General features: G+C 33.1%; 13 protein-coding genes and 3 pseudogenes across 17 annotated transcripts; 5 read left to right on the top strand and 11 right to left on the bottom strand.

Annotated features, from left to right (window-relative positions):
- Positions 1 to 17627: 17627 nt before the first annotated feature.
- LOC133676453 (receptor-like protein 6) lies at positions 17628 to 20636 on the bottom strand. Its single transcript, XM_062098095.1, has one exon. It carries the CDS (start codon positions 20624 to 20626, stop codon positions 17729 to 17731), a length of 2898 nt encoding a protein of 965 aa, XP_061954079.1. The 5' UTR covers positions 20627 to 20636; the 3' UTR covers positions 17628 to 17728.
- Positions 20637 to 31465: 10829 nt separating this feature from the next.
- Positions 31466 to 34203, top strand: LOC133676870 (protein EIN6 ENHANCER). Its single transcript, XM_062098649.1, has 3 exons — positions 31466 to 31674; positions 32137 to 32204; positions 33780 to 34203. Exons 1-3 carry the CDS (start codon positions 31503 to 31505, stop codon positions 33909 to 33911), a joined length of 372 nt encoding a protein of 123 aa, XP_061954633.1. The 5' UTR covers positions 31466 to 31502; the 3' UTR covers positions 33912 to 34203.
- A 642-nt stretch (positions 34204 to 34845) lies between these two features.
- Positions 34846 to 38094, bottom strand: LOC133676568 (uncharacterized). The gene is made up of 2 exons (XM_062098256.1): positions 37476 to 38094; positions 34846 to 35296 (listed from the first exon to the last, which is right to left on the bottom strand). The coding sequence occupies exons 1-2, from the start codon at positions 37584 to 37586 to the stop codon at positions 35069 to 35071; spliced, it is 339 nt and encodes a 112-aa protein (XP_061954240.1). The 5' UTR covers positions 37587 to 38094; the 3' UTR covers positions 34846 to 35068.
- Positions 38095 to 48347: 10253 nt separating this feature from the next.
- On the top strand, positions 48348 to 55807 carry LOC133677405 (protein SIEL). Of its 4 annotated transcripts, none has more exons than XR_009835774.1 (10): positions 48348 to 48600; positions 49496 to 50316; positions 50459 to 50539; positions 51002 to 51235; positions 51592 to 51783; positions 52266 to 52406; positions 52618 to 52707; positions 53097 to 53629; positions 53712 to 55213; positions 55450 to 55807. XR_009835774.1 is itself a non-coding variant. In XM_062099447.1 (9 exons), the coding sequence occupies exons 2-9, from the start codon at positions 49660 to 49662 to the stop codon at positions 54628 to 54630; spliced, it is 2847 nt and encodes a 948-aa protein (XP_061955431.1). In that variant the 5' UTR covers positions 48348 to 48600; positions 49496 to 49659; the 3' UTR covers positions 54631 to 55807. The 4 variants fall into 4 exon arrangements, 2 of the variants coding, with proteins under 2 accessions (XP_061955431.1, XP_061955432.1); XR_009835773.1 differs by having other exon boundaries at positions 53712 to 55257; XM_062099447.1 differs by having other exon boundaries at positions 53712 to 55807.
- A 1508-nt stretch (positions 55808 to 57315) lies between these two features.
- Positions 57316 to 62822, bottom strand: LOC133676874 (uncharacterized). 2 transcript variants are annotated; one of them, XM_062098654.1, is made up of 11 exons: positions 62674 to 62822; positions 62012 to 62177; positions 61501 to 61682; positions 60790 to 61380; positions 60606 to 60683; positions 59433 to 59757; positions 59147 to 59346; positions 58768 to 58844; positions 58222 to 58323; positions 57692 to 57878; positions 57316 to 57601 (listed from the first exon to the last, which is right to left on the bottom strand). In XM_062098654.1, exons 2-11 carry the CDS (start codon positions 62163 to 62165, stop codon positions 57512 to 57514), a joined length of 1986 nt encoding a protein of 661 aa, XP_061954638.1. In that variant the 5' UTR covers positions 62166 to 62177; positions 62674 to 62822; the 3' UTR covers positions 57316 to 57511. The 2 variants fall into 2 exon arrangements, with proteins under 2 accessions (XP_061954638.1, XP_061954639.1); XM_062098655.1 differs by lacking the exons at positions 62012 to 62177; positions 62674 to 62822 and having other exon boundaries at positions 61488 to 61625.
- A 14638-nt stretch (positions 62823 to 77460) lies between these two features.
- LOC133676508 (patellin-6) lies at positions 77461 to 79951 on the top strand. Its single transcript, XM_062098182.1, has 4 exons — positions 77461 to 78484; positions 78594 to 78718; positions 78942 to 79083; positions 79210 to 79951. Exons 1-4 carry the CDS (start codon positions 77738 to 77740, stop codon positions 79468 to 79470), a joined length of 1275 nt encoding a protein of 424 aa, XP_061954166.1. The 5' UTR covers positions 77461 to 77737; the 3' UTR covers positions 79471 to 79951.
- Positions 79952 to 82854: 2903 nt separating this feature from the next.
- On the bottom strand, positions 82855 to 85382 carry LOC133676909 (cation/H(+) antiporter 27-like). Its single transcript, XM_062098704.1, has 3 exons — positions 85239 to 85382; positions 84095 to 85093; positions 82855 to 83982 (listed from the first exon to the last, which is right to left on the bottom strand). Exons 1-3 carry the CDS (start codon positions 85380 to 85382, stop codon positions 82855 to 82857), a joined length of 2271 nt encoding a protein of 756 aa, XP_061954688.1.
- Positions 85383 to 86710: 1328 nt separating this feature from the next.
- Positions 86711 to 89299, bottom strand: LOC133677503 (probable protein phosphatase 2C 65). The gene is made up of 5 exons (XM_062099585.1): positions 89090 to 89299; positions 87862 to 88227; positions 87658 to 87775; positions 87354 to 87577; positions 86711 to 87229 (listed from the first exon to the last, which is right to left on the bottom strand). The coding sequence occupies exons 1-5, from the start codon at positions 89297 to 89299 to the stop codon at positions 86711 to 86713; spliced, it is 1437 nt and encodes a 478-aa protein (XP_061955569.1).
- Positions 89300 to 91149: 1850 nt separating this feature from the next.
- On the bottom strand, positions 91150 to 91694 carry LOC133677501 (ubiquitin-ribosomal protein eS31 fusion protein-like; annotated as a pseudogene).
- A 4810-nt stretch (positions 91695 to 96504) lies between these two features.
- Positions 96505 to 96930, bottom strand: LOC133677125 (ubiquitin-like; annotated as a pseudogene).
- A 1820-nt stretch (positions 96931 to 98750) lies between these two features.
- Positions 98751 to 100135, top strand: LOC133677500 (ubiquitin-like; annotated as a pseudogene).
- Positions 100136 to 102451: 2316 nt separating this feature from the next.
- On the bottom strand, positions 102452 to 104473 carry LOC133677387 (uncharacterized). Its single transcript, XM_062099417.1, has one exon. The coding sequence runs from the start codon at positions 104145 to 104147 to the stop codon at positions 102603 to 102605; it is 1545 nt and encodes a 514-aa protein (XP_061955401.1). The 5' UTR covers positions 104148 to 104473; the 3' UTR covers positions 102452 to 102602.
- Positions 104474 to 116802: 12329 nt separating this feature from the next.
- LOC133676426 (CASP-like protein 4B1) lies at positions 116803 to 119031 on the top strand. Its single transcript, XM_062098070.1, has 3 exons — positions 116803 to 117143; positions 117227 to 117362; positions 118494 to 119031. The coding sequence occupies exons 1-3, from the start codon at positions 116887 to 116889 to the stop codon at positions 118683 to 118685; spliced, it is 585 nt and encodes a 194-aa protein (XP_061954054.1). The 5' UTR covers positions 116803 to 116886; the 3' UTR covers positions 118686 to 119031.
- Positions 119032 to 119259: 228 nt separating this feature from the next.
- Positions 119260 to 121866, bottom strand: LOC133676425 (probable WRKY transcription factor 33). Its single transcript, XM_062098069.1, has 5 exons — positions 121517 to 121866; positions 121222 to 121410; positions 120322 to 120935; positions 120068 to 120229; positions 119260 to 119958 (listed from the first exon to the last, which is right to left on the bottom strand). Exons 1-5 carry the CDS (start codon positions 121838 to 121840, stop codon positions 119508 to 119510), a joined length of 1740 nt encoding a protein of 579 aa, XP_061954053.1. The 5' UTR covers positions 121841 to 121866; the 3' UTR covers positions 119260 to 119507.
- Positions 121867 to 126684: 4818 nt separating this feature from the next.
- On the bottom strand, positions 126685 to 130881 carry LOC133677730 (F-box/LRR-repeat protein 3-like). Its single transcript, XM_062099864.1, has 8 exons — positions 130002 to 130881; positions 129478 to 129603; positions 128986 to 129090; positions 128493 to 128886; positions 128287 to 128416; positions 127886 to 128180; positions 127529 to 127780; positions 126685 to 127077 (listed from the first exon to the last, which is right to left on the bottom strand). The coding sequence occupies exons 1-8, from the start codon at positions 130650 to 130652 to the stop codon at positions 127024 to 127026; spliced, it is 2007 nt and encodes a 668-aa protein (XP_061955848.1). The 5' UTR covers positions 130653 to 130881; the 3' UTR covers positions 126685 to 127023.
- A 7288-nt stretch (positions 130882 to 138169) lies between these two features.
- LOC133676624 (solute carrier family 40 member 2-like) lies at positions 138170 to 143167 on the bottom strand. Its single transcript, XM_062098335.1, has 8 exons — positions 142910 to 143167; positions 142406 to 142556; positions 141781 to 141977; positions 141156 to 141638; positions 139705 to 139876; positions 139467 to 139604; positions 139210 to 139320; positions 138170 to 138946 (listed from the first exon to the last, which is right to left on the bottom strand). The coding sequence occupies exons 1-8, from the start codon at positions 143038 to 143040 to the stop codon at positions 138785 to 138787; spliced, it is 1545 nt and encodes a 514-aa protein (XP_061954319.1). The 5' UTR covers positions 143041 to 143167; the 3' UTR covers positions 138170 to 138784.
- Positions 143168 to 143846: the final 679 nt, after the last annotated feature.

Below are 143846 nucleotides of genomic sequence, written 5' to 3'. Positions count from 1 at the left end.
CTCCCTTGTCCCAAAGTCTTCTCTCCTTCTAGTCCGTTTTACTCCAGTTTCTCTCCTCTCTTTCTCCTCTGTTCGCCCCTGTTTTGTCTTCTCCTTCTGTTGCTGACGGTCTTTTCTGCTGTCAACAATGTTCTTCCTTCTCTGCAACGTCTTCGTGGAGGTGCTGGTGGCAAGGCATGGCTGGGATGAAGAGGTAGTCCAGTGTGGGAGCTGGAGAGGATAGGGGGAAGACCGGCTGTGGGTTTTGTGAAGAAAGAAAAAAAGGCTGGTGTTCTGTCGAGTTAATGTGGTGGAATGGCTATTGAGAGGGGTTGGTGGCTGAGGGAGCCCGGTGACAGTAACTATTCTTTCCTCTCTACAGCAGCTCCCTCCCTTCCGTTTTTTGCTTTCTTTCCTCTTTCTGGTGTTTCCCTCTATCAGCGGTTCAGGGGAGGTGGGAAGGTGAAGGTAACAAATCAATGGTGTTGGCAGTGTAGGTGTATTTGTTCTGTTTCAGAGCTTCCCCTGTTTTCTCCCCTTCTTTTCCTATCTCGTTTCCTCTCTTCCTACCCTCTCACAGTAGCTTTCTTTGTCTCGAAACTTCTTTCTCGTTCCCCTCACTTTCGTTCAAAAACTTTCCCCCTCTTTTAGTTTTCCAGCCTTCTCTCTCGTTCCAAAAAACTCCTCCTCTCGTCCTTCCAATCCCCCTTGCTGCTGGTGTTGAGAGCAATATTTATAGGCTAGAGGGGCGCGGGTTGTTGTTGCGCGTGGGGAGCAGGGGAGCGGCCTGCTGTTGTGCGCGGCGGTTGGTCGGCCAGACAAGGGGCGTGGGGCTTTAGGTTTGGCCACTGTTCCATGTTTTAAGGGGCGTGGGGCTTTAGACAGTGTGTGGAGAGAGAGAGATGAACTGTGTTCCCTTTTTTTAATTAATTTATTATTATTTTTCTTTTTATTTTATTTGTGGGGACCCAAAAATGGGTTGGGCTAACCAGAACCATTATCCTGTGTGTGGTTGGTCTAACCTGAGATCCCATCTGGCGATCCCCTTTAACCAGAACCAAAATTCTGTGTGTGGTTGGGCTAACCTGAGATCCCATCTGGCGATCCCCTTTAACCAGAACCATTATCCTGTGTGTGGTTGGGCTAACCTGAGATCCCATCTGGCGATCCCCTTTAACCAAAACCAAAAAAATTTATGTTTGTAGCCCGGTCAACCTGGAATCCCATATGGCGATTCCCTCTAACCAAAGCTGAAATATGAGATCCCTTCTGGCAACCTCCTTTGACAAAAGCTGAAATATGAGATCCCTTATGGCGACCTCCTTTAATCAAATCCAAAATATGAGATCCCTTCTGGCGACCTCCTTTAACAAAAACTGAAATATGAGATCCCTTCTGACGACCTCCTTTAAGCAAAACCAAAACTATATTTGTAGCTCGGTCAACCTGGAATCCCATCTGGCGATTCCCTTTAACCAAAGCTGAAATATGAGATCCCTTCTGGCGACCTCCTTTAAGCAAAACCAGAAACTATATTTGTAGCTTGGTCAACCTAGAATCCCATCTGGCGATTCCCTTTAACCAAAGCTGAAATATGAGATCCCTTCTGGCGACCTCTTTTAACCAAAAACAAAAACTATATTTGTAGCTCGGTCAACCTGGAATCCCATCTGGCGATTCCTTTTAACCAAAGCTGAAATCTAAGATCCCTTCTGGCGACCTCTTTTAACCAAAGCTAATATCGGTGTCGTTCTTCCTGATGGCATGGTTTGAACCTTTCATTTTCTTTTGGAGATTTCCTAATAGGTTCTTCTCACTTTATTGTTGTTCCAAAATCAAAACCGTGATTCTTTGCTATCATCAACTCAATGATCCTTTCTTCATCCACAATCTTGTTGGATTACATTAAGGATTCCTCCTGCAACGTTTACAAAAAAACTGGTTTTGAAACATAGGTCCCATCATCTTCTTCTATTTCATGAAACTCTCTCTTGACATGAGCTTGCTTTTGAAGTCGTAAGCTGGATTCATTTCTCGTGCTGCCCTATCATATCTTTAAGAAGAAGTCTTCGACTTTTTACAAGTAGCCCTTTTTTAAAAAAAATGTATGACTTGGCATTGCCTTCTTTGTCATGCTTTTTTCAAATGCTTTAACTTATCTTTTTCAAATCTACGGGCTTTCATCCCGTTTCATGAAATGTCTTTTATTGCCCCAAGTGTGGGGATGTGATCCTGATCCGGGCTTTTATGAAGAAGAAATTCATTTCGTCTATTTCTCCTTCAAGTGAGCTAGGTCATTTCTAATGTCAATGTGTACAGGTTGTACCTTATACTCGAGATCAATGGTAGTCATAACCGCTAGTGTGGCCAAAGCATCCGCAGGTTGTAAAATCCAGAAATGCAAGAAAACAATTTTTTGGTGTTTAAGAAATCCATACGAAAACACATTTTTAAAACTTCCAATATTTTTGTACATAAAAAACGTTCTAAAACATGTAAGGGTATTGGTCGTATGCAACATACAAGAAAACATTTTTTTTAAAAAAAAACACAAGCATCGCAATAAAATACAAAAATCGCAATAAAAGTTAATCAATCAATCACATATATTATAAAATTTATAAGAAGCTTAAAAAAAAAATTATAACCGGAGAGAAATAAAACATGTGTACAAGAGAGCCAAGATTATGAAACCAGAATTTAGTGACAGTGTTCATACCCCATCAACCCATTCTAGTGACAGTGTTCATACCCACAAACCCATTCTTTGATAAAACTAAATCCCGCTTTACTCATTCCACGCAGACAACAAGGATAAAAACTAGAAGCATGCTCTATTCATGTATAAATAAGAAACATGAGAGAAGTAAAACATGTGTACGAGGGAGCCAAAAATATGAAACCAGAATTTTGAAAATAAACCCTTATGTCCGTGCCTCACAAACCCCACTATTTCCTCACCTTAAATAAAAACAAACAGCCTCATTCATTTTACAACGCCAACAGAGAGAAACAAAACAGAAATTGGGAAAGCATTCTTTATTACAAACAAAAAGACAAAGTCATGGCCGGCTAACCTTCCCTTCAGCAGGCGTAAGAAAAGAAAAGAACGTGAGGGTCCCTAACGTTCTCGCAGCTGGAGCACTAGGGAAGAAACACCTGCAGATCCTGTCTTTTTCTCCTCCTTTTTTTTTCTTTCACGTTCCAGTGCAGGCTTTTTAGTATCAAAGAAAAAGCCTCCTTTCTTTCCCCTTGTTTTTCCTCCGTCCCCCCCTTCTATGCTCTTTTTTTTTCTGCCCTTTTTTTTTCTTTTTCTGCTCTCTTTCTTCCCCCTTTTATGCTCTTTCTTTGTGCGTTTTTCCCCTCTCTTTCCCGTTCCAGTCCAGGCTTTTTAGTATCAAAGAAAAGCCTCCTTTCTTTCCTCTTGTTTTGCCTTCGTCTCCTCTTTTTTTCTTTTCTCCCTTCTCCTCTTTTTAGGTCAGCAGAGGCAGAGTATACATAGTCTATACATAGCTCTTATTAGGAAAGATTCAATGCATTAATCTAAGATGCAAATCCCAGCTGATTTGCAGCCAAAAAATACAAATGAGGAAACTACAATATTCTCATTGATTATGTTCTGATTCTAGTGATTTCTTTCCAATTTTTTAGAGGATGGTGTGGCTTCTTTCTATCCTTCCATAGGGCCAGCTGCTCCCTTTGAAATGAGGCAATAAAAACGTGGTTGCAGCTTCAAAAATCAGGCGTGATGATAAAGGAAAAACAGCAGGAATTTTCAGAGAAAAAAGGAAATAAATCAGATGGAGGGTGCAGCTGCAAAGTCTTATTTTTCTTATTCGGTGTGGTAAAAATCCTGTCATTTATGATGATCCAACCCCACTCTCCAGCTTTCAATATCATTCTTCAATTCAATCCCTCATTTTAACACTTTTCGATTCAGTCCTTGGTCCAAAAAAAATCCTTAGAATCAGTCCCGCGAACTTGGGCTATATCCTTTCCGTGGCAGAATTTTCTGCCCTCACGTTAGATATTCAAATGGGAATATCTTGAGCTTCTGATATCGAAATCAAGTGATTCAAAAACCCAAATTCATCTACGCGTCTAGGACTAAAACTTTGATGAAGAAGTTGAAGTGAGATAAAATCTTTTTACATAACAGAATCTACCAGTAATTTGGTTGGTCAAAAGGGATCTCTGGGTCTAACTCAAAAACTGACGAATGCCGAGAATTCTGATATGACTGAGAGTATGAACTAAGAACAAAAATCACAAAAACCAGGCCAAAAATAGAGTTTTTTTAGTGCAGACTCGGGTCAATATCCTTCTCGCGACAGAATTCTCTACCTTCACGTTAGATATTCAAACGGGAACATCTTGAGCCTCTGATATCAAAATCAAGTGATTCAAAAGCTCAAATTCATCTACGTGTCTAGGACTATAACTTTGATGAAGGAGTCGAAGTGAGATAAAATCTTTTTACATAACAGAAACTGGTAGTAATCTAGTTGGTCAAAAAGGTTCTTGATCTGACAATACTGAGCATCCAAATCTGACTGAGAATATGCTCTAAGAACAATGATCCCTAGGACCTAATAAAGGTGTAAGTCAATTTTTCAACATGTAATGAGTGACAGAATATACCTAGGATGGTCAGATATCATACGAAACTGAGTCAGAATCAGAGCCTAAGTTGAAACAAAAAATTGCGACAGCAGCAGAACTATTGTTTTAGTGCAAATTTTGAGGGATTTATTCAACCTTAAAGACCAGATAAAAAAGAATGAATTTAGCATTATGAAGACTCCTGATCAACCCAAGAAAACCTGATGATTTTGGTAGTAAAGGGGAAGGATAAAAAAAGAGTAGAAAACAGCTCAAACAAGGTTAAAAAACAACATATTTATTTCTGTGCTTTTGTCAATCTTCTGGCGAATATGAGCTAAACTCCTACACTCTATTCAAAAGAGGTATACACCGTCTCCAGCACGTGGGGTTTAAAATTGAGTAACAACACCACTTTTGAAATCCGCCAAGCGGTATAACATATAATGTCGTAATCTCTTTGCCGCCCTCACCAGCGCAGAAACAAAGCCTTTCTATCTTAGTGTATCTATGCTCGTATTCAGTGAGTTTCTTACTTTAAATAATAAATATGATGTTGTAAGAGATCCGCTTTCAAGATTCATTTTGAAAACTACTAGGGCTTCTTAGGTCACCCAATTCTGAAACTTCTCACCCTGGGCCAACTTGCGCACAAAGGTCTTGGCGGAGACTTCTTCTAGTGTGTGGACAATCAGTCGTGGCAGTGCTTCATCTTCCTTCCCTACCTGTGTTTTCTTATCATCTCCTTCGATCTCACCTTCTTCATCATTGACAATTCTTGACCGAGATTTTCCAATCCTTTATCCATTATTACTTGCGTCATGATCAGGCAATGACTTTGAATTGATGTTGGGTGTGTCTTCAAATGACACCCATCCTATCTTGATGAGCTCCGACAACTTTTTCTTGAAAGCGTAGCACATTTCAAGACCATGCCTGGGAATACTAGCATGATACTCGCAAGTCAAACCGAGCTTGTACCAGATGGGGAATGGTGGTTGTAGTGGTAATGTGGGGATATGAGCTATTTTTCCAATGCTTAGTAGTTTGGCATACATGTCCTTCAAAGACATGGGTAATGGCGGTAGTTGTTCTGAAATGTATCTTGTGTTTGGTCTTTGGTGGTTGTTTGACTGGTTATTTGTTCGATCAGGGGAAAACGTTTGGCTAAAGTTCATGTGGGAAAATCTCTCCAGCTCTTGATCCTAACATTGTCTAACCTCATGTACCAGCTTAAAGCGGATCCTGCAAGGCGATCTTGAAAATAGATTAGCAATTTATCATCGCGGATTACTTCCATCATTTTGTTACAGTAGGATCGAAGGTGAGTGTTTGGGCATTCCAAACCGGTGTACTTAATGAACTCTGGCATCTTAAAATCCTTTGGCACCGTGATGTTTGGTACCAGACACACTTCGGTTGCTCAAACCAGTCATTACCCTCAACTGCTCTTAATCTTTTTCCAAAGCAAATAGCTTGTCATGATTCATCAAACTAGTAGACCTATTATCCGGGGTTCCTTCCACTGTTAAGTCCACAGTGATTGGAGCATGATTTGATTGGATAGGGGTGATAGGCACAAAATGTTGTTTGTTCATTGGTCGAGTTTGCCCCCTGGTTTTGAGATGCTTGCGGGATGTGAGCTGCTGGCGCACCTTCAGGCGGTTGTACAGGTGTTCCTTCCCCATTCTTAGCTCTTAGAAGTTGCTCGAGTAGGTCGGTCAGCTGAGCAACTTTATTTTTCACAGATTCTAACTCGGTCTGGTAATGTGACTCTAAGTGAGCTCTTTTTTGTTCTCCATCCTTGTTCTGGAATGGGTTTGGTAGACTTTGGACGTGGGACTATGTTTCACGATCGGGTATGCATATGATAAATTAAAAACAAATGCGTGATGAAAATATGATGCTTGTGCAAATGTATATTTTAAAGCCGATTCATGACTTTCGTAATCCTTTAGGCAAGATTTTCGAGTTGACCCGATTACTGTAAAGGAGGGTTTGCCAAGTTCTTATCATAGTAGCTTACCAAAACACATTAGAAAGAAAGATAGGTCATGGCCTTCTTATAAATAGAAGTCGCTCATACAATGATAATAGAATAGGGCGTTATACATTGCTATCCTTAAAAGGCATTTCCTCTATTAGCTAAGTCCCCAATAAAAACAGGTGATGGCCGTCATGTATTCTGATATTTTGAAGCATCATTTCCAACTTTTATGGCTTGTTATTTGCAACCTTTCTGCATAGCGGGCTGCTTGCTCGACCTGCTTTGTCATATGCCTTATCTTATCATGGAACACGGTGTTATCTGCGATTATGACTTCGTTGCTGGCTCCTAAGGCTTCATTACTCGAACCATATCCTCCGACCGGGCCAACTTATCCCTTTTCGATATCAAGTTCGGCTATTTTGGAGTTAATTTGAACTACAAAGCTGTCCATGTAGCCTTGACATTCTTGATGCTCTTGTTTAGCCTTACTAAGCTCCTCTTCCATCTCGAAGTAATGGCTTCTCAACTCCCTCAACTCTTCTTCTCGTATCTTGATCTCATATTGTAAAGCCATCATCCTTCTTTTCGACGACTCAACTCTCTTCTGGTAATCTCTCATATCAGACTCAACGACCTTTCTTGGATTTCTCTCTTCCTCAAGTTGCATCATATATTGAGCTCTGATCCTTCTTTCCTCTTCTATGTCGAGATGGGCTAGCCGATTCTTCTCTTTTTCACCTTCTACCCTTTTTTAAAAGAATGCTCCTTCACTTCTTCAAGGAATCCATCACCTCTTTATCACCATTCATCTTGCCTTTGGTTGATCTCTTAACCTTAGCCAACTCTTTTTTTGTGAGCCCGTTCTTGTTAATCAGCTCATCATATTCAGTTATTCGATTCCTTAACTCAGCCTGGACCTCCTTTGCTATTTTTTCAGCTACCTCGGCCTTTTCCTGCCATTCTTTTAAAGATGATAACTGTTTATCCTATTTTTCCAACTGCTAGTTCAAGTAATTCCTCATCGTATTTTCTTCCTCTAATTGATTTTCCAGTTGTTGTTGCTGCCACTTGCTTTTGCTTAGATAAATTCTTCATTGTTCTAGCTGCTTTCTTAACTCTTCCTCATTATCAGTCCTTTTTTTTTATTGCTCTATTGCGGAATCTAGATGTTTTGGTATTGAGAAACCCCTCACTTCAGAAAGCTCTTCATTCCTCCAAACTGCATAATTCTAGCTGAATGATGTTTCAAAAGTGCTCCCTTCTTCCCCTTTTACCATCAGGGATTTTTCCAATCTTGTCGGATAAGTTCCATCTCTTCTAGGAATGATTGGTGCTTGAACAAACCTATGAAATCGGCTAAACCCCGAGTTCTTGGTGCGTACTGCATTCCACCCAATTGCCTTGTTACAAGTGCAGGTGCATAACTGATGTATCCTGTTACACCGATCAGGGGAACCCAGACCTTGCTTCCAAATCTCATTGTGCATATGGCATTGTTCATCCACGGTGCTCTCCATTTGAAGTTGCTCCTTGGCAATGCTGCATATTTATCTATCCATGCTTTCTCATCCCAGTTCTTCCAAGTCTCATCTATGGTGACTTTTAATGGTCGCAGATCAAATCACTAGAAGTTGTTAAAGATGTCCCTTGGTGTTTCGATATGACTGATAATCCATAAATACAACATAAGGATGCAACATCTCATGGCTCCGTTTCCATGCATTCTGCAGTGGTTGAGTGACAACATGGTTTCTCCCAAAATAGCTTATGAGGGATTGATCCGGTCACGCTCGTATTCTATGAAGACACTTGCTGATGACTCTGATTTCGAAAGGGAACAATACTAGTCCAAAAATGGCGAATGCCACCAACCTATATCGTTCATCTCCCAACTTGCCTTCTTTATTCAGGCTTCAATGACCTTCCATTTGAAACCCCTCGGCTACTCTACATTGGCTAATCTTTCCCAAGCCTAACAAACTAACTATCTCCAAAGCTGTGTCTTCAAATCTTCACCTGAGGTAGATCTTGTGGCTGTTATTCGGGAAATCTATAATCTTCTCGTATTCTTCTAAGGTAGGTGTCATATCGATGTTCCCAAAAATAAAGCACCGATGACTGGGATCCCCAAAATTCAGTAGGGCTTTGATTGTTGTTGCTTGTACGAGTAACCTCATTAGGTGTGCAATTCTCCCATATCGCCTTTCAAACAGAGCCTCATCAATATACTCTATAATAGATGATAACTTCCCTAAATCATTTACCATGTGATTTATCTTGGTAATGCAAGGCAAACTACTAGCATCGATTCTTGGGCATTTTCCTTCAGCTCCCTAAGTGAACTCAGATTCTTGCCCAAACTCTTGGAAAGATAGGTACTTAGTCATGATTTCAGCTCAAAAAACTAGATTGATGAATCTAACATTATTAATCATGATGCAAATGAACATAAGATACATCCCCTAAGGACAAGTTCTATTTATTAAGTGAGAACGGGTAGGTTTTCTATCTGGTCTTGAAAGGGTCTCATATCTGCCCAGTGATGTTCTTCGTAAAGACAGTATGGGGGCGTTGCAAGGAACAGTTAAGGTACGTATACCCACCATCACCAAGCAGGCACTCAGATATGAGTCGGGTGTTTCACGCATCTGAACCCTGACTGATAGTCATAGGGCAAATCGCTAATCCCCCACCTAACTTAAAGCTTGTGTGTGCTTCTCAAAATCAAAGTATGTGATGCATGTGACAGTTCTATAAGATGCATGAGACAGTTCTATACAAATGCATGAACAATGTGTAAAAATATTAAAGCATATAAGCAGATAACAAAAAGGAAAGACATATTAACAATAAACACACGAAAACAAAAACAAAAACAAATCAGACAAAAACAAATCTTAGTCCACAAGGTCCCCAATGGAGTCGCCATTCTGTCGCTGGTGTGCGACGTCGCGGCGATATTCCACTTTATCTGGAAATGTGTATGGTATCTATTTGGCAAATACGGGGGGACAAGAAAATCTAGTCTTTTATCGGTGGAAAGTGGAATGGGAGTCACCACCTAGTATTTTGGTCACTAGGAACCCTAACTGGTCTTAGAGATTGGGCACGGGGATTGGTTGCGTAAAGAGAAGGTATTAGCACCCCAAATACGCCCTATCTAAGGTAAGCTGCATTGTTTATTTGTCTGATAAAATCCGAGGTCTTGTTGTGTTTCCTAGTTGTGTGTGTTTCCTAGTTATTGGTATGGTTGAAGAAAAGTCCTCCTCGGTAAGAAGATCTTTATCTTATCGGGTAACTTTGACCTAAACACAAGAATTTAATATCCGGAATACGTCTTACGTATAAGATCGTAACCCCAGATATTAAAAGAAAACAAAATAACTTTGACCTAAACACAAGAATTTAATATCCGGAATTCTTTCCTCTTTCTGGTGTTTCCCTTTGTCAGCGGTTCAGGGGAAGTGGGAAGGTGAAGGTAACAAATCAATGGTGTTGGCAGTGTTGGTGTATTTGTTCTGTTTCAGAGCTTCCCCTGTTTTCTCCCCTTCCTTTCCTATCTCGTTTCCTCTCTTCCTACCCTCTCACAATAGCTTTCTTTGTCTCAAAACTTCTTTCCCGTTCCCCTCACTTTCGTTCAAAAACTTTCCCCCTCTTTTAGTTTTCCAGCCCTCTCTCTCGTTCCAAAAAACTCCTCCTCCCGTCCTTCCAATCCCCCTTGCTGCTGGTGTTGAGAGCAGTATTTATAGGCTAGAGGGGCGCGAGCTGTTGTTGCGCGTGGGGAGCAGGGGAGCGGCCTGCTGTTGTGCGCGGCGGTTGGTCGGCCAGACAAGGGGCGTAGGGCTTTAGGTTCGGCCACTGTTCCATGTTTTAAGGGGCGTGGGGCTTTAGACAGTGTGTGGAGAGAGAGAGAGATGAACAGTGTTCCCTTTTTTTTAATTTTTTTTTCTTTTTATTTTATTTGTGGGGACCTAAAAATGGGTTACAACAAGAAACACTTACTTTCTCAGGTTTGTTGATAACCTTGGCACATTCAGAGGTTGGTGCTAATTCCTTGGATCAACCTCACACTGAAACCAAGGGCTGGGAAAAAGCACAGAATCTCTCTATGTTATTGGAATTACTCCAAGAAAAACTTAACTCAAATTTATCAGATGGCCAAGAATAAATATTTTTTTTATTATTTTCATCTTTCCTTGAATACTAATCCAAACATATAATCTCCAACTCCAACTAGGAAAATAATAAACTAGGAAAGCAATAACAGAATAAATCTCCAACTCTAATTAGAAAAATAATAAACTAGGAAAAGCAGAAAAGAAACAAATTGAAGCAGCTCCATTATTTACGGAGTTACTGATCACGGAACTATGAGGAATCCTTTTCCTGATTTGCACAAGTGGTTTCTTCGGAGAGGATGGAGGAGTTGTCAACTCTCTATTCTTGTTATTTGTACTAATATGAAATTAGTATATGAAATTAACAGATCATCCAGGAGAAAATCACTCTTATCCTTACAAGTGAAAATCAAGAAAGAGAAGACAAGGAAAAGAAAATACAATCTTAACATGATTGACAAACTAGAAAACACCTTAATAGTTAGAAATCAACTTCTATGCAGGCGAGTCTTCAAGTTTTGACCTTTGTATTGCCACCTTGCAAAATAATTCTTCACCAACCATTCATACTTCCTTGTGTTCATAGCGCATCCATGAATCACTCCAATTACCAATCCACTTGCATAACCTATCACCACCACCTTCCAACCAAGTTCAAGTGGATATCCCGAGCCCTCATCTTCTTTAGCTGCTGGCAGCGAGTCCTCACCATTTTTTACCGGGTTGCTTTTTGGGTGAAATGCAATGATGATAATTTTACTATACTAGATCAGATTTATTTAATTTATCAAATGGTGGACTAACAAGACAAATATTGATTTTTCTTAGCTATCTCTTCCTATAGGTATGCTAAAATGGAATAAATGGCAAACCAAGGCCTTTAAAATTGGTGATATCTTCATATATTATGAAGGAGATTTCTTTGTATTTTTTTATTGTTTTATAGATAATATATAATATTATAATGAAGTTGGGGTTTTGACACTCTAAAAATATATGCTTTTGAATATGGGTTGATGCCATGCTTTTATGAGTCAGATTCTTACAATGATATTATTTGGATTAAAAGAAATAATGTTATGCGGCCTTGGTGCTTGCAAATTAAATTCAGTAATATTTTCAATGCATGTAATATGTTTTTTTCTATGTGTTTTTCAATATATTCATAAGAAAAAAAATCATGTTGCAGATTATTTGGTCCAGCAAAGAGTAACTAGAAAATATGACTTAATTTGCATGTTGCATATTAAGCTCTTTTATGCTTAATCACAATTGTGAGTTTAGTTTTGTTAATAAGTTTTCTGACTCATTTGAGTTTTTGTATTCTTTTCTTGTTAAATTATATTTTTAATTTGATTAATAAATCTTTCATATTTTCTTTATTATCAGGAATGATAATCAATATATATTTTTAGTTTTTGATTTTATCAAAATAATTTTACAAAATGAGTAATAGGTTTCCATTTTATAAAAAATGTTTTCAATAGAAAAGATTTCTATAATTTGTCAAAAAATTAAATCAGAATATTAACAAAAACTTAAATGAGCAAAAGTTTTTAATTTTTCACTAAAATATTATTATTATTACTACTATTAATATCATCATTTTTAATGATCCTTTTATTTTTGATAACTTTTCATTTTAAATGTGTAAAAGGTTTTAATTTTGTTAATGCATGGGTTTTGTTTTCTTAATGAGTAAAAAGTTTTATTTTTATTTTTATTTTTTCAATTATCATGGAAATAGGAAGAGAAAGTCACCTTCTTGTGGCTACAAGCACGTTGAAAAAAATCTTGGTCGGCAAGTTTCCATGCATAGAAAATGAGCACCTAGGGATCTATTTTATAGGTTGATTAAATTCAACCTAGAGAGGCTGTTTAGATGTAACTTCAAAAGGTAATGGTCCGCGATGTAGCATTATTGTGTTTTAGGAGTCAAGGACGGGAGATAAGTACATTTGACTTCGTGTGTGTGCGTGTAGCATAGTGCTTGTTTTACTAATAATTAAAAATATTTGTTTCCCCTCAATCAAGCGTATCGAAGGGTCCACAATCACGTTGATAGGACGCATGCAAGTGATATTTTCAGACATACTTGCAGACAGAACTGTATTTCAATTTGTATCTATGCTTTTGCATTTTTCATGTTTTGTTTTGTGCCTAAATGGGTCATACTCTCTTCCTCTCCCCTTCAGAGAAATGTTAACTTTTCAAATCAGAGTCATGGGTCTCCATCCATACGGTGGAATCCACAAGCGCCAGCGCCATACGGTCCTCGACATGATTGTCAAATTCGATCTGATTTAATTAGATGTGAGTTGTTAGATTATAGAATCAACTCTCATGAATCATCAGATTAATATGGATTTAAGTCATGCTTGGTCAGATTCTTGAAAATGTATGCTTTTGAATATGGATTGTAATTGCTATGCTTCTACAAATTAATAGGTGAAGGAGTCAGATTCTTACAATAATAGTACTTGGATTAAAAAAAAATATTGTTATGCAGCTTTGGTGCTTGCAAATTGAATTCAATAATATTTTTAATGCATGCAATAAACTTTTTTCTGTGTGTTTTGAATATATTCATAAGAAAAAAAATCATGTTGTAGATTATTTGGTCAAGCAAAAAGTTATTAGAAAATATGATATAATTTACTGGTTTAAGCTCTTTTATGCTTAATCACGGTTGTGGGTTTAGTTTTGTTAATAAGTTTTCTGACTCATTTGAGTTTTTGTATTCTTTTCTTGTTAAATCATATTTTTATTTTGATTAATAAATCTCTTATATATTTTGTTCATTATGAGGAATGTTGTAACCTATTTTTTGGTCCCCACATAGAAAAGGAGAAAATACAAAAAAAATCAAAAATATATGTTCAAAAAAACCCAAAAAATATATAACAGTGAAAAAAGGATGCCAAAGCACTCAAAAATGGTTAAAACTTGGTTGAAGCGGTTCAAAAATACAAAGATTAAAATTTGAGAGTATTTTGTTGACTGATGAGAGCCCTGTTGACAAAGAAAATTCAATTTGAGGAAGAAAAGTCCAAAATCAGATGTTTATGGACTCAATTAAATTTTATTGAAGGTTTAATTGAATTTATGAAGAGTTTGATTGCAAGAAAAATTGATTTTGGAGTTAATTTGGGCTTTAATTGGAAGAAATTCAAGTTCTGGGTCGAAATATAATTTTTGAGAGTTAATTTGGTCAAATTAGGGGCTTAATTGCATAAATATTGAAGTTTGATGGTCAATTAGGGACTTAATTAAAGAAGTCCGAAACCAAGGACCAAACTGGAAAAGGCGTGTAAATATAGGGGTTGTAATTAAAACTGAATTAGATGCCAAATTGAAGAAATTAGAAGTTTATTATCAATTGAGGGTCAAATTGCACTAATTCAAGACCAAGGACCAAAGTGAAAAAGGTGGCCAACTTTAGGGTCGTTGTTTGATTTTTGGCATGGATGCAATTGCATTGTTTTTTAAATTAAAATTGCAAATGAGGACTTGATTGAACAAATCACAAATTGAAAACTGATTTGGACTTTGACACATTTTGCCGCCCTTTTCTTTTAAATGAAACGGCGAGTTTTGTCTGAAACGACGTCATTTTATGCACTGTTAAAAAAAAAACCAAGAGACCAAAATGATACCGTTTTGAACGGCATTGTAACCTTCTTCCCCTGGACATGCGAAACAGGGGAAGAAGAAGATTTTTTCTTCCTTTGTTTTCACTGACTTCTCTCCCTCAAAAGCATAAAAAAGATGTCGACCATAGCCCCACTTGTATAACCTTTGACCCGTGGCCTACCACAGGGCTGTGAAAAAAGGAGGGAACGTGCCCCTCGGGCAGTTGTGGGGCCCCCTGTTTTTTTAGGCAAAATAGGGGAAGGACGTGGCTGGGGCGGCCACTGTGTTGTGAGGGGAAAAGAGGGGAGAACGAGAACAGAAGATAATAGAGAAGAGGACAAAAAAGAACGAAAAAAAAAGAGAGAGACAGAAGAATAGCAGAAAAAGAAGAAAACAGAGGAAGAGAGAGAGCAAGAAAAAACAGAGAAAAAGAAAAGGAAAAAAAAACAAAGAGGAATTGTGAGAAAGAAGAGAGAAGCAGAATAGGGATAGAGAGGAGAAGGAACGAAGGAAAAAAAAAAGAGAAAAATGAGAACGAAGGGAGAAAGAACAGAAAAAAAAATAATAAGAAGAGAGAAAGAGAAGAAGATAAAAACAGAGCAGAACGTAGAGAATGGAAGAAGACGGGTCGCTGCTGGAACCACTGCGCCACCTCTGGCCATCACTGACGACTGAGGCTTCTCCATGTAGACCCTCCGCCCCTTTTTCTTTTGCTTTTATTTCTTCCATGCAGGCGAGGCAAAGTTGGTTACTGTGCTCATGCACAGTCCGGTAGCTCAACAATGGTGGGCCGGGTTCAGCCCGACAAAAAAAATATGTATGTTTAAAATTTTGTGATTTTCCCGCGTGTATTGTTTTACACCGTTTTGTTTAATCCCAGTCTGTTTTTTTTTGTAAAAAAAATACAAATCCGGTATTAAAATACCCGATTTTTGTCAAAACTTCCAAAAATATAAAAAAAATTGAAAAAGGAAGAAAATGTTTTTGTGCATATGACCAAGTGTCTCAAAGCTAAAAAATCATATTGTGTTTTTTCATACACAAAAAAAAATGTTTTATCATGCATTTTGGCTTTAATAACCAGTTTATTAAAATCAAGAGAACATTGGCCAAAATTTCAAAAGCAACAAAAATTTTGTTTTGTTTTGTTTTAATATCAGGGATTACGAATTTATATGTAAAATGTATTTTCAATATTAAAAAGATATTTTCTTTTGACAACATAGAACAATTAGGTTTTTACCTGATAAGATAATAATCTCCTTACAGAGGAGGACTTTTCTTAAACCGTAGACAGACCGACAATCAGAAACCACAACAAGACTTTAGATTTTATTAGAGAACAAAACAATGCAGCTTACCTTAGGTAGGGCGTAGTTGGGGTGCTAATACCTTCCCTTTACGCAACCAGTCTCCGTACTCGATCTTTGAGACCAGTTAGGGTTCCTAGTGACTAGAATACTAGGTGGCGACTCCCATTCAAATTTTCCACTGATAAGAGACAATAATTTCTTGTGTCCCCACATTTGCCAGATAGACCATTACATTACATTTTACGTGAGATGGTGGACGATCGTCGCGATGCCGCACACGTGCGACAGAATGACAACTCCACCGGGGACCTTGTGGACTAAGCTTTGTTTTTGTCTGATAATTTTGAGTTATTGTTGTGGTTTGCGTGTTTATTTTTAATATGCATTTCCTTTATTTATTTCTTACACGCTTTAATTTCTGTACATATTTGTTCATACATTATGTAGAATTGTCTCATACATCACGCTTTATTTTTCCAAAAAGCACACACAAGCTTCTAAGTTAAGTGGGAATTAGTGATCTTTCCTATGACTATTGGTTAGGGTTCAGATACATGAAACACCCAACTCATATCTGAGTGGCTGCTTGGTAATGGCGGGCATACGTGTTGTAGCTGTTCTTTGCAACGCCCCTATACTGTCTTTACGAAGATCGTCACTGGTCAGATATAAAACCCTTTTGAGACCAGGTAGAAAACCTATCCATGTTCACATAATGAATAAAAACCTATCCTTAGGTTGTATGTGCTATTTTTTAGTTACATCAAGACAAGCCCTTCTTAAAGCATCTTGAATTCAAAACTTGTGGGTAACATAATTACCGTCACTCAAAAAATTTTCATTATAGAGTTTGGGCAAGAATTAAGATTCTTGTTTCATCATGCAAGAGTTACGATCATATATCACCCCTCAAAGGGAAAGTTTATCATATAAATTACATGTTCATACATTTATCATACATGCATTAAATTAAAATATAAATTACATGTTCATACATTTATCATACAGAAATAACTGGACTTAATTTTATAACTATTTCTTTTGTAAAGAAAAATTTCGATTTGATCACCTAATTTCTTATTCTAAACGTTGGAACGTGTGAGATAATTGATTTAAACAACGTAACTTTTTCTTTTTATATATCATTTCAACACTACTTTACGAAACTAAATTAAAACAAAAAGGTTTTTAGTTTTCATTTCAAATATTTTTATATCTTTTTTTCTAAAAATACTTTTTTAGTTTTCAAGTTTCTCAAAATAATAAATAATTAAAATTAATGAGTAATAGGCTTTCATGTCTATCAAAAACTACTTTTCCTTTTTATTGAAAATAGTTTTAAAAGTTGTCCAAAAATTTAAATGAGTCAAAGGTTTTAATTTTTTTTATAAATCATCATTATCAATATCATCATCGATACTTTTATCAAAAGTATTTTTATAACTTTTTTCTTTTTAATGAGTAAAAGGTTTTCTTTTTTAAAATTCTTGGAATAATTAATCTATGGATTTCCTTTTCTTAACAAGTCATTTATGCATTAGCTGTTTTTTTAAAAAATAAATATTTTCTTAGTTATTTTTATTTTTTATTCAGTTTAATAATTTTATTTTTTATTTAAAGGAAATAAATTTTTTATTTTTATTTTTTATTCATCATTATTAAAATTTTCTATTTTTATACAAAACATTGTAATAACTCTTTTGATCAAGCAAGAAGTGAATATGGATGCATTTAATATCAAATTATAAGAGGATCCACTTATTTTTTGGGTTAAAATTTTATTTAAAATTATTATTGAACAGAAATATTTTCATGTGGATGACTGGACTTAATTTTATAACTATTTTATGCATAAAAGACCATCCAAGAGAAGATCACTCTTATCCTGGCGGAGTAAACTAATTTCTTCGGTTGAGAATAAACTAATAAAACTAAACTCTCTATTCAACATACCATCTTATTTTTAGTATATGAAATTAATTAACAGACCATCCAAGAGAAAATCACTCTTATCCTTACAAGTGAGAATTAAGAAAGAGAAGACAAGGAAAAGAAAACACAATCTTAACATGATTCACAAACTAGTAAACACCTTAATAATTAGAGTCTTCAAGTTTTGACCTTTGTATTGCCAAATAATTCTTCACCAACCATTCATACTTCCTTGTGTTCATAGCGCATCCAAGAATCACTCCAATTACCACTCCACTTGCATAAACTATCACCACCACCTTCCAACCAAATTCAAGTGGATATCCCGAGCCCTCATCTTCTTTAGCTGCTGGCAGCGAGTCCTCACCATTTCCACATTCTTTTTTTGACAACGGCTCCCCACACAATTCTGGATTTGCGTCAAATGAAGTGTTGTCAAATGTCTCGAATTGGTTTCCTCGTGGTATCGGACCTGAGAGAAAATTGTGAGACACATTAAAGACCTCGAGGAAGGTAAGCTGTGCAAGTTGGACAGGAATCTCTCCCGAGAGTTTGTTCTGAGAAAGGTCCAAAGCTTCAAGCTCTTTCAAGTTGGCCAAGGATGGAAGGATGCGACCACTGAGAAAGTTGTTGGAGAGATTGAGCAAATGAAGTTCTTTGAGATCTCCGAGGACCTCTGGAATTCCTCCTTCAAAACCATTGCTTGAGAGATCGATAGCAGTGAGACTATCTTGGATCTTCTCATATAATCTCATCACACCTTTGTTTGTCATCGTCATTGAGTAGTGAAAAGAATAAACTATTTTATTCCCTGGAAATTCGAAAGTTGAGACTACTTGCATGTACAACGGGTGTTCTTTATAGATAGTTTTCATGGCAGACCAATTTCGAAAGTATTCGAGTGGCAACTTACCCCAAAAACCATTATTGGATAGATCAACAATCTGTAACCTCTGGAATTCAAAATTAGTTTTAGGTTTCCCAATCACGCCATGGATCCCATTGGATCTCAAAATCAGAACCCTCAACTTTGGCAAAATACCCAACCATGAAGGGAAGACATCATTTATCTTGTTTTGTTCAATATTGAGAATCTCTAGCTTGGTACAATTGGATAATGATTTTGGTATCTTCCCTTCCAATTGGTTTTGACTGAAGTCGATTGCCCTCAATGCGCAGTCACTTGAGAAAGCTTCAGGAATGTCACCGCTGAAGCTGTTGCTTTGTAGATCGACTACTGAAGCAGCGTTACTTATGTTTCCTAAACATTGCGGAAGCTTACTATTGAAATTGTTATGAGACAAATCGAGGATAAAAAGAGATGTCAGATTGCAGATTGCTGGTGCGATTTCCCCAGTTAACCGGTTGTATGATGCATCATAGGATAATATGGAAGGCGGTGGGATTGGAAGGGCTCCTTGAAGCTTGTTCTGTTCAAGTATCAATACTTTTAGATTATTCCATGGAAGAACACCAACGGGCTGCTCAAAACCTGTTAGAAGGTTGCCTCCGAGATTTAAATACCAAAGTGTTTCGGTGCCCAAGTTCATAAACCATTTTGGTATGTGCCCCTCAATTTTGTTACCACCGAGTTCTAAAAACTCCAAGTGCTTTTGACTTCGTAAAAAACTTGGAAACTCGCCTGATAAATTGCATCCACCCAAACCTAAAGTTTTAAATTTTAGTAGAGCAATGCTATCATTGTGGTAATCAAGCAGAGACAAATTGTTGCCAGATAATTGGAAGGAGACAAGGCTTCTTGACTTAAGAAGGCCAATTTTTACAGTGCCACTGAAGAAATTATGTTGTAGGTTAAGGGTTTCAAGATTTGGAAGCCTAAAAAAAGACTCTGGAATTAGACCAGTTAATTTATTCTTACCGAGCTTTAACACGGTTAGCTGAGTCAAATTTCTAAGAGAGGATGGAATGTCACCGTATGAATTGGTTCGAGCCAAGCCTACATAATTGAGTTTGGTTAGATTACCGAGCCAATGCAAGGTTCCAGGTGTGAAATTGTTGTCAGAAAGGGACAGGTAAGTAAGTTGAAGAAGGTTGACAAAAGAAGGAGGGATTTTCCCAGAGAAACGGTTATCAGAAAGGTCTAGAGAGTTCAGTTTTGTAAGATTACCAAGTGAAGATGGCATCACCCCTGAAAAATTACTTTCAGCCACATCAAGCTCTGTCAATGATTTGAGGTTTCCTATGGACTCTGGTAGCTGACCAGAGAAATTCGTCCCTGCAAGCAACAATATTTCGAGCTGGCTGCCCGACGTAAATTCCGGAAAATATCCAGTGAGATATGGATTGTACCGGATACTGAGAAAGCGAAGGTTGGGTAATTGGAATATTCCCACGGGGAACTCTCCTAGCAATCCACAATCCCTGAGAAACAGAGATGACAGAGAGGATAAGTTTGCCATGATTTGAGGTACCTTGGCTGATATGCTCACTCCACTGAGATGGAGCACCTCCAAGTTGGTTAATGCTTCAACTAAATGTTGCAGACCAGGCTTTTGGAGCTTCAAAGAATTCCATCGCAGATCAAGGGAAACCAACTTTGAAAGCTCTAAGATCTCCGCTGGAATCTGACCAGAAAAGTTAGAATTTGAGAGATTTAGATCAAACAGCCTTGAGAGATTTCGAATCTCACAAGGGATTTTGGAGTTGTTGAAGTCGTTGCCAGAAAGATTCAGCCTTCTGAGCTGAACAAGGTGAAAGAGGCTGCTATTAGAGTTGATGGAGCCATGAAGAAAGCTGCTACTGAGGTCAAGGCCAATCACATGACCAGAGTCCCGATCGCATTCAACACCATCCCAAGAGCAGCAATCACCGCTTTCTCCATCAACTCTCCATGATGCAACCTTGGGATAAGCAGAAGGATCAGAAGAGGCGGACTCATTAATGACAAGGCTTTCCTTTAGCTGCAACAAGGCATAACTCTCGTCCTCATGGCATAGAGGTTGCATGGAAGGAGAAGAATAACATGCTCTAAGATGAAACAAAGACAGCGAAAAGAGGAAAAGCATCCGCATGGTTAAGAAACACACAGGTGATGCCATCTTTTTTTAGTAAAGAAACGCTTATCTTTTTTAATAAACAAATAAGAGAAATAAAGCAGTTTTTATAGACAAAAATATTTAGTCCGGTGGAAAAGTAAACAAAGTAGTGTATTTTTCATTGATTTGATTGAAAACAATGGAGATTTTTCAGTTACCCGAAGACTTGGGAGCTACAGGAAGTCTTCATTGATTTGATTGAAAACTTTCAGTTACCCGAAGACTTGAGAGCTACAGGAAGTCTTCATTGATTTGATTGAAAACAATGGAGATTTTTCATCGATGTATCTTTTTAGATTTTCCAATGTGCGGAGAATGTGTGTCTGCCAATAATGAAGAGCTCTTAAGGCCTCTGTGATAATTTATTTTTTAAAAAAAAAAAAACCTTAAATTTCTTTTGTAAAGAAAAAGTTCAATTTTGATCACCTAATTTCTTGTTCTAAACAATGGAGTGTGTAAAATAATGTCAAGCAATTGATTTAAAAATAATATAATTTCATAAATAGTTTCACTGCCAAAAAAGAAGAAACGGGGATAATCTTGAGAAACTTTTAAAAATAATTGAACAATGAAAACATACTATAAAATCTATTCAATTTTGAGAAAGTCTGTTTATGACGAAACTATCCAGGCAAAATTGGGTTATGAAAAAAAAAAAGAAAAAAACGTGTAGGATTACTATCATGTATATTGAGGCCAGAAACTCTTACAATTGGTTTTCGGTTGACAAACTTTAATGAACACCTTTCATATTAAAAATCGTTTCAAAGGAATCAAAAGGTCTATTAATTCAAATATACTATTATTATTAAACAAGAAAATAAAAATAAAAAGTAAAGTTCGATAACCAAATTAGTTTTGTGGAATCTTTGAACTGGATTGTAAAGAGTAATTGCAGCTCCATATGCTATTAATTTCAAAAAAATAATTGAAAGTAGTAACAAAAACTTAAAAGGGTAAAAGGTTTTTTATTTTTTAAAAAAATTAGTACTATTATTATCGATACTCTTATCAAAAATATTTTATCATGATTTTTTCTTTTTAATTAGTAAAACTAATTTTTTAAAATCTCGGAATAATTAATGTATGGACTTCCTTTTCTTAATGAGTCAATGATGCAAGAGCTTGTTTAAAAAAATAAATATTTTCCTTCATTTTTTTTCTTATTCAGTTTAAAATTTTATTTACATAAAATATATATTTTTTATTTTTCTATTCAATATTATTTGATTTTTATAATTTTTTTATATAAAATATTATAATAGCTTTTCAATAAATAAACATAAAAAAATAAAAATAAAATATTTTAGGTGTCTCTACCATCCCCCATCCACCTAATATTCACTGACTTCGTAGATAGTTAGAATAGATTTGTAGACCAGACGACGTCTAATGTATTTTAAACTTAGACTCGTTCAATATGGTTTTTCCTATTTCTTCTATGTCGTGGGTTAAAGCCAAATACATTTTTGCCTTCACCTTCTCGTAAAAGTGTTTTAATAATATTTCCAGTGATATTAGTAGATATTATTCGAAAGGATTCCTTTTCTTTCCATGTCCGCATTTGGTCTAGAGCTTATTATGTTGGCAAGAGTGTCTTTACCCATGATAAACTAAAATTTTTGCTGCCTCCGTAATTATTATGTCAGCAAGAGTGCACCTTTTTTATGAATTAATTATTTTATTTTTATTATTATTAATTTTTATTAAAGGTATATGCATGAAACACAATCTACTAATTAGTTTTAATTTAATTGATTTTGTTGAAATATCAAATATTATAAATCATAATTAATATCTCATTATAATGCTTTATTTTATAATATTTTAGGTGCTAGTGAGAAACTAATATAGTCAAATTTAACTATCTTAATTTCCGACCGATTGCACCAAAAATTCAAGTTCCCTTTGGATTTCCTTCTTGAACAATTACAATTGTAGCGTTGTAATCATATCCTATTATCACATCATTGTCGCATTTGAATTCTTTGTAAGTATGCACAATTACAGCTTTGATAACTTCAGATCATTCTAGAGGTAAATTTTGGAATTGCTTCCTTGATCACAACAATAATATAACTGAGATATCCATGCGTTCACTCATTTTAATGAGTTTTCCAATATCCTAGATTTAATGGCACACATCATTTAATCAAGAGAGTCCCTTTTGAATTCAAATCTATATGTAGCAGCTTAACATTAGTAGGAGAAAGGCAGAGAATAGGTGGCCAGAAAATTCTCAGTTGACTTTTATGGTGACAGAACACCAATTAATGTGACCAGAGTATGCTAAGCGTATTTCAGAAAACAGAGGATAAAATGCATCAAATTGTAGAGATGTTTCGTGTAAATTTTCCTACACATCCTTCAATCTATGTTTGAGGATTCATCATGCCATAACAACCATGATTTTTAGCAATCTAGGTTTTTCGTATTTATCTCAAATGTTCTATATCATTTTTAATAAAAATATATATTTTTAGTTATCGATTTTATCAAAATAATTTTAAAAAATGAGTAATAGGTTTTAATTTTATAAAAAATGTTTTCAATAGAAATATTTCTATAATTTGTCAAAAAATTAAATCAGAATATTAATAAAAACTTAAATGAGCAAAAGTTTTTAATTTTTTACTATAATAATAATAATAATAATAATAATAATAATAATAATAATAATAATAATAATAATAGTACTACTACTATACTAACTACTATTACTATTATCATAGATACTTTTATTTTTGATAACTTTCCTCTTTAAATGTGTAAAAGGTTTTAGTTTTGTTAATGCATGGGTTTTATTTTCTTAATGGGTAAAAGGTTTTATTTTTATATTCGATTATCATAGAAAACAAAAGGTTTTATTTTTAAATAAGTTATATTTTTTATCCACAAATAAAAAAAAATAACACTTTAATTGGCCGAAGAGTCTTATTTTTTCATTTTATATTATTACGTTTAACATCTGTTGTTATTAATTTTCAGCAGGGATTCGTTTAGAAAGAGGATTCATGCAAGATTGAGCTCAAAAGGTCCAGGTGGGTTTTATATATTCAGCATCCATTGTGATGCATTCAAATGAATATTTTTACTTATTTTCAATTTACCTTCAGTTCTGATGGAAATTAAGTGATTAATGGGCAGAGGAGAAGAGTTCTTCGAAAGAAAGGAGTCATGCTGGTGCTGTGCTGGGAGAAACCATTCTCTCCAAAGAATGGCAATGTACAGGTACCATGGAGAAAAGATCAGTGTCCGAGAAATCTTCACGTCAACCACGCTTTTGATAGAAAATATTATTATTACTTTTGATAAATCTCATATTTAATTTTTTTTCTTTCATTAAATATCTATTTTTCTTCAAAATAGAATCAGAGAATAACTATTCCTACTTACTTCTTGAATATCATAAAATCTTACTCTACTAATAATGCTTTTTCTTTTCCTAAAACTCTGACATGAGAGCTAGCTGCTGGGTTTTAGAAGATTTAAACCCTTGATCATGTACTCCTGGTATTCTATAAAGCAAATTTGTTCCAAGAAACATATTATCAAACTGTCATTCAATCTCAATCTCTCTCGCCAATTTAATTAACTAAGATGGAGGGCATAATCATATTTGATCAATAACTTACATCGGAAACTATTTCCCTAGCTAGTATCAAAAAGAAAAACAAAAAATCAGAGAAAATCTAGCTATGTTTTTTTAACTTCCAAAAATGCCCTATAAATCATTAATCTGCTTTTGGGCCAATGACAGATTATTAGTCCATTTCAGGAGCCAAGATTGAGGCTTAGAACCCGTTTGGCTACGTGGTGGCTTCACGTTTCCTGCGGCTAAATTTTATAAGTTGTTTGGTTAATTAACAAATGTTTATTACTGTACATGGAATCCATAAATTACTGCGTTTGAAATGCAAAAAAAAATGAAGCAGCTAGGCGCTGCTTCCTGCATGTTACAAGACAAGGACCATGCTTCACTGTTCAGTGAACAGTTGATGCATGACTCCACTGTTTACTGAACAGGTTTTTTGTTTTTAAATCCGTGCAGTTAATCAATTTTACTCGTACTGAACGTGAACAATAATTATTTTTTTGTTTTTTAAAAAAATTAGTTTAAGGTGAATTAAATTTACTTGCACTATAATCTCAATTTTATTCATGATAATATTTTACCTAATTTTGTAGTTCTTGTCGTATGAATTTTGTACGTAATGGAATTGTAAATAGTTTAATGAAACAATAATTTTTTATATATATAAAGTATGATTTATTTCAGGATGCCATAACAATAGTTAAATCCACAATATTTAAATTAAAAACTATTAATATTAATATATATTTTTTCAAATTATTTTATAATCTCAATTTCAAAAGCACTCTTAACCAAACACATTAAACTACTTTTTCTTCAACCTCAATTTCAACCACAGTTTTAACCAAACACCTATTTTTTCAAACCAACCTCAACTAGAAGTACTTTTTATAAAAACAACTTTTTTCAAACCACAACCACAACAACTATCGCAATACCAAACACACTCTAATAGTCCATCATCAATCACAAGTTGTGATTACCTCGAAAATCAAATAATTAATAAAAATCGAAAGTCTCCTTAATCTTTTCAGGCCTAAAAAGCAAATAAAAAATTGAGATGTTGAGTTCATGATATTCACATCTTCTCTCTCTCTCTCTATAAAAAGTCTTCCTCAAAATACTCTCTCAGCTACTATTGATATTGCTACCAATACAATAATAATAATAATAAAAGGGACAGATTCTGGTATACTCGATGAGATGATTCTAATAATAGTAGTGGTGGTCATTAATGGCTTACGAAAAAGAATCGACAGTTTGAAGTTTTGAGTGCCCGAAAATAATACAACATTTCTCTAGAAATATTAGGCTGCAAAGTCGATGAAAACCAACTGAGGTTTTACTCACGAGAAGGAGAAGAGTCTTTTTTTGTTTGTTCGACGACTTGAGGTGACCAGAGTTAGGAGAATATCTAAGGAGAGAGAGAGTCGTCAGCAAGAGAATATATGAGGTTTGCTAAGGTGAGGATGCGAGCATAATAATATAGTACACCTAGATCGTGGATTGCTAATCACTTTTGAATTGATCCTTCAGCTATGATTCGTTTGATTAATAAATTGATATAACAGTCCTGATTAACAGATACTTGTTTCGGTGTGATAAGATGCATTAGATGCTTGGTACATCAGGTGATGTGGCAAGATAAGATCAAAGGATATATTTTTTTAAGGGATAAGATAGATTTGGGTTTTAATCTAGTATGGTAAGTCGTATTAGATTAGATGCAATTAAGGGTTCAGAACTAATACTATTATATTTAATGATTAGGGTTCAAAATTGGGTTATTACAAAGTTCATCAACTAGAGACTTGCTTAATCACTTCATTAGCCTAGCCATGATGTAGCCATGAAAAATCCATATTTTATTTGAAGTTTTTTTCATGATTTGATCAATTATATCCATAGTTATCAAGCTTAGCTTGGCGAGTTAACTTGAACTAAGGGGATTTAAGGTTGTGGTAAGGTTTGAAATAGAAAAAAATCAAGTTGCATTTGGCCCAAAGAGACCTGAGCAACCCACGGGGTCAATCAAGGACATGCATGACCTGCTGTAACCTAATAGAGACTTGGTACTTCTTTATAAACAAGAAAATCAATTTTCAAATACCTATTATGTTAAGAGGTGGAACAAATTATTCTATCGGGTGATTGTTTCCAAAAACAAAGTAAATAATTTACAAATACCAAGACTAACATACTTATCTACAACAACAACAAAAAATTCATGGGTGGGTGCTCCTAAGAATAAACTAATTTTTTTGTGCCTAACAAGACAGAAAATTAATATACAAACCCCTAGCCTCACATATTTCTTCTGGGTGGGTGCTCCTCAAAACAAAGCATCTAAAATAGTAGTTTTATATTAAAGGTAAAAAAAATTATTACCGAAGATAAAAGTAAGCGCTGTCTCATGTATACAAACCTATTATTTTTTTCTTGTTGATTACTAACCCATATTAAAGTTCACTATATGAACACTAGAGGAAATTTTTATTTTTTCAATGTAAAATTAAAAGCCCATTAGTGTGTGTGTGTCTATATATATATTTTATATTCACAAGAAGAAAGTTGTGTTTTTTCAATATGGAATAAGAAATTTTTTTGGTTTAAATACTTCAATTTAAAAAAAAATAATAGTATCTTTTCAATACAGGATAAAAAATAAACATTTAAAAATAATCTTTTAAACTTCATTATTTATAATATATATAACTTACATCCACATAAATTATTTCTTAATTTTTTCATGTGAGATATTGAAACCTTAAATAATTTTTTAAAATTTTTTCTAGATTAACATAGGTTAAATCATGTTATTCAAGACCTGATTCTTTAACTAGATCAACCCTTAAATCAGATTTAATAACCATGATTATATAGCTAATAATAAAATAAAATAGGAAAGCGCTCCCCTACCTTCTATATCGGTTTTTCTGTATCCACTATTTACAAAGGGCAAAGGAAATGTTAGTTACCAAATAGCCCTTAGTTGAGTGGCAATGCCATTTCTGATTAAAAAATAAAGTAACTAGACTTTTCGTTCAATTTGGTTTTGCTGGACAGGGACCACAACATTCCCCACCTTGTCCGAATAATTTTCGACTTGGAATCTCTGACCATTATCAAGATTCTGTTAGGATTCACTGAAAAAGAAAAAGAGAAAAAATATATATATATTTTGCTTTCACAATTCATGGATTCTCTTGAACCGGACTGCACGTACGAGACTCAAAAGTCACGTACGTGTAGAATGATGTTGAGTTCATGATACTCACACGTCTTCTCTCTCTCTCTCTCTCTCTCTCTCTCTCTCTAAAAAGTCTTCCTCTGTTTTTGGTGCTAACAAAGTACTCTCTCTGCTACTATTGTTATTGCTGCCAATACAATAAAAAACATGAAAGCAGCTTACCAACCTTCTATTTTGGTTTTTCTGTATCCATTATTTATAAGAGGTGGAGGAAATGTTAGTTACCAAACAGTCCTTAGTTGATGGCTAAATCATTCTTCTGATTTAAAAAAAAAAAAAAAGTGGCTATACTTTTAGGTCAATTTGGTTTTGCTGGTCCGGAACCACAGCATTCAAACATTACTATCACAAATAAATAATTTATTGTGAAGGAAACCAAATTTGATTGAAAACAATGGGGATTTTTCACTGATGTATCCATTAATTTTATTCAGTGCGCAAAGAATCTGATATTTTTTTTTATTATTGATATTAGCCCGGAGGAAAAGTAATTTTCCCAAGTCAAAGTCTCCATCTTGAATGGCCTTTTGCACTACTTTCAATTTCATTCAAAGTCTAACTAATAAGTCTTTGTCTTGTTTTATTATATATGTCACAAACTTGTGACATGGTCTGTCAGCCGAGTTGGCTTGATCGTTTAACTTACTCGGAAGATAACAATGATTAATTAAGATAAACGTGGGAGATGGGTTGAAGACTTTAAACAGAAAGGTTTTGATGCTAGAAAATATGCACTGTGCTATCACAATAACATATGAATTATTCAATGGTAAAGCATCGGTTTAGATTTTTCAGAGTGAAAAATGGATAGTTATAGAGTTTCTTTTGTGAAGAATAAAAAAAAAAAAGGTTCAATTTCCATCAACTAATTTCCTTGGGGATTTCCATAATAACACTGTATTGAATGGGATAAATGTAAAATATTATCATTAATCAATTGATCTAAAAATAATATGGTGAAGGGATTTTCATAGTAATGTTGCATTCGTTGCCAAATTAAACTGAAGTAACAAAATTCTTTTTTTTTTTAACGTTTTAATAATTCTTTATGGAAGTGGTAGAGAAGCTTAGGAGTTAAAAATAATTCAATGGGATATTAAAGCATGCTATAAGAATATCTATTCAATTTTGAGAAAGAGAGTTTTTCAGACGAGGCAATCCCAGATGGGTGATAAAAAATAAGATCCTCGAGATAAATAGAATGAAAGAATAATGTTCTTGGTAACAAAATCTAAGAAAAATCCGCAGATTTTTCTTTGCGTATATATATTTACGGCTGCTTAATTTCATGAACATCTTGTATATGAAAACGCATTTCAATGGAGGCAAACAAGCGAATTTAAGAATTCCTTCACCATTAATACAAAGATAATAAAAATAAAAATCAAGAAAAGGTGGATAACCTACATTAATCTAGTTTCCTTACAATCTAGTATGAAATGTTTGTGTATAAAATCATTTCCTTTCAATCTAGTTTTGAGGATTCATCTTGCAATAACAATTATGCGTTTTTAACTTCACCATCAAGCATGGTTTGAACCAAATGAAGAAAGTCATCCTTGGATGGATATCATAAAATTAACACCATCAAGCAGCTAGCTTGGATGATCACCATGCACAACAACAAAAGCATCATCTCGAAGATGGATATCAACCATAATAACCAAATGAAGAAAGCCATCCAGCTTCCTGTTTATGAAACAAAATCAACCAAATGAATAATATACTAATAAAATTTGATTTTGATATTTCAGTCTGGAATCACCGTAGGATCAAGGCAAGAAAATAGAAAAAACACTTTTCCTTCTCTTTCTCTCACTCTAGCTTGCATAGAAAGCCATCCTTCCTTTTTTTTAATACACACACATGGTTTGAACCCAAATAAAGGGGAGATCCGAACCCAACAGGTTGAGCATTCACTAGTTTTATGCCTTCTTTTAATTTTTTTTAATTAGTTTTATTTAGGAGTAGTAAGTATACACGAGATTATTTGTCATTGGTCAGATCAACTTTTTTTTATGTGAAAAAAATATTCAAACGTTGTTGATGTGTTTTTTAGTATAAAAAAAGTTAAACCTGTCAAATCTAGGTCATGAGACTACAATAACTCATTATAAAAAAAAATTAAAATAAATTATGAAACTCAATTCTCAATCAACCCAGAATGATGAAATTAAAAAAAAAGTCTATTAAAAAAATGACACGAAAAAATACCCAAGTCAATAGACCAAACTCGTGACCCGGGTCATAAGACTGAGATAACCTCATAGAACACAAACTGAAATGAGTTATGAAGGCTATCCTCAATAAACTTATATTTAAGAATAAAATTGAAAATAATTCAAATAAAAAAAAAAGATAAAAAACTTGAATCAACCAGCCTAACCCACGATCTGGATTATAAGGCCATGATAACCTTAAAGAAATAAAATAATTAAAAAAATAATTTTGAAGCTCAATTCTCAATCAACCCAATATTGAAGGATTAAATTAAAAAAAAATTAACCTAAGTGAACTAAGTTAACCTACTAAACCCGACACAACAAGAAAATAGCAAAACACCAATGGAATATCCCGTTGGTGTAAATACATTAATTCTGTTAGTATAAAATCACTGATGGATTTACCAATAGAAACATATTGTCATAACATATCTCGTCGTTGATGTCATATATATCGATAATTTCATCGGTAATTTTTGGCAAGGGGTATGGTGATGATTTATTGTCATCGGTCCTTTTAGGTTAACCAATATTTGTTGTCAATTTGTTTGTGAATATTATCGATAGATTTTCAACAAAAAAGTCCATCAGTAAAATATCTATCTCACCGACAAGTTCACTCGTGGCATATTATGTCAATGATTCCATCTTGGCGTGGATCAAAACAATTAATAACTCCTTGTAATTTTCTTATCAAAAGGTTGATAGATTGCCGACTGAATTTTTGTCAGTGTGCATCAAAATAGATAATAATTCTTTGTAATTTTCCGATGAAAAAGTTAATCATTTACCAGTGAAAATTTCATCGGTCTTTAAATAAATTATTTTAAAAAATGCTGTCAAATAAATTAAATAACATCAAATAACTAATTTAATCATGCAGTTAGATGTTTAAGCGTTTAGCATGTCATATCTATTTTTTTTAAGGAGTAAAAGAAAGCCCAATCAAGGAGTTGTAATATTGGAGGAAAAACAAAGAGGTTCGATGGGTTCGTTGGCTTTATTGGGCTCTCTTCCTCGATTGGGCTTACTTTTCAATTTTGAGGTTTGTTGGGCTTGATTTTGAGCCCAGGTTACACTCCTTGACATTGCCCTTCTCCTCTCCGGTTGGGCCTTTTCTTTTCCTTCATTTCTTTTTTTCTTTTTCTACCCGATTGGGTCATCTATCTTCTTCTTCTCCTTTCTTCTTTGCTGCCCTGTCGAGCCCTCCTTTTTTATTCTTTCTTTGCTGCCTGGTTGGGCTTTCTTTTACTCCTATTATTTGGGCTTAATTTTGTAGCCCTGTCACTATATATTAAATATTTTTAAACGAAAACTCAAGTAATTAAAATTAAAATTAAGAAAAGGTTGAACTCAAGAGATCTGGCTTGGAAATCTAACTCGTTGTGTAATAAAATAACCCTGCTTTAAGCAAAATTCGGCACTTTCCTGATGCATTAGGGACCTAATTGAAAACATTGATAGTTTGGGATCTAATCGAAGATCAGTTCATAGTCGGTTACTAAATTGAGATTTTCTATGAAACTATAAAGCGGAGATTATTTGTCCGTTTACTGTTGTGCCCAGTTCGAGCAACAGGGGATTCTGAACTGAGAGGTTCGTTTGCCCATTCTTTTTGTTGGGTGTCGGATGAAATTCCTGTTTTTTTTTAATTGTTTTTATACTCTTTTTCAATCTTTTATATTTATAATCATAGATTATGTTTCTTTTCTTTAAATTTTTACTCTTTATCTGGTTTCTATTCTTTTAAATTTGATCTATAAGGGATAAATCATTGAATTGAGTGGTATTTTTGCTTTTTATATATAGAAGATGGAAGCAGAGTTGATAAATGCAGAGCTGGTGTTGCCAACACACTTCAGTTTCAAGAGGATACAGATATATGAGAAATACCCAAAGGGACAACCAAGAGGCCGTTGGAAACACCTTAAGCAGATTCTTCAAGCTGAAAATTATCAGAATTGCCCTCCTGATGAACCCAACTGTAAGCTCCTCTTTTAAGAGCAATCTCCGCCATTTCCTAGCTTCTCTTTTCTTTTCCTTTTACTTTAATTTGAAGTTTGGTTGTGATTTGTTTGATATATAGTTGAAAAAAGTTATTCTTTGGTGATTTTCGTGGATGAAGAAAGGGAAGCCGTTATTGCATTAGCATTCCATTGTCTCAGTATTTGTGGGTTCCTGGGCCCACAAATGGTGAAATCTGAAAGGAAAATGAAATGGTGATTATTTTGTACAATGGTAGCACCGGAGGGTTTTATAGAGGATTCCCGTGGTGTCTGTTGTTCAACAAATTAATTGCATGGTTTAAGTTGGATTTTTTAATATGTTTATGCAGATGGTTGTTTTTTTATTTTTCTTTTTTAAGGTTTTTGTTTTTTGTATTGATATTAGGTTAGGCTTGATAAGAGGTTAAATTACCTTTGCTGTTTTTTTCCCCCTCTTGCAGATGTTAATATTGAGTCACCACCCTCCATGCACCCACCTTTGAGAATATGCGATATTACAGGATTCGAGGTATGTGTTTCTGTTGAGATGTGTTTAGTGCTTGAACTGGCAGATGAAATTCATCATTATTTCTAGCTCATTTGCGAATAATGTGGCCAACTTGAAAATGTCATACAAATCAGATCATGAATAAATGAGTCAATCACTGGCATTAGATTTAAATTTTAATGGATCAAAATTTAGAAATGTCTGGTAAATTTAGAAATATCTTTGAGTGTCATCACTGGTTATTTTCATCAGCTGAATCATATCCTTATGAAGTCCTTTTATTTTGAGTGTCGGGAGGAAGAGCTACTTTGTGCATCAAAACCTTGCTTGTTGAGTATTTGGTGGTCTCTAATTGAGAGAGAATAATCAGCTGTTAATGATAATCTACATTTTATTCCTTGCCTGCTATTCAGCTAAGATACTCCTGCTGTCATTGAGGATTAGGATTAAAGTTTCAAATGTTCTTGAGCTTGTTCAGTGGAATTGAGGATTAAAGTTTCAAAAATTCCAGAATTAAATAGAGCACTGGTTTCTTTTACTTGACTTAATTGGCCATGGCATTTTTTTTTGTTAGTTGCATGGTGAATCTTTTTTTGGTTTTGAATAACATGAACTTATTGGTTGCTGTGGATAAATAACGTGGTTGTACTATTGCCAGTTCAAATTTGGACACTGCAAACTATTAGTTGAGAAAAAACAATTGAAGGCTAGATTTGTTTGGCTTCATCTAACCCTAAATATAATCCTTTAACTTGAAGGAGGCTTTCCGATCAATTTGCATCATCCAAGTACCTCATCAACTTTCTTTTAGAGTGAGAAGATTATTATGAGCTGTCCATCATTCTGCATACTACTGCACATTATGCATTGCCATAATTTGGTTGAGCTACTCCGTCTCTTAGTTTTTGAGCTCATCACATATAATTTGGTTGAGCTTGAGCTTGTTTAGATCTGTACAAGCTTATTGTCTTGATGAAATTGAGTACATAACTCAAACTAAGAACTGGTTCCTGTTTCCTGCTTGGCAATGTTCTTTCTTATGTCAATTATTGTCGCATCATATTTGTAAGAAATATTTCTGAGGATGAATTACATCCTGGTACTCTATTGCTTGTTAGAAATGTGAAAACTGGAAGTTAGTGGGTGGAGAAAAATTCAAAGATAAATTTGTTTGACCAGATTTAACATGTAATCTTGCAACTTTGATGAAGTAAATTTTCATGGTGCGCACTTTTGAAGGTGCCCTGTGATGTCCTACAACTGGATTTCTAATACTTCTGCTTTTGTTTAGCTGGAAGAAGCCATGGTGCTGAAGTTTAGATTGTTCAGGATTGAGCATGGCACTCAAGATTGTGCTGACCTTGTTAAATGTTTATGTTGACATTCAAAATTGAAAAGTAAAGAGCCTAGCTATCCTCTGTTCTTGAGCAGCTTGACACTTAGACACCATATGTTATCAATTCCATTCATCCCATCAAATACAGATTGAACATGCAATGATTAACTGCTACTATCTTGAATGCTATCTGAAACAATATGGAATAGTATACCAATCTCTTTACAGACCCTCTTACACATAGCGAACTTCTTCTGCAGGCACCTTACCATGATCCAAGGACCAACCTCCGTTATGCAAATACTGATGTCTTCAAACTCGTGAGATCACTTCCAAATGAGCATGTGCAAAGGTATCTTGCATTGAGAAATGCAGCCGTTACTCTGAAATAACTTGCAAGAATTCGCTTTGACAATGCTAGCCTACTCCTGTTTCTGTTTCTGCAGGAGATAGGGTAGAGATATTAAATAGTTTAGCTCGAAGAGATGCATATTTATTGTTATTTGTGATCTGTACTGTGGTGAGAGTAAACATGATTAATTGCACCGAACTATGTTTTGGAATTTGTCAGTATGGCTAATTTGATGTAAACCAATCAGTGTCTGTAGCTTAGGTAACTGGATCATTTATGGATCTTGACCTTTTGGCAGGCTTGCTATATCATGCAGTTGATAGGTTCTTGAATTGTGCATGGCATTAAAAACTAGTGCAATTGCCTATGAAATCATCTTCATCCTTGCTTCCAACATTTCTATGTTTTTCCACTTGAATTACTTCATTGCCAATATCTCTCGGTTTTGTTGGCTGAGTTTATACAGAAACCCACCTTTTGTTTGGTTAACGCTGTTCAAATAAATAGCAAGTACATCCATCGATAGAATCACCTAATATCTTTAGTGATTATGGGAAAAGGCAGAGCTGCCTAAATCTATAAACGAAAACACCAGAGCTTCCAAAATTCCAACTGTTGGCGTTACAAACCTTTAGTTTCCATGCTCTGAAAATGAGTTTAGTTGACATGGCTGGTAAAAACACGTCTTTTTGTTGAGGATGAGCTCAACGTAAGTAAGCCGTAAAGGTAGCTGAACGCATCCATCTTTTTCTTCATTAAGTTATTGATTGAATTAAATGTAAATTGTGATGGCACTGTTTCTTTATTCAAGATATTGCACCAAATATATCTTTAAAGATATTGCTTTCGGTGGGAATATGTGTGTGGTGATAGATTTATGACAGTACAGTATCAGTGACTAAGCTATGCAGTATCATCAAACACCATGTCCCATGCCAAACACAGGTCATCATCACATAGCTAAGAAAGAACCCTAAATTACAATGCCCTTTTTTATTTGCTTCAATTTAGTGGAAATTCAATAGTGCATAATCACATTCAAGTAGGTCTTCGTGAACATTTAAATCTTTTTTTGCTTTTCTTTTTTCCTGACAGGAGGACCTCTGACAATTTAAAAATAAGCAGACATAAAACGAAACAGAAATTGAAAACCCAGATAGTTAGGATGAAACTCTATGGCCATCATCCTATCAGAAGTTACAACTTGGAGCAGTTGCCAGCAGCTGTTGTATCATAAACTTTGAGGAAGAATCGTGCCCTGGGGATGGATAACTTTGCCTCAAGAATTGTTCCAAGGGTAGCGATCAGATTCCTCTTAACTTGTTTGGTAATCCCACCCATCGACACTATCTCTGCGTATGCAGCTGGTTCCTTGTTTCCATTGAATGATATGCCCAAGGTTCCTTTAAGTATGACCATCACAAGCTGCATGGATATACAAGTACATAAAAATTAAAAGAAAACAACTAGTTAACGTGATGAACGTTTTAGATTTTGCTTAGACACGCAAGATTTGATCAAATTAGCCGGCGGCTGCATCGTTCAAAGTATCTCCCACAAAATACACGCTCGCAGACAACACATGTTATTCCTTTCCTGTATAGCATGCGAAGAATTTGCATGCTTCCAATAATTCTTGTCGAATGATGTCAATGTGGAGGAGTTATCATGACTTCTGTGGCATATGTCATCTTCTGTGCTGCCAATAAGCACTCTTTTTGCTAATGAACGAGCACGTAGCTCAATTGGCAGTAAAATCCTCCACCCTCTAAACTTTTCTTTGACAATGGGGATACTCCAGGACCACTTTTAGTCAGGCCCGCAAATCACGAGTATATTCATGAGAAATTTATTATTTACGTTTTTTAAAGAAAATTCAATATTGTACGATAATATAAAAGTAAATCCTATCACCATCCAAGCTAAGCCTAAGTTGCATCTTTTACACACACACACACACATACTAATGTGGGTATCCGGCTAGAGTAAAGTTCATTTATGTAAAGCTCTTTTATTCTTTTTGTAGTAAAAATTAAGCAACTCGTCACGTTCAAGAGTTGAAAGTTGGGTGGAAGTTTTTTCGAGCTTAGACTTTAAAGAAAAACAATAAATATTTCAATATATTTTTATATAACTAAACAAGAGTTATATCAAGGAATTTGTATCAGGGAATTTAAGAAAGTTTGAAGCAGTTCTAGCAGCACGACAAGGAGTCGTAGTTGGCTTATAATTTCGATAAAAAAACTAGGATGGATTGATGCAAGTCGTAGGTGTGAGAGTGACATCCTATGATAAAAAAATTTACCCATTTTAACTACTTCGGAGCTTCTTGTCGATATGCTGGAGAGTGGACAGTCATTCATTTGTCCGTTCACATTTGCTTTCTTGCTTCAACATTTAACACGGCCACTTTACCCACCAAGTTCTTACACTATCACAGCTCCAATGCACTCGAGTGCCTATAATGTCGACAGCTACAGCCATTGATGCCAAAGTGTCCTTTGACCCTCAGCCCACTAAGGAGACCTTTTTCTTGTCGTGTCCACTCAGAGAAGTTACAGCAAAGCAACAATAAGTCCAATAATGCTGAGGAAACAACTTGCAATTATTACTCGAAGACAAAATGATGCGGTTAGGTGACGGCTTACTTATCTCGTAGTGCCCGAGTTCATCAATTCTTATCCTATGATCTCTCAAGTATCCATTTTTGTCCGTCGTCCTGGTGCATGCGTGTGGGTGTTTGTTAAATGGATTGACTGTGTCTCCTTCGCTCTAGACGGCTAAAAACCATGCGTGGTCCCTTTACTTTTCGCATGTAGTTTAATTAGATCCTGTGCTTTAAATCTGGTCAAATTAACCCCTATAGTTCATGTTAAAGGCAGTTTAAGGCTCTTCATCCAATTCCCTTGCAGCATGTGGCATTCATCTAGCCATTCAATTCATAACCAAGTTGGATGAAATCACCCTTAACTGAAGGAGGGGAGGTGTATTTGATCAAATTTATGAAAGGGTGTTTGGCTTGGCCGAATCTGTAACCTAGAAGGACAACTCAAGATTCTTGCCAAATCTTGACCGCCACTGCTCACTTGCTTAGCCAAGTTGCCTTTTTTTTTAATTTTAAAGAAAGAAAAGAAGGTTGGTTCTCTGTACGTCAGGTGGATAACCCCTTCCTTCATCTGGGAAAAATGAAGGGAAATCAAGATAAAATGGCCATGGCTCCTCGGCATTCCCAAAAAAAAACTTGGATTCAACTTCAAAAAAGCTGCCCCAGAAATTGAAAATCAAATCTGAAACTATCTTAGCAAGTTGGGTTGAATGGGTTAAGAAGGGTAAAGGGAACGTGATCCTTATTGAAAGGTATCAAATTATTTAACTTTCCATTGGAGAAAGTGGCCTCCTTAAAATACTAACATTAAAAATAATTAAGCAACCGATCCTTCTTTCACCTTTACGGGTCACCATTAAAGAAAATCAACACACAAACTGGGCTGTAGGCCAACATATCAAAAGGAACAACGCATGCATTTGGAGGCCACAGAATTCGAACATGAAAAAGCAGAAGAAATTGAAGGAAAAGAGAGTTGAAGGGATAGAGAGTGTTTACATGTTCAGGTCTTCCGATGATGGAAGCAACAGCTTTTGTGGCCTCGGAAAAGATGGGATCCTTATCAACATCATCAAGGTTGACATTGGTGGAGATATAAAGGCAAGGCATCTTATCTGAATCTGATCTTTGTATCTCAGCCCTTCTTGCTTCTTCTTCTTTGTAAGGGAACAAATAAGCGTGGGAGAAAAGTTCTGTCACCAAAAAGATCAGGGGCTAGGAAATCCACACTTGTTGCTTCAAAATCGGAGGCTTAAACCCTCCTTATATAATTGAGGAAGGAAGAGTTTCAAAATCAAGAAATCCCACACTTGCCCCTACCCTTATTTCACTGTCTGGAAGCACATAGCTTGAGCTGGATTGGCAAGCATATATGCAAGAGGATGGCAGGACCTGGACCACCCCGAAGGCAAAAAAGTTGTGCTGTACAAGATCAAGGAATGGACCATGAATCGATCAGGTTACAGGATCAAGTCTAACTACAGCTTATGTATTAGAAAACTAGACTTATTTTATGTTATTGTGTGATCAGTCTCTGATGAAAAACTTGAACGATTCCAGCCTTTTAAATCAAACAAATCGGACTTCGAGGTTGCTTCCAACCACCACAGTATTGGGTTTTTTTTTCCCCCCCTCCCAGTTGATATAATTTAGCCCATTATAATATGTGCAGCATCTTTCTGCAGTATGACGCATGAACAAAATTGATAAATACATGCTCGCAGTTAAATTCTCAAGATAATATTGGCAGTGTCATTCAAGGTAGATAACCATAATCACGGACTCACCCTCCTATTTTAACCCTTCCATTTAATGGAAGGCAGAAAACTTCAGCTCTGTAAATGGAATTAAAGTAATTTATCTGCTAGTTTCAGAATAGTAATGCGCAATCAGAATCCCCCATCTAATCTTTCATTGTGCAAAAATGCCATGTCAAGACTATTAATTATGTTTCTTTAACTCTTTCAAATATTTAAGAGATTATATTTATATTCTCTTCTTTTATTTTAAAAAAGAAACCTTACTATTTCTATAAAATAAAAACTTATTCGTTTGTCACAAAATTACTTGTTCTAGAGTATTGACAGCATTAGTTCCTTTTCTAAATTAATTTTTTTTTAGTATATTACTGTCGAAATATGTTTTATTATATTAAACTAGTAAATAATAATAATTAGGCTATCATAACAAGAATATATAACACATAAAAAATTATTTAAGGTAAGCCTAGAATGCATATAATTTTAAATTTATAACACATACAAAATAAAATGCAAGACATGCATGCTTTCAACATAAATATAATAAAAAGAATAATAGCATGTATATTAAGTATATATTCAAACTTGAAAATATATATATATACACACACACAAATAAGATCAAAATCTTTGCATGCATATTAATAATAAAAATAGCATTGCTTAAATCTAAAATAAAGAAGAGTGCTGGTTGAAACTCAAGATAAAAACTCTTTATTCATCCCTTTTTTTATAATGAATTTTAAAAATTAAAAAGTTGAAGAATTAATAAGAATTAGTTATCATCATTATCAATATTTAATTATCTAATATAAATCAAGAATTAAATCTAAAAAAATAAATTTTATTTAAAATTAATTTTTCATTCATCTATAATTAATTGGTTTAATTAAATCATATTAATGAAACAAATTTTCAACATGTATAATAATAGATATAATTAGTGTGGTCGCACTTCTAAATCTAACGTCTATTTTGTGTCATTTTACTTAGTTTTGGGTTTAATTTATTTTTTTTATTTTGTTTCATGCTTTCTTGCGGATATATATTACGGATTGTTTCAAGATTTTTGATGGTTTTGCATCAAGATCTATTCTATAATGATATCGATATTATTTTTTTAATATCTATGTTTTTAATGTTTTATTGGATTAACTTTGGTTAATTGACATGAAAATAAAAAGATTTTAAGATATCAGATTTAAAAAGCAACCACGAAGTGAAAGTCCCATTATATAGAAAGAGAAGAAAGAATATAAAAATGAATATCATGATAATTGTTTTAGTAAGAAAATTAGTGTATATATAGATTGATGCTGAATTTATTTCATTGAATCACTTTCTAAAATTTCTTATATTTATTTATTATTAAAAAAATTAGTTAATAAAAAATATGTTTTATTAAAAAAAAATTTAATTTAGTTTTCAGAATAGTATTTTACTTTTATTTTTGTCAAAATATCCTTTTCAGAAATTGCAAATAAAAATAACAATAAAACCAAAGTTCATAAGAATTATATTTTTATATTAACTTTAATCCTTGTTTTTTTCTTATTTATTTTTCATCTGTTAGATTTGGTGCTTATTCTTTTTATTATTATTTATTTTATTTAAAATAATTTATGAAATTAAAAAAAATCAATTTCATCCTCTTTTAACTTTTTTTATTTGACATATCTAGGTTCTATTTTTTTTAATTGTTATTTATTTTTAAAAAAAAATTATAAAATTAAAAAAAAATTTAATTTCATCCTTATACAGTTTTTTTATCTATCTGATTTAATTTCTATTTTTTTAATAAACTTGAAAAAAAATATTAATAATTTATTTTTCAACTCATTTTCTATGTCATAACCAAACATGAAAAAGTATTCTCTAATTTATTTTTTTATAACACTAAGAAATGTAAAACAAAAATAACTTTTCAAAAATCTATTTTTCATAAAAATCACTTTCACAAAACTATTTGTTTTTTAAACAAACACATCAATCGGTGTGTTAATAACATTGCATCCTTTACGCTCAACATATATATATATATATATATATATATATATATATATATATATATATATATATATATAGATGTGACACCTCTTTACAAAATTAGTAATGAGACTCGAACTGAATTTTTAGACTAAATAACTTTTATTTTACAATAATTATATTGTTAGTTGAAAATTATAAATACGACTTGTTAACTCATTGCTATATATAGTTAAAATAATAAGTATTTCCAACAAATCTTTGTTTGTGCAAGCTAGATAAGTTGTTTTCTATCATCCTTTTAATTTCAAATAATAAGTATTTCCAACAATCATTGCTATATATAGTTTCTATTTTTATTTTCTATATGATTTTTTGTAATTCAATTATTTTTCTTTTCAATTAAATATATGTAATTTTAAACTGTTGATGATATCTCCCATAAACAGGCATGAAACCTTAAAATCATAAACCCAAAAATAATAATAAATTAAAAGAAAGAGAGTAACATCATGTTTAAGGTGCGGAATTTCTCATTTTTATTGATTTTTTCAAGCTCCCGTGTTTTAGAATTTATTAATAAACAACAAAAAAGAAGAAGGGATGGGAAATTATCCTCGTAAAATACCTCCTCCATCTTTCTTTCTTTCTTTCTTTTTATTATTATTATTAAGTGATTTATTATTATTATTAATCACTTTTTCTGTTTCAAAATTAGATGCTAATATCTCGTAAATCTTTAGTGAATAAAGAATAAAATCGGCAATTCGGCATAGTTTTAGAAGTAGAATAAATAGCTTGTATGCTCACAAGATCTTGAAAGTTACTGTAATCTATCTTTCAAAACAATCAAGGCCTCAAAAGCGTTGCGCCTTTCTCAGATTAGTCCACTGAGCTAAGATCAAAATGTTCATCATTGGATCAATCAAGATCTCTGCACTCATTAGGAAAAAATGTTATTTTCGGGTCAAAAAGACAAAAACAATACACAACAATTAGTCTTTTGACTTTTTAAGAGTTTCTTTGTTTGTTTCTCTCTCCTTGAAAAAGGTTCATCATCGCCTGTTATAACCTGGAGCCCAGAACAAGATTAGTGTTTTTAAGATGTCTGTCAGATTCGGCCGGGCCTAACTCGGCCAGGAGCTCGGGTTGCTAGGTCAACACAAAATAATTGAGCAAAAAATTAAAAAATTAAAACGATATAATTTTAAGTAAAATCTTATTAAATTGACTAGAGTTGAGTTAATCTGGTCATGTATTGTCAAGCAAGGTTTTAACCCAAATCATTATTTAAAACTGTTAAAAATAACCCGGTCGACACTCCAGTTCCTGAGGTCTACTCTTGGGATGGGTCGGAGATTAATAACTTAAATGCACTAAATTCCTACTGTGATCGGAATTTAATGCATTAATACAAATGGGGCGGATTATTTCAATAAAGAATGCCTGCAATAATCCGGCAAGTGGTTTAGGACCCGTGACATGGAGTATAACAGGGAACAATTCTAGATCCACTTAGTTTTATGGTCCCCCGAGCTGGCATGCCACAGGGACAGTAGAGGCTTCTGCTGGCTGCCAATGCCAGGTATGTACCACGACACGAGGTTGCTTCAATTTTTTTTCTCTTTTTCAAAAGCTTGAAGCCTTGAAGTTGCTCTTAACATTTTTTTTTACTTAGTAGTTCTTTGCATGCTTCAAATTTGGAGCGCAAGCACTTTCGAAGTTTGTCGCTATGCGCGATGGAGCTAAGATTCTCACTATACTTTTTTTGGTATTACATTTTAAACAGGGTTTATAAATTTTGAATTTTTTATAAAAAATAATTATTTTATATTTTTAGATTGTTTGGATATGTTGATATTAAAAATAATTTTAAAAAAATATAAAAAAATATTTTAATATATTTTCAAGTAAAACTAATTACTATCATCCTTACTGTACTTTCAAACATCCTTAAACAATGAGAGAAAATAAAAAGTTTCTGATGAGTGGAAGAAATCAATATCAAGCGTTTGCGATTTTAATTTGTTTTTTCTATCCTAAAAGTTTGGTTAATTGGGAAACCAGATCCCTTCTCTATTATATTAGATATATAAATCATTCATATTGTACTCCAATTTATAACATTCATGTTTATGGAAGAGATTTGAAAATGCGGTTGCGCTTGTGGTACAAATTGCGTTTTTCATTCAAAAATATCAAGTTACAGTGCAGCCATGTTCCCAAACATTTGTTGGTGCTCAGACTGGATAGTTGGCTTGTTTAGCTAAAGTATAAAAGATGCCAGCACTACTCAATTCAGCTACCAAGTCACTTTCTTAAAGCACTTTATCCTCCACAAAAATGGTGGACTGTGATTTCCACCGAACCCATGATTTCTTGCTGCTCTCAATGGACAGCAACTGCGTTTGGTCCAAACTCCACCCCAATATCAACCCATCATTCACAAAATGTGAATCGCGTGGAAAAGGAGGACTAAGAGTTTCATCTTTTTCCCCGTCATCGAACCCATTCATAATATACATGAAATTGAGTTTTTTCCCACATTAGATTTATTTCCCAAGCTAGCACGGTTTAGAAAATAATTCTCATTCTAGAATAAAAACTAATAGGGGCTCGCTTCTTCGACGCTCAGCTTGCTGCTTTTCATTTTGATAGGAGTAGTAGGTGCTTGCTGCTCGCTTGCTGTCCACTAAACGAGCCTTCACTGCCCGCCCGGCAAGGTCGGCCAGTGAGACGATGAAGCTTATCCCCCATCGTCTCCCAGTCCACCACGGCTTGCACGCACCTTCTCTTGCTCCAACTTCCATCTAACTCATGTCGTCGCCAATCCAGTGCCCAAGGAACTTTAGGATTCCATCGTAGTGGTTCTCCCTTGTTGACCAAAGGAGTGCTTTAAAAGGTTAGAGTCAGAGAAGGAGTGGTTTACTTGGAAGGAGCAAGGACAAGAGCTTCGTTGTAAGCACCAGTTCGAACTCTGACAGTGGTCGTGCACAACCTTAGTACATAGGCGAGTATTTTGGGTTTAAGCCGGTAACTTATTGATTTGAAAAATAATTCACGATTAATAGACACATACTAGGGGGGAAAAAAGAAAAAAATATATGCAAAACCCAAAAAAAAAATATGAGGGAAAAAACGAAAAAAATGTGGGGGGGGAAAAAGGAAAATAAACAAAAAAAAAGAAAGACAAAATAAAAAAACAAAAATAAATAAGAAAACAGCAAAAAAAAAAACCAAAATCAGAAAAAAAAAAAACACATAAAAAAACTACAATATATTCCCCATATGTTTTAAAATATTTGTTAATATGCACAACTAGGTGTGTTGCACATGTAGCACTTGCACAACTCAAATCATGCAAATTATCAATGGCTATAAAATGAACAAAAGTAATACAATTATCATTAGAAAAACATGACATGACATAAAATGACAAACATACTAGAGGAAAGAAAAAAAAAAAAAGAATGATGTGTCGGAGACAAAATAAAGCTTCAATTATAACATTTTTAGTATCATCAAACATATATTAATAAAATAAACCTCGTGATAAGTCACATATATCATCTAAAGACAACGATGATATACTCACTTATTGATATCTTATCAACAAATTTAAAGTTGGCTTTTCATAATATTTATGAATTCATTTTATTAATAGTTTTTTGAAAATAATAGAAATATCATCATTGAAACTCTAATATATTTATAATACCTTTTTTTTTCTTTCCTCTCTCCCTCCTTGTCTTTTCATGCAATGTCACCTTTTTCTAATGGCCATTAAATTGTTTTTGTTCATTTCATAGCTGTTGTTTCTTTATAAAATATGAAAGATGACTTTTGAGAGGATGAATTAATTTGCTAGATATGATGCATGAATTCATATGAGTTGCTGCGCAGATTCTACATGCACAATTTACACGCTCAGCAAGTAGTCTTGCATTTGCTACATGCCCTGCATCCGTGACTAATAATATACACGCTCAACAAGTGGTCTTGCGTTTGCGTTTGCTGCGTGCTTTACATGGGCGACTATTATTATATTTGTTCTAGAATAAAAATTATTTTTTTAACTATATTAGTTTGAAAAATAAATTTACCAGATAATGTGAAAAAAAATTCCATCCACCTTGGATCTCGAAACTCTTTTCTAGAGTCATTTCTTCAGTTCTCTGTAGATTTATTTTCTCTACAATTTTAATTTGTTGATTAGTTTATTTGATTACTCTCCTTTTCATCTTTAATTAATTGATTTTAGGATAAAAATGCTCTATTTTTGTATTTTATTTATAAATATTGATTTCTTGATTTATATGAAGATATCTCTTAGAATTTTTTAACTCATACGAAATTCACTACGCAATTTGAATTAGAATCTCTTCAAAATTATTTTTAAAACTTATTTACTTACTCTTTGTTTTCATCTTTAACCAATCGAATCCAAAATTGTCTTATTTGTCATTCTCCAATACAATTATAAATACTTGAAATTAATTATCATTGAATATATGTGATTACTGGGAACAAGAAAACTCATTCATGTAGTTAAACCCGCTTTTCAAACTTATTTTCAAATAAAAAAATATTAAATTAATATTTTTAATTAGATGTTCTCAATTATTTTGACATGTTAATATCAAAAATATTTTTATAAAAATAACATACATCACATTACTAAATATTAAATGACTGAAAATTAATATAATAACTATTTAATAAGAATGATAATAGGTATTTATGGTGTTTTTAAGTTGGTGATATTTTATTACTTCATTTATATATCTTGTAATTGAAACTAAAAAATATTAGATAAAATGAAATGAAAATATTCTACAATATCCAATATCTTAGCGCATCATATATATTTTACTTTTCAGTGAGAGTTGAACTGATAAGTAATCAATTGCCAAATATTAGTAAATTTTTTATTTGTATTTTAGAACATGGTGAGCGTGCGGGACTGATTAGTGCACGTTAATCAAATTTGATTAGTACTTTTCACTTGTCCGAAGCGGTTAATATTATTTTTAAAAAATATATCAAAAAAATATTAAAAATATTTTATAGCTATGCAGACTAAGGCTAACTTGGTTCCAATGGTCAGATCCATACATCTTAAATCTAGTAGTCTTTTCAGCCCAAGTAATTGTTTGGATTTGATAAATATATCTAATTCATATTTACTTTAATAATCATAATAATAACAATAACAACAATAATAATATCAAATTGGAGGTATGATATTTATGCATGACCCAACTAAATTTGGATCATATATTTTGACAAACCCAACAAAACTTTGTGTCTTGCATAATTGTTAGATCCAATATGCTTAGGTGCTTAGGTCTGATAACATGTCTAATTCAAAATTACTTTGATAATCATAATAACAACAACAACAAAAATAAAATAATAATCATACTAATAATACTAAAAAAAAGAATAATAATAATCATACTAATAATAATAATAACAATAATAATTATCATACTAAAAATAACAACAATAACAATAACATTAATAACAACAACAACAAAATTGAGTCTAGCATCCATACCTGGCCCAACTAAACTTTTGGTCATGTATGGTGGCCAAACCAAAGCATATTAGGTCAAGCAATGTTGACAAAGCCAAGGTGCTTGAATTTAGCAACATGTCTGATCCAAGTTTAATTGAGCTTGGCAACATGTTAAATCCACATTACTTGGATTTGACAAAACTATTTGACCTAAATTTACTTTAATAATCATAACAACAATAACAATAACAACAACAACAAAAATAAAATAACAAGAATAATAATAATCAGTAATAAAAATAATAATAATAATCATACTAATAATATTAATAATAACAATAATAAAAATCATACTAATAATAAAAATAAAAATAAAAACAATAAAAATAAAAATAAAAATAATGAGAATAATAATAATAACAATAAAAATAAAAATAAAATAATAAGAACAATAATAATCATAACCATAATAATAAAAAATAATAATAAGAATAATAATAATCATACTAAAAATACTAATAATAAGAATACTAATAATTAAAAAAAAATAACAATAATAAAAATCATACTAATAAAAATAACAACAACAGCAACAACAACAACAACAACTTGGGTTAAACGTGTTACCAGACCTAACTAATTTTGAGTCATGTACGGTTGCCAAACTCAAAGTTTTATTGGGTCTGCAATTCATGTCTAACCCAAGTTTACTTCAATAATCATAATAACAACAACAATAACAATAATAAGAAGAATACTAATAATACTAATAATAAAAAAATAATAACAATAATAATAATCATACTAATAAAAACAATAACAACTTGGATCAGACATATTACTAGACCAAACTAATTTTGTGTCAGGCACAATTGCCAAACCCAAGCACATTGAGTCTGACAACCGTGTCTGGCTCAAAATTTAGTGGGGTCTAGCAACATCCTAGACCCAAGATGCTTGAGTCTGCAATTCATGTCTGACTTATATTTACTTCAATAATCATAACAACAACAACAACAACATAATAATATTAATAATAATAATAATAGTAATAGTAATAAAACTATTAAGAATAAGAATAAGAATCATCATACCAATACTAATAATAAAAATAAAAATAACAATAATACTACTACTAATAACAATAATAATAATTATTATTATTATAAGTATAATCATACTACTACTAATAATAATGAGAATAATAATCATCATACTAACAATAAAATAATAAATATAATAATCATACTACTAATAATAAAAATAACAACAACAACAACAATAATAATAACAACACTAGTAATAACAAAGACAACAACAACAATAATATAACATTCCTAAATTTATCCTCATAACCTGGATAAAATAGCAATTTAATATCAAAAAGAAAAACATGGTAATTTTTTTCATACAGTTTTCACATAAATGTCTACCAAAATTTCAGTTGAGTCTTCTTTATATCGGAAGGTTCCAAGTTATCGATATATAATCTGTTTACATTTCTAATGCCCAATATCTCATAACTCAATCACAGCCCAATAATCATGGGTCTCAATCCCACAAACATCATCATTATCTCAACCACAATATCTATAACATACATTGAACAACAAATATCATTATAGAAGGATGAATGACATAAACACGCATTCATGGAACATAGTTATATGAATTATATAGTTAAATTCATCTATTTAAGTTTAAACATCAATTATACAAATGTTTTAATATTTACAAAATACAAGATTATCCTTCCTAGATTATATAACAAAAAGTGAATAAATATTGCTATTGAAAATCATGATATCAATTAAAATTATATCACGGTTTTAATCATGACTGAATTAAATATCATGGTTAAAAATCACGATATTTAATGATATTTAATTATCATGTTTCCAACTATGACATTAAAAAAATTATTATTTCATTAAAAAAAATTTCTGTTTATTTATGAATAGGTGACACTAAGTGGATAAAAAATATTAAATTAAATACTGTTTATTTATAACAATTTTTAATTTTTTTGGTTTAAAAATTAAAAATATCATATAACTAAACTATGCATCAATCAAAACTAAATATTTTTTTCAAACAGTTTTAAGATTATACATTGTACATTATTCTAATTCATGAGGAAAAATAAATCCCTCACTCAAAATTCAAATTTGAAAAATTACCTCCTTGTTGATCTTGCTTATCCCTTGCAACATTCAAGCCTCTCAATCATGTTTTTGGTCAATGTACATTTCCTTCATATATGCTGTCCTTATAATTTATTTATGTAATTTCTTAAAGGTTGGAAAGGAAAATTGGAAATAAGAATATTAGTTTTTTATTACCTTTTTACTTTTTTGTCTATTTAAGAACTTGTTTATGAAACTAAAAACTTTGGGGACTAAAATATACTTATGCGTTTTGGTTTAAGGAATCTACTCGATCGGTGTCTATTTATGCACTTGTTTGTGATACTATAGGATATAGGGACTAAACTATACTTATGCTTTTGGTCTTTAAGCACTTGTTTCTGAAATTATAAACTATAGGGACTAAAACATACTTATGCTTTTGGGTTAAGGATCTATCATTATAATTCTATACGATGGGTGTCTGTCAAAGCATCCATAGAGGCTGTTTCACGACTGCTGCTGTGGTGGTTCTGTGTTGGAGCTGTTTGGGTTGGGTACTTGAGCTACGAGGTGATGGTGGTCTAGGCCATGGTGTTCGGGTGGTTTAGTGGCTGGGCTTGGTGTTAGGGTTTTCGGGCTGGGTGGTTTAGTGGCCGGACTTGGCTGGTCGGCGGTGTGGCGGCGGCTTTCATTTGGCAGCGAGGCACAATCACTAGCTTTTGCTGGAGGTACTCTACTCAACTCTCTTCTCTTCTACTACTCGACGATTACACTTTTAAACTTGATGTTTATTATTTTTTTCTATATTAAAAACAAAAAACTTATCGTTGGGTTATCAACTTATAATCCATCTCCGCCACAAAAGTCTTACAACTTGCTTATATATTGGTTGCTTCAATCTTGTCATGCCATTGCTTAGTTTCAGCCCAGCAACCCTCTAACAATTTCCCAGATCATTTTTATTGAAGTAGAAACACAATCAGATTCATGGTTTTTGTTTGGTGGGGCTTGTAAGTAAGCAGTCTTTCAACTACAGGCTAGTAGAGTTGATGGTAGGGAAACTTAGAACTTTTTATTAGAAACATCTCTTCTTATGTACTAAAGAAGTTTCGTGACTGGGATGGTTAAGTTCTTTCCATTGTCCATGGCAACATCAATTTGTACATTATTGTTTGGTGCAACACTAAGAACTGAATTTAGAACCCTTTCCCGGCGTGTTGATGACTCTCTAGTACCCTTTGTGTTTCTGTAGCAATTGGTGTGTGTTTTTTGCGATCCATACACAATGTTTCCCATGATTGCAGCCATGTTGGTTGTTCTACTGTCTCTACTTATTTTTGTGATCCATACGCAATGTTTCCCTTGATTGAGAACACGTGAAGCAATCTCTGCAGGCTTTCTGAAGATTTACTCTTGGATTTATAATTTAAAAAATAACTTATTATTCATATTCATGAAGTCATGTTTTACTCATGTGATTGGGATGCTTAAGGGCTTTGTTTTTGTGTTTATATAAACACGAATCAAATGACAAACTTTTGTTGCATAAATATACATAAAAAAGTGCTGATGTTTCCTCTTTTTTTTTTCTTTTTTTTTTAAATTTGAAATTCTCTTTGACAGGGTAGAAATCTCATAAATTGTATCTTGCAAGGTGCTATTCCGGATTTTACTGTCAACTTATTGCCTCTATACACAAATTTGAATCACACAACAAAACAGTGTGCTTTCATCTCTCTTCATCTTCTGCTCCCCCAGTCCAAAAGAACCACGCTCGCTGCTCTTCAATGGAGCATCAGTTGCTTCACACATGCCTGCAATCTCTCAATGACAACAATAATCCTCTCTCTCTACAAGCCCTAGCTTCTCTTCGCTCTCTAATAATCAACCCTAACACCTCTGATTCCACAATCTATTCAATCCTCGAAACCCTAACTCGCTCTCTCCAACTCCGCACCAATTCACTCACAACTCACCACCACATCCTCAAACTCCTCACTGACCTTGCTTCACACCGCACTCACCTCTCCTCTCAAATCCTCAACTCAATCCACTATAGCTCACTCCTCTTTACAGAGTCAATTCAAATTGCCACCGAGTCACTCACTTCACTCGCTTCGATTGCCAATTCCGATCACAACAAAATCGATGATCAGTTATATATGTCCCTGTGTTTTGCTGCCACTTCAACTTCCGCTCGATTGCGGCTGCTCAGAAATGGAGAGAGGTTAGGCATAGGGATGCACGTGCTGTTTACTGTGTTTTTAGGGTTTACGGAAGATCCTTACCCATATGTGAGAAAGGCTTCTTTGGATGGATTGCTAGGGTTGTGCAAAAGTGGCAATATTTTTGAAGATATCAGTGTGATTGAAGGTTGTTATTTCCGTGCTGTTGAGCTTCTACAAGATAATGAGCATTCAGTACGCTCTGCTGCAATCCGCGTGGTAAAAAAGAAAACCGATCCTTTAATTTTTTTTTTTTTATTTACCATGTTTAATTAAAGCATGGTAAAAATAAAATGACTTAAGATTTAACTAATTTATTGTTGTGAATATTCGAAAATAAAATTTACTGCTGTGAATGCAGGTAAGTGAATGGGGGCAAATGCTTATAGCAGCAAAGGAAGAGAATGATAAAATAGATTGGTCAAATCAAGTATTTGTGCAGGTTTTTTCTTCCACCTTACATTGTTGTGCTGCCTGTTTTTTCTTCTGAGGATTTTTGGGAAGTTGATGGTTGCTCGTACAACCTGTACAGAATTTTTGGTTTAATTGCTTTGTTGGGTTTATTTGAATGCAGGGTCTAATGAAATTTTCAGTGAAAAGACAGAATTTTAAACAAATGTACAATGTGGGGTTAAAATAATCACCTATATGATAGCAGATTTTAATGCTGCTGAAATAGATGTTATGAAAATACAGGATACGACATGGAAACCTGAGCTTAATTTAAGAGTTTAATGTAATTTACACTAACAATTTTTATTTCTTGTTAGGGTGTAAACTACTTTTTTCATATATGTGAATACTCCCGGTGCCTGTTTTGACTGCAAAGGCATCTATTTGTGTCTATGAATAATTAATAGTAAATTTTTTTCCACTCTTAAATATATTATGAATGTGTTCGCAGCTCTGTTCTATGGTAAGAGATATGAGTGTAGAGGTCAGGGTGGAAGCTTTTAATGCTCTTGGCAAGATAAAGTTGGTGTCTGAGGACATTTTATTGCAAACTATATCAAAAAAAGTCCTAGCAATCATGAAAGAGAAGAACTCTCATGGTCAGTGTACAGCAGAAAGGTTTGAGATTTTGGCGTCTAGTTATGCTGGAGCTTTTGTGCATGGGCTTGAGGATGAATTCCATGAGGTAACTTGGGTGGAACATTTTGTTGCACTGAATCTTATAGTTGTGCATAATATGATATATCTTTGAGAGAGTAATGCCCTTTTCTTTTCTTTTTCTTTTTCTGGATCGAATAGTTATTATTTATGGTTCACAACAATTGTCCTTGCCAAAGCGATATACTTTTAAAACTGATTGGATCCTTCATATGTTCTCTCTATTCATGCATGTATAGGTATAGAAGATGGTTGGGATTTAAAAATACTGTGGAGTTTACATAATGGACCCCCTTTTTTATTTCATATTTAATGTCAGCAGCCCAAGATGTGTTTCCCAAATACCTGACGACTATGATTATGACACTCTGTGCTTGCTTGAAGGTGCGAAAATCTGCTTGTAACTCTTTGCGCATTCACACTATCCTCTATGCTGAGTTTGCTCGTCGGTCCTTAAGCTTGTTGATGGACATGTTGAATGATGATTCAATGGCTGTAAGGTTAGAAGCTTTAGAAACACTGCATCACATGGCAACCTTTGAGTGTCTGCATGTGCAAGAGATACACATGCACATGGTAAGTTTTCCAATCCTTCTTTACAAATCCCGAATAAATATTGCATTTGGTAGAATATTTAGATGCTCAACACCTTCAGTCCACTTTGATGAGGATAAGAAGTCTTTCTTGTGACATGGTGATACTGGCTGTTTAAATGTTCATTTGTGACATTTCTTTTGTAGATGCTCCCAAAAAACTCCTTTATATCTCTCTCTCACACAGCATGCCCATGATTCACCCTCCTCCCACAGCACGCACATGGGTGTTAGCTTGTTTACATATATGTGCATGCATGTATGAATGTATTACACACAAATCATTAGCTTTGGGATTGGCTCCTTTTATTTTTTTTTTCTCCTATATCACACTATGTTTCACTTTATATTTTTTTTGGTTTATTTTTTAAACCAATTATATATATTTGAATGCTATGACTTGCACAGAATTTTTTTAATCACAAGTGTGGCTGCCTATAATGCAATTGTTGCTTGATTTTGCAGTTTCTGGGCTCTCTACTTGATAACTGTGATCTAATAAGATCAATTGCAAGAAAAATTTTTAAATTGGTGAAGCTGTCCGATTTTAAATTATTTAGATCATCTATTCATGGCCTCCTTCAGAATTTGGAGAGATATACAAAGGTTAGCTATTCCTCACTATACTTTTCTGTTTGTTACAATTCTCCCTACCTCCATCCCTTCCAACCACAAGAGTTTACGGGGGAAAGAAAGAAACAAGCAATCTTGCGAGATGTCCTTAAAAGAAAAAAAATCTTATGCATCTCTGAATATGAAAATGTGATTCTTGATCTGTTTCTTTAATTTAACGTGTTGGAAATTTCCTTTCTTCTAGGATGAAGCTGATGTCTTCTCTGTTTTGTTTTTTATGGGTCGAAGCCATGGGAACTTTGCTGCTCATGTTATCAAGGAAGTTTCTCAAGAGGTTAGCATGATTAATTGGACTACAATTCTTGATCACGCACTTATCAGTCCCCATAATTGAATTTATATGGTATATAGGTTTTTTTTTTTTCCATAACCCATGGTTTATTTTTTTTCATGTTCATGGCAATGCCTATTTTTCTCTTTGTTTTGTTGTCAATGCAACACTTATGACCACTTTCAACTTTAAATAGAAGAAGAAGAAGAAGAAGAAGAATCCTTAGTTGAGTTGACTCGTTTTCTTCTTCTTCTTCCCCTTGTATCTCTGTTAATAATTATCCAATATCTAAAATCATTTTGTTTTCATCAATGGATACTACTGTACATTATTATGTTTTCATACTAGTATCTGCTTTATAGAGTTTTATTGTGCACTTTCTTTGAATCCAGATAGAGCCAGTTTTGGAGGGAAAATTGGTCTTGGATAGTGCAAGAGTAGCTGCGTTTCTTGTACTTGCCATCTCAGCTCCACTCTCACAAAATCAGAATGGTCAAAATATTCCACCTAGATTATTTTCTTATGCAGTAACCTTGCTAGGGAGGATCTCTTCTGCTTTGAGAGAAGTTGTAGACCAAGATACACTTTTGGCATATTTGTCTCAGTGCAGTAGATCCTCCACTCGTGGCACAGAAGTGGAGGAGCCGTCATTATTGCCAGTTGTTGATGATGCTGTTTTAACTCATAGCAGAAAGGATGTCAATTGTCCCGTTGGGGTGCCCATGCTACAAACTGGCAATGAAACTTCCAAAGTTCAGCCTGTGATATCATGTGAATTAGAGGATTTAGCAACTTCAATTGTAGAATGCCAGGCAGACGAGCTTGACGAAGTAATGAAATCTGTGAACCTTATCCTTGCAAGGGTCAGAGATGCCTGGCTTTTGGTACAATCAAGGTGCACCAATGTAGCAGTGAGAGCTCTGAGGTTGTACTTTAATTATATGTAAATTTTCCTTGCTGTATTTAATGCCCCTGTAATGTTTTATACTAATTTTTTGCTCGTGCAGGGATTGCAAGAGAGAATTGGCAATGTTAACCTCTGCATCTCTTGAATCTGCTGGTATATTAGCATTTACGATGCAATACCTCCAGGTAATGAAACTGTTTGCTAAGATATGGGAGCACGTTGTATGGAAGATAAGGTCCGATGAAACAGGAGGACTGGAATATCTATTTGGGAAACTAGACGTGAGGCTCAGAGAACTGAGGTATAGATATATAGGGTTTTCCAAGGAAGAGGAGTTGTATGTGTTGGAGCTTATAGTTGTGGCCTGTATGTTAAGGTTATCCAAAGTTGAAATCTGCTGCTCTCCTACTACAATGAAAAAATTGTCTGCTATAATTTCACATATAGAGATTCTCAATAATAAAGGACCCATTGAACCATCCAATATTTTAATGGACGCTAAGAAAACAGTGCATGAGATTGAGTCTTCTAAAGCTGGTATCTCATGCAGTCTCTTCCTGATTACAAACTTAGTTGATTTCTTCACCCTTAAGCAGTTTAGTTTATGCTCAAGAGTAAGGCATATAAATGCAGAACTGGATGTTCCTGGTAATGATTCTGAAAATCCTCTTCCTTTTGTCTCTGGACTACCTGTGGCTATACCTCTGGATATTACTTTATACAATGTCAGTAGTGAGAATAGGTTGTGGCTTACGATAAGAATGAGTCAGGAGTCAACTCAATTTGTCTTCTTAGATTCGAACATATTAGGAGGCTGCAATGAGGTCAAGAAATTTACATTTATGGCCCCCTTTTACAGAACTCCAAAAGCTTGTTCATTCTCATCATGGATTAGAATAGGCATGGAATGTGCTCTTGAGGATTGTCACTTAGTGAAACACTGTGGAGGTCCAAAACGCAAATTGGTTTATCTTTGCCAGGAAAAAGAAGTTCATTTGTGTTTGGTTCGGAGGGACTGAATGGCTTTTTGATATTTCGTGTCACAGATCCTCATTGCATGTGTCCTCTGTTTGCTGGAAGCTGGATTCATCAGTTGATCATAGACCTTGTTTTTATCTCATAATCATTGTGATGGTACGAACCTGACTCTTATATATGGGAAAATGGTCTAGATATTCTTGTGATAAGTATGCATGAACAAGGATAGTGTGGAGAACCTCGTTTTTCTTCACATCAGATTATCTTGATGTCAATCTTCCCCCCTTGGTTGATTTGTAAAAGCTCTGACCACTGCTACACTTTCAAAACTATGCGTGTAAAATTACAGAAGTGGATGCTTTTCCCTGTGGATCATGCGCTGGTGCCTGCTGATGTCCAATGCTGGGTTGGCTTATGAAAGTTATGTGTTGGACACTTGTGAAAGTTATGTGTTGGACAATTTTAAACCTTAAGCCTTTCTGTCTTTATTGCTGTTTCCTTAATTAGTTTTCTAGGTTGCGTTACTTGGGATAAAGTTGTTGAAGGTCTTTTCATGGATGTAAGAGGTATGCTGTAAACCCTGAAAGATTCTGGATATTGCTGATAGTACTCCTATTCTTAATGGTATGCTTTCAGGCCCTCAAAATTCTGAATTTCTTTTTTCAAAGGTATATATTCTGTCTTGTTATAACCATTTTGTTTTTTGAAATTATGCTTATTCTGTACACATACTTTTGTAAATGAGTTCTACAGCTAAAGAAAGGAACCAGCCATGTACTAATGTTGAAAGCAATTGTTACATTTTTAGCTCCTAATCGCATGTGCCTCTCTAACTTCTTAAAGTTTGAATCATTTGACAGGTCCTTGAAATTGGAACTCAGAGGTCGATTAAATACAGTAGGCTCCAGATAGATTTAATTTTAAGTATCAACAAGAACCAAGAGCCCCACAAAATTAAGTTAATTCGGTGCCTGAATTCCTCTGGTGATAGCGTTGCAGATTTACAATTGATTTTTATGTTCGTTCTGTGTATTTTCTTGAAATTTGTTGGTTTTGATGTTAATACAGCGGTAACATCTGCTATGCTGATGTTAATGAACCTTCATTGGTCTTTAATGTATGAACAATTGCAGTTTGTAATGATGGGTCTTGTTGGTCTTAATGTCAAATTCTTGAAATCACGTTTCTAGTTTCTTATTAGATTTATGTATTTGGTAATATGGTGTTATGGGTTTTTTTTTTAATTAAAAATGTATTGAAATAATTCTTTTATATAATTTTTTATTTATTTATTTTTAATATTAGAATATCAAAATCATTGAAAACACCTGTAAGATATTAATTTAATGTTTTTTATGTTGAAAACACCTTAGAAAAAAACTTTAAAAAGTGGGTTGAATTACATTATCACCAAATGAGATAATTGGATACTGATTCCACGGTTGAAAATCAAAATCATGTAGTAGTGTACCTTGTTAAGGATACAATCATATACATCTTATGTTTGTGGCTGTGTTAGCCCGTAAAATGATGCGAGTTTGAATCATAGTAGGCAGATTTTCCATGTCCTCGCAGATGAGGAAACTAACCATAACCATTGAGCAGCCAATGGTGAGGTCAAAATGGAGGAAATGATCAGGAACATTAATCTCACTTGCAGCATGGATTGTTGTTGGCATTGTTAAAAAAAATAAAATTCTTGCACCCTTTTTGTGTTCCTTGACGAGCCTTTTGACCTTCTCTCATTATCCTTCACCACTACATGGACCTGAAAGATTCTCTTAAGCCTGGGCTGGTCAAATCCATGGACCTGTCCTGTTTAATCAGAGGTTCACCACTGTTTCAATTCAAGAATCATTGTTAAATGCATGGGTGTAAAACTCGGTCCGGTCTAATGGGTTAACCCATAACCTTGACCGAGGTTTACACAGGAAAAAAATAGGGTTGCAATTAGTTAGTGTGGTAAAATTTATGTGGCATATCAGGTTAACCAAGTTGATTCAAACCTTTGAAAAATTAAATTAATGAGCAGGTATCACGATGGGCATTTTAAGATACAACCCCAGCATGTTCAGACTTCATATGTCTTGTTCAGTCCCTTCAACTTGTTCAGGAGAGTCTAGCCCCTTTTGGATTGGGACCCCTCCAGAAATGGAAACCTGTGTTTTATACAATAGTCGCATGCAAAACAAGAAAAGGCCGAAAGGAGTTGATGTCGATGGCAGTCTAGACGCTAAAACTATGTTCCTATCCCCTCCTTTTGAGCCCACAAATTATATTTACAAAAAGAAATGTTTTGGATATCAGAAACGTATTTGATGCAGTTCAAAGCTTGTTTCTTAATTTATTTACATGCTTACACATGCAAAAGCCGAAGAGGCTCCATTTCTTGAGCTTTGCATGGACCTCTCTCATTCATAGGTTTACCAAACGAGCCATAGCCATAAAATTACAAACAAACGTTAAGATCATTTCCCCAGTCCATTTTCCCTTTTCTATGATTTCATTCTTCTTCCGTAATGAAAAAAATATGATTATTAGAGAGAGAGCGAGAGAGAGAGAGAGAGATTCCCTTCTAATTCAATTCTAACATCTAGCACGAAAAGAAGATTGAAGGATCATATCAACAAACTGATGAAAGGAGAACTGCAGTCACGATCCCATCTTTGCGAACAGAATTCAAGATCAAGCACACAAAGTTCAGATAGTGACCAAGACAACTGCCATTGTTCGTGGTATTTCCCTTGATGATCTATTTGATGACGGGATTACTGTTTTTTACATACTTGAACAAATTCTATATTGCCTGTTGCTTGCATCCCACGTCCTGATCTAAAAAAAACAAAACACTTTTGGCTTCTAATGGCCAATCATCATACCAATTTCTTAACTCTCAAAAAGATTATCAACCATTTCCATGATTTACAAAGCAATAGCAGACAAAAAGCATCTTTTCTTGATGGCCCTGGACTTCTTTTCTTGCCATCCCTGACCCTGCTTGAAATGTTCAACCTGCCATTTCGTAGGGGGTTAAAATAAATATGTGAAAAGACAAAAGTAATGTGGAAGGTAACGTGGAGATATTTGCAGAAGGTAGCATACGGTATCTATAATGTTCTCATCAGATTCCAGCCCTCCAACAACATATATCGATTCCTTAATGGCGGCAGCGGCGGCATAGCCTCTAGGCTTGTTCATGGGTTCCCCAGGGATCCACGAGTCAAGACGAGGATCAAATATTTCTGTGCTTGAAACCATTGTGCTTCCATCATAACCACCCAAAGCATATCTAAAAAGGGAATTTTCCATAATTAACAGCATGCATGCATCCTGAAGCAGATACTAAAAAACCACAGATGGTGAAATTCATCAAGTAGCATAATTCAAACCAATGAGAAAATAGCTGCCTAAAAGCAGCTGGAATGGTGCAACCATTATTTTACATCTCTAATTATCGAAAATTTGGGTCTCTTCTCTGCGGCCTAATTAAGGAGGATTACTTCTCTGCTGGGATGGTGAAACTCAATATATTTAAACACCAAATTTTTAATTTGGGTAGGACTACTATTTGCAAGCTCATTAATATATTACACAAACTGCTGCCTTTAACATAGTAAGAAATGAAAACTTACAGTTTTTCATTCAAAACAACCAATGAATGGCAGCCCCTCTTTGCATTCATGCTTGCAATTCTGCTCCAAGAATGTTCTCTGGGATCAAATCTTTCAGCAGTCCTGAAAGAATAAAAGGTAGTCAGCCATTATAACGGATTTTTTTATGTGAAGGGCCTATTTCCAAAATGTTCCTAGCAGATTAAACACCCAAATTTTCCCTTCAAGACAGAGTAAAAAATCTGTAAACTACAGGCTCCTGGCTCCTGGCTCCTGAGGCAAGATTATCTAGTTGAAAAGGAACTACAAAGCAAAAAAATTAAACTTCAAGCAGGCTCCACCTCTATGTGAGTATTAACTCGGGAAACTATTGTCAGAAACAGCAGACATCCTCAACTCCCATATCCTCAATCTCATCTCAATCATTTATGCACATAAATGTGCTCGCTTGCATGTGTGTTTGCAGGTATTCATGCAAGTATTACATGCTTCATAAATTTGAGCGAAGTTGCTAGCATAGAACCTAAGACTAGTGATGAAACAAAAAGGAATGGCATGTTACAATACTTTGAATAATCACTCCCATCAAATCCACCAGTTGCATAAAGTACACCATTGAGTTCCACAGCTGCAAGAGCAAATCGCTGGAACAAAACAAGGAAACAGTAGAACAGCCTTTAATCAGGTTATCCAAACATATCAAATCCAATGAAAGAGTTACTCGAGGTCATGAAAAGCAGACTTGAAAGGAAAAGCCAAAAAAAGAAAAACTAAATACGACTATGTAAGAGGCACATGGGAAATCACAAGCAAATGAACCTGCTATCACAAACTTCATCCTTGACTAAGGGTATAACTGCCAAGTTCTAAAACCTTTGGAACTTCAAATCAATCCAAGAAGATCCACCAATGGAAAATATAAAGCAAGACAAGCAGTGACTTCTACCTTCTGTAGCAGCGACCTTGTTGGGATCCACTTTCCAATATCTAAAACAAGCATTTCAACATCTGCAAAGCATTCAACCCCATTTCCACCACCCATGGCAAATATTTTGTCATTTAAAGTAGCCCCAGCCAAACTCCCTTTCTTCCTGGTCAACGATGGGCGAGGGGTCCATTGATCATTTGCTGGATTGTATGATTCAACTTCATATGACATGAAAAAAAAATGTTAAGAAATAAACAAGTTTTAGTAAAAAACAAAAATTAAGAAACAGTAACAGAGCTCATACCCGTGTCATACCACAACTGGCCATTCCCACCACCAAATACATAAAGCTCTTCATGAAACTGTACAACTGAAGCATATGACCGAACAGAGCTCATTGGCCTCAAAGATTTCACTACATCTTGAGAGGGAAAATATAAACTGAAAGTCGACAACCACGATTCACCATCATATCCCCCCATCAGATGGATGGCATCAGTAGGATCCAATTGCTCCTCGTCAAACAAATTATTGACTGTTTCATCAATGTCTGCCTTGGATGGATTAGACATGGATTCCAACATCATACACCGATCTTTCAGCTGTTGAATTTGTTCTTCAGCCTCAACCTGAAATGCCATCCAGAAAGCCATTCATAAAAAATACACAGCATATAAATGTAAAGGGACAAATACAAGCATGGACTGGTATCCATGAACATTGTGCCATAAGCTAAGCAGATTTTCTAAGGATGAGATGCAGAGTTTATGGCTGGGGAAAATATCATAGAGACCTAAATTTGAATATTTAACATCGCAGAAACAGATGCAAATCTATGATGAATTCCATAAAGTAAAGTAGAAATGAGACAAACATGCCACATGTTCAAATCTTTGATCAGTTTAAGGACTCTAATTATAGAGCAACAGTACATGGAGATTGTCTTGGGTATATCATCTGCCAAGCTGAAGCCTTCCTCCAGGAAACTAGAATAAAATTATGTATCCAATTTCTAATCTACTCTTATACAAATTTTTTTTTAATCTACAAATAGTTATTTAGGTGCATGTAATCGATTGCAGTGGGTCTCTTTTTCCCTAACCAACAATACCAAATTGCCTCTAATTTCAGCTTTTCTAGTTTAGCCTCTATGGAAATATTCAATTTCATATCAACCTTTTTTTCCCTAGAATTCATTGCCAAACATCAATCCACCTAATATAGTTATATACAACAGTTACCGAATTGCAAAGTAAATTTTGTTCCTACAAATAACAAAGGCCATTACCAGTTAAAGACCAGTCCCTTCAATCACTCAACAAAAATATTGTAGCCAGTTCAATCCCACAGGATGTCCAATTACTTACCAATTGGCATGGCAAACTTCAATCTGCCTGAAGTTAAATAAAAAAAGGCATTTCAACATCTAGAACATAGCAACTACAAAAACAGAAGTCTTGAGGCACTTAAACATTACCAGCTTCTGTTCTAAATAACCCATCTTCAGAGTTTGTTCTGTTCTAAAAGCCTTAAGCTCTTCCATCCCTTTAGCCAACTACAAATATAGACAGAACAAAAACAGCAAGAGAGAGAAATGAATATCATTGAATAAAATGTTGTCATCCATGACACGATTAAGATGAATAAATAACAAACTCCACCTGAGCAATGGTAGATTGACAAAAGGTACAAGAATTGACATCATTCTTTTCCTCTGAACCCATCTGCTCCTCTGCAGAAGCCTTCTCCTCCAAGTGCATATCATGTAAAGGAGGAGAATCTTCTGTGCCATCCCTCAAAGAAGAGGCTTGAGGTTCAGATCTGAGAGCCAATTCTTGCAGCTTCTTGAATATTAGCTCTTTCTCTTCTTGTTCCACTGCTGTCACACCCAACTGATCTTTCACTGGTTGATTATCTACATCTGAAGAAGCAATGTGTGTAGAATCTGATTTCTTACTTGAATTATCAGTGTGGTCAATTTCTGAAGCAGGCAAGTTGTATCCTTCATCTTCCTCTCTTGATTTAGATAAGGGACCAGGTTGGAACATGTTTCTCCACTTCTCTATCTTCTGTGTCAGTACACAGGTGCCAGGGGAAACAGCTAAAGATGCTAATAAGGACATCAGCTTACTGGTTTGAACATGGTCAAGCTCAAACCAGAAATGATTATGATTGTAGTAGTTATCTGCAATAATCGGTTTAAACTGTTCTTCACACAGTGGTTGACATTGCAGCCGCACGTGAATTTGAACCTTGTTGACCAAACCATAATTTCAGAAGAACAGTATTCTTGATTATAATGCAAAGTCTTCTCCATATAACCTTAATGACTAAAAAAATCTGAGTATTTAAGACAAACCTTCATTTAATACCTGGGAAGGATATGGTGTTCTTTGTGCACCATCACTGGTCCAGCCATACGGGTTTATGTTCATTTGGCCAGAGCTAGCAGCCTCATATATCCCATAAAGTTTCCTGTCACTATAGTTGAATAGGAAGAGAGGCAGGCCGGGATCAATATTCTTTACATAAGAAAAATGCTGACCCGGTAAACCTGTTCAAAGTGAAAGAAAAATTTTATGATTCCTGGGATACAAATGTGAGCCTAATAATCTACCACCCTTTAACATGCTTCTCAACAAATATTATATTTTATAAAAATGCTCATTGTTCTCCTCCGATGCTTCAGTATTTATGAGCACAGGGGCCAAGATAAACACCAGAATCCTCGCATTAAAAAATATTTCATAACATAGTGAATTCGACATGCATGAATTCATTACCAGTTACATTACTAAAGCATGATCTTACCAAATAGTAATAAGAACATCTAAGAGGTACTATAAAACAAACAAGGTAATCAAACAAATGCAGAGAACTGACCAAAGAGTTGTTTGGATAAGCACTCTCTTATCGTATTGTTCGTACAAACAAATATTACACCTCCAAGCTGACTCTTCTTCAAATTTCTAGCATACATATTGTCAATCGCCAGGTTACTTGACACCCGCCCACCTTTTTCCATCGAAAAATGCATGTGCTTTCCTCCCTGCTACCATCAATCACAACATTAATGGTCAACCTCAAAGACCCCTCCAAGTTTCCCAGAAAGTAAAAACAAATGTCCAATACAATGAACAAAATATTAATTTCATGCCTTCTCCATGTCCAATTCAAAGCTTGTGATCAATCATTTCTCAAGGCAAAAGACATTATGCATTGAAGAAAAGAAATGGTTTGTGAGGCATAAAATCGAACACAAGGTAGACTACATGTTAGTCACACACAAATTTAATCACAAACTCTTAAAAAAAACACATTATTATTTTTTATGAATTTAAAAAGAAAATTACTAAAGTAAATTAAACAGAGAAGGAATGAAGAATCGCACAATCTGTCCAGAGAAATAAATGTATTTAAACCCTAATAAATTCCAAATTCTCTCAAAAAATATTTCGATGCCAATGCCACAATATCAAAAAAGAAAATCAAAATCGGTTCATATTGTTAGATACAGAGAAAAGAGAGAGAAGAGAGAATCGTACTGTTGAGGGAGTGGGTTAGGGTCAGAGAGTGATCGAGTGAAGAGAGGTTTAAACTTTAAAAGGAAAAGGAAACTCTCTCTCTCTCTATCTCTCTGGAACAAAGCAAGGGAACAGAGTAAGGCTTCCGTCCCTATGCAGTATCCCACATCGGATGGATATAAAGCATCATAAACGTTTATATTCACTGGAGAATGTCCTGAAAATCCATGCATCGTGAGTCGGAGTGGGTGGGTCGTCAAGAGACCCAGGAAAGTCCCCGGGCCCAGTTCTGCTGAAATGCAGCCCTGGAAACGGGGTCTCTTCGTGCATCGAGTCCTCTCCGTGCCTTGCTGGGGGCTGAGATGTCGAAGTAACTTGGCCGAGTGTTCTACAGTTATTCACTCGGTTCATAGTAGTCTGTCGACCAACAGAACGTGGCTTGTGACTCATGGTGTCCATTTTCTCTCTCTTCAGAGGCCCATGGCTTTCATGCATATATTTTTTCCTTCGAGCCAGTGCGAGTACAGTATATAAAATTGGACCGAAAAGAAAAGGGTAGGTCTAGTTTGTTAGGCATAAAATAGGACATCAACAGGATTTACTCTGTATATAAACGATGTTATTTTAAAAGGAGTCGGTTTTTTTTTTTACCAATTAACTTGCCAGATAGTAAAAATAAATTGATTTTGAATTGATTTTTTTATACCTAAAATGAGTTAGGAGAAGGGTTAACTAGATTTTGAATCGACCTGACCAAGTATAGTAATATATATTTTATTGGGTTTAAATATTTGACAATTCAACCACTTTACCTTACATGTGCGTATGAATATTTACATTTTACAAATATTTTTTTGATAAAATACAGTTTAATTATTGTATTTGTTTTTTCAATGACAATGTAATACATTAATCTTCATTGAACTTGAATGTGTACTAGTCTTGTACAAAATGATAAATTTAGATGGTCATGGCATTGTTATTTTGCTATATTTTTAAAAAAAATTAATTTTTTTTAGTTTTAAATTATTTTTTATGTTTTTTAATTATTGATATGAAATATAAATTTTAAAAAATTTAAAATAAAAATATTATTTTAAATACATTTTCTAGGAAAACAAAAAACTTTTAAAATCAACTGCACCGTTCTCCATAACATCTCATTAATCCCAATGTACTCTTCAGTATTCACTCTCGCAAAAAATTAAAGCCATTGCAGCCACTATTGGTATTAAATTAATTTTTTATGATTTTAAATTATTTTAATATGTTGATATAAAAAATAAATTTTTAAAAAATTATTTTAATATATTTAAAAATAATTATTACTACCGCATAGTCCAAGCTCATGTCAACCACTGCATGCAAAAGTCTGGGAATCTATCAGCAACAGAAATTTGCAATGAAGTGACATTCAAAATATCTCCTATTTCACAATTATATATTCAAATTGTCCCATAATTGCTAGCTACATCTTTAATGCTTGGAACTTGAAAGAGGATGCGGCCAAATCCATCTGGGTTGGGTCTAGGATCAAGAGACCTATAGGTTGTAGCCCAATAGCTACATCCAATCAGTGACTTGCGCACATTAAAATTTACCCAAAGAGGTAATCTAAAACCTAGCCACTCGGATGCCACCCACGCCTCTTCATCTAGGCTGATTTAGGCTAACATGGTCCGTGCCAGTGATGTGCAAAACTTGTGGTATGTGTTTGATTTTGCAGTGGTTTTGCGGTTTTAGGTTTATTTTTTTGAAACAATGAAAAAGGAGAGAAAAACTAGCTAGCTTGGAGAAACAAATACCCATAAGATAAGCTTGAAGAAGGTGATTTAGAGGGTCTTTTGGAGTATATTTTTGTTGATTTTTTAAAGTGTTTTTTATTTGGAAATGTATTAAAATAATATATTTTTTAAAAAAATTAATTTTGATATCAACAAATTAAAATTATTAAAAAATACCTAAAAAATAATTTAAAATAAATAAAAAAATTTATTTTTCTAAAAAATATTTTAAAATACAAAAACAAACTGAATCCTGAAGCATCTCGAACCCTTCGCTGCTAGCTTGCTAAATAGTCAGCACATGCATGTTGTTTTAGGTGTGATGTAGATGAAAAAAAAAGATATAAATTATAATTTTTTTAATTAAAATTTTAAAAAAATAATTATAACGAGATTCATGCAAAAACCCGTAATATCTATTAATTAACCAAACACACCTATAATGCCTCCAATAATTGCACCTATGCATCTTGTAATGTTCATTCGATGTAAGAAAAAAGCAGAGTAGAAAATCCAATGGACTAGAAACAAAATCGGCCATGTTTTTCAGGGATGCTTTCACACTAGACTTGTCACAAACTTTTTCTTGTGAAGTTCTATTCCAGATCTGAACCAGTACGGATTTTTATTTTTTTCCCCTCTCTGTTTCATGATGATAGCTGATCTTGGATTCAAAACCCCATGACCATTTTTCATGCTTTTGTTCATTGTCATAAATGTCAACTGGATTTCTAACACAAAAGTCTAGCTTCTAGTTAATTTCAGGGGAAACCATGAGAGAGGAGGAATCGGTGTTGCACAGTCGTTACTTTGATTTTTGGCAGTGCACTGCACTGTTGGTGTCCTGTTCTATTTAATATTGCCACTTTATGATGGGCCCTTCTACTGTCTCTTATTGTTTTCTTTCTTCTTAGCCAAAACAAAACAAAAAAGCAGTAGCTAAGGAGTGTTTGGGAACGCGGTTCAATTTATATTTTTAAAAAATTTAAATTTTTTTTTATTAAAATTTAATATAATTTGTATGTTTTGGATCGTTTTGATGTGTTGATGTCAAAAATAATTTTTAAAAAATAAAAAAAAATCATTGGCATGCATTTTAGCACAAAAAATTATTTGAAAAGCACCCACAATCACACTGCCAAACAAGCTCTAAACCATTTAGATTTTGGTATCATGATAATTGATATTTTTGGAAGTATTTTTTTTATTTGTAAATGTATTAAAATAATATTTATTTTTTAAAATTTATTTTTAACACGGTAAATCAAAATAATTTAAAAACATAAAAAAAAATTGAAGCAAATAAAAAAATTTATTTTTAAAAAAATTTATTTTCATACGCAAAAACAAATATACTCTTAGTTTTGTGGTATACGATATTTTTAAAGAATATTTTTTAATTGAAGAATATATTAAATTAATATTTTTAAAAAAATATTTTTTTAATATTATAACATCAAAATCATTAATTTAATGCAATTTAAAAAGCAGAAACATATTCACCACCAAAAAAAAAAAAAAAAACAAGGATCATCAACTAGTATTATATTCATAAGTACTTGTATACTCGATGAACACCCAATTACTTGGTTCCATCACTCAATGCTTGAAGACTAGCTAATCCTGTCTATTGACTAAAGTTTGAAAGTTGTAAAAATCAGAAAGAAAAAAAAGGGTCCCATGATGCCCTTCTGCTAATTACTGTTTAGGTTACCAATTTCTCGATCCATAATTAATAGATAGCACATGGGGAGTCAATTTCCATTTAGAATTGGCAATCACTTTGTTTGACGTCAAGGAAATCAAGCCTTCTTATAATTATGTTGGTTGAGATAACATGAGCAAGGGACAGTTATAGGCTAACCATGATGGTGTGTGTATCCTTTCTACGTATGTGTTAATTTCTTATTGATTTAAAATTATCAATGATGAAATCAGGAAAGCTTTGAATTGGATCTTGATCTTTCATCGACTAGTTAATTAGCTAGCTAGGATGACTAGATTTGACCACTAATTGATGAATTGATGAAGTAGTTGGACTTAGCCATTATTTTTTTAGATTAACGTAGATGTTCGATTCAATTTTTATGTACTTCGACTAATTTCATGGGTGCTAGAGTTAACAATCATGTAAGTCTCTAGTAACTCTGAAGGAACTCAAACTCGTGACCATTAAAGAGTAAATCTAAAGTCTGACCAATTAAACTACTCCTCAGAATTGACTTAGCCACTACTTAATAAGTTGACGAGATGACTGAATTTGGTTATTCCATACTCTCTTGAAAAATAATTTTACAATCAAAATAAGGAGTACGTGTTTTATTTTATGAACTTGTGTCCTCCTGTTTGTAATCTCTCTAAACTTATATTTAATGATATTTACTTAAACACTTTAATCATTTAAATTTATCTTGTGCAAAATAAAATAATGATGGAGAATAATTAATTTTTTGAACTTATAATTATTTGGTAATTAAAGGTATTTAATTAAATATTTAAATTATTTAAATCTATCTAGTTAAAAGTAAAGTAATGATGAGAATAATTAATTTTTTTTTTATAAATGACTTGGAAATATAAGTTATTAGTTGCTGTGTTATTGATGAGAAAAGTTGTTGCTCGGGAGTTATTGCCGTGAATGATTAGCATTTTTTAAAGAGATAGGTCGACACGTGATAGTTATTGATGAGAAAAACATTGTACTAACAATCCATGTAGTATAGAATACGAGAGTGTGGCATGGCTTGGTTTTCCTGGAGGCAGTAACCATGCATTAGAGCGTCTGCTAGCCACAGAACTTCCTGGGAATTTCCATGGAGGACATGGTTCAAAAAGGTGGCCATGAAGATGCCTAGTTTTGGATCGAGTGCTTAGACTAAAGAGCAGGAGAGAGTCCCTTGAGCTGGAGAAAAGCCTGCTCGGAGGACTGGGTATTTATATGAATATGAAGGTCTGCTGTTCGTTGCATTACAAATGCAATTTTCTAGCCTTAAGGCCAAAGTTGGATGTTCATATTAATTTCATGTTGTTTTAGCATAAAGCTCCACTCTCTAAAATCAAAAAGCTTTTGTTTCATGTTTTACTGTCCGAGTGAACGGTGACATTTCTGCTCTTACATGAGCTGTATTCCTTCATATTTCTTTTTGGGTCTTAGTCTTTGTGGTGGGGACGGGGCATAAAAAGTCTTAAAAGACAAACACAATATGTTAAAATAACCTTTTTTTTGTTTTAAAAATATTTCTGAGAACAAATATTTTTTTATTTCATTTTTTTTAATATCCTTAGATTATTTTAATATATTTATAAATAAAAACCACTCTAAAAAATAACTTTCATCAGGTAACTTGGAGCAGAATTTGGCTAGATTTTATGCGATTAAGATCGATGAGATAGATGTTCTTTCTTCTTTTTCATGTTCATCGAGCACATTAATCTCTTTTAGCTGCAACTTTTTGCGGTTCCATTTGGCCTTTTCTTCTATAATTCTTTAATCCTTTTCTTTTTGACAAATAATTTGGTTATTTTTGCTGTTTGTACTTCATCCATCACTTCATGCAGAAACTTGTAGAGGAAGAGACAGAATCTCATCTGGGGTAAAAGATTTTTCACCCTAGCAACCTACATGATCATTTCATCTCTGAGACACTTGATTTTCCTCGAAACAGTATAAAATCCTGAGAAAAAAAGATGAAGATTTTGGATTCATTAAGAGGATTGTACTTGAATCTGTTTTTACATGTAATGCAGAGCACACAGACGTGGCTCATTTCTATGGCTACATTGAAATTGAAACTTTGGATACTTTCTGTCTAGAAAAAAAAATCTTCCTTCGTCATAAATCAATGGAGGAACGGGCTTATATTATCGAGCACTGTTGATGAAAGATCTCTTCTCTCTATCATTTTTTTCTCTAGATCATAAGATGTAATTATCAAATTCTTATTCAGAAGACATAAAATCCAACAATTAGACAGATAAAGCTACAATACTGATAGAGAGAATATTAACAGGAAAAAAAAAACGAAATTAGATGGATCCACAAGGAACTAAATCTAAATTCATTCAATGTGAAATAGAGAAGAAAGGGAGATGAGAAGGACCGCTACCATTGATTCATTGAGAAATTTACCATGGATATTTTTTTTTGTAATTATAAGTGTTTGAATTAACTTATGTATGCCTTGACTAGTCTTGATTAATTCTCTGAGACCTTGAAATTAATAATTATATAAATTTTAGTGATCATGAGATTTACGATATTCAAACTGATAATATATAAGAAACAAATTTAAAATCTTACCAAATAAATTATACCTCTCAGAACTTGGCTATGATTTTTCTGCTAGCATAAAAATAAAGAGAGAAGAGATAACAAAATCTCAAGAATATTTGGTTTTTGTGGTGGATTTCTAATTACATGAAGAGTATGTTTTGTGGTGTGGTGAATTATTATTTTGTTATTTTTTAAATTATTTTAATATATAAATATATAAATATTATTTTAATATATTAAAAAAAAATACATCAAAACACAACCCATACTACTCTTTCAAATTATTGCTACTAGGAGAATAAAATAAAGAAACTTCACTCCCAAACCCAACAAGAAGAAAGAAAGATGATATGCTTAATTTGGGGATATTTTTCTCCAGCTAGAATTAAAATAAAATAAAAAAATAGGACTAGAAACCTTTTTGGAGACCGATGATTAAAGGGAATTTATAATCAAGTGAGGTTTGCGCACAAGTCAAAAGCTAAATACGATTCAAAGCAGAAAAGTTAAAGAGAATCGGTGTGATTTATTTAAATTTAAAACAACTTTTCTCGTGTTCCCATGGTTTTGCTACCTCTGTCTGATCGTTGTACTTTGAATACATGCCCTTTATGGATTGGCTTCTAGACTTGAGCCTTCTTTTATGGGCAAAATTATGATGGAACAGCAAGCAAGCAAGCTATGGCATGGCTTGCTCCACAGAAATATGCAGCTTCCCACTGCTCTCTGCTCACACTCTCGGAGGCTTCATCAACATTGCATCTTGACAGTTTCCATCGAGCCACAGATGCTTCAATTTTTACTAGTTTTCAGCGATTAAAATTCGAGAACGTTAAGATTTTCATAGAAGAAACCTTAGTTTTGTCGCTAAATTAGTACCAAATTCTTAATATTGTCACAAAAAACAAATATCTAATCAATTTGGCCCTTTACTCTTAGGCATTTCGCTATCAGGTCCTCCTGTTGGGATCTGCTGATATTTTTCATTTAACCTGCGTCTGTCTTTCATGCAACAAAACAGCACGGTTTTGACAAAATTTCCAGAATTGCTAATATAAATGGATAGAAAGACCCAGTTTAAAATTGTCCAAGTATTAGGGATTAGGGCCGGATTGTGGTAGCGGTTGTGGTTTAAAGTGTTTTTTGTTTAGAAATATATCAAAATAATATATATTTTTTATTTTTTTAATATTATTTTTGAGATCAGAACATCAAAACAATCTCAAAATATATATATAAAAATTTAACAAAAAAATTTTAATTTTGATAAATTCGCAGTTACACTGCCGCGTCCTTAAACGGGCTCAAACTGATAATTTTTTTTCTAATGTGATACTCTAGGGATTAAGTGCATGCTTGGTAATGCAATGCATAATTTTAATTTAATTTTTTTAATATTAATATATTAAAATGATTGAAAAACTTTTTAAAAAAATTAATTTAATATTTTTTAAATAAAAAATATTAAAAAAAAACAATCTGAACAGCAAAAACAAACAATTATGGATAAGGTTTCCCATGATCGGATCATAAAATACCGTGCTATACTATTTGATGATAGGAGTTGGTGAAATAGATGGGAAGAAACCATTGGAATGCATGAGTATTCGAAATAATGATGAAAGGTGCCAAAATGAGCATATGTACTTTATACCCTCATAGGCTCTTTTAGCCTAATAGCTTAGCATTTTGAATTTGAGAGCAAAAAGAGGTAAGAGTAAGACCTTCGGTGGGTAAAATTATTAGTGGGTTCAAAGTAGTTGCCCTAATCGCACACACTTCCTCATCAAATCCCCAAAAATTCCTCCGAACCTCCCTCCATACTTCCCCACGCCGAATGCCTAATGCCTAATTCCATTCTCTCTTTTCTATCCATTATCCATTTCAATATCCTGCCTTTTTCTCTACCGCGGGCCCAAGGGTTTCCCCTTTTTTTTTTATATATTTTTTGATATTGTATTTGTAACTGTGTTTCATTAAAATTTAAATTTTTTTTTTGTTAAAATTAAGTGCGATTTATACTTTTTAGATCGTTTTAATATACTGATGTCAAAAATGATTTTTCAAAAATGAAAAAAATCATTGGCATGCATTTCGACACGAAAAGCTAATTGAAAAGCACCCGTAACCATAATATCAAACACCCTTTTTGTAATTACCGTGTATTTAGAAGTATAATAAAAATTAATTTTTAAAATTTTTTTAACTTAAAAATATATTAAAATAATATTTTTTTATTTTTAAAAAATTATTTTAAACTTTAACATATCAAAATAATCTAAAAATATTAAATTTATTTTAAATTTTAATAAAAAACAGGTTCAATTTTAATTTCAAAAACACTTTTAATAACTATTTATTTTGAATTACGTTAAATTTTGTTTTTTGTTCAACAATGTAAAAAAACAAACCATTTATTTAGTCAAATAATTTATGTTTTTTACACTAGATTTTATATATAATCACATTTCAAACCTTGTACTTTTCATTCATGGAAATTTGTTTTTATTTATTTTACTTATAAAAATACATTTCAAATTAATTTTAACTAAACATATTTTTTTAAAATTATAGTAATAAAAACTACTAAAATGTTAAATAAATACTTAAAAATTACCGTGGCCAGAATAAAATTGACTGCTGCTTTTTTTTTTATTCTTAAAAAAAAAACATAGAATTGACTTGCTACGGGAGGCTGCTGATAACTAAAAATTGCAGGAAAATGGCATCCCGAACCAGCTCGTTGTCCACCGGAAATGAATCATGCAATTTTCTGCCATCATGGTGATCCACGTCAGAAAGAGGTTGACATGACACAAGGCAGGCCAATCATTCTCACACATAGCGTCAATATATTTCTGAAGGAAATTGCTCTGAAAATGATGTTTCCTCAGCTGTGCTTTGTTTTGCTTGGGTGATGCCATTTTTCCAAACTTAACCACATGAAACATGTCTCTGGTTAATGTGTATTTGTGTTCGTCATTGTGCTGAATAAGATTCCATCTTCTAACCATCAATTTCTTTGTACTTGTTGAAGATTTATACCCCATTATCTAATCCAAGCCTCCCAGGTCCCAACCGACCATCCAACCAGAAACAATACCCGAGAAGTAGGTTAACTGGTCCATCTCTTGGGTTTGTTTTCTAATGATTACGAGTTTGATTTCTTTTGAGATTATTGGAGACTTATATGGTCATTAACTTCGGGGTTCGTGAAATTAATCGAGGTACGCATAAACTGGCTCAAACACCCACGTTAATAATAAAAAAAAACACCACAAACAATAACTATTATGGTTGTAGAGAATATGAAAATATTGTAGAGTTAATTATAATTAAATCCCTATAGATTATCAAAACAAATTAGTTAATCTTTTTAATGTAACAGATTAATTAAATAGTTAAAAAATCAAGTTAATTACTTATAATTAACTTGATTTGATTGTTTTAATATATTGATGTCAAAAATAAAATTTTAAAAATCAAAAAAATATTATTTTAATATATTTTTAAATTAAAAATACTTTAAAAGAGATATTTCTAGACATCCCTCTCAAAATACAAGGAATATCTACTTAAATGCTCATAAATAACCCTAAATTTGCATGGATGTTGATGAATGCAAAGTCTTGCTTTTTTTTTTTTTTTATTGACCACCAAAGCATATAATATTAATCAGACAAATCAGATACAGGAATCCGCTTGAGGCTAAGGAGGTGAATACAAATCCAATTCATTGGGCAAAGAGAGAGCCTAGACGCTCTAGCTAGCCAATTCGCAGCTTGATTTGCCTTCCTATTCATCCGACAAAAAACTGCATTTCGGTAAGGTTAATTAGAATGTATTTTTTATTTAGAAATATATTAAAATAATATTTTTTATTATTTAAAAAATATCTTTTACATCATCGTATTAAAATAATTTATATATATATAAACAAATTTATGCAATTATGTTTTTCAAATTTTTGTATCTCTGGACCATCAACCACACTCCCAATCTTATTTCGACATGCAATTTCAATCCCTGCCAACGCAAACCCTTTTATTGAAACATCACAATTAATTTTCAGGTTGCCTGGAGCTGTCCAATGGATGAGGGACTTCTGACAGATGAGAATATCGGGTTTTTAATATTGCTTGAAATAGGTAAATTAGGATTGGAGAAAAACCCAGAAAGAAGGGATTGAGAGAAGATCCCTGAAAGCTATTTCTAACCCTGTTTGTTGGTTAAAAAATAAATTTTTTTAAAAATAAATTATTTTTTGATATTTGATAGTATCATAAAAAATAAATTAAAAAATATTTTTTAGTATTTAGTTATGTCATGAAAAATAAGTTAGAAAATAACTTATTAATGTTGTTTTTCAAGTTTATTAAAATAATGAGAAACAAATCTTATAAATTAAAAATTTGAATGAGAATAAAATTGAAAAAAAATAATTTCATAAATTATCTCAAATAAAATAAATAACAATCAAAATAATATAAATCAAATCTAACAAATAAAAAAATTAAAAAATGATGAAATTATAATTAAAATAATTATAATTTCATAAATTATTTCAAATAAAATAAGTAACAATCAAAAGAATGATGATCAAATTTGATAGATAAAAAATTTCAATTAAAAGAATAATAAGAGAAAAGCAAGTAACAATCGTAAAAAAATAAGGACTAAAGTTAATATAAAAATCAAATTATATCAAATTCTAAATGGTGAAATTGAAAAAAAAAATCAAAACAAAATATATAACAATAAAAAGTTTGAAAACCAAATTTGTTATAATCAACAAATAATATGATATTTCTAAATTTTTCACAACTTCTGAAAAGTATTTTCCATCCAAAATAAAAAGAAAACACTTTCCAAGAAATCAAGCTAAAATTTCATTTAACTAGAAAGTGTTTTCCACTGATCAATTTTTTCAATGGCAAATAAATATAAGAAAGTTTGGAAAATGATTTTCAGGAATTCACTTTCCACTAAACAAACGGGGTCTTATTCTCACACAAGAAGATAAAAGTTCGGAAGTGGATAAATAAAACCCCTTTGAAAATAAGTTGTAATTCTTTAAATATGTATTAAATTGACCTAAGTTTGAAAATAAATAAAAAACACTAAAATAATGAGGGAAATAAAAAAAATCCAAAATTAAAAAATATTTAGGAAAAATAAAGAAAAATCTAAAATAACATTTTCTATACCTAATTTAACCATGTTCCCAACTTGTCTGGTAAGGAGCATGTTTTTAATTTGAGGGTGTTTGAAAGTGTAGTTGTAGTTATTTTTTAAAGTGTTTTTCATTTGAAAATGTATAAAAATAATATATATATTTTTATTTTTAAAAAATTATTTTTGATATTAGTGCATTAAAATGATCTTAAAATACCAAAAAATATTAATTTGAAGTAAGAAAATAAAAAAATTAAATTTTTTAAAAATATTTTTTAAACACAAAAACAAAATGAAATAAATTTCTACTTGAACCCGAGACTTTCAATCCAGTCCATAAACATATTCGGAAGAAGTTCTACGCAGTCCAACACCATCAACTCCAAATTTTTATGCAATATTTAGTTTTGCTCGAAAATAGATTTTGCCTCCGATCGAGAACTCGTCAGCCTACCACATCGCCCTGTATAAGCTGCCTTTGTTGCTATGTATTCATGAATTTCGTTCAACGTATGAATTACAACAAGCCACCATCGGCGGAAGCCACCAGACCTAAATTAAAAATATAGTTGAGAGTGTAGTTATACTTGTTTTATGTATTAAAATAATTTTTTTAAATTTTTTAATTTTTTTTTAAAAATTAATGTATTAAAACGATTCAAAATATATAAAAAAATTAATTTTTAATAAAAATTAAAATTAAAATTTTTAAAAATACAAATTGACGCTCTCAACCCTGGTAAGATCGATGGGCTATATTTTCTGAAGAGCTCTTGAAGAACTTTGACTGTCAAGGGTTTACCTATCCCCTGACAGTTCCAAATAATGCATACTCATTGTCGTGATGTTTATTTTCTTATTCAAAATTTGTTTGGAATATTTATCTTTCCTAATAAAAAAACATGCGAATATTTATCTTTTCTTCTATTATTAATTAAGGGATGTAAATTGTAAGCTATTTCTACGTTTCTCCACAGAAACCTAATGCCATTATTAGGTAAAGCTCCCTACTATGCTAACCACTTAATTAGTTTGATTAAAGGCTGTTTGTAATAAACTATTTTTTTATTTTTTATTATTATTTTAATATATCAATATTAAAAATAATTTTTAAAAAATAATTATATTTCAAATATCCTCTAAAAAAATACAGGATACTAAAATTATTCCCCTTGCTTTCACTTTCAAAAGTAAGACTCTAGTCAAAATTGCTTCAAAATTCTTTTTGTAAACCTTAAGCTCAATTACATGAATGTATTTATTTAGAAGTGTAGTTGTGGTTATTTTTTAAAGTTATTTTCGTATTGAAATGTATTAAAATAATATTTTTTTATTTTTTAAAAAATATTTTTGAAATCAGTGTATTAAACGATTCAAAATATATAAAAAATTTATTTTTTAACAAAAAGAATTTAAAATTTTTATGAAACGCAGTGTAATCAATGCCTTATCATCATAAATGTCTCTCGAGCATTTCATTTTACTGAATTAATAAAATATGATAGTTTTAAATATTTAAACATGTATCTGGCACTAGTAAATCGATAAAGCTCGGTAGATTTGTCTATTGATTTATTTAACCTTTGAATCATATTTAAATTTCACCCAAATAAATCTATAAGCCCAATTCTATAAAAAAAGTAAGCTTGTTGTGACAAATCGAGCTCCAAAAAACCTCAAATTAGGCTTGAAAATTCTTGTTCGTGTTAATTTTATTATTTTAAGTTTTTTCTTTTAGATTTTTATCTAAATCTTGAATTTTATTTTACGGTTTCCTTTTTATTTTAGGATTTTGACATTCTACCTTGAAAATGTTAGTTTCTGGTCATTTAAAAGATAATTATTCAGTGACACGAAGAGCATGAATTACAATTATTTTGTGAAAACAACACCTTTTTGTTTTTTTAATAGCAATTGTGTCTTTAATTTGTGTAGTTTTTTTATTAATATGGATATTCAAGTTAATTTATGTTTATTCTAACTAATTTTATAAATTTTTAAATTAATAACTATTTAAGCTTCTAACCATCTTAAAATCTGTTAGAAGACTCAAATGGATAATCTCCCTGAATCATACCTCCTCTCTATTAATTTGTGTATTTTCGTTTGCGTTATCATGTTCATAATTAACATCCTTAATAAAGCAGAAGGGTCTACGAAGAAAAGAGAAGAACAAAGAGAAGCAACGTGTGAAGCTCACTGATGTGTACCGCACGAGTACTTGGCAAACAGGACCACCCGACCAGAAACCACTACCGCCTAAACCACCTTAATCATGGTTAACTTAAGATTTACGCTGGTAATTAGCAACCAAAAAGATGATCTTATCGAACCCCACTTTCCACGTTGTCTTTTTGCCCCACTGTATAATGTATATGTCTCTCTGTGCTTTAGATGATGTCTTTTCCTTTGCTGGTGGAGAGTAGTCAAGAGACAGTACTGTTGCCGCCCGAGATTCGAGCTTGGGTGGCGTGTGAGAGGAGAAGAGAAGGTGGGTCCACACTTGTAAGAAAAATTTTTTTTTCAGGGTTACCGGAGTGAGGTGGACCATACCTGCAAAGACCCCGTGCCCAGCTCTGTGTACCCTCAATTATTATCGCCTCCCCTGCAAGCCACCACCACCCCTTCGTTTCTCAAATTCTACGGCTTCTTTTTCATGGCTTTGACTCGGCTTAAGTCTATTTATTTATTATTAGTTTCTGGTCATTTAATTCTATTTTTTCCTGAATGACCATGCCCTGCAATAATTAGAAAGACAATTCTTTTTATTTATTTATTTATTATTCGTTTTCAGAGATTGGAATAATTATCCCTTGTTCCTAGGTGACTGCTCGGTAATGAAATTCAGAGTTTTTTTTTAATTTTTTATATTAACAAATTAAAATTATAAAAAAAACATTAATTTTATTAGACTTTAACATATATATAGTATTACAATTGATGTCGAATGAAAAACTATCCAGATGGATTTAAAAATGAGTAAACTTAGAAAGATCAGGAACAAGATGTCACAATTCTTTAGGGATAAAATACTAGATTATTATGAAAACTCAAGAATTTAAAATTTAAATTGAAAAAATTATAAACTTTAAGATTTATACCTTGAAGCAAAGGATAATTTTGGTCTATGTATATACATGTATCATAAAATATTATATTTCTATAATTTTATATATTTGATGATATATACCATTTAAAATCTTATATTTAATGATAAATTTGAAATTTATTAAAATTAAGATAATTTTTAATACGGGGAAAGAGTGTTAATTTAATCATAAAACTCTAATTCTTACATGAAGCTATTCGAAATGATAAACTTTTATCGACAATGAGAACCATTAAATGAAAATAAAAATAAAAAACAAGCAAATATTTTTGGTTAAAAAAAAAATAATAAAAAAACCTTCCTTATTCTATAGAAAAAAAGAGTTTAGGACATGCCATAAAATATTTTGTTTTTGTCAGTGCTTTACGGCTTTACCCACAGCCAGCTCGGGACCTCACTCCTCAGCTCAATTCAAAATTACCTTTTCTCAATTCTCGCTCTTGTTGATTTTTCTCTTTTTTATAAGCTCCTTTTGAAAGTTCAAATCAAAATCGCGGCTCAACTCTCTATACACTGTTTTCTCTCTGCAAATTTTCACACTCATAGCCTTCTCTCACTCCCTCAGTGACAGGAGCTAGCCATCCCTGTTCTTTTATCCTCCCTTGCAACACACTCTTTGCCAAACCCCTGCTCTGCTCTCCTAGAGAATCAATCATAACTTTCGCTAGCCCATCTAAACATACATCAACTACACCACTAAATTTCCAATCTTTGCAAGTAGATTCCACCTGGGTCCCGTTCGAAATGGATGCTTCATCACCTATTTCACTTCAACAAACACCTCACCAAGACTATTCAGTATCTGAAGCCTCGCCAAAACCATACAAGAAAAGCTTTGTTACCTCTTTGATGGAAGCAGCTGCTTTACGTACTCCTTCTTTCAAAGAAGACACTTACTTCATTTCCCACCTAAAAAATTCAGAGAAGAAGGCACTTCAAGAACTAAGAGACAAACTCTCAGTTTCTTATGGGTCTGACGCTACTAGTGAATGTTCCATGTGGGGTATTCCTCTTTTAAGCAATGATGAAAAAGCTGATGTGATTTTGCTCAAGTTTTTGAGAGCTAGGGATTTTAGAGTTCAAGATTCACTTCACATGTTAGAAAAGTGTCTGTCTTGGAGAAAAGAGTTCGGGGCTGATGACATAGTGGAAGAGGATTTGGGGTTTAAAGAACTTGAAGGTGTTGTCGCTTACATGCATGGTTATGATAGAGAAGGTCATCCAGTTTGTTACAATGCTTACGGGGTTTTTAAAGATAAAGAAATGTATGAGAGGATTTTCGGTGATGAAGAGAAGCTAAAGAAGTTCTTAAGGTGGAGAGTTCAGGTTCTTGAAAGAGGGATTAGTCTTTTGCATTTTAAGCCTGGAGGTGTTAACTCCATTATCCAAGTTACTGATCTTAAAGACATGCCTAAAAGAGAGCTTAGAGTTGCTTCTAATCAGATCCTGTCCTTGTTTCAAGATAATTACCCTGAAATGGTTGCGCGTAAGGTAATAAATAACACCCTTTTCTTGATAGTTTACAATTTCTTCTTTATGTTCAACAATTTGATCATGTATTGAGATTTAATTTTAACTTGGTTTTTTGGGTTGGGGCTAGATTTTCATCAATGTGCCGTGGTACTTCAGCATGCTGTACTCCGTGTTCAGTCCCTTCTTGACTCAGCGAACTAAGAGCAAGTTTGTGATCTCCAAGGAAGGAAATGTTGCAGAAACACTTTACAAGTTAGTCTCTTAAGTTCTTGTATTTTATCGTCTGCCTGTTTGCTTTACCATTTTTTTGTTAATTTGTTTTGTTTTGTTGGAGCCCCAGTCGTCCATTTATGAGATCCCGAATCTCTGCTCCTTGCCTTTTCTAATCTGCTTGAATTTTGTGTTTTGTTTTTGCCCTTTTTATCTCCCTGATCTGAGTATGTTATCTAACGGGGGCCTTTTGTTGTGTCACAAGATTTATTAGGCCTGAGGATGTTCCAGCTCAGTATGGAGGACTGAGTAGACCCAGTGATCTGCAGAATGGCCCTCCTAAGCCAGCCTCTGAGTTTACTGTCAAGGGAGGAGAGAAAGTGAACATTCAGATTGAAGGAATTGAGGTCAATTTCTTTGTTTTTTTCTTCTCTTTTATATTTCTGAATTTTGTTAAAAGGTTTTAATTTGTTTGAATTAAAATGTTGGGTTTTGTTGTAATTATCGTGTCCCGTTTGGGTGATCAAATACAGGCCGGTGCAACAATAACATGGGACATAGTGGTTGGGGGCTGGGACTTGGAGTACAGTGCTGAGTTTGTGCCCAACGCCGCAGGAAGCTACACCATTGCGGTGGAGAAGGCGAGGAAGATTGCACCATCAGAAGAAGCAATTCGCAATTCATTTACGCCAAGAGAAGCTGGCAAAATGGTGCTCTCAGTGGACAACACCTTCTCCAGGAAAAAGAAGGTCGCAGCATATCGATACTTTGTTCGCAAAGCCGCCATTGCCTAAGCTCTATTAACTTGAGATTTCTCAGAGTATTTTGTTCTTTATATTGTTATTTGAGAGGTTTAATTAATGGGTCTGAACTGTTTTAGCCTAGTTGATAGCGCCACTAATATTTCATGTATAAAAATGATGGTATTTTGTAGTAGCTCTTATGATGTGAAAAATCAAAGCAAATTACCTTCGCTTGTACTCTGGCTAGCACTGGTCCAGAATTCTGCACTGGGGCAAAAATTCTCTCGGCCAGCTGCTTGCGTCTAGGAGTTGTGTCAAATACTCGAATGGGTTTTTTTGACAGACGGGCATTTTGCTTTGTGTGGGACTTGGAGTCCTAAAGAAGAAACCACAGCGTGCTGGTGGTAATCTAAATGGAGAAAGACTGAAGGATTGCCTTTTGTCTGCTTCGGATTGGATATTGTTGCAGTTGAGCTTTATTTATCCTTAAAAATTTAGAAGGATTGGATAAAATGGTTGCGATTTTGCTTTATTTACCCTTGTGGCTTATCTTGGTGCTGTTACGCTTTTCAAGAAGAAAGCAAGCTGGAACGGGGATGTTTGGAAACGAGGTTTAGCTTGTTCTTGTTTTTTTATATTTTGAATTATTTTTTATTTAAAATAATTTGTATTTTTATGTTTTGATTTGTTGATATTAAAAATAATTTTATTTTAATGTATTTTTAAATAAAAAATATTATTATTATATTTATAATTTAAAATATATTTATTAACTGAATTTTAGAAAGTTTGAAGCTTTAAGCCATTCTAGGAAGTTTGAAGCATTGCTGCTGTTACAATTTCAAATATATTTATTACTGGACTTTCGGAAATCCTAATAAATCTATTACATCGACTTTAGAAAGCTTTGGCTCTTGCTTTTTTTTTTTTTGGAGATTATTGAGAAATGTGATTCAATCCATGTTTTAAAAAAATCCAATCTGTATTTTTAAAAAATTTAATTTTTATTTTATAAAAAATTAATTTTTTTTATATTTTTGAATGGTTAATACACTTTAAGAAACTTGGAAATGTGATTCACTTTGTGTTTTTAAAAAATTTAACCTGTATTTTTTAAAATTTTAATTTTTTTTTTGCTAAAAGTTATTTTTTTTTTATATTTTTGAATTGTTTTAATGTGTTAATTTTAAAAATAATTTTTTAAAAATATAAAGATATTATTTTAATATATTTTTAAATAAAAAATATTTTAAAGTGAAATTATAATTTCAAAAATTCCTTTAATCTTGCCTTAACTATGATGAGTACGAGTCGGAGCTCGTGGGTTTATGACTGGTGCTATTGCTATTGAATCATCTCTTTCAAATACAGTTACTTCAGGAGACAATTCCAAACACATCTAATTACTTGCCTTCAGGAGACTTTAGGAAGTGTGAAGTTTGCTTGCATCTAGGGATGCGCGTGTACGTGGCACGTGTTTGTTAAATTATTAAAATAATTTTTTTTAATTTTTTTATATTAATATTTTTAAAAACATTAAAAAATATTAATTTAATATTTTTTAAATAAAACATGTTTTAAATTAGTATTCGTACTCTCAAACAATATTTAAAGACGTACTCTTAAACAAGAGTTAAAGATAAAGAATTGTACTCTCAAACGTTTAAAGATAAAGAGAAGGGTAGCTTTTGATTTTTATACAATTATACAGGAAAATCATTTTGTTAATCAAAGTACTTTTGTTTTTTATATTGAATTTCATATATAATTGGTTTTTAAATCTTAAGCATGTCACAATGGTAGGATGACAAAACCACCATGGAATTGGTGAAATTAAACGTTGATGGTTGCAGCAAAGGCAACCCGGGATTTACAGGGGCAGGAAGACTACTTAGAGATAGTTTGGGATCATGGATCAAGGGATTTGCCATTAACACGGTGTTCGCTTTTCAGCTAAAGCAGAGCTGTGGGTATCGATCACAGGATTGGAATTTGCTCGATCATTGGGTATACGTAAGATTATTCTTTCTATATATATATATATATCCTTTCTATTCTCAAATATTAACTTGGCAACTAAATGGCGATCTGGGGATATTATCTGTGACCCAGGCTGTAAAAACTAAAAAGAGTTAGAATTAATGTGTTAAAGTTCATTTTATAGCTTCTTTTGATTGTCACTGGCTTTGGTTTTTAGAATTTTCTATTAGGAAAAAGTGGGAAGAAAACCACTTGGGGTAACCCCAATGGATTCGTGTGAAGACTTGAAGAACAAAATGAGGGATCTTGTGAAGAGATCTCTATCTGCAAGCATGGAAGGAGCTGCGGATCACGGGTAGTGAGCTTCAATGTATGCAGGGGGCAGGTAAGATAAAGTGAGAACGTGGTGCCTAATTTTCAATATCTGCGTGCTGCCCTCATGATGACATTAATCTTATGTCCGTTGGTTCTTTGAAATAGACATGATGTTCTCTGTTACGGTGATCTTTTGTAGCTTTTTTCAATGCCTTTTCGGTGCTGTATGGTATGTTGATGGAAGCCCTCAACTAGTAAAACTAGCATAGCACTCTCTGCCTAGCTAGGGCACGAGAATTGAAATCAAGCCATAGCCATTCCCATTTCGGTTGAATGATCCCTTCAGGCCCATGACACTAATTGACCCTCTGACGTGACTGAGAAATTTTCACCATCATTTTCTACATCGAGGAGGTTTTCGATGGGCAACAAGTCGAGGTATTTGAATCAAATACACCCTTGATATCCTTAGATTCTAGGCTACATAGCTCGCATGCCTCCTTTTCTCGAGAAGGTGAGGTGGTGTCCAAAAAAAAAGAAAAAAGAAGTTCATTGAAGTCTGTCCTATCAAGTTTTGATTACAAATGTCTAAATAAGGAACTTAAAAAATCCTACCCTTCGAACAATTTTCAAAAAACTTAAGTGCATTGCAAGGCTCAAAGAAAGAATCAAGACTGGGGGCAGTTATTAAAACCGATGACTTGGTAGCTCGACTCGATTTTAGTTTGGCCAAGTTTTGAAAGAGATGAATCTAGAATAGATTTGGGTTTATTCAATTAACCCGACGAGTTAACTTACAATCAGATCAAACTTTTAAATTATTTTTTAAAAAATCAAAACATTATTTTCATGTATGAAAGTTAATTCAAATTAATCTGTCGAGCCAAATCAGCACAGTAACTTCGGCAGACGACACATTTGTGTAACATTACGCGGGCTGGGCTTATATCATATGCTGAATTAGGAGGGATCCTTTGTGAAGCAAGGCCTCGTTTATCTCTCTTACTACCGGGTTCATACCGGCCCAGCATATAACCTTATCTAAGCCTGAGTCGTGGGAACTTTTACTAAAACTTCCTTCATATATATCAACGAGTACAGCTGGTAACATTAGTTCGAATAACATTAGTTGAACTAGATCTATCTATCAGAATTATAAATGGATACGTATTTTTGGTTTTGAATCATCTCTTCCACCACCGAAGCTTGTTGTTGCACCACCAATATGGATGCCTTGCACTCAAAGTCTTTAGATGCCATAATGTCTCCGATTACACCCAAATCCTGATCAATCTCACCCCACTCTGATAGTCCAATTAACTGTGTAGAATCAGGATCATGTCTTCTTCCCACCATAATGAGATCAAAATCGTTGCACATGGCTCCCAGCAACCGAACGGTGTCATTTCCATGTTTAACCATCTCTTCCTTATATGAAACACGCGGGCAGTCGTTATTGTTGAGCCTGAATTCATTGATCATGTTCGAGTTGCGTCTTTTCTCTATCAAATCAGTAAAAGTTTGGTCCACAGAGACTAATCTGAGCACTATCAGCCTGATGTTGGGATGCCCGGACATGCGTTGAGCGTATGCTAGCGTCTCACGATCATCAGCCCCTCCTATGAAAACCACACAGACCTTCATTGTGAGTCGACCTGATAAAATATATCGATCCAAATTCCCACGGTTAACAAGGAGAGCGACAGAACATGGAGCCTTTACGAGGATGTTCCTGTTTACTGCCCTCATTGAAGGGCTATCATAGCGTTGAAAAGGAACGATCACCAAGGAGGTACTCTTCTCTAGTACCATAGTGCAAACGTCGTCGTGCATTGTAGCATAAGGTGCGAAGGATGTGAAGCATTGTACAGTAACAAGACCTTGATTTTGCTGTTCAAATTGATAGAAGGCGTTGCTGACAATGTCGATTTTCTCAGCAGATGAAATATTGTTCAATCTGTGCGATATGAAAAGCGGCAAGGTGCCTTCAATCAACTTCTTAAGGTTCAAAACATAAACCGCTATGGGGCTTGCCCTGGTTGGATTGGTTGCTTCAAGGACATTGATAATGGAGCGGACATCATCTTGTTGATGGAGACAGGCAACGATTTGTAGTTCAGAACGGAGTCCGGTGTTCTGGATTGTGCGTGGTTTGTAGGCTACATATCTTCTTGAAGGGTCATAGAGAAGTCTCACTAACAGGGTAACAAACACCGATTGCAGCATTGCTGTGACAACCAGGATACTAAAAAACTCAGTTTTTAGCCCCTGCACATTGTTTAGAGGTTTTAGTCCGTTAGCTCTCTTGATTAATTAACAAAAGCTGGAAGCTAATAGATTTCATGCTCACAGTTATGTACAGTCAAGTTGAAAAAGGTACCACGAACTTATTTGCAGCGTTGTATAATAGTGTATCGACGAAACCTTTGCAATTCAAGATGAGACCGAGCGAGAGAGCATCCCGAAATGGCATCTTGTAATAGAGTGAAGTGGCTATAATGACAGAAAGTTTGGTCAAGGTAGATATAAAGATGAGCATTAGCGCAAATGCAACATGTTGGAATGTGGCAAGGAACAAATTGATTCCTCTGCCAACATCTACAAGGAAACATGGCACTAGAAATGAATTAACAAAGGTACCAATCTTCTCCATCAAGCAAGAATTCAGCTGCGGATTATCAGGGGTAGCTAAGCCTAAGATCACAGGTCCAAAAAGAAAATGATGTCCATTGATTTCCCCCAAAAAACCACAGAAAAGAACCATAGTACTGATAATCAAAATATATGACTGCTTCAGAGGCTGTCCTTCAGGGGTTTGTCTTACCATCCACCACATCATAGGTCGGAAAGCGAAAACAATGATCATAACAATGGGGATTCTGGTTATATGCGCTAATATTTTACTTTTCTTTGAACCAAACTTCGAGGCTTCTTTCAAATTAGCAAAAAATACTATAAAACTCCAGCTGAACAATCCACTGACCATTGAAGAAGAGAGAGCAAGGCGGCCTAGTTCTGAATTGAGGAGCTTGAGATCTTCAAGGATGGAAAAAACAACATGGAAGGAAGATATTGATATAACAACAGCCATGACATGGACATCCTCGTGAAGCTCCAGTTTAAAGAATCCTCTTAGATACGAAGCCATTAGTGTTGTTATCACCGTCGGAACCACAAAAGAAGCAAGGCCTATAACAACTGCAAGTTTCCCACATTTCTTCACGACGGTTATATCCAGCCGTAAGCTAAGCAGGAAAAGAACGAATACGAGACCAAACACTTCAAAGGTATCAAGAATCATCATACTCCTTGGTGCAAACAAATATCTATTAATTCTTTCCATATGTCCAAGAAATGAAGGGCTTATGGCAATTCCACCCTGGAAGCATGAAAAAACCATTATCATCTCAGCTGAACAAGAAGAACAAAAACATTGATCGAAACATCATGGCATCAAGCTAATTATTTGTCATAAACTCAATCAATAGCACGCTCAATGAGTAACAAGGTGAGGATTTAATTACCAGGATTTCCGAAACAAAACGCTGCTGTCCAAAAGGCATGAGAAGGAACTGAAAAAATGTTTTTATAAGAGTAACTAAACCAATCTGCACAAGCACAGGTGAGAAACTGAAGTAATTTTCATCTTCATGCTTAAAACGTATCATCTTATGCGCCTCAAATGCCTCGCAAACTAATTCCGTGGTAGAATTTTGATTCATCCTTTGTTTTCAGTACTTTTTAGATCAAGAGGGAACCAAAAGACTCTGAAGTCGCAGCTAAAAAAAGAGGTCATGTATAAAATTAATATAAAATCAAGGATATGGGCTAGAGCGAGCAGGAAACAGAAAATATACAAGAACAAAAATATTTAGTGAGAGAGAAGTTTTTTTTTTTATGTGGATAGCATATTAACAGGTCAATATAGGGGGGGGATGGATATTGTTCTTGAACAAGAATGGGAGAGAAACGTGGAGTGCTGTCAAATATATGTGCACTATTTGAGCTCACTAGATCTTTGACTGGTAATGTGTGGCCTGCAATGTGCATACCCTAACCAAAAATGAAGCCGAGATCAATGCTCAAGAACTTGGACAGGAAGCACGTTAGTAAAATTTCCTCATTTTAACAGAATGGTCTTTTCAGATTTTTGTGGTCTCGACATTGAGAGAATATTTCTTTTTTGTTTGACGGTAAAGGTTATCCTGCTCTGGCTCTCTGGCAATATACGTGTGGCTCCGGCTCCAAAAAAAAAACATATGTGATTGATTGGTTATGGTTTTCTTGCTCGGAGAAAATGCAAACAAGAGGAGATCCATATGTATAAAGGTGATGGATCTGAGTCGCAGAGCGAATCCTGTCTCAAGAATCTTAAAGCATTCAACTGTTTGATGCATGCCTCATTCAACGGTAGGTTGGTGCCGAATCCATAAAACTGGCTTTGGTAGCTCGGTTCCTGATGCTTGTCATATTTACAAGGAGTACAGTTTAATTTCGATATGGCTAGCTTGAAGAAGATTTCCAATGATGATTCGAAACCAATCTTTATATAAGATTGATTATTAAAATGAAAGATGTATGCAAGGAATCAAGACTCTTATAGGATTGAATTGATTGGTAACTGATATTGAAGGAACTCGTCAGAAGAGTACAAAGACAGATACACTTGCCTTTTCCCCATCCCTCATCAAGGAAGAAGAGATTAGCTCAAATAATATACCAACAGATGGAGTTTGCCAAAATCAGATCATCAGTTTTCTTCTTGTTCTTTTTACATCCAAAAAAATTCTAATCAGTCCCCAAATAGTGAAGCGTGCTTCCAATGACCATTTATCTATCAATATTTCTTATCAAGGGATAATTTAATGCGAAAAGGGGAGCACCCAACATGGTCCTTGGCTTCCTATATTTGTACAAATGAGGCATAAAAATTCCCTGAGGTGCAGACCACTTCAGCAGAACCTCATTACAAGGTCTCGGACAGAGAAGATTGTCATCAAACTTCAACAGTTTCAACACCTTTGTAAGCTCTGGTTGATTTTCGTCGACTCAAAACTTTGCGAAGTCGAGGGAACTTTCCGGATGAATTAACTTTTTGTAATCTGAAATGAGGAAACTCATACTCCTCTGAGTTAAAATCAGTGTCGGCATTTTCAGAGCTTCCCTCTCGTTTCTTGGATCTAAACCTCTCAGGAACTGCAGCAATCTCTGAGTGATTGAGACTGGCCCGGCTCACCTCAGAATAGGTTTCGAATTTGGCCAGACTCATGTCAGAGTAGCCTTCAAGCTCGGAATGATTTACACTGAGTTGGGTCACTTCAGAGAAAGATCTGGTTAACAAAGTCCGATTCTTCAGAAACAAGCATATAACCGCACTGTCATCAACCTTGCTGCCAGGAAATTTACTTCTCCATGCACGAGCAGCATGCTTTACTACCAATTTAGCAGCCATGGATCGCTTCCTTGCAGAAGCAACAATCTTTATGACCTCATAGTTTGTTAACACATCCCACACCTGAAAATACAACAAAAATCCTCAAAGTCCAGAAGGCCCATTCTTGACACTAGCAGATTAATCGATAAGTTTTATAAGACACTTCGATTATATTTAAAAATATTTGTTTTTTTGTTCCTCTTACCCCATCAGTTGCCAGAATCACAAATTCGTCCTTATCAGTAACCCTTCTATAAGAAACTTCCGGAGTTGAAATGAGGCCATAATCTTTCAAGCAGAAATCTCCGAAAGCCCTTGCCATGGCTAGACCAGGACAATCTTCATCAGGCATCCATATTCTGAACAATTCTGGTTCCTTTTCCAATGCAAAAACTCTGCCATTAGAGTTCTTGACTCTTTCAGCTTCACCTGAGAGTAAGAATCAAAAGAAGATTGTTAGACTTCATGATTCTCGCCATGAATTGAAACGATACTAAGAAAACACCCACTTGCAATATTCGGTTTCAGATCAACAGTCAATTGGATGGGAATGAGTTGATTTTTTGGGCCCTTAGAACAAAGAACAGCACGAGAATCACCCAAGTTGGCAATTATCAGGTTGTTTCCCTGAAGATTAGAAAGAACATGTCAGAAACACACAACATATAAATGTCTATCCATTGACAATGTATTTACTTGGAGTGTAATTATACCTCCTTAACTATAGTTACAGCAGTAGTACCACTGCAGAAGCTATCAATGCTGGCATCAAGGCTAAGTTCTTCATCCATTTCCTTAAAGGACTTGGTGAAGGTAGCCTCCCATGAAGATAACAGCAGACTGCTGCTATCATCATCGTCGACACTATCTTTGCCACCTTTGTTTTTATTGACCTCATCGCTATTATCTCCTTTTCCATCAGCATCTCTACTTTTGAAGCTATTATTCTGTGATGTTTTGATTTCTCTAGAGAGCCTTGAGGGTAAAGTGTCACGTATATGGCGTGCAACTTTGTGACCATAGGGACCATGACCATCAAACACTCCACAGAAAAGCATATCTTTATCACCTGTAAATTCCTGAATCAAGCTTCAAAGTTTAGTCGAATACACAAGATTCTTCACGTTCTACCATTCAAAAGAACGATGTAGGTATATAGGGCAAACATACTGCATCTAATTGGAGCATAAATGAAGATGAGGCATGGTATCTCTTTCTCAAATTTAAACCTCAAATTAGCTTAACTGATATAAAAACTTCTGTTCATAGCCCTACAATGCTGAGAATGATGCTAATTATAAACCTATATATTTTTCACGAATTTTTCTCAAGTCAGAGCAATGCATTTCAGATCACCAACTACATAGCAATGAAGGCAGCAATTAATCGAAAAATTTCAATATTTCTTCTCCTGTGCTCAGCAGGTGCAGGGTGATTATAAGAACACCAGATCATAACACACAGATACATGACAAGCATACAATAAAAATACATGGGAAATTAAACTTTCTCTGGAAACCCGAAAAATTGTCGTAGCCGTATTGACAAGGCAAGCAACATCCAAAGAAAACTATGAAAACATGGGACACAGGCAACAACAGAAAAAGAACTATATGCATGAGGCAATGGGATGTCATTACATGCATCAAAATATGTATAAACAAGTTCAATATTACAGCAAAAATTTTGAATTTCATCTTCATGAATCTTTCTGAATTATCTGCATTGATCCATAAAACAACATATCCTATGTGTGAGAAAAATCAATGATTGAAAATTAATTAAAACTACAATCACAAAAAGGAAAATAAATCAAAGGCCAAGAAATATGGTAACTACCAAAACATAATGAGAGGTTATGAATAGATCATTAGAGAAAAGATGATAAGTTGACAAGGGAAAAAAAAAACAATGAATGATGTGCATATCATTTTCTATCACCTCCCAAACAGTCATGGCATCCTGATTGATCCCTTTCCTTCCTTGTTGGGTGTACATTGATGTATATTTTGAAGGTCCATACAACCTCAAACGGGCTCCATAATCTCCAACAATTACATCACCCTCCTCCTCATCCTCTAGTTCTTTCTCTTCTATAGCATCCTCTACCACCCCGTCAGAATATGGTTCCTTACTGCAACAGGCTCCCATTCTTTGAGGAACTAGAAATTTCTAGCAAAGAATAAAAAACGCCAAAGCAGAACCACCAAATTAACCCAGTCAATAACCACAGTTTTTTCTTGAAAAACAAGAAGGAAAACGAACGAAGATGAGATTTTTCATGGACCCCGGAGGCTAGAATTAGGAAGGGACAAAGGAGAAAAAGTACTGAAGGTGATATTCATATACAACACAACATTTTTATTTGGATTTTAGACAAAAACAGTAATTAAAAATGCCTGCAGAGCCAATCATGGGACATTGTCTTTTGTAGGAGACGGATCAGAAGACAGCCACATTTTAGTCTGGAATTTTTAAGAATAGGATTTACAAAAATTAATGAGGCTTTTTCCTCGTTTGTTGCTTCTGAAGTTGACTTTTTAGTCCTTATAGATTTACAAAAATTTCACTTTAATCTCTGTAGTTAAGTGCTTGTTTGATACTTAAGTAGCTCACTTCTACTTCTCAAGTGTTTTTATAAAAATATATCAAATTAATTTTTTTAAGGTGTTTTTTTAATAGTTTTGATATAATAATATAAATAATATATTTTTTTATAAAAATAAAATTATTTAATATATTTTTAATTAAAAAATATTTTTTTAAAATATCATGAAAGTATGCAACACACGTTAAGTTTCTACATTTGATCCCATAAGTGCTTTAAAAATTAATGTCCAATATGTCTCTTGATTGTTAAATAATTAATAGAAGCTGATGACTAACTGAATTTCGGATTTTTTTTTAAAATAATTTTAATGATATTAATTAATTATCACGTTAGTTAGCTATTAGCTAAATAATGGTCAAGCGCTGCATTGATTTTTTCTTTTTCATTTTTGGAAACTACAGGACTAATATAGAGAATTCTAAACTGTGAGAAACTTAAGTGGAAAATTTTATAAAATAGTGGGATTAAAATTAATATAGCAGACACTTTGTTTATCTTTTATGGTGTTTTTCTTTTTATTTCTTTTTTCAAAATCTTTAAAATTCAAAATTGTTTTTTCGCTGACATATTGACTAAAATGAGATTAAATGGAGAAATATTTATTCTTTCATTTTTCAGTCAACAAAAACACCTTAGTTACCAAAAAGAAAAAGAAAAAAACTAAGAAAAAATTGGTTTGAGATATCCTTCCTTGTATTTATTTCATTTTGACTTGTATTTCTTTTCCAACATGGACTTAAGCGTCTGCAACAGCTAGGGAAGAAAATTAAATCTATATTTATATATATATATATATGGGCAACAGAATGATGAGGTTTCTCTATACGATTGCGTAGTTATATCTACTATTCAGCTAAGATATCAGCCAGATAGGGTTTGTCTAGTATGAACCCTATAAATGTTAAACTTTACAGATGTTGGAGTTAGACTCTATACTGCAAGGCCACCACATGCTGCTGCTTTTACTGGATAAAGAAGGCGTGCCAGGTTTATCAGCTTGGCTGCCTAATTCCATTTTGAGGCATGGTGCTGTTAGTTCTATCTCTCTCTGTGTGTTTTATGGTATTCTACAGCAGATCGAGTTGCTCCTGATCTCTTCTCTCTTTTCTGTGTTTAAAGTGTTAAAACTATCAATGTTAAACTTAGTAACTTGCTGTATAATCTTTCTCTCTTACCAAGAAATCAACCAAATGCATTACCATGTGATGCCATAAGCCTCAATTCTTACAAAATATTATGATCTTTATCAACTGATGATCCTGAGATATATTTCAGAAACCATATAATTGCATTAAGAAACAAAATTCACAAGCAATGGAACTATAGAAGCTAACATTTCGGATAAAAAACTCGAATTATTATTTATGGAAAACCAAGTTAAGCCAAGAATTTATCCTGTGCAAGATTTTTTTCTTCTTCTTTCGTATGATTTCAGTTCCTCCACCATCTTCAAAACAACACCTCCACTCTCTTGATCAGAAACAAAACTAAACCCCAAATTACCACAAGAACGCCTATCTAAGTGGTTGGCCATAAACGTTCAGGTCCACACTCTGGGCACTCCTTCCTCAGCCTCTCCACGTTGCCACTCTCATCACTCACCTTATAAAATTTCAAGACAGCAAGATTCTCCTTCTCTTTCTCGTGCTTGACCTTCTTTGGTGTGTTGTATGTCTTCTTCTCAGCACCCCCTCGAAGCCTAAGCATGAGATGGAGAGGGCACTCCTTTCGTATTTTGTAGTCGGCTAGGGTTTCGTTGTCTTCAAGAAGCTTGCCTGCGAAGATTAGGCGTTGCCGGTCTAGTGGGACTCCTTCTTTCGTTTCAATCTTAGTTTTGACGATGCTGATGGTGTCCGAAGGTAACACATCGAGCGTTAGGGTTTTTTCTGATGGGACTTGCACAAAGATTGCATGGCTTTGAATTTTGGTCAGTTTGGAAGAGAATCAGTAATCAGCCAAATTCTTAGAAAAACAATAAGAAAATTATAAGAGAGGAGCGAGCACCAATGAGGAAGGCTGGGGTAGTACTCGAAATATATACATAAGAAGATAAGAGAGGAGCAGATATTAATTATTATTGAGGTAGAAGAAGTATTCCTAATTGATTTAGGAAACTTTTCCTAAATAAAAAAGAATTTAAAATCTTTATTTGACTAATTAATTAAAATCCTTTTAAAACTAGTATTTAGAATCCTCATTGAAATAATAAAAAGAATCTAGAATTTTTGTTTAACTAATTAATTAGAATTCTTATATTAAACTAGTATTTAGAATCTTGTTGGAATATAATGATAGCTTCAGCTTATATTTATCCTATAATTTTTATAGGGTTTTTTAAAATTCTGTGGGCTGAACATAAAGAAATAAGAGTTTGAAAAGTTAAATACTCAAGTATTTAGGTCTTATTTGTTTGATGAAAAATGATTTTTTAAAATGATTTTTTAAATTTTTCTGTGTTTATTTGTTATTAGAAAAGCTGGTCAACAAAAAACACTTTTCAGTTAAAAAAAAATTTGACTTGATTTTCAGGAAAGTGTTTTCTTTTTATTTTGGGTAGAAAACACTTTCTGAAAATTATGAAAAATTTAGAAATATAATTATTTGCTGATTATATCAAATTTGGTCCTCAAACTTTTGATTGTTATATATATTTTGTTTTAAATATTTTTTTCTTCAATTTCATCCCTTAGAATTTGATTTTTATATAAATTTTGATCCTCATTTTTATAATTATTATTTGCTTTTTTCTTATTATTTTTTAATTAAAATTTTTTATCTATTAAATTTAGTCTTCATTGTTTTGATTATTACTTATTTTATTTAAAATAATTTTTGAAATAGTAAATGTTATTATTTTAATTTCTTCATCTTTCACTTTTTTTATTAGATTTGATCTTTATTATTTTGATTATTATTTATTAAATTTGAGATAATTTATAATTTTTTTTTCAATTTCATTCTTATTCAACCTTTTAATTTGTAAGATTTGTTCCTCATTATTTTAGTAAACTTGAAAAAAATAAAACATTAATAAGTTATTTTCTAATTCATTTTCCATGACATAATGAAATATTGAAAATTGTCTTCCAACTTATTTTTCATTACACTACTAAACATCAAAAATTAATTTATTTTTCCAGAATTTACTTTTCTGGAATTTACTTAAAAAAAAAACTATTTTTCAATAAATAAACAGTTATTAGTATTTTTAATAATTGATATCAAAGTTTGATTGATTCATAGAGCAAGGAAGAGGAAAAGAACCCAGCAATAGTTTTTTTTTTTAAGAAAAAGATCACAAACTAAGTAGTAGACCACGACAGCAGCTTCCAAATCACACCACCAACAACAGCCACACGTTCTAGCAGCAGGCCTCCACAACAACTCAAAGCTGACGCATCAACAAGCAAAACATCTAACAGCAGCAGTACGTGAAAAGCATAAATTATAAGTCAGTGGCAGCAGCAACAAAAATAGAGACAGCGCAGAATAACAACAGCAGAAGATTTTTGCATATCAAATTCCCTAGAAGCAAGAAAATCAAACATAGTAGAAACTAGAACGTTGCAGCAAATCGACAGCAGCAAAATCTCCTTCAACGACAGCAACAAATCCAACGCAACAAAATTAAATCATGGCTTCTGAAAATTTTACTCAACTAGCCATTCCACGCTTTGATGGTCATTATGATCATTGGAGCATGTTAATGAAAAATTTCTTAAGGTCTAAGGAGTATTAGCAGGTTGTTCCTGAATGAATAATTGAACCACCGACCGGAATAATTATAATGGATGGTTTATGCTCATGGTGTTTCCAAGTAATTTATCAGAACTCTTTCAGCAATGGGAAGTTCTTGTTAAAGGTAAAGTTTAGAGGAAAGTACGGTTTATGCTCTTTTTTGCCATCATTTGGTCACTTTGGCTGATAAGGAACGATTTGATCTTCAGTAATTAAGATCTTGATTATGAAATCATATTACTCCTTGTTTTAACCAGGCTATGTGTATGGGTTAAAGGCATTCACTCTGACTTCCCATATTGTGCTCTTGATCTCTGTTGATGGTTTGAAAAAATGGTCAAATGTCAAGAAAACCGGTCCACTTGTAAGGTGGTCTCCCCCAAGAGAACAAATACTCAAATGGAATGTCGATGGATCCACTATTGGTAAACCTGGAGTGGCAGGGATTGGAGGTGTACTTCGAGATCATCAAGGGTTTATGTTGGGAGTGTTTTCAATTCCTGTGGGGACTAAAAAATGAAATGAAGTGAATTGATTGTTGTTGTTAACCTGGAATTAGCATCATACAGACAGGACTTCGCTGGAAAGGAGTTTGTAATTGAGTCAGATTTTGCGAATGTGGTTTAATGGATGAATAAACCGAGTATCAGTTCTTGGAGGTGTAAGGATCTTCTCGTTCTAGCTGATAGATTCTCATCTCAACTGGGTATTGTATCATTTTATTCTACTACCTTGTTCTTTCTAGGCCTTGCTCTGTGCAGGTCTTCTCTTGTTTTTCTTTGACCCTGATCCATTAGGTCTTTGGTTTTGCCTTTCCATGGCTCAACTTATTGTTTATATTAAAAAAACACCAATAATAGAAGGATAATGATTGAAGGATTTGAAAGCAAATAAATATTTTTTCCAATCATTGACCAATCAATCATATAAATTATTCTTTACAAGGATATCTCTAATGATATTTAGGATTTCATGAGAAAAAAATACCAACAAAAAAACATGTAGAGCAATGAGACACCAACATCAAGCACCATGAATGGAATTTAAATTACTTATAATGATTATAATGAATACGAGAGAGACAGTTACAAACTATGTTTCATGAAGGATGATATTCATTAATAAGATATTAATCCATGGTAATAAAACAAAGGATATCACCATTATTAAAAAGTTGTCAATAGTTGATATCAAAATTTAATTTTGTTATGTGTTTAATAGAAAAATTTAAGAATATTGATGAACTTTCCATTGATGAATTTTAATGTTCCTAGCTAATTCATGAGAGAAAATGAATCAACAAGATAAGGTGGAGCAAGTTATACGAGTTTTGTCATGTGAAGCATTGAGGTGAGCTATTTGGTAAAAAATGATAAAATTAAAAGGAAAAAAGAAGAAGTTATCACCTAGTTTTATGATACTTAGAAACTTTAGCTAGTCTTTCAGAATTTCCAAGTAAAAAAGATTATATAATAGGAAAGATAACAATCACTCTTTACATCTTACATGTTTGTTTTTATTTTTAAAAAATAAAAAATGCTTGTTGTGCTCATAATTGTTGAAAATGACATATTTTGTTATAAAGTATAAACTAAGAGTGTGAATTTGGATTTAAGCTTGAGGACAATATGATCCCTATAGACAACAGTAGGGCATTGAACCCGTATGAATTGTTAATTATTAATGGGTATTGAACTCATAAGGATTAAATGGATTGAAATAGGACTGAAAGTCATCACTTCTCGATGGTGAGATCACTTGATCTGACCCAAATTTGCTCACAACATAAATGCATATCAATATGTATTTGTCAATTCAAGTATTTGTTAATCATTATCTAAAGATGAAATTTGAAAACAGATCACCTTTGTCAATTCAAGTATTTATTAATCATTATCTAAAGATGGAATTTGAAAACAGATCACCTGATGCAGGTTGCGCTATCAAAATAAATAACAATTTATACACCATTACAAAAAATATTACACATGCATAAAATTTCCAAATCGAGATTGCAACTTCAAGAAAGATATTTCAAACACAAAGTCAAATCACATAAATACATACTTGCTAATTCAAATACGTGATAGTCAACGTCTAAATATAAGAATGAGAACAAGTCATCTATCATGGGTTGAGTTCTCCAAATATATGATAGCTTATACAATAACATAAAAGCAATATTTCAAGTTTCTAAATCGAGACCAAACCATTACACCTTAGGTGTTCAACACAACAATTTTCTTTTTATCTTCCTTTTTTGTTTTTATTTATAGTGCTAAAATTATCATAATTGATTAAGTTTTATTTAAAAAGACATTTTTTTTGGAATTTTTATAATTTTAAATTGTGTTAGAAACTAAAAGTTAAAAATAAATTATAATAGTTATCTCTTCTTTACAATACATAAAAAAAAAATCATTTTGCTGTTACATCTGCTATTCAGCTAAGATATTAGCCAGATAGAGTTTGTCTAGCTAGTACGAACCCTTATTAGTAAAGAAGCAGGACTCTTGACAGATGTTGGAGTTAGACATTATGTTGCTGTTAGAAATAAAGTTCGATTGATCTATACTGCTAAGCCAACATATGTTGCTGCTTGTGTGTTGTGTTTTATGGGTATTCTACATCAGAGTTGCTCTTCTCTTCTCTCTTTTCTATGTTTATAGTGTTAAAACTATCAACGTTAAACTTAATAACTTATTGTATAGTCTTCCTCTCTTACCAAGAAATAAACCAAATTCATTACCATATGATGCCATAAGCCACAATTCATAGAAACAATTATGATCTTTATTAACTTATAATCCATAAATATATTTCAGAGAAACCATAAAATTGCATTAAGAAACAAAATTCACAAGCCATGGAACTATTGAAGCCAAAATTTCGGATAAAAAACCCAAATTATTATTTATGGAAAACCAAAATAAGCCACAAATCTATCTTGTGCTGGAAAGTTTTTTCTTCTTCTTCTATCGTATGATTTCAGTTCCCTCACCATCTTCTAATCAGCACCTCCACTCTCTTGATCAGAAACAAAACTAAACCTACAATTACCACAATAATTCCTATTTATGTGGTTGGCCATAAACGTTCAGGTCCACACTTTAGGCATTCCTTCCTCAACCTCTCCATATTGCCACTCTCTTTCTCTTTCTTGTGCTCGACCTTTTGTGGTGTGTTGTGTGTCTTCTTCTCAGCACCCCATCGAAACCTAAGCATGAGATGGAGAGTGCACTCCTTTTAGATTTTGTAGTCGGTTAGGGTTTTGTTGTCTTCAAGATGCTTGCCCTGCGAAGATTAGGCGTTGCCGGTCTAGTGGGACTTCTTCTTTAGTTTGAATCTTAATTTTGACGTTGCTGATGGTGTCTGAAGATAACACATCGAGCGTTAGGGTTTTTTTTTATGGGACTTTCACAAAGATTTGCATGGTTTTGAATTTTGATCAGTTTGGAAGACAATCAGTAATTAATCAACTAAATTCTTAGAAAAACAATAAGAAAATAAGAGAGGAGCACCAGAGGAAGGTTGGGGTATTACTTGCTATATATATATATATATATATATATATAGGAGGGTTGGTAAAACAATAACAAAATAAGAGATGAGTAGATATTATTGAAGGATTCCTAATTGAGTTAGGAAAAGTTTTCCTAGATAAAAAGAATTTAAAATTCTTATTTCACTAATTAATTAAAATCCTTATAAAACTAGGATTTAGAATAATAAAAAAAGATTTAATCTTTATTAATCCTTATTAGAACCAACTTATGGTTTTTGGTGGGCAGTGAACTAAACGATTATTGCACTTTCGATCTTAAGACCATTGTCCGAGTGGATTCAGGGCAACATCAAGAAATCTGAAGAACAAAAGACATGGGCTATACTAGAAGGGAATTCTGGAGTTATGCCCATTATCCCTTTATTGTTGGTTTTTTATACTTACATAAGTTTCTTGCTTTTCTTATGTATTACCCTACAAAAAAGAAGGGGGAACTAACCTATTTATCAAATTGAAATTTTACTCTAACGTGACAAAATGCTTAATTTCTTAGCAACTTTTACACCTTGAACTTCTGTGTTAGAGGGATTTACCATTTGGCATTTGAATTGCTGAAGAACCTAAGTCGGGTATTTGTGAACATTTCTACGCAACTGTGGAACTGACCCGTCCCAATAAATTGATTGAGCTGTTAAAAAAACTGTATACTTCGTTGTTTCATGTTCTATTTTCTAATCCATGCTATCATCAAAGACGATTAAGTGTATGTTATTGTTGTGAAATTGGCTTTCTATATGTGGTTGCTTCTTTTGATACTTGCTCGATCAAGAGGCAAAAATGTTGATTGTGTCAAATGCTCCTTATTTTTCTTCTTTGCCCAAGAATTCAGACTGCATAGGAATTACCATCACAATTTCTTTTTCCTCTTTGGAACATTGCATTGACCTTATTTTGTAAGATTGAAAAGAAAAGAGTCATTTCATAGGGAATTGATGATTATTTGTCCAATCTGGAACTCAAATTGGAGTGCCAATTCCCAAGTCCTAACCTCCTTAACCCTTTTTGCTTTGCAGGAATAAGAAGGGTAGACTCTTTAGTTGGTTTGGGAGTATAGGCTGTCTGCCAAAAGACCCAAATCATAACCTTCAGGAATGGTCCAGCATGGTAAAAGGAAAATTTCAGCGTCAGGCAATTACCTTTCTCTGTAAAGGATTATACTGGTCAATTTGGATAGCACGCAACCATATGATCTTTGACACCAAAACTCTAGACTAGGATGTGATTTTTGACCTCACCTTTTATCGGTTGGCCTTTTGGTTGAAGTTCTCTGTTAAAAATTTCAGCTATACAGACTCTGATCTTTATAGAAATCCTAAATGTATCGTAAACTAGACTAACTAGTCGGGGCTATGGATTCCTTGCTCTCTTTATGTTTTTTAATTCCCCATGTAATCTTCCTTAACATCCCTCATCTTCTTAATGGGGACGCCTTATTTATAATATTCTCAATTACTTAAAAAAAAGAATGAAATAACTGTTTAATAATGATAAAAAGAATGCAAATGTTAACCTTTTTTTTTCCAGTATGGAATAATCATGCATGGACAATAAGTATTTTCAAGGGTATTAGTTTAGGGTTCCATGTAAAGTTACTTGGTCACCAAGGATTCTCTCTATGAAAAATTATATAGCATGACATAAAAGTGAGCACCTTTATTTAGATAGACAGAGAAAGAGAGAAGGGAAAGATGTAGATTTTTGTGAAAACCCTCACCGAAAAATCCATAACCCTGTTAAAGAACTATATCAACCTAATAACTTAAGCTGTTAGGTGAGGTTTCAGGATATGATTTATATTATTTTCTAACACACCCCCTCAAATGAAAGCCCTTGGCTTGAAACTTGCACAGACTCACATTACCTTGTGCTTAATTTTTTATCAAATAAATGAGGATAATGAGATTCAAACCCGTGACCGCTTGGTCATCAAGGCTCTGATACCATGTCAAAGAACTATCTCAATCTAATAATTTAAGTTGTTAGGTGAAATTCCAGGATATGGGTAGAAAGTTGTGACAGCATCAACAATGTCAAGGCCAATAATCAAGACAAGGAAGGTGAAACCCTTTTCTGATCTCTTTCTTTTGATAGTTTGTGCTTGAAAGTTTCAAGTTTCAGCTTAAAAAAAATCAAATACTTTATATGTGATCAAACATGACGATTTGTGATGAGTAAGCATTCCACCAAACCAGCAGAGGTTCATTTTTGCTGGCAAGCAACTGGAAGATGGAAGGACATTGGCTGATTACAGCATCCAGAAAGGTATGTCTTCTTCTCCGTTTGCTTTTTGTTCTTTTATCTTTCTGTTTAGTGTTTTTCCATTGTTTACATAGTAATTTGCAAATTAGTTATCAGTTTTAGTTTAGAATTGGGGTGCTGTTAAATTAGCTAGAATGGGACATAATTAAGGCTTAGGATTTATAATCAATCCTCCAAATCTAAATAACCAGGTCACTTGCTTGATTGTAATCCTGAGCTTGAAATGTTGAATATGCTTTTATACATGAAATATGAATAATGTTTTGCTTTATGTCTGCTGGGGTATAGTTTTTGCTTTAATTGTTAAGCTTGGCTTCTGGGTTTTTATATCAAATGCAAAGATGATTGAATTGTTGGGATTTGTGTTCTTATATTGTTTAGAATCTACAATTCATCATTTGTTGCTGAGGCTGATAGGAGGAGGTAAAGGAGCATGCATCAAGAACATAGCTGGCCCGAAAATATGTTGCATACAAGATGATCTGCGGCGACTATGCCCTATTTTCCTTAATCTCTCTTTACTTCTTATGTTTAAAATGTCTTCGATACTTTATGTTAAATCATGGTTCGTCTGTCCTTTCATTTTTGGTTACTAGATGTTTTGCTTGTCTGCTTGCTAAGGCTATGTTAACTGCAGGAAGAAGAAAAGTGGCCATGATAACCAGGTAATCTCCTTGCTAGTATTATTTTTTGTTTAATTTTTATTGTTTCTGTTTTGTTTTCAACTAGTGTTGTTGTTCAATATGTTCTGAGAAAAACTTGTGTTTTCTTTATGCAGTTGAGACAGAAGAAGCAGCTCAGGTTCCATGATTAATGGGCTCCCATGAAGACTGGACTGAACTGAACTGAACTGAACTTTGAACTTTGTAACTCATTGCCATCTTGCATAATTAATCTCTCTAGGACAGATTGTTATTTTAAGAACCTTGTTATCCTGTTCATCTTGATTTTCCAAGTGAATCAAATTAACATTGTACACTATAAAATCTTAATTCGTTTTTCTTTATTTCTGAAAATCCTCATTATTTATGTCAAAGCAGGTAAAATTTCCTTTCTATGAAGGGATATCAAAGCCAGCTCGGATCTAACCTAAAAAGGAACCCAAATTAAAACACAAAGGACATTAATTCAATAAAACTATTTTTATCATCTTGAATGATCAAATTTGTTACAAGAAGGCTAGCACAAAAAGATATTCATGGTGAAGAATAGAGAAGAAATTCCTTCATGCACAAGCTTTTTTGAGAAATTTGAAGAAAATAGTTTTTTATTTTATTTTTTTATTCAAAATTGTTAGAATTTACTAGTTTTTTTTTTTTTTGCATAAAAGATTGTAATAATATTTTAGAAACTGAGATAAAATTAAATATATAATCTTGAAGGATAACTCAATTGGTCAGATCTTGGGTTTGCTCCCTAATAGTCACGAGATCGAGTCCTCTTAAGGTCATTGGAGGCTTACATGGTTTTTAATTTTAGAACTCATGGAATTAGTCGAGATATGCACAAACCGGTTCGGACACCCACGTTAATAAAAAAAAATATTAAGGATATTGAAAAAAACAATCATAAAAACATGTATTTTAATTGAAATATATTGGATTGCGTTGCACAGTGTATGGTAGAGGATCAATTAACTTCTCCTAGAATTGCATCATGCAATGCATTAAAGAAAACTGAAAGCATGATTGGCACAAAGACAGTGAATGGAAATCAAAGTAGTTTCAATCATATCTAGTTAGAGTTTAGAGTGCAAGCTCATTTCGACCCATGTCCTCAACGCACAAAAAGAACCACATTCAAGACAATAGAGATGAAGTACGAAGAAAGGATATCCTGTATGTAACTGGAGATTTCGATCCTGAACCACCAAGTGACATTTTCTAAACCCCACAACCACCATCACTTAAAGATTGCGGTGGTGCCACCCAATTATTATCGGAGTCCCATCCACTTTGCCTAGATATATATGAACCACGAGTCTGATTCTATGCCCTGCATATCTTCATGCAACTGATAATTTCAGCAGAGAAAACTTGAGTTTGTTTGTGATTCTGCTTATACACATGTGATCTATTTCTAATCACAAAAGGCTAACTGGTGCTGAAAGGTAAATTTTTGTTAGGGTGCTTAAAAATGCATGTCCCAAACCGCAACTTCGATGGTGGAATGCAGTTGTGTTGTTAAAAAGAAAATACAAGAGGCAGAACTACAGCAATGAAAGTAACATGGCACTGAGCAGGAGCACAATGAGATCAAATCCCAGTTCTTTACAGAGAAGAGTGCACGCTCTACTCCATAGAATATGTACATTGGATTTGTATAATACCATATAGTTAATAGCTAAGGCTTCTAAAAAATTATATTAACAGGGTCAAAGATAAGCACAACCATACCTCAAATTTGAAATCAATCTCTGATTCCTATTCCGTGATTCTGTGTACATATCAAACCATCGACAGCAATTATTAGACCCAAGCTTTCAAAATGGTCTCGAACAAGAGTAAACAGAAAATCTCATTAAAATTTGTACTGGAATCAATTCAATATCTACTACATTGAATAATTGACTAGACCACGGTTTTTGAAACTTCAAAGGGGGAAACACGGTTGCATAAAAGTAAATTGGCACAATGGCACTACAATAATCAGTGCTCAACAGTTCAGAATCTTACAACAGTGCTCAACAGTTCAGAATCTATGACAGTGCTCAACAGGCAGCAATGCAGTTATGTCCCCCAAATGGCAAGCAAACTAGAATGCAATCATACAGACCAACCGGGGAAAAAGATTCCAAAAGTGGAAGGTCCTAGAGCACATTGCGACTTCCCGAGGTTTGAATTTATCAAAATGGCACAGCACTGAATCACCAAGAGAAGCTGCCCTTTTCTTTATCAGGGACATGGTAAACTCTAGTCCATAGAAAAACAAGCTTGGATTTGTTAATAACACACTTATAGATTGAAGATAAGCATTCTAATATCCGAGGATTTCCATTTTTATTGACACGTCAAAAGCTCTCAATGGCACAAAAATGAAATCAGTAAATAAAAATACTGAATTTTGGACAAGAGATTGAATCTCAAAGGTAGACAGAAATCAAAACCTCATTAAAATTTAAAAAATGGAGTGAAAAAAGTAGTGAGACTTTCATTTGCATCTGCAATTCTTACAAGTAAAGAAAATTTGCATACAAAGGAACCACTGGAAAAATAAAAAAGATTAAAATCCTAGAGCACTTTCCCTAGAAGTTACAACAAGATGAGTAGGATTGTTACCAATCACCACCACTGATGAACAAGAACTCCTCTATCTCTAAGAGATGTAAACAGGTCCAAGCACTGCCCATATGTTTTCTCATACTTGGAACTCCTCTGTCCAGGACAACATCTTTGCCACCTATTATAATGACATTCAAGAAAGATTTCATCAATCAAACAAATGGCTCCCGTCTCAAACAACCTTGGTATCAAATCAAACTCAGTCCCTTCAACATCCATCTTCATCACCACAAAATCCTTCTCCGTCACCGTACTCTTCAGCCACTCTGCAAAATCAAACCCTTCAATCTCATTGACTTCTCCATTAAAACTCCTAGATGACAACGATGATTTCACTGGCTGAATTCTCCCCATCCCTCTCGTTTTCTCCTTAACTTCCTTGCCCGGATCATGATTAATCTCAAACCTCAATGTCTCATTCCTCACCCATGCTGCATACGGCAACAATGTAACCCCTTTTTTCACTCTATACTCCTCATAAAATGCCTTATCCGCCTCAATCGCATACACATCAAACGTCCTGTCCTGTTTCGGATACTGCTTCTTAAACCAGCTCCCTATACTAGAACCATAACTCCTGGCTCCAACATCAACATACACATACCTACTCTTAAAACTAATATCCGCCATCGCCGTCAAATACTTAATATTCATTATATTCCTTTTCAAGGTAATCCACGGCTTCAATGGCTCCTCCATTATCAACGTCTCCGCATTGCGTACCAAATCCCTTTTATACCCAGGAACAGAGCACGAATTCCGTGAAGTGCCATCAGAATCTTTGCTAACAATTTCACTTCCTACTTTCTTTTGCAACACAATTTCTCTAATAAGAGGCATTGATGAATCATAACCTTCAATGTCACGTGACTTAATTAATTTGCAAGAATTAAATAAATCTAGAAACGAATTAAAACTATACGTATCTTTAGCACTCACGTGAGCCACAAAAAACCCTTCGGGTTTCATTGTCCGTTGGATCTCCGATACCGTTAAATCCAACGGCCGCTGTGCAGTCTTATCCAACCGGTCCCCACCGGAGAATATGAAGTCAAAAGTATTCTCATCGAACGGTAACCTATTCTCCTTCGACGAAATCACCAAAGGCTTTGATGCTTTTTTGTAAATTCCAATCGAGTCCAAAATACCGATTTCTTTCAAAGCTAAAACATCATCTCCTATCGGCGTTTCCACACACAGAGTCTTCGAGATCGCCGACATATAACCGTCGGAGACTAGATCATGAAATACATCAGAGTAGAAATGGACGGCCTTGATCCAGTCTTTACTCCTGTAAAGATCCGACTGTGAGGTGCCCGCTGAGGTGGATTCCACCGCCTTGTTCGGGGTGGAGACACCGGTTCCGGTGCCGGCGATGACAAAATTAAAATTATCCGGTAAGAAACAGAAGTCTCCGAGATTGCATGATTCGCCGGTAGTTGTAACAATGTAGGCGAATCGGACGATTATGATTAAGACGCCGAATAACAACACCTTCACTAGAATGTTCCTCAAGAAGTTTGGCTTCCCTGCGGTAGGCTCCATGATGATTACTAAACACTTGAGGAAAAAAATAAAAGAAAAAAAGAATCTGAAAGGGAGTGAGTGGTTTTTCTTTTCTGTTTTTAGCGAGAGCAGAAGCGAGCGGAGGTGTGGTTGGCGCCAATTAGGGTTTTTCTTTGAGAGATAGAGGTAGAGATTAGGAAATAAGGTGAAAAATGAGGGGTAAAACGGGAAGACATTTTTCAGATTTCTGAGAGGATTTGATTCTGTTAAGCCATGGAGCTTGGAGAGAGGGTTTGGATTTTGGGGAAGGAGATAGAAGCGGAGTGACGCGGTGTGGTGACCGGCATAGCCAGTAAAAATAAATAATACGCGCAATGTAAGCGGTTAGAGTTTCGTGGAAAGTGAGGTGGTGATTGGATTTTATTTGGCATTGGAGTTGGTTGCAATATCGATATTGCCACTGCGTGGAGCCTAAATGCTTGAGGGTGCAACATGGACTGCCGGTTAAATCGGTTTTTTATTAAATTTTAAATTTTAAATTTTTTTATTTTAAATTAATTTTTAAAAAATATTTTAAATTTTTTTAACATGATAGTATTAAAAATAATTCTTAAAAAATTACAAAATATTATTTTAATATATTTTAAAAAACAACATGACTTACAAACTCTAAACAGAACCCTAAAAACTGTAATGATTGATGGACAACGACTTCTTTTCTGTGTTTATACTGAGTTAGTTGTGATTTAATTAATCTAATTATTACAAATAGAAGTTGATCACTTACTTAATTATATAAGGTCAAATGTCGTTACCCGATCTTGGTGAGCCTTCAGGTCTCATTTATTCTTCTTTTTTTTTTTTCTCTTTTTTTTTCTTTTTTCTCTTTGAAATTTATGCCACTTCATTTTAATTGTATTTTTTAAAATGTTGCATTTTTCACTTATAATTTTCACCAAATTATGTTATTTTTCAAAAAAAGAATTGATTTGCTATTTTGTTTAAAATGTGTTAATTTTTTTTAAAAAAATTCTCTCTGGTCAGGCTAACCTCACACCACTCTGTTTTCAATCCTTTCCTATTTTCATTTTCTCTTGTCTTTTATTTTCCAACAACTATAGCTGAGGTATTCAATTGCGAAGATGTTCGGCACCCTTTGCGATCGGTTGTTAGATATTTATTTGAAAATATATTAGAAGTTTTTTAAAGTGTATTTTATTTAGATTAATAATTTAATGTTAAATAATAAAATTAAAAAATAATAAAGGTTGTTAAATAGTTAACTAACCCCCACTCGAGATAACCCTATAAAAAAAATAAAAAAAATCACAAAACTCAAAGACCAACAATTCAATATCAAATAATAAAATTAAAAAAATGAATAAAGAAACCCAATGATGAATTTAAAAAAATCATAAATAATAAAAAAACCAAATTTAAACCGAGCTCGGGTTGTGAGACTTGTATTATCTTAAAGAAAGACAAACATGAAAAATAACAAAAAAAGTTCAAATCATAAAAAATAAAAACAAATAGCAATCAAAACAATGAGAACCATATCTGGTATAAAAAGTAAATGAAAAAAATAATTACGGGCTAAATTAAAAAAACAAAATAAATTAAGAAAAGAATAAAAAAATAGCTATCAAAACAATGAGAATTAAAATTTGATAAAAAAAATTAAATGAAATAAAATGATGAGAGATGAAATTAAAAAAAAAATAAATCAATAAAAATAATAAAACACAAAAAAAAAGCAATAAAAAATATAAGAATTAAATTTGATAAAAATTAAATTAAATAAAATACTAAGAAATAAATTTAAAAATAAATTTAAACTTTAAATAGCATTAAAAGCAAAACAATATAATACACAAAAGAATAATAGTTAAAATTGATAGAAAAACAAAATAGAGGAAACAATATATTTTTGGAAGGATTATTGTGAATTTCTAGGCTAGAAAAAAAAGAGATAAAGGAAAATAATTTATTCTAAAATAGTCATGGAGACAGATTTATTTTATGCTTTTGTCTTCATGCTTTGAATTAAATATGTTTTTATTTTTCTCTTTCTCTTTTATATTGATTATTTCTGTACCAAGAAAATAACCAAATATAATATATAATATAGGGATTCTTTGTATTTGGTTGGTTCACTGATAAAGGGTTGAGTATTTTCTTTTCTTTTTATTTTTATTTTTCTATCCTTAGTGAATGACTCTCAACCTCTTACAGTCAAAGCTCTCCGTACGATTGTTCTAAATGTAACACCACAAGCAATTAATAATTAATTAAGTCATGTGACATATCTTTAACAAGTTAATTAGTTATTTTCTTGAAATAAAATGACATCAACATCAAATTAATACATTGGATTGAAATTTTCTATAATTTTTGTTAATATTGCATCTATATTTTTAGTTATTAGTTATTTTCTATATTTTTACTTAAAAATTCTTCAAAATAATATATTTTTATTTTTAAAAAAATTATTTTTTATATTAGCATATCAAAAAAAGTTAAAAAAATAAAAATTTTAAAAAACCTTGAAATACCAATTCCAAAAGCTATAATGATCATTATCGGCAACAAACTGCATGTTAGATCAAAATAAATAATAACATTATAAATAATAAATAAATTCATCAATTATCACATAAGTTGAACATAAAAGTTGTGTTTGATTAATATTTTATTATAAAAAAAATATACACGTAAAATATATTGAAAGATATTTAATTAAAAAGATAAAAACAAATATATAAAACAATAGAGATAATTTTGAAAAGAATTTAATTTTTTCTTAAACGGCATGTACTTTGTCTTAACAACCTTGTATTTTCTATTCTGTTATGAAACAATAATCAAAAGTTACATAAAACTAGTATTATAGAACAATATTTATTACTAGCCAATAATTAAATTAAGGTGCATTAAATCTCTCAAAGAAATAATAATAATAATGATAAGTTGCATTAATATAAAGTGGGGCCAATATAATATAATTTAATTTAATTAGCAGTTCCGAGAAATACCGGTAGCTCCATCGGCAAGTTTACCGGATCAGGCTGTAAACCACGAGCTCATCATCATCAGCCAATAAAGAAAGGGCTGCTGGCGACCAAAAGCTGCACTAGCCGTTATTGTCCTTTTCCCTTTTGGACAAAATAACACAGCGAAGGAAAATGTGAGAAGTACCGTTATTAGGTGACCTCTCGTGACGGAAAATATTGACATCGGCTGTCTCCGTCAAAAATAAAGGTGTCCATCAATATAGTTGATTTTAGATTTATAATTATATTTAATTTAATTTATGATATTTTATAAATTATAAATTTAATTTGTTTAATATTTTTTAATGGTTAAAGATACTGATATTATAAATATCTACAGGTTGAATATATATTGCTAGTTTTTATGGGCACACATTTAAAGACAAAATTATATTATTAGGTATAAGTTCCATAACACCATCAATGATAGATCTATTTTTTATAACTTACATCATCATTAAATTTGAATTTCTTCCGATAAATTTTTTTTAAATTAAATAAATCTAACAGAAAATTCACTAACAAGAATTTCAAAGTTGAAATATCTTAAAAATAAAATAAAAATATTCAATTTACAAACTATTAAATATAAAAATAAAATGAGTATGTAGTATACGAGTTGAGTTGAGTTGACTGGGTTTAAAAATCTTAACCTGTAATATTCTTTCTTAAATTTCTTAATTTATTATTATTTGTAATATCTATGTTATCTAATTTTAATGGGTAAGATTAAGTTAAATAATAGAAATATAAAAGATAAGGTGTGTATTAATGTTATAGATGAGAGGAAAAGTTGCTAAAAAAAGAAAAAAAAGTTTAAACACCTATGATGATGTAAATTAGTCCCTTGTGGTGAAATTCATGTGAGCCATAAATTATCTTATGATTTCTACATTGATATGTTAGTGTGAGGAGAAATTTTATATCTCATCATTAGTAACTATCACTAGTTTACTATACAAATTTACTTTGAAAAGAGATTGTATCATATTAGCCATTAAATTAAATATTTTTTTTAATTTTCTCTCCTTTTTTTTCTTAACCTCATCTTTACCTATCACTAATTACTCAAATAGCAACATAAACTTTTAAAATATGCGGGTGCTAGTTTATCTAATTGTTAACACCTTTTGATGTATAAGAAATAAGTTACAAAATAACTTTTCTAGCACCAATAAAAAATGGAATGTAAAAAAAAAAGGGTCTAAAGCTTAAATCCCCTATTATCACTAGGAATGTCTGGGAGTTTTGTCGAGTTTGAGCTTGTAGTTATATTCAACTAAATTTATAATATTTTATAAATTTTAAACATGATTTATTCAAGTTTTTTTTTGGATCCGAGTAGATTAGATATATTAGGTTGGACCAAATTTTTTTATGAAATATTATATATATCTACAAATTGGGTTTATAATGTTAATTTTAATGGGTTCGTGTTTAGAAACGAATGTACAAAATAGATTGTAAATGTCTTGAAACCCCTAATGCTAGGTCTAATTTTTATACTTTACACCACCATTAAATTGTAGTTACCTTCCTCCCCTCTTCAACAAAGAAACAAATTATTTTTTTATTATGTTGAAGAAATATATAAGAAGCCCACTAACAAGAACTTTGCGGTCGAAACTTTTCTAAATAAATTAAAAATAAACGTTCAATCCATAAACTATCAAATATAAAAAAAAAAATATAAGATATTTGGGTCGAGTCAGATTGAGTAAGTTTTAAAAATCATGATCTACTACTTGACCTATAATATTTATTTCTTATATTTTCTAACCCACTATTATTTATAATATCTACGTTATCCGATTTTAATGAATTGGATCGAGTTATATAATACAAATATTACATATAAATTAATTTTTTTAAGCATCCCTATTTATCACTCTCTATGATTTGGAATTTTTTCTTTCATGAAACTCATATTAGAACCCCTAATTCTAACCTCTAATATGAGTTTATCACTGCAAAATTTAACCTCTAATATGAGTTTATCACTGCAAAATTGTTGCTATATTTTCAGTGACATTTTTATAGGAAACAGTGATGATTCGTAATGTATATATTATGTGTGCCACGTGGATAATAAAAAATATAAATAAATAAAATGGCTACAGAATTGGTGGCATTGATCAGACGTGGCAGAGGCACGCGAGAAAGTTCCAAAATCAAGGAAACGAAAAGCAAAAGGTCATTCGGTGAGATTGCGCAATAACTGCTGCCGGATTCAACGGCCTTATTGAGAGTGCTTTTTCGTTTTTCACACACAGCCCAACGACCCTTTTTTTTGTCCACAACTATTAAACCCGTCAGGCATCGCCAGTCTTCCGGTGCCTCTAATTCAGAACCTAATCCAATTTAGGTTTTAAATTAAATTCAATAAGAGTTATTCAATTGACTCATAAAATAAATATATGACCCATCAAAATTTGATTTGATTTTTTAAATAAAAAAATATGTTTTTATTTTTTAAAAATATCTTAAAATGATATCATTTTAAATTAATTTAAATCAACTTCAATTAACCCGTTAAACCAATAATTTAAATATTAAAATAAACTAGATTTAATAATTTTTTATATGCCAAAATGGTGTGTGCTAGTTATCTTGGGGGAGCATTTCTTACTCGGATTTCATGATCACACTTATGATTCTCGCGAGATTACTATATTTAATTTTATAAAGTAATTTAGTATAGGTTTGATATTGTAATATATAATTATTTTTAAAAATATTTCTAGATTGAAAATGATAAAGTGTGAAAATGGAAATATTTTTTTTAAAAAAAGAAAACCACATAAATTTACAAGGAAGACCACATAAAGAAACATATTTGAGTATTTTTCACAAGGAAAAAGATAATTTACATTGAAGAAGTTGAAAAAGAAAATATCAAGAATAGAAAGGATGAAAAAGCTCCATGAATAAGGAGGAAGAACAAGAGAAAGAAAAAAAGATATTTCTAATTTATCTCTTCAAAGTTACATAATCGATATAATCTAAAGTATATTATATTGTATTCATCTTACTATTTCAATTTTTCTTATTTTTACATCGGCTATTTTTATAGTTTTTTATATTTTTTTAAATAACTAACAGATTATCCACACTTTATATAGTTTATTTTTTAAAATATATTATTATTTAATCATAAAAATTAAAATATAATTATTTTTTATATGAAATATGAACTAAGAAAAAATTTGGGAAGAAAAAAAAATGTTTTACAAAAAAAAGTGTTCTAAATATAAACTAAAAAAAACTCATATTAATGTTCAAAAGCTAAATACTTTAAAACATTTAAAAGTGTTTTACAAAATCATTAGCAGTGTATTTAGCATAATAAGTGGTGGTTGTTTCCACGGTCAAATTATATTTTTGAATTTTTTGAATTTTAAATTAATTTTTTTAGTGTTTATAAACCATTTTGATGTATTGATGTTAAAAATAAATTTTAAAAAAATTATTTTAATGTATTTCTAAATAAAAATACTTTAAAAAAAATCACCACCACACTACCAAACACTACTATAATTTATATAAAAACTAATAGTTTTATTAACATTGCACTATTCACACACACTTTTTTATACCAGCAAAACAATAAATCTAAAGAGCCAATATATAAACATATCATTCATTATATTCTGCTGGGATGGTGGGGCTTTTTGATAACACCAAAACAGTGGTTGGCCATGATAACAAAGTATCAAGAATCAGAATCAATCAAGAGTTTTGAGAATGGTGGCCAGGGAAATAATCTTTTCTTAAAGATATTTAAATTATTGGACATGGACCCATGCAATTATAAATGCTCATAATATGTGCACCAGGGCTTGTAGCCTAGCGGCAGAGGCAAGATTTCCTTGCCTCTGTCACCTGGGTTCGAGCCTTAGCGTGCACGTCTGTCATCTCCGCGGTGTCTTATATGCCTACTGGGCTTGCAGGGTGTTCAGTGGGTCCGGGGATTAGTTGTGGTGCGCGTAAGCTGACTCGGACACCCCGGGTTACCAAAACAAATAAATAAATGCTCATAATATGCGAGTTGGTGACCTAGTAGGAGAAGCGACTTGTTTTTTTTATCTGTACCTGAGTTCGATTCTTTCTATGCATACCTGTCATTCTCGCGGTGCTTTACATGTCTACTGGGTTTGCAGAATATTCAGTAGGCCCGGAGATTAGTTGTGGTGCGTGTAAGCTGATCTAGACACCCAAGTTATATATATATGAAATGCTCATAATATGCACAATTACAATGATCTAAAGTGCCATCCTCCTTTCACAAAAGTCTAATTTTAACCATTATCTTCTCCTTGTAAATGAAGTAAAGCCTTTACGCTACTGTTTCAAATAAAAAATTATTAATAGTTGATATATAAGAGATTTGTCCATCTTCATAATAATTCATTTATCGTATTTCCAACCAAAACGTTTCTATTGTCGGAGGAGGACATTATCGAAACGCAGTGCTAGATTCCACTTTCAGCCTGACATGTTGGGTCGTCTGGGAATGCGGTGGTGTAAATTGTATTTTTTTAAATTTAATAATTTTTTATATTTTTAAATTGTTTTGGTAGGATAATTAAAAAATAATTTTTTAAAAATAAAAAAATATTATTTTAATATATTTTTAAATAAAAATTACTTTAAATTATAACCATTACTAGAATCCAAAACAAGTAATTAATCCAAAGCCAACCCTCTATATTCCATCGTATATATGACCATGAGAGATTTCTTGAAGTGGTTGAAGGATTTAACCTTATCTATAAAATGGCACGTCATGGAATAGAGAAGGTTTCAAGCTCGACGAGTGCCGCCAAGCCATGGAGGAGTGGAGGCGCCGGTGGCACCGTCCTCAGATTGGCTAGTGGGAACCCTCACATGAGCACCTGCTGCTGTCGCTGTTATTTCACCTGTATATAACTACCATTCCTTTTTCAAGATCGGATGAGATGGCTTGAATGGCCAAAAATCAGAACAAACAAAAAAGAAGGGACCCTCGGCAAGGCAATGATGAGCCAGCAGCCCTTGACAGGATAGCAAAGAAGCATATGATGTGGCCGTCCCCTTTAGTGAAGTGTCTCTCCTGATAGAGTAGTGGGATGTTTGTCACTTGAGAGAGACGGATGCGCCGAAGAGGCCGAGAATGTTCTGGAAAATGATTTAGAAATATATTAAACTAATACATTTTTAAATTTTTATTTTTAATATTAATATATCAAAATAATTTAAAAATTTATAAAAAATTAATTTTAAATAAAAATAAATAAATTTTAACCCCAATTCCAAACGGTGAAATGAAAGATGAACCATAAATGGCAAACTTGACCCAACCATACTGGCATGGCCATCAAGTGGGTCTTCTTGAAATAGCTAGTCGTATCAGGCCAGGACTTGCACACACTTGCCCTCTTAGGTTTCGTTTGCACTGTATTTTTAAAAAGTTTAATATTTTTTATTAAAAATTAATTTTTTTTAGATGTTGTAGTTTGTTTTGATACGTTGATTTTAAAAATAATTTTTTCAAAATAAAAAAATAATTTTAATACATTTCGACACGAAAAATACTTTGAAAACAACCACGCTCGAGTTTTTCTATTTTGAAATTGGGACAAAACAGTTAATTTTTGTTGTTTCTATATGGGGAAATTTGAATGTGATGTCCAGCCTTTCACGCCATCATATTTAATTCTCTAACCATATAATAATGTACAAATGGACTCACTCATCTTGTATTTAAAAAACTATAGTTTTCATTTCGATTTTCATTTCCACGTGTGTTATTAATAAGAGAGATTTTCGCTATATTTATATTTATTCTCCTAGTTAGTTTTTTTTTATGATGCTAAATATATAACCATCAATGCTTATAATAAATAAATAGACTCTTTGGGAGCATAGCCAGGAAATTTAGTTAGGGGGCCAAATTAAGAAAATCTTTCCAAGAGGGATAAAATTTAAACTTTTCTAGTCTTAGGGCCAAAACTATAGATTGTTCAAGAGACTGGAGATTTTTTTAGGGTCCGGGCCTGCCAGCCCATCTAATTAAACTTTGGGCCACTAGGAACATGAACAGCCCTAATGATTAAGCTAATATGAGAATTAGATGGGCTTTGAAATGTTGGATCAGATAACAGACAGCCCAAAAACAACCTCGACCTGTTTCTCTCGCAATGAAATAAAAATATATAAAATAAATCGACTATAATAACCACTCGTCCATCCTACTTATAGTGCCGACTGCCGAGGGAGCAAACACATTAGAAATATATACATTAAAACTTGGATGGTTACAAAGGCTTTTGGGCTAGTGAATAGCTCGGAACATAATGTCAGCCCCATGGGCCTTTTTTGACATGCGAATTATGAGTTTCTATAGATCAAGAGCTATTTCTCCTTTGTTTTTTTAAGAGAAATGATGTTGGTTATGGCTAGAAAGATTACTAGATTGTCGATCCACAGAATTAAATATTTTTTTAATATAATGTTTTTTAGATATTATTAATGTTTTTTTTCTAGTGAAGAATAATTTTATTCGTGTGAAGGTTGACATGATATGGTCCGGTTAACTTTGTGGGTCTAAAAACAACCCATAAAAATATAGTTTGACTAAAATTAATTTCAAAATAACATCGTTTTTTAAAATTGAGATAATAAGATATGAGATTGACTTGAGTCAACTCAGATTAACATGTCATACCTGCGAATCGAGTTACGAGACTATAATAACCATATAGAAAATAAAACAAAATAAATCATGAAGTCTAATTCTCAATCTACCCAGTATTAAAGGATGAAATTAAAAAAAACTCTAGTTAACCGGGTTAACCTTCCAAACCCACAATCCACATGATAAAAATGTGGTAACTCAATACAAAATAAATCTAATATTAAAATAAAAAACATTAATTAAAAAAAAACAAAGTAATATTCTAATAAATATTACTTCATAAGAAAGGTTAGAGTCAAAGCCCTTCCTCAACTAGTTTTATATGTAGTTAATATCTAGCATTCGCCCAGGGGGGGAAGGCACAAAATTGTGAAGATATCTTTGCCGACACGGGAAGTAACCATGAGACTTCTTTAATAAGCCGAAAAGCTCTCTACTTCTCCGCCGAAGGCCAAGCCTTTCTATTCCCTGTGGCGGACGCTACGAGGGTAGTAGGATGTTGCATCTTCGAGGCTCGGAGGAATTTTGATGATCACCAGTTTTTTTTTGTTTTTGTTATTTTTATCATTTTAAAAAAATAATTTTAAATTATTTTAATATAAAAAACAAAAATTATTTTAATATATATATATATATAAACACTTTAAAAAATAATCTAATTATAAAAATAAAGTATTTGAGGTGTAATGGTACGGAGAAGCAATGTTATCGTGGCCTTTGAGAAGTTGTCGTGGAAGGAGGGGCAGCAGAGAGGGCGGGGTTTCAGACATTCTTATACTAGTCAATTAAACAATGCCAGTCACGTGCTAAGAAATGTTAATATCAGACAAAAAGCTTACGATAAGGATTATCAGTTAACTACGTAAGGATTCCAGGAAGATGACCTCTTTGAGCCTAATTTACATAGTTTTTTTTTCCTCTAAGATTACTTACTTTGTTTAATAAATATAAAATACTTATTTTTTAATATCTATGTACTTAATGAAAATTGATTAAGAAAAGATTACGTGGATCTTCAGTATAAATTCACTTTATTTCCATTATAAATACCGTGTTTTTTTTTTTTAATTTTATGAATTCATGAAAAAAAAAAACACATCGATTTAGTTCACTTTCCGAAGTTTACAAGAAGCAGTTGCCTAAATTTATCATTTTACAGGTATCCCGAAATAAGAATTGGATCGAGGATTGGTTTTGGGATCCCGAGGCATGGTTCCATGTCCAGCAAAATTCAAAGTTGACCTTTCCCTTCTAGTTGGATTCCAACAAACAATGTACACGAATCCAACATGGATTCAAAATATTTTTGAAAACAAAATATTTTTTTTTATTTTTTTAAATTTCCTGTCATTTTAATATGTTGATATTAAAAGTAAAATTTAAAAAATAAAAAAATTATTTTAATATATTTTTAAATAAAAAATACTTTAAAAAACAACCATTATTACAATAATTAACAGGATAATAATTTAATTGTAATCTAAAAAGACATCTCATTTCATACTTAATAGTATCATCATGCACTATTAAGAATTATTATCCCATGTAATTACCATAGAATAGACTGCACAATCTATTTTAATATTTGCCATTTATGCTACATGCAAATAGAAGTGATTTATTAAAATATAAAATTTTATAAATCATCAAAGAGCTAACATATTCTATTTTTTTTACTTTTTATAATCTTTTATATCTTCTATCCAATCATACACAATACAATCTCAAAGATCTCTCTCCTCCTACATTTATATTAAGAATCTGTTCGAGATTGTAGTAACAGTGGTGGTTTAAAATGCTTTTAGTTTAAAAATATATTAAAATGATTTTTTTTATTTTTTTAATAATTATTTTTAAAATTAACATATTAAAATGATACAAAAACATAAAAAAAAATAATTTTTAACAAAAACAATAAAATAAAATTTAAAAAAACACAATTTCAATCGCATTTCTAAACTATCATTAACTTAAATATAGGATATCCTACCCCAAATTCAACAATCTCAATTTCATTGTACTCTACCTTAAGATCCCAATCCATCTATGACCTTGAAAATATCTTGATTTCCTAGGATTCTCCATCAACCTCGTCACTAATCATTGTTCTTTCTTGTAAGCAATTAACAAAACTTCTTAAGTTCACTTGACAACTTTTTATTAATTGCTTTTGATGAAGAACAACATTAATTAAAATCCCCTATACAGACGGGGGACTAATTTGTAGTTTCTCCAAGAACTAATATATAACCACCATTGTTTTGTCCAAACCATTGCCTAACCAAAGCCATACAAATAACTTCGCAAGTTCATTTCAGCGAAGTGCCATCCCAAGTTTTTAATTATGAGAAGTGGTTCAGGGACTAACCTACAAAAAAAATGATTATATTATCGAATTAATTATTTGGTTAATTATTTTTATTAAAATAATATTATTTATTTTTTTTAGAAAAAATCTTAATAATAATTTGATTAAATTTAGATCAGGTTTGGCTTGATGAACCAAATCATTAAAAATCTCATTAAATTAATTAAATTTCATCGGATAAATATATTTTTCAATTTAATTTTAAATTATACTATTCAATTTTTTTTTTCTAATCTGCATTTCAAATGAAGCATCCTATCAACAAAAACGCATCTTTTATTTTGATATTTACCAAAAAAAAAAAAAAGTCAAGCTAAGAAAAGAACATCCTTTCTGCCGAATCCATAGGTTTCTCCCACTTTTGGCTTGGACAGCCTTTTGCTTCGCTGGACCGTATCTACCGTTGTTAGTTACCATCTCGAAGTTCCCACTACATTCCACGTGAATCTCCTGTTCTCTTTCATCCAATAAATTTTCGCCACGCCATCAAAATCATATTCATGTAACACGTGTTCAGCTTCTATTTGCTAACGAACTAGTAAACAAGCATCGGCACTACACTAAACGCGTACTGTGCAAAAACCCCCCAAGCATAACTCCTTCCCTGCTTGTCTTAATAAAATCTTGTTTCTTATTTTCACGTTGTTCTGTTTTCTTGAAATTTAAGACATCAAGCTGAAGATGTCAAATTCAGAGCATACACCACCGAAGAAGGACGTAGAATCGCCGGCGAATGACAATACAACACCGGCGGCGGAGACAGGAACGGGGTTTGGTGTGGCGCCGATTACAAGGAGATGGAGAAGAGAGGACATGTTAAAGAGAGGGTCATTAGCATTGAGAGGATTGGCTTTGTTATTTTCTTTGCTTGCTTTTATCATCATGGCCAGTAACAAACATGGAGATTGGAAGGATTTTGATAAATATGAAGAGTACAGGTAATTAACAATGGAACTGGAATTGGGGTTTTAATTTGGGAGTCATTTAATATTTTTTCTTGATTTTATTGTGATAATTATAGGTATTTGTTGGCAATAGCAATACTTTCGACTTTTTATACGGCCGGGCAAGTGTTAAGACATGTTCAAGAGCTTTCGACTGGGAAACAAATGTTAGAAAAGAGGACTTCTGCCATGGTTGATTTCTTTGGGGATCAGGTTTGACTCTCTAATTCCTTTTTGTTGTAATACATTTCTGTGATTTGTTTAGTTTCTAAGAAATTGTTAAGTATTGGAATTTGATCTTTGATTTGGACTTTAATGGGTTTAATTTGATTGATGGTTAAGATTTGTTGAATTTTGTGAAGTAGGGGCAGATATACCCCAAGTTCCTGCCAGTCTTCTTGACAGCCAATGATTCTGTATCTAGGCCTTGTGACCGGGGGTGTTTTGCATGTATTCATAAATATTCAATTATTAAGAATACATTTTATTTTTCTTTGAAGCTGACAACAATGTTTAACCAAACTCGAGGAAATTAGAGGAAATTTGTCATTAACTACTATTTCTAACAAGCTCTACAGTCAAACTAAGGAAGGATTTTCCATATGTTGTCGACGTTTAGTTTATCGCAGTTGTCCCATTACCTAGATTTTTCTACATCTAGAACATTATTTGTAATGTATGGTTTAATTTGTTTCTTATATCCAACTTTGAAATTATAGATCCATTTGCAATTCCTCAACTCTTTCTGCAGCAAGTGGTAACACTTGATGGATGGGGATGATTTTGTTGAGAGGAAAAATAGTGTCACTTTTCAGTGATTTTCATTACACTATCAAATTATTTGATTATGATTTCGGAGAAGTTTCCAATCTGAATTGTATCAAACCCTCCAGTTATTTTTCTGTTATAGATCGATCCCTGCCTTTTTTTTTAAGCCTTTTGCACCTCCTTTAAAGATATTCATTGGTGTACGCATGGATGGTGGGACCAACATTCGACCCAGTAAGATCTAATTATTGGTTGTGTAGAGGAGGCTCAATTTCAACTAACAAGGGGAGAAACTTCTCAATCTTTTGTATCCTGAACTGGAAACTGCAACTCCATGTAGTCTAACCTACTTTGTATCCTGCCAATTAAGCTAGGTGATAAAACATCACTCTACTGCCACCAATAAGGGGAACTTGATTCCTTTGATCCAACAAGTTGGTGAATCTGAGAGCATAACCTAGCTAGTAGGGTTGGTGTAGACCTTTTCTTTTCGCAACTGGCTTTGATTTGTTGGTGCATTGTATGTGAAGGTTTTAGATTGTTACATCTTTCCTTTCCTTGTTCCTGAATTTGCAGATTGTGGCCTACCTGTTGGTATCTTCAGCTTCTTCAGCAGTTCCCTTGACAAACAGGATGAGAGAAGGAGCGGATAACATATTTACTGATTCCTCAGCAGCAGCCATTAGTATGGGGTTCTTCGCGTTCATAACATTGGCATTATCAGCTCTTATTTCAGGATATAAACTATCAACTCAATCTTACATTTAAATTTCTGTCTTTCGGTGAGTCTAAGTAGTTGCTGTCTTGTACCCAACCGGGACATTAAAATGGTTGGTTAGGACCTACACGACAATTGGGGTGACTTTGGTTCATCAACAACTGCGTGGAGCCACTCTCCTAGCACGACGCCCTTGCTCTCGGGTTATGAGCAGCACAACAGTGACTCTACTTCTGGTGTGTGATTCTTTGTATATGTTGATTGTTTCATCTGTCATCCACTTAATATACTGTACACAAATTTCCGTGTTGAATAGAAAGCACTGTGCACAAAAGCCCTTGCTTTGACTGCAATTTGGCATTGAATATATTCAAAACAAGAGAGGAATCTGTCAAATTTGCCTTTTTATGTATTATTTTTCGATCAGCATTCATGGTTCTGTTTTGGCAAAGATGTATAAAGAAAAAGGCATTTCTTGTTTTCAAGTCCTTCTCCCATCATTAGCAAATGACAAATTACTGATTAATTATCACAGGAACAATTCCACAATTATAGCAAGTAAAGAAAAAATTGGACCAAAGATTTACAGGGCTTTGGAGAAGAAAAAGGGGCAGGATAATGCAGTAGCAAAGAAACTTCCAAAGTCTTATTCAGTCCATGGTCAAATATGACTGCATACAAAAAATTAACATTCACCTTTCTTCTAAGTAACCTTAAACATTGATTCATGGAGGCCTTGTCTCTTGAGTTTCAACTGGCCCCAAAAACAAATTAAAAAATTGCACCAGATGTATAACAATATACAATAACACAGACATATCTAATTGAAAATGTTTTTTCTGATCCTATCTTTTCCAAGTGTTAAGTGATTTTTAGTTAAGGAAGGGATCAAAAAATGAGTCATTCTTTGGTTCTTCCTTGGCTCTAGGGAAGACACCCTCGGAATATTGTGTTTGATTCATGTAGGTGCCATTCTGCTTTCCAAAACTTGAGTATTCAAAACTCCCTTGACCCTGTAACATTTCGAGGGTAAATGGTGCTTGACTTCCTGATGCTGGTAATGATCTTGTGCTGTGAAGGGAGTTTGGATAACTTGTCTGGTTAGAATGATTGGCCATGACGGAAGGCCTTATAGGGATCGGCGCATTGGCAGTACTGTTAGCAATGGATGGAGCTTTGTTCATGTAGCCGCTGCCGCGGGCGGCTGGAACATCATGGTTGTGTTTTCCTTCATAAGTTGTAATCACAGCTCTCAAATCCTGTGATGCTCGCTCTACATGTTTCCTCACAGGACAACCAACAGATGTGCATTTGTAGTAGCTCCTGCAAATCACAAGATTGTGACTATTAAGAAACCAAGCGGGTAACCACCTTCAATGACAAAAATGATCCTTTTAGGCCAAAATTATGATGAAGGGAAATCACTAATTACCTTGGATTCGGATTTCCCTTGACGACTTTCTGCCCATATTTTCGCCACCTATAGCCATCATCAAGTATGTCAATGTCACTTGTTGTTTGAACCACAATTCTAGGTTCTCTAACAGTCCTGCTCCCAGCACCTAAAATACTCTCGTTTTCGTTCTGTCCTTGCCTGCAAAATCACAAAAGAACATATTTAATTAAGCTCATGCAATTTCAGTACAACAACATGGGTAAGGCCATGAGAGACTTGTCTTGGCTTACCATCTTTTGGCATCGGGTTCATTTGCATTGTCCTCTTCTCCTGAATTCATTGATGAACTTTGGTCAAATTCATCCTCCCCAAGCGAAATCGAAGAGTCCTCCTGCATCATGCTAGACTCTATTGGTGCGATTGATTGATCAGAGATTTCTGAGCTGGCACCTCCAGAAGGCTGAACTAATTGAGAGGATGATCTTCTGCTGGATTGAAGCTTGGGATGGTTGTGACTTCCTTTATAAACTATTTCAGTAATCTGTCCATCCAAAGATCTCTCCACCTTTTTCTTTGTTGGGCAATTCGGATATGTGCACTTGTAATAACTCCTTGGATTCTCACTCCCTTTCACTTGCTTTTGTCCATATTTTCTCCAGTTGTATCCATCATCAGACCTTTTATTCTCTCTCATATAATGAGCTGATTGATTGTATTGGTTGAAACTTGGTTGAGCAGCAGTGTTACCACTTTGCGTGTTAGCTTGGAGTGGCACCAACTCCGAGGAGAAACTCTGCTCTGGTGCAAATTCTGATTTTACTCCTGTTTTCTGATCTGATGAAAAGTCAGTTTGCTTTAATTGGTCAAAGTTCCATTCTTCTTGTTTCCTTTTCAGGGATTTCTCCTGTCAAGTGGAACCACAGAAGGTTATGCAAATAATTCTAGACTTGAACTAGACTACAATTTCTCAGGATCCTAAAAAGTGATGGTGAATTTTACAAAAACCAGTCCAGTTTTTCCATTTATTTGTTACAAAATCAGTATAGTTATCTTGAATTTTACAATTGCATCATAAATTATCAACGAAAATTAGAAGGGTCAAATAGTGAACAGTCTTGACTTTTCAAAAGCTCCAAACTCTTACAATATATATAGAACTGTAGTAAAATATGTTATGTAAAGAAAAGTACCACTGTAACACTGTTTGAAGAGGATTGAAAGAAGGATGATGAAATTGCAGGAGGCCTTGTCTGGGTTGGGAAAGAGAAATCACTGTAGTTTTTGTCTTCTCCACTAACACCTTGCTGATTGTCATTAGAATTACCCCTCCAGTTGAAGGTTTGACCAGCAAAAGCCCCAGTTGTAGGAGATGCAAGACCCTGAAAAAACATGACATAAATAAGAAACTAAAAACAAAAAATGCAAACCCATTTATCACTATAAAAAAACATGTCCATACAAGCACACCTCAGTCCATGAACTTACATTAGAAGTAGGGAAAAGCATAGGTGAGTCCAAGAGCTCAGTTGGGCTTAAACCAGGAGGAATGGCAAAGTAAGAAGAAGGAGAAACTGGGGGAGGAGAAAAGGGTTGAAATGACTTATAGTTTGGGATTTCAATACCAATTCTATCATTCGTTCCATGGTCATAAAGTCCCCAGCTAAGGTTGTCCATGTCTTTGTTATTACTAGAAAGAAGATTAGTAAAAGAAGAAGGAGAGGAAGAAGAAGTCATGAACTGGGTCGAGAAAGAAAAGTTAGATGGAGAATTCATAGAATTTGATATGCTCGCAGAAGCTGAAGATGCCATGAAGTTTGAAAGTCTTGGAGAGGTTAATGAGTTTTGTAAGGGAATATATAAAGGGGTGGATGCTAATGTTTTTCGTGAGGTTTGATGCACGGAGGTCTCTCTCTATGCTTCTTCTGAGAAGCTAGAAGCAAAGTTTGACTGTGGAAAAATATTTTTGGTCAAAGCCACAAGCTTTGACTGGACTTGTCCCATTTTGAAAATGGCGGCTTAACAACTCAGCTTCATCAGTGATCAATCACTAGCCGGGAGGCTGCATGGTTAGCCATCTGTCTTGCCTCTGATTTGCTCAATCTATAGCTCTATGATCCATGCTTTGGATGGTTTAGAAGGGACCATTTTGCAGGAGATTTCTTTTATCGGTGCTATTCCAATTTGGAATTAACATAAATCTCCTGAATTTTATTTCATGATATTTCAGCAAGCTACAAATCTAAGGAGTAAATAAATCTAGCAAGTAATTGTCTATTTTTTTTATTCTTACATTGAAATATTAATAACCTTAATTAAATAATATTTTTATTTGGTATCGATTAAAGTTTAAAATTTAAATAACCTCTTAATTAATTAATAAATTTTCATGATTTTAAGAGTATTAATTTATAGAGCTTTACTGTATATGTAAATAAATAAGATGAAATGGTATTGAGTATTGATTTGGGAAATTAAGAGATTTAAAATCTAAATATTAGGATAAGTTGTTAACTATTTTTCATTAAAAAAAATAAGGATTGGTTTTGATTTGAAGTTCCATTGATATTTTATTAAATGTATGAAAATCTTATTAATTAGAATCAATTTTTAGGTTATATATATTAGATTAATAAGTTATATTTCTAAGTTTGATATCATAACATAAAATCACCATTATAATTGTCAAATCCATCCAAGAATTAATTTTAAAAAATAACTATGTGAAAGCAGCAAGAATCTTATACCTGTTTTTGCTACATATTTATTTCTCATTATCTCAAAAACTAGAACTAATTTTCACTCAACACACTCAATTCTCAAGTCTAAAAACTCAATCTTGATTTAAAATTATAATATTTAATGATAGTTTTTTTAGTAATTAATAAATTTTATTGATCTAGTTATATATTTTGATTAAATTAATTTATTATATTTAATTTTTTCCCTAACAATAATAATTTATTTGAAGCTTAATTTTCTTCATGTCACGAATAAATTAATAGCATGGACTGAAGAACTTCAAAACTTTTTCCCCACGAAGAAAAGAACCTTCAAATAATAATTTACTCTCCAAAGCCAGTGAAGCTGTGAGCTAGCCGCTATTCACTGTTGAGGCATCAAGTCTGACCATTTCTCCTTTGACTCGCTGCGTGCATGGAATAGGATAATATAATATATTATAATTTAGTCCTTGTACTTAGAAACTATATATTTAATCTCCATGTTTTTATATTTTTTTATAATTGAGTCCTTTATCAATTCAGTGCTCCTTTTTTCTTTTTGCATCTTGAAAAACAGAGTAAATAAAAAAGAATAAAGTAAAAAGAGGAGACTTGTCTACAAAAGGAGGGATTTTTGGGAGAGAAAAAAAACCAAGTTAAAGACGACCAATATCAGTCAAGAGACGATCTAATTATTTCTGACACTATAAGGCTAATTAATTATTTTTGAGAAACTAAGCTTTAATTAACTCTTCCTGAACTGACTTTTTAAAAGTAGCTAATGTTCCTCAATATAATTTTGATTGAAAATATTAACACAATATTTATTTTTGTGTTTTAAAAATATTTTTAAAATAAATTTTATTTATTTATTTATTTTCAAATTAATATTAGTTTGGTGTTTTCATATCATTTTGATATACCAATATCAAAAATAATTTTTAAAAAAATTATTATTTTAATATTTTTTCAAATAAAAAACACTTTAAAAAATAACCATAACAACACTTTAAATCATTTCCAAGTACCCAAGACATGCAGCACCGAAACAGGGAAACAGTGAGGAGGTTGCATGGTGTGGCGGTGGCTAGCACCTGGGTTCGTCTCTCCCGGTGGACTTGTTTGACATATTTGGAACCCTTTTTTACTCCCTTTGCCAACCACCAATCCACCAATTACAGCATGGAACAGCCAGCCAGAGAAGAGGCGACAACAATGGCCAAGCACAGTGACCTCTCATATGGGAAGGTACAGTGTCTTACCATGCATGGCAGTTTTGTTGACTTTTCAAGCAGTAAAGTTCCTCCGAATAAAGTTCTGACTCGTTGAGAGGGGAGACGCGGTCATGTTTACTGTGATAACACCTTAAGATTTATCAAACAAAAAAATCAATCTGTGATTATACCTAAGACGCAAATTGCACGCTCAGTCTTAGCTAGCACCGAGCCCTTTCGTCATCATTGAAATTGACCCTTCGATGGGCATATGATATATTTTGTCGCAGAACAACCTTATTTAAGTGGTTCAAAACGATATAAACGAAGATTTATTTTGCAGGCATTTACATGTGATGTGAAAAATATAATAATCATATAGGGGTGGTCTAATAGTAAGAGCTTGGAATCAAGAGGTTTGTTTGCTCTGTGATCTTAGGGTCGAATCATGTAGTTGCTCATATAATGGTCACTGAAGGCTTACATGATCGTTAACACACCCACATTAAACTAAAAAAAATAATATAATGATAAGGTGATAAACGATGTAATGTCAGCGGTTATGGTGGTCGTGATGATGGTTAAAATTATTAGATGTTTTTATAAATAAATTATTTTTTGTAAAATATTTTTTAATAAATAAATTAAATTTAAAAATTAATTATAAATAAAAACATTTTTGTATAATATATTACAAAAGCACTCTTGGTTGGAAATTTTAGATTCGAGTCTCATCATCGATTTCTCAAAAAGCAACATATTTATGTTATTGAACGTATCCTATTTGTAAAAATACTTTAAACTTCACGACATAAGTGCATTGCATTTCTCCATATATATATATATATAAAGAATATAATGTTTTACATTTTTTTTTATCACATGAAGAAATCATGCATGTAAACATAAAAAAATCGGTTACTAAGAAGGATAGGCTTCAAAATGTTTAATTTAGACCAAAAAATCCAATCCAACAAACTTTTTTTTTTAATGTTTTTAACCCCAATTATTCAATAAATTCAGAAAATCATTTAATTAATTTTAAGTAATTTTTACAATATTCCAGATAATATGAATAATTTGCTCAATTTCTAGATGATTAAGACCCTTTTTGACATTAAGGTCCAATCATATGTTGAATTTGTTTTTAATTTTAAATTATTTTTGTGTTTTTTTTATTGTTTTGATATGTTGGTATTAAAAATAAATTTTAAAAAATAAAAAATATATATTATTTTAATATATTTTTCAAGAAAAATATATTTTGAAAAACAACACACTTTTTAAATAAGTTCTAAATATGGGATCCAAAAGCACATCCCCCCTCTCTATCTATCTATCTCTCTTAATTAAAAATAACACCCTAAAAGTGTGGTTGTTTACATCACAACGACTGTGTTTTGAAGAAATCACAAATTAATTGTGTTTGGTTAAAGTTTAGACCGATGTTTTTCAAACATGAAACCCATAAAAAATAGCAATGAAACGCAGTTTAAGAGAAGCAAGATTTAGCTGCTTTGCTAGCACTGTTCACTTTTATTAAATAAATAGTGTAGAGTGAATTAATTCATTTTGTATACAAGTGAACACGTGAACAATGCAATGAAATTTTGCACTGTTCACGTAGAAAGAGCAACATGTTGATATAAAACACAACTAATCTTTGTTCACTTGCATTGTTCACGTGAACAGTGCAGTAAATTTATTCATGTGCACTGTTAATGTGAACAGTAAAAAAATCTATTTTTTTAAATTGTATTTTATTCAAAAAACTAGTGTTTAATATTATTCAATTAAACTACATAAATTAGAAAGAGATCACATGATGACGTATCATTTGTAGAATTTGATTGCAATCCCAATTTTGTTCCTGATGATATTTTAACTGATGTTGTTGCACGCTTAAAAAACCAAGAAAATTATAGTCCTTGTCGGATGTATTTCATACGTGATGGAATTGCAGATAATTTAATGGAACAATAAAAAATATTTTATATAAAATATTATTCATTTCATTATATATATATATAACCTTAATTTGAAAAATATTTTCAACCAAACACATTAAACTAATTTTTATTCAACTTTAATTTTAACTACAGTTTTAACCAAACATATATAAATATCAAATCAACCTCAACCAAAAATAATTTTTATAAATTAATTTTTTTCAAACCACAACAAAAAAAAACTACCACAATACTAAATACACTTAATTCATGTTTACAATATTCCAAATAATCAGAATAATTTGCTCAATTACTAGGTGACTAAAATCAGGCCAATCACACTTCAGAAGATTGTTGAAATTTTTTCCTGGTTGTTCTATTTTTAAATTATTTTATCATGTTAGTGTTACAAATAAATTTTTTTAAAAAATAAATAATAATATTTTAATGTATTTTTTTAAAAAATAATATTTATCATATATATGATATCAAGAGAAACGTCTCTCTCTCTCTCTCTCTCTTGAAAAATGACAACCTTAGTCCAAGGCCCGTGCATACCTATATGAGCCATGCAGAAGCCTAATTGGAGATTGCGAGGCATAGATGGGCCAAGAATCGTCACCTCTTCTGGATGTCCAAACTATGGTCTATGAACAAGTGGCCTTCATATTTTTTGATATACAAGAGGAGATCGTTCTCTTGTTGATGACGAAGATCACAAAATGAACCTGTCATGTGAGCTTCCATACAAAAATTAAGTAACTGAAGAATTGAGGAACATTGCTTTTATTTTTTTGGTTCCATGTTTACACGCTACAAAGTCATTGCTTGCTTCCAAGCTATCCAGCTAACAGACCATTAGGCCATCATGATTTTACCTTGTCTTGCATAATACAATTAAGGATGGAAGGCTAAACATGATTACTAGCTGCATCAAAACTTGCACATGAGCCCAGAATTCCTATTTGCTACATGAAGTATGACACTTTGCCGCCTTCTCAACTTGATTCCTACTTTCTGTACTAAGTATGAACTACGCCTTCTCAGCTTAGATTCTACATTTGCTGGCAAGAGAACTTATCCTCCCCAGAGAACACAACCCTCAATCTCTATTGAGCTATATCTTCCCACTGTAACTTGTAACACTTCGGATCTAATTCTGCCTGTCAATCATAAAAACATAACAATAATCATCAAAAGTTTCAATCACTGGAAATGTGTTCAGAGGAAGACACAATCATCGACACATTCTTTGTGTTATTCACCAAAAAGGGAAAAATCTATATATTCATTGAACTAAATCCATCTAATTTTAAAAACTGCTATTGATGGAAAAAAATGAATATCAGAGCTTTATAGCTTTGGGAACCAAAAATCTAAAAAGTAAATTGTGGTCTGACTACTATTTCTTTTGACGCTTCAGAAGAAAGCATGGATGTGCACAAATATTCTGTCTCCAGACAGAATGCACACATGTACCAACGGTCATACTATAATAATACCATCAAGGTACATATCCATAATTTTGTGGCCATGGCAGACAATATCTTTATATTAAGCTAATCAGATAGTTTTAGGAAATATTGCACCAGCTCATCATAATTAAGGACATACCTGAAACTCTTTATCTCTCCACTCAAACACACAACCACGTGCTTCCAAATGTTCAAAAAGAGGCAGTGGAAGCAATGATTTAAAAGACAAATGGAGCTTCACTTTTGTTAAGCCTCCACATGCCAACAAGGCAGCTGCCAATCCACTTGGAGTCAAGCCCTTCAAGTGCAGGACCGTCATGCTCTGCAGGCAGCCGATGCTGGCAAGGGCCAAGAGCCCCACATCAGTAACTGAGCTATATGATAAAGTAATCTGCAAAAAGACCACATCACAACCACCAATATCAGTACTGTTTTCAAGGTGTTGTTTTGGCAAACAAGGGAGATAATATAGGCCAGACTGCCAAGGGGAGAATACCTGTCTGAGGTTCTGAGAGAAGTGTGCAAGTGGAAGCATTGCAGCATCACCAATGTTGTGACACTTCTTTATGTCTAGCTTAATGAGCTGCTTGCACCCCACAGCAATGGCTGCAAGACCTAGAGATGTGATAAGAGGGCACCCTCGACTTTCGAATGTGTTTAACCTTGAGCATTTTGAAAGTGATAGTAAGGAACTATCAGTAATGTCAATACAATATGACATATTGATCATCTCAAGCGCAGGGCAACCTCGAGAAATTGCCAGAATGCCCAAATCTGTTATTCCAGCAGACCTGAATAAAGCAACTCCAATCAGTTCATCATAAATTACTGATTATTGTTATTTCAATTACTTAAATTCCATTGACTAGAACCAAATCAGGGGTTGCAAATAAATACCTGTACAAATCAAGCTCAGTAAGTTTTGAGCACTTCATGCCAACATGTGAAAGCCCCTCGTCACTTATGTTTAGGCAAATTCCTAATTTTAAGCTAGAGAGTTTAGAACATCTAGAAATGGACTTCAGACCTGCAAATAAATGAGCATAAGTATGCTAGTCTATACAAGCATTTCTTCATTGCAAAGTGAAGGTGAAAGGAGAAACCTTCATCATCAATCTCATTATCTGTTAAATCAAGCTCTTCAAGAAACTGACATCGCTGTCCAATCAAGACAAATGCTTCACTAGGAACTAAGGTACATGACTCCATTCTCAGGGAAGTGAGATTGGTGCATGAATTTGTGATGTAGGTGATAGAAACATCAGTTATCTTCCGACAGCATGTTATATCTAGCTTCTTCAAGTCTTTGTGCTTTGTTACAAGAGAAGAGAGACCTTCATCTGTCACTCCTACACATTTACTCAGGCTCAGCTCACTTAGTGATATGCACCAATTGCCAATGGCTGTCAGTCCAGCAGAGGTAACCGCACAACCATCTAGCTTGACAGATTGCAACATGGAAAGCCTTTTCAAACTATTAGCCAGAGCTAGGGTGAACTGAATCAACACCATCAAGAAATTGTAAGCACAGAGATCAGAGAAATAAAAAAATACTTCTCACATATTACAAAAAGAATAGAGTAAAAAAAAATTTACAGGACAGCTATATGATAGGGTGAGTTGCTGTAGGCTTCCAGCGCCACTTATTAAGGAAGACAGGCCAACATGACTGATGTGCTGACAACTTGATATATCGAGTGCCTGCGAAAGGAAGAGTTAAGGTAATTTGTCAAACAGATTACTTCGGCATGCAACTGAAGTGAACTTTCATTCAGTTGAAAATAAAACTTGGCATGAGCCCTAGTGGTCAAATTCAATCGTAGTGTATATTTTACGGTTATATATATATATATAACATATTGTTAACTTAATTAAATAGAACATGCTTGATGACATTCCATGCCATAAAAATAGCCGCAAACAAAATATGCAAGAAGAACTTGATTGAGTATCTTTCTTATCTGTCATAACCCAATCCTTACAAATATTTTGATTACAGAGGTTTGGCAGACATATTGTATTATATTAGGTACGATATATCAGAAGTCTGGTCGTATTATAAGATTAATGCTTCGCTAATCAATATACCTTCATGGACTTGCAGCCATGTTTGAGAGCAGCAAGGCTATCATCATCTATACCAAAGCATCCTTCTAGAACTATATCTTCAAGATGTTGTAGTTTCAAAATGGACGGTAAGCATTTATTTGTAATCTGCACAGCAGGAAAACAATAACGTGAGTATAATTTAATCGAAAACTTTCAATTAGATGAAATCGCAGACTTCGCAAACCTTCATGTCAGCTAATCTAATTCATTATAACCCACCGTTTCTTAAATGGAAACATAAACATGTAGGAATAAATTTCCAGAATTTATTCACATCATAATTATGATCAACATCTTAAAACACAACACAAAAGTGATAAAATAAATATGAAAGAAAAAGAGAAAAATCCTAACTTGATGGGTCCAGCTAACAAATTAACTTAAACTAAATTCAAGACTTGATACAGCTACAAAATAAATCCATTCCCATATAAAACAAATAGAAAAATGAAACAAAAACACAAAGAAACTAATTAACATTAAACCAAGAATAATTAACTTACGGGCAAGTAAGAAAGATCCAAACTTCTAATCTCCTTGCACTTAACAGCAATTAAACCAACACCTAAATCACTAACACCTATACACCACTTCAAGCTAATCAACCTCAACTTCTTGCAACCAACAGCAATGCATCCAATTCCCATATCAGTAATCAACTTACACCTCCCCAACCACAACCTCTCCAAATTCTTAGCTTCTGCCACCGCAGCCGCCGCAGCATCTCTCAACTCAGTGGCATTAGACAAGTCAATACTCACCAAATTCTTACAATTCGAAGCCAAACTCATCAACCCATTATAAGAAAAGAACCTTGACCTTGAAAGATCAATAGAATTCAATGAATCTTTGCAGGTGTTTGATATTACATTCAAAGAATTGTCATTTATACGTGGACATAAAGAAAGATCAAGATGGTTTACATGTGGGTATCTGTTAAGGACTCTTGGAAGGAGTTCTTGTCTTAAAGGCTTAAGATTTTTGCGGTGTTTTGATTCTGTAATGTAAAATGACTTGCAAACTAAAGAAAAAGACTTTCTGTCTAAAGGGTTTGTGTCGATGAAGTCTAAGATTGTAAAAACTATCTCTTCAGACAAGAGATCAAACAGGTTGCTGTTGTTGGCGTTGGTTTCTAAGGTCTTTTGTCTCTTCATGGTTAGAGAGATTCAGAAGGTAAAGAAAAAAGGTGGGGTCTTCGGGTTTGGTTTGGTTGGGGGATTCTCAAAGGAGAGGGAGGAGAAGTAGTGGTGTTTTATACAAGTAATGGAGGTTTTGGAGGCTGAGAAGTAACCGTTACAGAAGGATAAAAAAGAAATGGTGGTCTGCTTTAGGTAGTTGAAGAGGGAGTGTCGAATGAGGAAGATGGATATGTTCTGATTACGGTATTGCCCTTGTGTGGCTTTCCTAAGAAGAACTTTATTCTGTTTGTTCTCATCTCAAAGGACCAATTTATCCTTATTCATTCTTTTAAGATTTTATTTTTAAAATATTTTATGTTAGGAAATATATTAAAATAATATTTTTTTATTTTTTAATATCAACATTTCAAAATGATTAAGAAATATAAAAAAATTAATTTAAATAAAAAATTCAAAATTTATTAGAAAACAGATTTAATCCCAACCTCGAAGAAATCTTAAAATTCTCTTACAAACCTTTTTTTTTGTATTTTTTTAGCTCCCAATGCTAAAATTGCTTTATTAAACTAATCATTATTATCTTAATTTCATTTTATTTAGAAATTGTTGGGATGATCTTTGTTATGAAAAAAATAATAATTTTGTTTAAATTAAATTGTGAGTATAGGGTAATTAAGATAGGAAAATACTAGATAATCACAATCAAATTCTATAATAATCAAAAAGATTTAAAGGAGTTAAAAAAAAAAGAAGGAAAAAACTAAATAAACCATGTGATGTGAGCTCAATAAACTTGAACATGAAATAAAAGAATTAAATCTTCATTTGAGAGTATTGGTTTGTGAAAAGTTTTGAAAATCCTTAATAATTACATATTCCACAGCTTGTGTATTTTTATTTTTATTTTAAATCTCCTTAGCGGTTTATAGTTTTTTTTGACAAAATACTCTAGTAAAGCATTTAACTTTTTAAAATTTAAAATAGTAATAAATTGATTTTTAATCAAGAACCTGAGACAAATCAATATCATGTGTAATGATATTAAAAAAGATCATTAAACTTGGTTTGACCCATGACTCGGTCAAAAACTAGGTCATGAATTAAGTGGTTTACCCACTCGTTAGAATGGATAGATCCAAACAATGTCATTTCAATATTTGTTTTTAAGAAAAATTAAAATATTATTATTTTAATTTTTTTAAAATTTAGATTTTAATTAAAACGATCGAGTCGTGGATCGACCAGGTTTGATCGAGTAAAGTTTTATTTTATTTAATTTAAAATCTAGTTTAAATCCAGTATGAAGTTAACAAGTCATCAAATTAACTTGTCAAACCGAATTGAGTTTAATAATAATAAGATAATAAATGACTTAGATCCACAATCCTTCACACTTTTAGAGCAAATATTGTTTTTCATCAAATCAATTTTTTATTCTACTTTTCATGTTTAAAATAAAGCTCAAATGAGAGGAAAAGGAAAGGAGATGGAGTATTTGTAACGTAGGGGTATTTATGTATTTTAAAAAGAGAAAGGAAGGAACCGTACGGCGAAGGACGAGAAGGACGAGGAGTTGGAAGGGGAGAGTTGACGAGGGCATCTTTGTCAATAGAGATGTCGCTGTCTTATCGCGAAGGAAGACCATCTCATTCGGTGGAGAACTATGTGAGGAAGGACAGATTCAAGTGCAGCCTTGTACCTTCTTTATTTTTTCATCATTTATTTATTCATACTAATATTATTTTAAGTGTTAAGTATTGTTTCAGTGGTTGTTTTAAAAGTTTTTTAAATTTAAAAATGTATTAGAATAATATTTTTTATTTTTAAAAAATTATTTTTAATATTAATATATTAAAATAATCTAAAATTATAAATAAAAAATTTCAAAAATAGTTTTTGAACAAAAAAAAATACAGTATTAACTCATACAAATACCTATCCCTGTTGTTTCCAGAAGCTTCAATTATTAAAATAAGAAAACTTTGAATTTTCAAATTCGAATAGTCCTATCGGACATCATCATATTTTATACCTTCTTCTCCATTTATTTGGTCTAATCCAAGGAAAAGAAGATTATATATATATATATATATTTCTTTGATGAATAAACTTGAGCATCAATTTGTGGTTTATTTGAACACAACGTGGGATATTTATGGTTTGTTTCATTCCATTTTATCATTAAACCAATTTGATTTCTCAATTTTTTTTCAATATAAAAAAATATTTGAGCCCATTTTAATGCTTCGATATGAATACGTCTTTTAAATAAAATATTTCAATTCTATAAGTTCATGGTGTCATAGAAATGCATCAATCATCCTTTATATATATATATATATATATATAAATTATTAAAAAAAACAAAAGATTCTTCTATGCAACTACGATATGAAAATAAAATCCCGTACTTATAGAATTGACTTGCATAGTACCTGCCCTGGATAAGAACGGTGTGTACCTTGAGGAAGATAGGCTCAAGAAAATGTTCGAGTATTTAGCTAGGAAGGCTATAACTCGTGGAGGGTCCTTGTGTGTATTTGCAACTTCCCAATATATATATATATATATACACACCTTTTATGCTCATATATTTCATTCCATTTGATGATTATTCACCATGAAATTCGAAACATTTTCTTGCTACAATAAAATCCTACCCATTTATCAAATTTTTTGTACGAATCCTTGATACATGCAAACCATGTTCTTTTTTATTAATTTTTAACTCACACTATCATTTATATTTTCAAGAAATCACTTGTACTGCAATTCATATAATTCCATACTAAAATTTATCGTGGCGTAAAAAACTCAATCATTTATAAATTAATATTTATAATTAAATAAGACTTATCGTATAGCATGATATAAAAAGAAGCATTAATAAAAAGTTACGTGTAATACTTTGACGTGTTATTCACACGGAAATACGAGAATGTTTTATACTTTATATTAAAAAAAGCTAATTTAAAAAATTAAAAAGCAAAAGTAGAAGATGCTATTTTATACACTAACAACAAGGCAAAGAGATTGCCGTACTTATAAAATGGACTTCTTCCATAGTTCCCACCTTACTCAGATACGAACTGCATGATAATAGCTAGCAAGGTAGGGTTGAGAGAGAATTCCAAATATCTCATCAGGGAGGGAGGTTGTGCCTCATGGAGGGTCCTATCTCCCATGAAATTGCCACAAATTTGTGCCATTTTTCCTTCAAAAACTCTTCTTGCTATGGTGGGTCCAAATTTATTATAAAGACAAGGCATATACCTTCACACCCTTGGACTATAAAGAAGACAAGGGTACTGAAATGTGTCCTTCACAATGGAGTCGTGTACTAGCATGGTTTGAACGCGTGATAGAGAAGAATGGTGTCCTAAGACCATAGAGAAAAGAGTTGAGACAGTAGCGAGGAAAGGGAAAGATTGAAACCCTAGCTTAGATCTATCATGTGTTCTTCAATCAATCGGATTTTATTCTCTTTTCTTTTTCCCTATATTTTATTTAGCTGGTGAAGGTGTTTTCCTTGCTGTTGTGATTATCGTGGAGTAATATAAATTAATTTTTGAAAAATTATTTAATTATTTAAATTTTTAGATTAAAATAATTTTTTAATATGATGTTAGAGGTTTCTTGGTTCTAATATCAAATATAAAATATTGTTAATTTATCTTTGCATGTGTAATATAAAATCATGTGCTTCTTTTGTCTCTCCATTGTATTTGTCCTCATCCATAATTGAAAGAAGAAAAAACAAAGAAAAATTACTTTAAAAATAAAAACTTACATCTAATTAAAAGAATCGGTGAGAAATTAAAAGGTATATACATTTTTTTAACTGAAATCAAATTTTATGTTCTACTAGTATGAAATTGAACCCCAAAAAATATCTTAGGTTGGATACAAGTTTTATTTTTTGAATTTAATAAAATAAAATAAAATATATGTCATTTTTTAAAGGGGCTACTTATTTGGTAATTGGGGGAGTATTGATTATTTCTAAGATATATTATATATCTTGTTGCATACTTCTTATTAATAAAATAATTTTCTTGCCGTATACTTCACTTACAAAATGATTAACCCAGTTACAGCAAGATTTCAGAATCAACCTCCTCAGTATATTTATTTAAGAAATAATAAGTTGCTTGCAATCATGGTAATCCAAATGTAAACCATAGTTTTATTATTATTAACTATGTATTTGGTAATGTAGTTTACGATGCTTTTATAAAAATATTTTTCAATTAAAAACATACGAAGATGATATTTATTTTAGATATTTATTTATTTTTTATATTATCATATTAAAACTATAAAAAAAACATTTAAAAATATAAGTTTAATATAATTTGTTTAAAAATAATTTGAAAAGCATATTAAAATCATAGAAATTCAAAGAAGAAATCGATAAAACCGACAAGTGAAGTACTTTCTAGGTCCCAATTGTGTTCTAAATAAAACTATTAATTTCTGAATTAATTTCTGCAAATAGATGAAATTAGAAGAGTTGTTGAACCATCATGATATAAAAAATTAATTAAGGGAATATGCTTACCAAAGGTAAAGTTGAACAACCTTTGTACGTGGGTTCTTAGAGCATATATTATTATTTTTTCTTGTAAGATTATTACATAGATTTGTACAAGGACTAAAGAATTAATGCAAGAGGGCCTCCAAGTGCACGCGGTTCTTACGCGGGGAGTATACCTGCCTGATGACCATTCTTTCCATTGTTTTCTTCATTTTATTACGATGCCGTTTTATATTGCATTCTAAACAGTATTTTTAAAGATTTTATTATAAACAAATACATGAATTCCAAAGAATTTCATAACGTTGTGATTAGTTTACCAATACACACGTGGCATAAAAGAAATAAATATAGAATTCATCCATTTATTAGACTTTGTTATTGTGTTATAAACAGGGGATGGAGCAAAATTTAAATTTTTTTGTTTTTTTAAATTATTTTAATATATTAATATAAAGAATAGTTTTAATATATTGGCAATAAAAAAATACTTTAAAAAATAATTTTTAATATATTAACACCGAATTAGACTGATCGAGGCATGATGATTTCGGTGGCAAACCATGTACCATTGGACTTGAAGAACATTAGAACAGGAGAGTCAATGAAGGCTGCTCCAAATTCGATCTCCCATTTACATTTCTTGTTCTTAGATGAATGATTCTTCCCATTGACAATTATTTTAAATTTGATTGCCAGAAGAATTCAACGAATTAATCCCCTCTTCCTCTTCCTCTTCCTCTTCCTCCTTTTTTTTTTGGTTTAACAATTCTTAATACATGGTGCGTTGCAAGCTATCTGCGCTGCTGCTCTCAAGTCCTTCCACGACCATGGTCTCTGTGATTTCTAAAAGTCAATAATCACGTAGCCTTTGACCAAATCACTAGGAGGAAATTGTACGGATAGAAAGGGTCAATCTTTCCTGTCTTCCACCTCCAAACAATCATATTCACAGGCCTGCAAAGGTGTACGGCAATGGGAAACTACGAAGCTTTTTCTTATCAGCAACTCTCTGTGTTTCTTCAAGTCAAAAGTTCAACTCCCTGTGTTATTCTTCTGTCTGTTGTTTTTTTTTTTTAATTAAAATTAATATTAAAATGGACACATAGATATACCCATAACACATCAATATCCAATATGAAGGCTAGTCTACTAGTTCTGCAGCCCGCGTGAATTATTGGGGAAAAAAAACATGGGAGTGTTGTAAATTTTCTTCTTTTTTTCTTTTGTACATAATGAAAAATCTGAAATGCAAATAGAAAACTTAACCGGTGTGCCAAATAAAATTAATTGATCATTATATATATATATATATATATATATTAATAAATGTAAAATAGAGTTGGTGTAACTTGTTCAATCTAATGGACCAAGAGGTGAACAGGTGTTCTTATTCAAATGACAATTTAACTTTAAATTTCTTTTTATTTATATGTCATCTTTTTAATCTTTGTCTAACTTTATCAAACTTAAATGCAGAGATGATAGATTATTCAAGAATTAAATAAATAAAAAACTTTAGGAAGTGAAATGAAAAGACAATAATATATTATATTGATACGGTTTAACTTATAAAATTTACAAGTCGAGTAAAGGACATGACCACAATGAGTTAACTCGATCAGACAATCTATCCTTTTTTTTTTCTTTCCCTTATTTTCTCTTTGGTTAGGCTATAATTGACCTCAGATCGAAGAAAATCTATAATTAAATTGAAAAGTTATAAAATAATTTAGGATGAAATATATATATATATATATATACACACACACATGATTATAATGAGGTAACTTGATTGGAGAATACATTTTTTTTTCTCATCCCTTAATTTATCCCAAGCTGACACTTAATTAGGCCTTAATTAACCTCGGGAATGCTGAAGTTCAAAACAAAATCAAAGAGCTATTAAAGAATTGGTGACCAAATGAAAAAAATTGTCTGAAGTCTATGACTAAATTTTAACAGCACAAAAGAATGAGGGTAAAATAAACTATCTGGCATATGCAATACACACTAGCAAGTTAGTAAACCGCCATGTTAAGATGGTGCATGCGGCTTCATCCAAGCTTCGATGGTAGCTTTTTTAAGTGTTGTTGGAATCATCTCGCCAAGGGCTCTACAATAGAGCAACGCTTGTCGACAACAGAGTTACAACGAGACTTCGACAACCCATTCTTCTCTCATTTCTTTTATTATCTCTTTCCTCTTTCACCCCCCGTTGTTTGTGTGCATCAACTAATTAAATCAAGCTGTAAGATACGGGCCAGTAGCTGTAAGAAAACAGATGAACAAACATTTGTTTCCTAGTTAAGCATTAAGTTCAGTTAAAAACTAAATCTTAAAAAACACGACCCTTCACAAAAGGCCAGTGTAGGTTTTTTCAGTGAAGGTTCAAGTTAGAACTGTTTAAGCACGGGTATCAGGTATGGTACAACCTGCATCCTTGGAATTTTGCATCAAGCTGAAGCAACCTTCCCCAGAATCCCTACATGTATATTGGGTTGACAAGGAGGTTTATTGGCAGACACGCCTCTAAAACCATCCCAGGTAATTCAGTAAATGGAAAGGCCAAGCAAATGGATCTTCATTTATTTATTTCTTTATAGTTAAAAACAGGCTCAGCCCCATACAAGATAGTTTAATAAACCTGTCGGCATCATTGCCGGCTTTCCATTTGGTGCAGGTGACATTTAAGTCAGCTTGACCTAACCAGGAAGAATCAGGCTAGTGCCCCTCCACTGCGGGTCAATCACTTTTGATGCCTCTCCAATTAAAGTTGGATAAGCTTGAATCACTTATTACACAATCAAGCAATAAGGCAAAGCACCAAAGTTACCATCATGGTTTCCAACTTTCTATAGCTCATGACCTAACATTCGTTCGATGTCCAGAGCAAGAAGTCAAAATGCTTTCCAGAAATCATTATAAAAGTTTAATGGAATCAAGAAAATACGTAGATATTCCCTAGGAATATTCTCTATGAAAAGAATTTGGCTGAGAGAATGATTACTTTCCGTTTTTCTAACAGGAGTACATGACAGGATATGATGTTTTCCTAAAGTTCAAGTTGAAAATTGCTTTACAAATACAAGAAAAGTGCTGATGTTCTTTTCAAAGAATAAGTTACATCATGTTGTAGCAATTCTAGAGGATTGGGATTGTACATGACCTAACTTTGGTTTACATAACACAACCAGAGGCAGACTATTAGCCAAGCTAGCTGTCTTCCTTGTTTTCTTCTCTCTGAAATTGCCTGGAGAATACGGAACGAGCAATTAAGACAGAATAGTGTTAGATCTGGGATGTATCAGCTACTCTCTTATATCAGCCAATCACAGTGCCACATAGAGCTTGATTGGAATGCCTCATTTATTGATAGTCTAATAGCAGAAAGATGTTAGTAACAAAATTGCCCTGCTGTTCTCGGCAACAAAAAAAGTACCCCAGTTCCCCGAGTTAAAGCATTTGAGTGGTCATAAAGTGAGAGTGAGAATTGAAATCTATGAGGCCTAATCTTCTGTTGATCTTTAGCAGCTTAGTGGCAGAGCAGCAGGCTGGTAATTGACTGGTTGTAGGTATCAATCATTAAACCCTACCTAGGAAGATCTGATTACAGTAAATCTTCAGGTGATGATCTGATTACCCATTCTAGCAACACGAACGATTTCTCAAAGTGAAAGAGGTGTTTCCGAACTAGATAAAGATGTATGCTATAGAGCAATGCAGCAAATGTTACTGCCGAAAAGGACAACAGAATCAACTCCCAGAAATCCTGAATGACAATGCAAGTGGTAAACTGTGTGAGTAAAGCTGTAAAGCATGGAAACCTGGAAGGAAAATATAATTCTAGTTCAAATGTGGTGAAACAGCACGAAACAGATAATTGCAAAAGGATAAGTTTATGAGAGTGTGTGACTAGTTACATGTATATTATGAGTCTCTGTTATTAATTACATGTACAAGTACCTATCCTATAGAAAGCGCCGAGTCATGTTAAAGTGTTGGCACAGAGACATGGTCCAAGGATGATTTTACCTGAGGGTTGGAGATGATCATGCCCATGATATAACCCAACATGTCCATAGTAGATTGGAGAGAGTTTTGAACACCTCCAACAACACAGCGATCAGATTCAGGAACTTGATCCTGTGCCACCAGAATAAGGTTAATAGAACGATTATTTTTCATGAAATTAGTTACTTGAGCAAGGCACAAAAAAAGAGTTGAAACAGAAAAGGTGAAAAACACTGAAACAGAACTAAGCATTATTTTAGCATGATGGTTTTTCTGACCTGCATTTGTTGAATTACAGATAAGTCAAACATCCATAAACCCAGCCGAGATGTTGCTACTCCAGCCATCAGCATGTATGCCGATAAAAGATGATTTTGGACCAATATTGAAGCAACACATACAAGAAGGCAGGTCCACTGCTTGAAATGCACATAATGGGGATATTTTTAAAGGTCGAAATCGGGATGGATTCCGCCAAGAAATGTGTTAATGGAGAAAATGACAGCAAAGTATCACCTGAGACCAGATTGCCCACAATCCTGGTCTGAGAGTTGAGACATGAGATTGTAAAATTGGGTACAAAACTGTTGCAGCCATGCCAATTATTGCACTTATTCCACGAGCTATTCCAATCACAAATGCAGGTATACCTTTCCATTCCAAAGTAGCTGTCATCAAGGTGCCAAAGCTGGAACAGTATAACCAGTAAGAACTTTTAGCAGTTAGGAACCAAAGCCAGATCCATAATGAGATAAAGTAGAAAAATAGGAAGAAAAAAAAAATCTAGTCAGCATCTTATGCCATGCAATATACTGAGATCACCATCCTATTCAATCCATATGCCTCGGGAAGGTCTGTAAATAAATACAAGAAAGCCAAAGAGACATATGCTTTGAGCCTGATATCCATGTTTTGAAAATTACACTTTATATTGTAAATCAGACTAAAATTTCAAACTATATAAAATGATAAGAAAAAAACCCCAAATCAAAAAGCATTTGATGAGAAAATGTCTGGTTTCAAGTGATAAGCAAAAGATATGATACAAGATCCACTTTTGATATCCATTTTTTATTTTCTCATGACATGTTCTTCTGTTCAAAAACCAAAATCATGACAGAACCTGTTATTATGCATCCAAAACCCATTAACAGAAATGCCTCCTTTCCCCAATTCTCATCGTCATGATGTTTTGAAACTTTAAAAACGAACCCAACGGTTTTAAATTTCTCAACCTGATCTACTATTTCAGTTTCTTTGATCTCTCTGGAGAGTGGAATCCTCCTTCGTTTCCCTGCAAAAATCACTACAGCATCAACATTAATTAGCTCCAGATATCTTTGATTATTTCATCTCCAAACTTCTATAATCCAAAACACCACTTTTCATCCCTAAGAAATCATAACCAGTTTTGGTGCTAGAACTACTACTGCTTCCACCCACAATGACATTGCAACTGCAATCCTTGCTGTTTTGTAGCCCTAAACTGCAAGCAAAACAAAGACTTGTACTTCCTTGAGTTTTGAATGACTGGTGATGATCAGGCTGGGTTTTGGAAGGCTAATTATGAGTTCAAGACTGAAGTCTGGACACCTTTCTTGAACTGGGGTTTTCTCTTCTTTGCATATTGTTGTTGAAGCTTCTTTTGCTGGTTCATTGTTCATCAAAGTTTTCTGGGTTTTTACTATGATAACAAAGTTATAATATTCAATCTACGAGGGCTTTTTAATTATGAAATTGAAAATAATAACAAAGTCAATTTTTAAAATACAGAGACAGAAATTTTTTTATCAAACTTGAGGAGACTCAATGTAATTATTATTATTATTATTATTATTATTTTCATCATAGAGAACTAGTGAATTGCCAAGAAATAAAGGAAAGAAGACCATCCAAACAAATTATGGAAGTAGGTTGAGATGCTGTTCAGTTATGAATCATAAACAAAACCACAAGCAGACCATCACCTGAGGACTGTGAAATATAACAAAGCCAGAGCTACTCCAGGGAGCACAACATCTTGCTGAGAATACACACTCCAAGCACCAACAAAAGGGGTTTTTGAAAACCAGTCAGTTAATCTCCTTCTCCATCCAATTTCCACTGAAACTGAAATTTCATCGCTTTGAGAAATCAAGCCTACTCTTTCTGCAGAAGTAGTTGCCATCTCTACCGTATCACTTGGTGAAAGTCGCGAAATCCTCCTTTGGCTGCTTTCAGCTAAAGTTGGAATGCCAGTATATACAGATGTGAAAAGCCAATATTCCAGCCACACTGCGACAGTATTCCAGATTGCTAAAGTCATAGCAGAAGCTTTAACTGATATAAAGCTCATTATGAAGCCACTGATAACAGGAGCAAGAAGCTTGCAGGTTAAATCAATTCGTCTAATAGTTGAGTTGATTTTTGTTAGTACATCAGGCGTATGGCCTTCTGATATCAACACCACCCTGCATTTTGAAAAGAAGTATCATCAAATTAGAAAATGTAAACTCGCAAGACAAATTTTGATCACAACTTCAATAGAATAACGGCAGTCCATTCGCTAATATTACTCTCTCTTCATAGTATAAATGCAATTCTCCAAATTACCATTCTCTTTCTATTAAGATGGTACCGGCAAGAGTGGAAAGCACACCAATAGCTCCAGAGATGTTGGTTAATATCACAAGCAAAATGAATTCTGTGAAATTTGTCGACTTCAATGCCGGAGAGAACAGTAATGTGATTACCGTGCATCCAGCTATTATAAAGGAAAAATTCTGGGTCACCAACCAAATTCGGAGAACCTGCCAATAAATGTTCTCTGAGAGAATATACATGTATAAAAAGGCAACAACATCAGGCACTTTGTAATGTTTATTTGTTATATTTTCTTGTTTTGTCATACAGAAGAACACAGCATGAGTTGATTGAGGGCATTTCAGATGGTGATTACTTGAAAGGCATCCCCGATTTTACCATCAGAGGAGACAGGAGCTGATGTTGAAAGCAATTAAATTCGATAAAAAGAACATGGTTCATTCAACCTGTCCAAGGGTAGTGACGATGCAATCATGATTCGAATCCTAGTACTATTGTATGAGGTTAAGACTACCAGAAACTTTGAGTAAATTCGCAATTTCAGAACCGGATAACTAGAAATGTGAACATTTTATAAAGCACAATTTGCCTTTTCTCCATTAGGATGGGCATTATTAACAAGGCATGACCAAACCTTAAAATATGTCGACCTCTGCACCCATTGTCCGATGATGGGACCAAACAATGCAGTAGAAGCACATTCAATGGCACCATAAATAGCGGGAAGGATTAAAGAATCCGGCCAAAGAGTGATCATGTATAAACCAACAGAGAATTCCCACATTCTGCAGACAACAAACAAGCAATTCAAATGAAAAGAAACCCTCATTCATTTCTCACAGTTATACATGCCAAGTCGCAAGTGTCAATCAATTAATTCTCTATTCATCCAGTCCATGCGAAAGGTGGCAGATCACTGAATTAGCTCACCAATTTGGTCTTCAACGGAAAAAACAGACAAACAAATGAAAGAATCTTAATTCTGTCATCCTTTTCCCTCATCAAGAAAATCGTAGTTGAGAAAATACAAGGGAAGTCACAATTTTACACACAACCACAGACCAATACACACAATAGAGAGCTATAGCGAGCAACTGCAGGATACAAGATAAATATTCCGAGGGAATTGCGATATAACCTGGCATCCCATCTTGCTAAAAAGTGGCCAATATACAAAATTCTGATAAGGGATGTAGGCAAAGAAGAGTCTTTGGAAGAAGAAGAAGATTCTTGTTGTTGCGGTTGGTCAGGACGTGGCTCTCTCACCATCCTCTTCTTTTATTTCAATTTCTTTATTTTTTTTCACTAAATCCACTCGCCTTCAAACCTCCTAGGGCTTGAATCTTTTAGCCCTGATTATGGTGCTAACTAACTGTGTTAATTGCAAAGGCGTGGACAGTGCGATGCTTTGCGGGCCATGCATGAAGAAGATTTTTAGATCGTTGTCAACCATAATGATGGTTACTGGACCGGAAGCGGTGACAAGGACAGATGCCGTAGAAGCATATATACGTTTTTTTTTCTCTTTTTCAACGGACTAATAATTCTTATTTTTATATTTTCAAAATACTTTTATAAAAATTTATTTATTTTTATTTTTATTTTAAATTATTTTTTATGTTTTCATATCACTTTAATATTAGTATTAAAAATAATTTTTAAAAAATAAAAAATATATATTATTTTAATACATTTCTGAATAAAAACTACTTTAAAAATTAACCGCTATCACACTTTTTAAAATATGTATGTATTATTAAATTATTAAATTAATTAATATTTAATTTAATTTTTATAAGTTAATAATACTGGATTTAACCATTAGTTTTCATAGTCAAGCTTTAAATCCTGATTTGTCAGGATTAATCTATTCAACTAGCCCGTGTCTAAAAAATCACTTTAAAGAATGTTCGGTAAGATGAATTTTAGATGCTCCTTAATTGTAGATTGTTATCCTATGCTCAAGAAATATGATTATTTAAAGAAATAGTATTAATATATTTTTAATGTAATTATATAAAACTCAAATAAAATTATTTTCTTAAATTTAAAATTTCAAATATCTAAATTTGATG

This window comes from Populus nigra, chromosome 17 (assembly GCF_951802175.1).
Source record: "Populus nigra chromosome 17, ddPopNigr1.1, whole genome shotgun sequence".
Classification (NCBI taxonomy): domain Eukaryota; kingdom Viridiplantae; phylum Streptophyta; class Magnoliopsida; order Malpighiales; family Salicaceae; genus Populus; species Populus nigra.
This window is presented reverse-complemented; position numbering and strand designations above follow the sequence as displayed.

Coding starts and splice junctions, on each gene's coding strand:
- LOC133676453 (XM_062098095.1), bottom strand. CDS start 20,626: ATGGCATCACCTGTGTGTTTCTTAACCATGCGGATGCTTTTCCTCTTT.
- LOC133676870 (XM_062098649.1), top strand. CDS start 31,503: ATGGAAGCAGAGTTGATAAATGCAGAGCTGGTGTTGCCAACACACTTC. Junction 31,675..32,136: donor CCCTCCTGATGAACCCAACT/GTAAGCTCCTCT, acceptor CCCCTCTTGCAG/ATGTTAATATTGAGTCACCA. Junction 32,205..33,779: donor GCGATATTACAGGATTCGAG/GTATGTGTTTCT, acceptor CTTCTTCTGCAG/GCACCTTACCATGATCCAAG.
- LOC133676568 (XM_062098256.1), bottom strand. CDS start 37,586: ATGCCTTGCCTTTATATCTCCACCAATGTCAACCTTGATGATGTTGAT. Junction 35,297..37,475: donor TCATCGGAAGACCTGAACAT/GTAAACACTCTC, acceptor ATATCCATGCAG/CTTGTGATGGTCATACTTAA.
- LOC133677405 (XM_062099447.1), top strand. CDS start 49,660: ATGGAGCATCAGTTGCTTCACACATGCCTGCAATCTCTCAATGACAAC. Junction 50,317..50,458: donor GCTCTGCTGCAATCCGCGTG/GTAAAAAAGAAA, acceptor CTGTGAATGCAG/GTAAGTGAATGGGGGCAAAT. Junction 50,540..51,001: donor CAAATCAAGTATTTGTGCAG/GTTTTTTCTTCC, acceptor ATGTGTTCGCAG/CTCTGTTCTATGGTAAGAGA.
- LOC133676874 (XM_062098654.1), bottom strand. CDS start 62,165: ATGCATTTTTCGATGGAAAAAGGTGGGCGGGTGTCAAGTAACCTGGCG. Junction 61,381..61,500: donor GAACACCATATCCTTCCCAG/GTATTAAATGAA, acceptor TTGGTCAACAAG/GTTCAAATTCACGTGCGGCT. Junction 57,602..57,691: donor ATGAGAACATTATAGATACC/GTATGCTACCTT, acceptor ACGAAATGGCAG/GTTGAACATTTCAAGCAGGG.
- LOC133676508 (XM_062098182.1), top strand. CDS start 77,738: ATGGATGCTTCATCACCTATTTCACTTCAACAAACACCTCACCAAGAC. Junction 78,719..78,941: donor GTTGCAGAAACACTTTACAA/GTTAGTCTCTTA, acceptor TTGTGTCACAAG/ATTTATTAGGCCTGAGGATG. Junction 79,084..79,209: donor TTCAGATTGAAGGAATTGAG/GTCAATTTCTTT, acceptor GATCAAATACAG/GCCGGTGCAACAATAACATG.
- LOC133676909 (XM_062098704.1), bottom strand. CDS start 85,382: ATGATACGTTTTAAGCATGAAGATGAAAATTACTTCAGTTTCTCACCT. Junction 85,094..85,238: donor GTTTTGTTTCGGAAATCCTG/GTAATTAAATCC, acceptor TCATGCTTCCAG/GGTGGAATTGCCATAAGCCC. Junction 83,983..84,094: donor ACGCTGCAAATAAGTTCGTG/GTACCTTTTTCA, acceptor AACAATGTGCAG/GGGCTAAAAACTGAGTTTTT.
- LOC133677503 (XM_062099585.1), bottom strand. CDS start 89,299: ATGGGAGCCTGTTGCAGTAAGGAACCATATTCTGACGGGGTGGTAGAG. Junction 87,578..87,657: donor TCTGAAACCGAATATTGCAA/GTGGGTGTTTTC, acceptor TCTTACTCTCAG/GTGAAGCTGAAAGAGTCAAG. Junction 87,230..87,353: donor TGATTCTGGCAACTGATGGG/GTAAGAGGAACA, acceptor TTGTATTTTCAG/GTGTGGGATGTGTTAACAAA.
- LOC133677387 (XM_062099417.1), bottom strand. CDS start 104,147: ATGGAGCCTACCGCAGGGAAGCCAAACTTCTTGAGGAACATTCTAGTG.
- LOC133676426 (XM_062098070.1), top strand. CDS start 116,887: ATGTCAAATTCAGAGCATACACCACCGAAGAAGGACGTAGAATCGCCG. Junction 117,144..117,226: donor GATAAATATGAAGAGTACAG/GTAATTAACAAT, acceptor TGATAATTATAG/GTATTTGTTGGCAATAGCAA. Junction 117,363..118,493: donor TTGATTTCTTTGGGGATCAG/GTTTGACTCTCT, acceptor CTGAATTTGCAG/ATTGTGGCCTACCTGTTGGT.
- LOC133676425 (XM_062098069.1), bottom strand. CDS start 121,840: ATGGCATCTTCAGCTTCTGCGAGCATATCAAATTCTATGAATTCTCCA. Junction 120,936..121,221: donor CTTCAAACAGTGTTACAGTG/GTACTTTTCTTT, acceptor TCCACTTGACAG/GAGAAATCCCTGAAAAGGAA. Junction 119,959..120,067: donor AAGGGAAATCCGAATCCAAG/GTAATTAGTGAT, acceptor TGTGATTTGCAG/GAGCTACTACAAATGCACAT.
- LOC133677730 (XM_062099864.1), bottom strand. CDS start 130,652: ATGAAGAGACAAAAGACCTTAGAAACCAACGCCAACAACAGCAACCTG. Junction 128,417..128,492: donor TAATGAGATTGATGATGAAG/GTTTCTCCTTTC, acceptor ATTTATTTGCAG/GTCTGAAGTCCATTTCTAGA. Junction 128,181..128,286: donor ACTGAGCTTGATTTGTACAG/GTATTTATTTGC, acceptor TGCTTTATTCAG/GTCTGCTGGAATAACAGATT.
- LOC133676624 (XM_062098335.1), bottom strand. CDS start 143,040: ATGGTGAGAGAGCCACGTCCTGACCAACCGCAACAACAAGAATCTTCT. Junction 139,877..141,155: donor TTATATTTCACAGTCCTCAG/GTGATGGTCTGC, acceptor ATACTGTTCCAG/CTTTGGCACCTTGATGACAG. Junction 139,321..139,466: donor CTGTAATTCAACAAATGCAG/GTCAGAAAAACC, acceptor CTGGTGGCACAG/GATCAAGTTCCTGAATCTGA.